The 144,179-nt window shown below is 34.4% G+C and overlaps 3 protein-coding genes across 3 annotated transcripts; 1 reads left to right on the forward strand and 2 right to left on the reverse strand.

Annotated features, from left to right (window-relative positions):
- Positions 1 to 526: 526 nt before the first annotated feature.
- LOC136039781 (uncharacterized) lies at positions 527 to 69,081 on the reverse strand. The gene is made up of 9 exons (XM_065723651.1): positions 68,933 to 69,081; positions 57,637 to 57,796; positions 55,609 to 55,711; positions 51,288 to 51,465; positions 44,289 to 44,448; positions 12,267 to 12,554; positions 5,763 to 5,889; positions 2,594 to 2,727; positions 527 to 746 (listed from the first exon to the last, which is right to left on the reverse strand). Exons 1-9 carry the CDS (start codon positions 68,948 to 68,950, stop codon positions 574 to 576), a joined length of 1,341 nt encoding a protein of 446 aa, XP_065579723.1. The 5' UTR covers positions 68,951 to 69,081; the 3' UTR covers positions 527 to 573.
- LOC136039782 (uncharacterized) lies at positions 68,973 to 107,603 on the forward strand. The gene is made up of 3 exons (XM_065723652.1): positions 68,973 to 69,108; positions 80,077 to 80,164; positions 107,142 to 107,603. Exons 1-3 carry the CDS (start codon positions 69,091 to 69,093, stop codon positions 107,555 to 107,557), a joined length of 522 nt encoding a protein of 173 aa, XP_065579724.1. The 5' UTR covers positions 68,973 to 69,090; the 3' UTR covers positions 107,558 to 107,603.
- A 17,314-nt stretch (positions 107,604 to 124,917) lies between these two features.
- LOC136040225 (uncharacterized) lies at positions 124,918 to 130,636 on the reverse strand. The gene is made up of 3 exons (XM_065724419.1): positions 130,558 to 130,636; positions 126,284 to 126,968; positions 124,918 to 125,112 (listed from the first exon to the last, which is right to left on the reverse strand). The coding sequence occupies exons 1-3, from the start codon at positions 130,582 to 130,584 to the stop codon at positions 125,054 to 125,056; spliced, it is 771 nt and encodes a 256-aa protein (XP_065580491.1). The 5' UTR covers positions 130,585 to 130,636; the 3' UTR covers positions 124,918 to 125,053.
- Positions 130,637 to 144,179: the final 13,543 nt, after the last annotated feature.

The following is a 144,179-nucleotide window of genomic DNA, read 5'->3' on the forward strand; positions in this document are numbered from 1 at the left end:
GATAAATACCTCGCTCTTTAAATTACGGAGTAATTTCTGTTCGTTTTAAGTTTTAATGTCGCTCCTTACTTTCAGTTAAAAAAACTAGTTTTTTTTATTTAATTGCTGGAAAGCTCACAGTTTCAATTCAATATCGAGGTATAAAATAGTGACATAATACCTACCGAAATCTGAATCTTGGTTGGTAAATGCAGGGGTTTTACCGACTCGGGCAGTGGTTTTACGTATTGTATTCGGAACGGACACTATGCCGATTTTGGCAAAAACAGTCGGTAAAAATGACCAGCCAATCAGTAAAATCTCTTGCTTCCCCCCAAACATTTTGGTAAGTAACGACCCTGTATGGGGGAAGACTTGATGCCAGAGGATGATATGCCTCCTAGTGAACAAGTAGACAAATGTATCATGTCGTTGCAGTAGCAAAACTTGTGATAGTACTTACCCCCCCCCCCTTGCTGTGGAAAATCTTCTTAGTGGAGTTATTTCTTGATGTTGTGATAAAACTACATATATGTTTAAAAAGATGCAATCAACAAAACACTTGTATTGTTCGCAAAATTAAAACAATTACTTCTATTTACGGACTAAATTTAACTTCCAATATATAGTAGCCAACGCACAAAGAGCAAGAAAAAGAAGACACGATGTTATACCAGCGACTATTTCATAAAATGGATATGTTTCCACCACTGTTGGCTTGTATCTATCCGATTCAAATGAGCTCGAAGAATTCTGTAGAATTACACCTAGAATGATAATATTTATTAGTTCATTTGACCGTGTTTAAAAAATTTTTTTTCATGCCATGGGCCATGGTTTGTTTGAACAAACCCCATAAAATCAAGCTGAAGAATCACTCAAATGAGACATAATATGCATTATAACATCATTTTATGTACGCAGATGCAGTTTTTGTAAAAAAATTGATTTTATTTTAAATATTGCACTTTGTAAATCACAAAAGGCACTAGATATAGGAACCGCCTTTCTAATGAGACCTTAAACAGCTCTCTATGATGTTCCAGTGCCCCGCTAGGAGTGGAAAAAAAAAGAGGAGAGATCAGCTCATACAAAAAATAGATTTTTTTTTTGATTTGTTTGCCAGGGCCAGGGAACTGTATGTTTCTGTATAGGGTTTTAGGCCATGGGGGTTACATTGGTGTGCTTCTTTTTTTGATCGAAATCCATTCCTTATGGATTTTAGGCTGTTTTTTGAATTTTTCATAAATTTGTTATCGAAATAACATTTTAAGATTATGATTAATCAAAATAATAGTTAGCATTCCTAAATAAGCTAGAAATAACAATATTTTCAGATTCTTTAATTTGTTACTATTTTCAAAATTGTATTAACAATGATGTGATGTTTAGTAATTACAACTATTTATTTAAATTTCCTTGCAACACGGGGAATTAAACCGTGATCCAGTTTGTGGCCGAACGTGGCTTTATCTACTCCTCTACCACAAGGATTGGCAATTTAGAACTACTGTCCAATTAGTTTGGACATTTAGATGATTCCTGATATGGATACGAATGATGACAATTCCATCTCTGAAAAAAATAAAAAATGTACACAGGGAAAAGTGTAAAGCCTTTCTTAGCCGAAAACTAGTACCTCAAAGAAAAGAGTAAAACTAAAACTTGAAATGAGCCAAAAATTATCCTTTATATAAGGAGTGGGGAAGGGATAAGAGGAAATTCTCTGAGAATTGAGAATACTAGAAGAAAAAAGAGAAAGTGATTTTCTATATTCTTCATGCCAAGGGGCCGTAAATATCCTGCGCTATGTTTTCTGCCATGTTGATTCCGACGGTATAATTTTTTTTTCTAATCCGGCACCATTTTTGAAGATTTTTCATAATTTACCATGAATCTATTTTAGAAATAACATTTTGCTGTTAAGACTAATTGAGATAATAGTTATTATTCTTGAATCGGCTACATATAGCAATTCAGTCGCACCAGCCAGTATTTTCAACACGTTCTTTTTATTTTTATGTTAGGTTACGTTGGAACATGTTTCGTTGTTTACTATACTACAACTACCACTGCAACTATGATTTACCCTATAATGATACAATGTAGGTGCTGATCTGCTGTCAGGTCTCCAACACTATATAGAAATACTGAGGTAAACTTTTGCTTTTAACGTCCTTCTCCCTCCTGTCTCACTTTGTTAAAATGTTTGCTGAAAATGTAAAACCTCTTAGGGTAATAACACTACAGCAACATGAAGTTAGGGGATTCAGCAAAATGTTCTATATTTTTTTTTCAATAATTATCTTATCTTAGAACTATCTTATCTTAAGAAGAAAATTCTGTGAAGTTGAAGTTAACAAAAGTTGAATAATTAGAATTTTGCAAAAAAAAACAAAAAAAACAGCTTGTGTACCTTTACCTAGGGCTCCTTTAGCAGTTAGCCTTACATGTACGAAAAATTCTGGAAGACAGTACTTTGTTTCCTAATGCCGTGATTTTTTTGTCGGTTAAATAGTGATTTCATAAAAGTGAAGTGGCAACCCTGATCTGACGTACACTGGCTAATCCACAAGCCATCTTTACAAATCTATCATAGTGAAAGGAGACTTACCAATGGGACTGGTGTCGTTGGGCATTAGGACTTCGATTGATCTTGAGACACTTTCTGTTTTTACTGGTATATCATCTGTTTCATTTCCGACTGAACGACGACCACGATAATGAGTATGCTCCGGATTGTAAGCACTAAAAGTATCAATGTATAATTCAGTATTATAACGCTTTAGTAAAATCCCTGTGAATTTTATTTTAAAGATTCAACGTACTTAAAAAATGGACTAAGTTCGCACTCTGTAGTTTTTATGACTGATTACAATTATGCAGGATTACAGCGTTAGTTATGTATTCCAAGCCTAAAATTGTATTTAAAATTGTATTTCCCAGCCTAAAATTTATAGTTGATTAACTGAGTAAAGATTAAAGGTGAAATTATTTTACGTTAAGAAGATTCCAGCTTGGAACAGTAGTTTTCTAGTATGCAAAGTGAATTTAACAAAAGACACAAAAAAAAGAAATATAAAACTTATTCAAACGATATACGTAAAATCGGATTACCTATAAAACATAAAACAACAGAGAAAAAAATATGAAAATATAGAGACATTTAAGTTTAGCAGATGTGAACTGTACAGTATAAAAGTTCTACCCGTTACTCATAAATCCATATATTTTCATTTATCTATTAGTGCAAAGGTGTTGTAGCCTACATAAGTATCTGGTAAAAAAAAAAAATATTCATATTTTTTTCTTTAGGATTTTTCTGGAAAATGTCTAGAATTTTATATTTGTCACTGTATTTGAAAACGCTATCGTGTTTAGTACCCTTTAGTATATAATTGGACCACCTGACATATAGAATATTCACATTGCCAAAAAATCAATTGCCAAAATGCATTTTATATATTATTTCGACTAATCTTTATTTTATGTGAATGGACATGCAAAATTACAGTCAGACGTACAAAATTATGAGTCAATGGAACATATTAACTTCACATCTCAAACATATTACCCCTTCCGTTTAATCATCCTCTGCGTTAATAAATGCTATTTATAAATATATACAAACTTTATCTCAACGTCTTAGGGTATTGTTTGAACCTTTTCTAAGGGTGGGAGGGCGGTTTCGAATCTGCCAAATCTTTTTTCTAAAGATGAAGGCAAGGTTTTAAAAAAGTATCTGTACATAAATGGTCATATGCGGTAAGACAACGCGATGCACATCACATGCGGTACGCGGTACAATGGTCACAAGCGGTACAAAATTTGGTTTTTATTGGAAATTTTGGTTTAAAAATTTAGTTTTTTAGGAAGTAAGAATCAAATCCCCAGCAACCTGACCCTGTGGTAATCCCTTTTAGTGCATGAACATTCTTATTTACCTCTGTTGAACAATTTGTCCACTTTATTCTAATGTTTTTTGAATTTTTCCATGTATCTGACTATGTCTGAACTTTATAATTCTGTTTAAAGGCAATGAAAAAACTACATTATCTGGAAGATTTTCCCAATATATGAATCCAACCACCCATGGAGGGATACAAGGGATAAACTACTGGGGATTTGGTCAAAACAGTAACGTGTAGAAGAATTATGTGGAAACTATAAGTAGTCGTTATAAAAGTCAGGAAACTTCAAGGGGAAAGGTTTGAAACCATATAAATGCATTCCCATATGCATAACACTAAACTAAAAACAAATTCATTTAATTGCTACTTTTGACTCATCTAAGCTTTTGGATTATGCAAAAAGTGATGAAAAGGGGTGGCACTAAGATTTTGAGATGTACCGTTTTGGGAAAAGAAAAAACATTTGCAAAGGAAAGGTGGTTAACAACCTTTAACATTGCACTTAAACATCCAGTATACAACCCTCACACCGAAAATATTTTCTCCAAAAGAACCCTCTCTCAGAATTAACCTGTTCGGTAGTGTTTCTCACCCTGTACCTATCTAATTCCTCATCTGTTGTCATACCTTTAAGATGTGAAAAAAAACAATTGCTCCCATTATAACAGAACAAATCGACTGCACATCACCATTGTTTTCTCTTTTTGGTTTACTCCTAGATTTCTCACTTATTAGAGTTTTATTCCTTGTTTCTCTTAGTACGACTGCGCTTTTTTTTTACCGCCTTTTGACGTTTTGAGCTTTTTCTTTTTATGTTTTATGTAAATTTTCATTTTTATCTCTTTGGGTTTTCTTACTTATGTTTGGGGTTTGTTATTTATATGTTTTTTTTTTCCTTTTCTTCTGTGTCAAAACTCAAAATGTGAATTCGTCCCGCGAGAGCTTATAATAGTTACATTTCACGCTGCATATGTATTATGCCTTCCCCTCTATATGTCTCCTCTATTTTCCTTTCATGCATTTTACAAGCTTATTACATTTTAAATTTTGCTTGGTCCTTTTTGTTTTTTTCAACGAAGCTATTTGCACTCAAACAAATTTTTGAATAGCAGTAAACCATATTTTTTCAAGCAGATGATTTTAAAGATGAAATTGGATAATCACGACAAAGCACAACATTCTAAGATTTAAAAATAAAAACAAAAGGATAATAATATTACTGCTACTAGTAGCAACTCACTGTAGCACAAAACCGCCTGAGACCAATGCAGGTACGCACAGTCCTCCTCCATCCCGACTGATTGGAAGCCTCTTTCATTACACCCTCACAAGAAGTTCTAAATTCCCTTAAATATTTCCTTACGACATCCTCCCATCCCATTTGGGGACGAATTGCTTTTGGTTTATTCCTAGATGGCAACAAGAACCATCTTTGGCAATCTGTTGGCCTTCATCCACTGAAATTTTTCAAGCCATCTCCGCCTGTCTCTCATTATAGCCTTAGTAAGCGAGATTGAACCGCATTTTTTGTACAGCTTACTTTTAGAAATCCGGTCAGTCATACAAACCGACATTGACGGTCTATCCTCAACTCAGGAAATCAAAGCATATGAAAAAAAAAACGAAGACAATAAAGCCTAAAAAGAATATAAAGCTAAAAAAAACTAATGTCTTAAAAATCAAACAAAAATAAATAACCATATTTGAGACATCTTCTGAATTTACATGATACAAAAAGGCTCAGTTTGAATGTCAGCAAAATCAATTGAATATTATATTAAAAATGAATAAAAACACGTTTTACGCACATAGACACTCACGTTTAAACATATGCGCATATATAAAACAAAATTAATAAATTATGTCACTAACCTGCAAGTATGCTGTTCATAAGGACATTTCCTGTAGCAAACTTCGACTTCACAGGTAATAAGGATACGTGGTGATGATGGGAATCGAAATGCTTTAAAGTAACACCATTGAGTGCTAGTGAACGCTCCTAAAAATGCACATTATAATATACTAGCTGTTGGGGTGGCGCTTCGCGCCACCCCAACACCTAGTCGGTGGGGGCGCTTCGCGCCCCCCCAAGCCCCCCCGCGCGCGTAAGTCGTTACGCGCCATATTAGTTACGCGCCATTGTAGTTGTGTCCCTATGTCCCACCTGTGAATCGACCATTCCCTGAGTCGCCATCGTCATTTATATATCCCCCTGTGCACCCCGGCGTCCCCTTTGTAGTTATGTCCCTGTGTCCCGGTCGTCGTCATTTATACTCCCTGTGTCCCGGTGCTTTGTTGATTGCTAATCGAACATTCCTTTTGTCCCGGTCGCTTTCTCTTTGAGTGTCGTCATTTATTTAGATTGTTTCTCCTTTATTTTTCAGTTTTTTTCCTTTTTTTCTTTTTTTTTCTTTTTTAGTTCTTTTAGTTTTTACCTTTTTTAGTTTTTTTTAGTTTTTTCCTTTTTACTTTTTTTTTTAGTTTTTATCTTTTTTATTTTTTTTTATTTTTATTCTTAATTTTATTAGTTTTCTTTTTCTCTTCTATTTTTCAGTTTTTTCCTTTTTTTTTAAGTTTTTTTTTTAGTTTTTAGTTTTTTTAGTTTTTTTTTTCTTTTTTTCTTTTTAGTTTTTTATTGGTTTTTACCTTTTTTTTTAGCTTTTTTAGTTTTTTTCGTTTTTTCTTTTTACTTTTTTTTTTAGTTTTTATCTTTTTTATTTTTTTTTTATTTTATTCTTAATTTTATTCATTTATATATCCCTCTGTGCACCCCGGCGTCCCCTTTGTAGTTATGTCCCTGTGTCCCGGTCGTCGTCATTTATACTCCCTGTGTCCCGGTGCTTTGTTGATTGCTAATCGAACATTCCTTTTGTCCCGGTCGCTTTCTCTTTGAGTGTCGTCATTTATTTAGATTGTTTCTCCTTTATTTTTCAGTTTTTTTCCTTTTTTTAGTTTTTTTTCTTTTTTAGTTCTTTTAGTTTTTACCTTTTTTAGTTTTTTTTAGTTTTTTAGATGAAAATTTTTTTTAGTTTTTTTCCTTTTTTTCTTTTTAGTTTTTTATTGGTTTTTACCTTTTTTTTAGCTTTTTTAGTTTTTTTCGTTTTTTCTTTTTACTTTTTTTTTAGTTTTTATCTTTTTTATTTTTTTTAATTTTTATTCTTAATTTTATTAGTTTTCTTTTTCTCTTCTATTTTTCAGTTTTTTCCTTTTTTTAAGTTTTTTTTTTAGTTTTTAGTTTTTTTAGTTTTTTTTTCCTTTTTTTCTTTTTAGTTTTTACCATTTTTTTAGCTTTTTTAGTTTTTTTCGTTTTTTCTTTTTACTTTTTTTTTAGTTTTTATCTTTTTTATTTTTTTTTATTTTATTCTTAATTTTATTAGTTTTCTTTTTCTCTTCTATTTTTCAGTTTTTTCCTTTTTTTAAGTTTTTTTTTAGTTTTTAGTTTTTTTAGTTTTTTAGTTTTTTTAGTTTTTTTAGTTTTTTAGCTTTTTTATTTTTTTTATTAGTTTTTAGTTTTTTTTGTAGTTTTTGCCTTTTTTTAGTTTTTTCAGTTTTTTTTTTAGTTTTTAGTTTTTTACCTTTTTTGTGGATCGTCACCTGATCCACAGATCCACAGATCCACAGACAGACAGACAGCTTATTTTTGTATATTTTTTATTTTTTTTTATTTTATTCTTAATTTTATTAGTTTTCTTTTTCTCTTCTATTTTTCAGTTTTTTCCTTTTTTTAAGTTTTTTTTTTAGTTTTTAGTTTTTTTAGTTTTTTAGTTTTTTTAGTTTTTTTAGTTTTTTAGCTTTTTTATTTTTTTTATTAGTTTTTAGTTTTTTTGTAGTTTTTGCCTTTTTTTAGTTTTTTCAGTTTTTTTTTTAGTTTTTAGTTTTTTACCTTTTTTGTGGATCGTCACCTGATCCACAGATCCACAGACCCACAGACAACTTATTTTTATATATATAGATAGATAACAATGTAATATACATATATAACATTATAATATATACATGCATAATATATACGATACAATATTACAATACATATTAAAAGAAAAATAACTGTAATAAATATTTTTACAGAGAAACACACCTCTAACTATATCAATTCAATGTCGAAAGTAGTTTGTCGAAGAATAATTCCTGGACGATTCGATAGGGTTTTCGTATAACTACCCTACATTTATCTGTAGTTTACCCCCATTTATTCCTCCAGGTGTGCTTGGAATATCCATAAATTTGGAAAAACTGACCAATAGTGTTGTTTTTCCCATTAAATTTAAAAAAAAAATTTAAAGTTGCAAGTATTTACTGTTTACAACACTTGTTAAAAGTTGAATTACTCAAAAAGTATTTTTATATATAAATAAACCTTAAAATTTTTTCAATTGATCTTCGGAAGTCGTTTAGCAACAATAAGTGCAACAGATCCTGAAGCAAAGCTTGAGCGCAAGGATAAAAAGGATCCGTGAACGCAAGGATCTAAAGCATAACGCCTCAACGGCATAATGCAGTTAAGGTGTTATGCTTTAAAGTAGTGAGGTTCCTGATGATAGGTTCTGGAGTATTCCTCTCAAGTTGACCTTTCAGTCGCTTCTCTTCAAAGTTGAAGAAATTTCTGTAACTTTATGCTTAGAAATTCATTTTACAATACAAGTTGGCTTCGTGAGGCTTCGTACATTTCAATCGCAATGATCCTTTTGACTTTATAAAATGAAAAATTGTAAATTACGCATTGAAAAGGTCATATAGTTGTTCTTTCAAGTTCAAGTGAGTAAGTATGAAAAGTTTATTGACCATGCAAAGAAGGTGTTTATTTATTTCTTTTCTGTTTGAAACTGAAGATTGTAGTATTCCTTACTTATGTTCATTTTTCACGGCCATAATGATTAAAGTAGTACAGCTTAAATTAGATAATATTAGTATTCCAATTAAAATTAAATAAAGAATTCTGTCGAACGTCAACCGTAAAAAGAAAAAGAAAATATTAGCATATGCTCGTCTGTGAGAAATTTCAAAAATTATTTTTATGAGACACCAGGTTTTCTTTTATCTGAGAAAAAATAAGAGTCAGTAAAATTCATTTTTCTTCTATAAAAGAAAATTCTAAATCTATTTAGCACAGTAGTAATAAGAGTTGCGTCTCCCAGACATTTTTTTCCAGACCTCAACATTAGAACAAACGCTCATAGATACTTGGGGGAGGGTTCGCTTGATTACAACTTGAAAGTACATTTTATGAGCTGAAGCCAATCAGAATGGCAAAATTTGGCTTTCAAAGCTTGTTTTTTGCATTTGGGCTACCCTAGGGTCCAAGTGGCATCAGATCAAAGTTTCAAAATAGCCATTTTAATCGGAACAGTCAAAGAGTAAAGATTGTCTCCAAGGTTCAGATTATCTGTGGAGTCTCAGGCTAAAAAACCAACATGTAAGAAAATATCCCATTTAAAACAAAGATTTCATAAGTAGATTTTATAGAAAGGTGTACATACCTTTATATCTTAGAAGTATCGGGATCATATACTGTTTCGGCCTATAAAATTTCAGGGTTTTTAGGCCCTGAGCCCTCACCCCATTTAAAACTTTATTAGTATAAGTATGCTCCACCAATTTTGACTCATATAGTTCTGGGATCTGTTACCAATTATATAATAAAGGCCCAAGGTAAGATCCTATACCTCTGTCGAGAGCTGTAATTTACTATGGGGCTGGGGACAACTGCCCCCACCAAACACAAATTAGTTCTTTTTCCATCTACCTGAGTTCACCCTCTTTCCCCCAGCTAAAATTTTGTTTCTGCAAAAAATACTTTCAAAACTAAGATAAGCCTGCACAAGTCAAGTATCCAGAGAAACAGTCCAGTTTTCTTTAGCATATCTTTTTTTGCCTTTATGGTAATATTTGGATCATTTTTCAGTTTTCACCGTCATTTCACTTGATTTTGGAAAATTGGTTCCAACCCCCCCCCCCCCCAGAATTTTGACGAGATTACGCTACTGCTCCCGTCCTCAAATAAAAAAAAACAACAAAGAAACTGGACCTACACCTGTTTCAACTTGGATCATTCAGAGATTTTAAATGCTCAATGAAGTGTCTGAAATCAAAATCTAAAATTAGAAAAAAAGTACGTATTTCACACTCTGTATTTAATTTACACTGAAGTTAGTATTTAAGGGTATTTTAAGTCGCTGATTGCAAGTATAGGAGTCATGTTGCAAAATGAGAGTTCTAAAACAAAACACACTATGCAACCTACATTTTTAACGATCGTGTTGTGACCGTTCAGAGATTTCAAGTGGTCAATCAAGTAGCTGAAATCAAAATATAATAAGTACACATTTCACACTCTGTATTTGATTTTCACTAAAGTTAGTATTTAAGGGTATTTTAAGTCTCTAATTGCATGTATAGGACTTGTGTTGCAATATATAATCACAAGCTACTATGGTGAACTTTCTTGGTGCGTATCTTAACTGTTTTCTTTCTTTCGACCCTATATAACTCACACCCGTTCCCTCATCCTTTGCCAGTCTTCAATGTTGCACCAGGTTAACTCATTTCTTTACCCAGATGTTATGCTTTCTCTTTATTAAGCTTTTATTTTTCCTTACTTTTCTTATTGTTATTCTGTCTGGGGTAGCACTAACGAATCTCCTCTCTGCTCACTTCAAAGAACCCAAAATAGGGCAGTGAAAGCTAATTTTCTTCTCCCTTGGATTTACCCTTCCTCTGATATTTATAATGGTACTGAAGTACCCCTATTGGATCGTATTGTCGGTAAAAGTAATCTTTATTTAGCACATTTTGCTTTTCTAGGTACGGTTCTACCGCCTCTGCAACAGTTCTTTCCACGGATAGGCTCAGGTAGATAATCCTCTTCTTCACATAGTTCTTCTTGCACATTTATTTTACCTAAACGATCATCAAAAGCAGCTCGGAGGTCTCCTGTTTATGAATAAATTCTATTGTTGAGCTGCATCCCTCCTGATGTCCCTCAATTTCTTTCTGGAAACGCTTTTTCTCGTCGGGTCTTTCCAGTTCAATAATTTTTCTCTCTCTTTTTTTTTAATTCTATCCTAATTTGTATGTCTCTCTTCTCTTCTCTTAAGATCATTTTCAGCTGTATGTTAAATCTCCTTTTCAATCTTCTACGTGTTAAATATCCTATCTGTTAAATGTCTTTGTCTTGTTCCAGTATTTTCTTTTTATTTTATAAATGTGTTTTATTCTTGTTTTCTGTGGTCCATTACAAGCAAAGCTTAAGGGCCTAGTAACCGCTTTACTTTTGTAATAGTTTTTCTTTTGGGAGTAATAAATTGATTGATTGATTGATTCAAAATTTAAAACTACTTTCTACTCTTCGGGAAAGAACCTTTCTATTTAATTTAGTTTCTCTTCCTTTTTCAACTTGTATATTGTACTTTATCATCTCTATACTAACTAATATCTCTAATGAAGAATATTATAGTGTTCAAACTTTAGTAGATATTGTAAGCCATCTTGTGATGTATTGCGTGTTGTTTTACGAAGCTCATATTACAGTAATCTTCACACATGCAACTACTGACCTCAGACACTCTTTAAGACTAGTTTGTGTAAAAATACTTGCATTAAGTTTCAAATCGCTTTTTTTTCTAAACCCTTCTTTTTAAAATTCAATTAAATCTAAGGGCAAATTTCTCGAATACGATCAATTTTGAAAGCATAGTAAGGAGCTACATCATGCCAAATAATGATGATTGAAAGGAACTTAGTATTAGCAGTACTGCAGCCCTAAAGAACTATCAAAGGATTAGTCAGTGTTATTGAAGAAAAGAAGAGTAACGCTTTCTAATTACCAATAATTGCTTTTATAATAAGACAGATTCTATCTGGATACGATAAACTATTGCATTATAGTGTCAATTATCAGAAGTCCTGTGCACTGGGATAGAATTTTTAACTTTTATCGCCAAAATATTGCAAGTAAGTAGCGCAATCGAAATTTTAACTCAGAATAACATGTAATCATAAACCATCTTAGTAATTCATTTACAATTGACATCTTTAAATGTCATTTCTTGATTAACTAAAAATTATACGCATTATTATAGAGAATTATTGTGAATTAAATTTTAATTCTGAGATGTCGTTTTCTTCCTTACAATGCTTTGCTGATTTCAAAGTACTTTTCAAGAATAAAAATGGACTTCACTCCATTTTTTTATACTTAAAACGGAAGAGGATGTGTCGCACTTGTATCTTAGAGAAGACACAGCCAACTTGTAAAGTATTCATTTTAACAACGAAGTAAAATATATTTTACTATATTAAAATATTCATTTATTTGATTTTTAGTTTCTCATTTCTTTTTTATACTAAACAAGACATTAGATAGGTCTTTGAAACTACCTGGGAAGTATGTATTTTCTTTCTGAAAGTTTGAAAAAACTTTCGGCTTTTGAGAGCAACTTCTTTCAATGACATGCATACGTGGTGCTCCATATCTGACGGCACCATAGTTATATCCACCAGCATTTCCATCGGACGCCCAACAATTCAAAACATTGGTGTCAAACTCGAAGCTCTCATCATGTACAGTGAAAAGTAGGGTCAAAGGGTCTCCAAGGTAGACTGGACCTTGTAGCGGCACGCCTCTGGGTCCTTGACCTTTTTGAACTTCCATATACAGCTCTGGACCTTTAATCGAATATAGATGAGAAAGTAATTATACTAATGAACATATTAATTTTATAATAATATTCATTTAATAGCCAGTTTGTTTTTGTTTTAAGGTTACAATATATACACAATAATGTATTGAGTCATATTTCAAAAGTCAGCCCTTCTGGTCTTTAAATTTTCTTACTCTACTTCTTCTATTAACCGTTTCCTTTTTGGAAAGCTTTCTCTGTGTGTAACTCTGTACATATGTTTTCTAAATAAATAATAATAAAAAATCACTGAAAATGGTAAACATCTGGATGATAATATTCTAAAATTAGTTTTTACCAATGCATTCGGAACCAAAGAGTATAGGTATCTTTTAAGAGTGGAAACTGGCGCTAATTTCGATAAAAATCACTAGCACAATCTAGCCTTTGGCGTTTCTTGGCAATTTCTCAATGTAATAAAAAAGCAAAATTGGTTTAACTGACGAATTTAGAGTACCAATAATTGTCTGATCTCCTCTTCTGAGAAAAACACAATCAAGACGCTTTAAAAATGTGAAGACATACCAAATGCAGGATTGTGTTGATGTTTTTTTTTATTGACACTAGTCGTAGGTTCAACTCACAGCTTAGATATACAATACAGTTATGAAAACTCCAATTTTGCCCATGAGAAGCTTTTGGTACAGAGCTCTGAACTTGGCGCACGCGTAGATCGTACTACAATACCATAGGTGGGAACCTAATATTGGTATCTAAGCTGTGAATTGCTCCGACTTTTAGATTCAGGCTGCCAGTTTCCTGTCTCCAGCCGTTAGGATCGCTACAACGCACTGTGTCCCAAAAATAAATCGAGTTTTCATAACTGTAATGTATATCTAAGCTGTGGTTCAACTCTTATAACTTACCCGTACTCTGCGTTCTGAACTAGAAGAATTAAAACTCAGTCTGGTAATGTAAAGAAGAAGAAGTTTATTATTATTCAATACAATACAATACAAAATACAATTCAAACAATAAAACAATAAAACACTTTAGCGTAAAGAGCGGGGCATTGAGGAGGCGACAGCCTCTTTCATGTACGGATCGATTTCACTTCGTTTTGAGTTTTAATGTTGCTCCTTACTTTCAGTTGAAAATGTTTGTTTTTTTATTTAATTTCTGAACATTTATGAACTAATGCATGTTTTAATTTTGGCTTACCGCAATTGAGTAATTGAAATGGAATGTATATATTATTTATTTTTTTTTTTTTGGCTAAGTTTCTTTCTCAGGGTTTGGTCGGACGATTTTAACCAAAAAGAAAAGGTTGGGAGAGGAGCCTTAGTTGCCCTCCATTTTGGATACTTAGGCTACTAGAATTTATTTTATTTATTTACGAACTTTTTTATTAGTAATAAACATACGTAATTTAGGAATTAACTTACGTAACAAACTGCTATATTTGTATATTTTTATTACATATATGGGGAGATTCGCCCCGTCTTTAATAACTCACTCTTTACACTAAAGCTTGAATTTTGTCCCAACTCTTTAAGAATGACCCCTGAATAACAAAGGCCGTATAATAAATGGTTGAAATTACTAAAAACATTTTAGCGGAAAGACCCGAGGCATTGAGGTGGAGAAAACCCCCCTTATATGCGTAGTTATTTCTGGTCGTTTTAAGTTTTAATGCTGCTCCTTACTCCCAGTTGAAAAAAACTTTTTTTTATTTATTTTCTCATTGTTTTAAATAATGGTATAAAATCCTGCGCCCCCTTCATGGAAGTTCTCTTCCCTCATAATAAATTCTCCCATGAAAAAATCCTCCCACATAACCCCTCTCCCCCAACAACCCCCCTTCCAACGCGAAAAAATCCCCCTGAATACGTCTTTACACTTCCCAATAACCATTACTATATGTAAACAATAATCAAAGTTTGTAACTTGCAGCCCCACTCCCGGGGACTCTCTGGGGTTAAATCGTCCCCAAAGACATAAATATGAGGTTTTTCGACTATGTTGAAGAAAATGGCTATCTCAAAATTTTGATCCGGTGACTTTGGGACAAAAAATGAGTCTCGGAGGGGTCCTAGGTGCCCTCCAACTTTTTTGGTCGCTTAAAAATTACTGGAACTTTTAGTGTCCGTTAGAAAAAGGCCTCTCGCGACATTCTAGGACCATGGATCGATACAATCACCCATGGGAAAGAAAAGAAAATCAACAACAAAAAACACGCATCCGAAGGCTGATCTTTCTTCTGGCAAAAAATACAAAATTCCACATTTGTGTTGATAGGAGCTTGAAACCTCTACAGTAGGGTTTTCTGATACGCTGAATCTGATGGTGTTATTTTAATTAAGATTCTACGAGCCTTAGGGGTGTTTCACCCTATTTTCAAAAATAAGGCAAATTTTCTCAGGCTCGTAACTTTTGTTGGGTAAGACTAAATGTGATGACACTTGTACATTTAAAATCAGCATAAAAATAAGATTCTTTTGATGTAACTATTGGTATCAAAGTTCCGTTTTCTAGGGTTTCGGTTACTATTGAGCCGGGTCGCTCCTTACTAAGTTCATTACGGCGTACTGTTTGATTCCATATTATTATCTATAAAAACTTGATTCTATGGAAGAAGTGCTTTCGTCTAGATTGACTGAAATACAAGGTACAGTGAGAGGTTTTGCACCTAGAAAAGTCTAGATTGACTGAAATACAAGGTACAGTGAGAGGTTTTGCACCTAGAAAAGTCTAGATTGACTGAAATACAAGGTACAGTGAGAGGTTTTGCACCTAGAAAAGTCTAGATTGACTGAAATACAAGGTACAGTGAGAGGTTTTGCACCTAGAAAAGTCTAGATTGACTGAAATACAAGGTACAGTGAGAGGTTTTGCACCTACCAAAACTGTTGGCACAGTAGTGCTGCACTTACCATAAGTACGGGCTGCAAAGGGAAGGGGTTGGTGGCCTTGTTCTGACTATAATCCAAAGAAATGTATTTTAGCAAGTTTTATTATGTCGCAGCATCTTGTTATGCACACAGGAACACCTTGATTATAACCATTTTAACACATAGGATTATAACCACAGGAACACCTTGTCTGGAGTTGAATGGTTTGCAACCATTATTTATCATTAAGCTATCAAACAGTTTGTGATAACGAAGTATAAGTAAGGAGTTACCCGGCTTAATAGTACCCAAAACGTTTAAAAACGGAATTTTGACAACAATAGTCGTATCAAAGGCATCGGATTCTATTCTAATTTTAATAAATATGTTTCATTAAGTTTTGTCTTACTCATCATAGGTTGTAAGCCTGATAAAATTTGTCTTATTTTCGAAAAAGGGGGAAATACCCTGAATCTTAATGAAAATCACACAATCAGATTCAGCGTAGAAGAAAAAACTACTGTAGAGGTTTCAAGCCCTATCTTCAAAAATATGGAGTCTTTTTTTTTGCCTGAAGAAAGATCACTGATGTGTGTCTATTTCTATGTGTTTTTTTCCCAGGGGTGACTGTATCGACTCAGTGGTTCTAGAATATCGTATTGTTTTTTTTTTACCGTTTTTATTCAGGGCTTATATTATCGACCCAGTGGCCCCAGGATATCGGGAAAGGATATCGATATTTAAAAAAAACAATAATGAATTCAATAAGAAAAGTAAGTTTTTTCAACTAAAAGTAAGGAGAAACATTAACAGTTAAACTGAACAGATCTTATTACGAATATGAAGGGGGTTGCTCTTCCGTAACACCTCGTTCTTTACGCTAGAGTTTGAATTCTGTCTAATTAGAACTATAAAAAGCTTTTTGCAAAAGTTCTTAAAAAACTTTAACGTAAAAAGTGAGGAGTTGAGGAGGAGAAACTCTCCTCATATATGTAATGATTTCTGTTCGTTTTAAGTGTTAATGTTAATTTTTTTTAATTTATTTATTTTCATTACCTACAGGACCAAAACACATCTTTCACAAAATGCTGCCGTACCAAGAAAAACTTTACAGTTTTGTAGACGTACGGCCATAACAAGTAAAAATGTACATTCCATTAAAAATCACAACATAACCATAATCAGCTCAAACTTCGAATCAATCTCTTTTATTTATATATATATATATATATATATATATATATATATATATATATATATATACATTATATATATATATACATACATATATATATATATATATATATATATATATATATATATATATATATATATATATATATATATATATATATATATATATATATATATATATATATATATATATATATACTAGCTGTTGGGGTGGCGCTTCGCGCCACCCCAACTCCTAGTGGTGGGGCGCTTCGCGCCCCCCCAAGCCCCCCCGCGCGCGTAAGTCGTTACACGCCATATTAGTTGCGCGCCATTGTAGCTCTTTTAAATTGAAAAGGCAGATCCGTTGGAATCTTGGGAATGCGAGGAATAAGAACAGCCTCACCCTCAAAAGGCCCTGTCAAGATTGTGGCCTCTATTAGGTTTTCCATTGTTTTTTTTACGGCAGGTCGAGTGCCATAGCAAAGCTTTGGTGGGTTTATATTTCTTAAAAGTATTATTGGTAGGCCTATTTTTAGTTGTAGCACGTGTGGTGGAAACCCTGAGAATAATATCTCGAGGTAAAAACTGATCACCGACCATAACGATGGCCACTTCGTCGATAGTTGGAGCATTGTATCTACGCACATGTTGGCCAGGAGGCGTTTTGTCAGCGGAAATAACAATTTTATGCGTATAAGTAGGCATCAAATCGATGGCTGTTTTGAACAGACGCAATAAATTATTATTTTCGTGGAAAAGATGTTGTAATTGGGAAACGATTGTCCTTTCAATGTTGGGAGAAATTTCGCAACGTGCATTCAATTCAGAATTTCTATCACTGATGAAGTACAATTGTAAAAATTTATGATTCTCGCCTGAGAATGGTAGAAGAGACCCTGCTCTATGATAAATTTGCCCTTTTACTTTAAAAGTAGACATAAATTGATCTGGATTTTCAATTTGGGCTCCAAACGACGTCATTTGGAAACATGAGTTGTATTTTCTGATTCATTTATATTCCTTATGTCCCGGTGTCCCGGTCGTCATTTATATCCCCCTGTTTTATATCCCGCTTATTTTTCAGTTTTTTCCTTTTTTTAGTTTTTTTTTTACTTTTTTAGTTCTTTTAGTTTTTACGTTTTTTAGTTTTTTTTAGTTTTTTAGATGAATTTTTTTTTAGTTTTTTACCTTTTTTTCTTTTTAGTTTTTATTGGTTTTCACCTTTTTTTAGCTTTTTATCTTTTTTATTTTTTTTATTTTTATTTTTAATTTTATTAGTATTCTTTTTCTCTTCTATTTTTCATTTTTCCTTTTTTTTAGTTTTTTTTAGTTTTTAGTTTTTTAAGTTTTTTCCTTTTTTTAGTTTCTTTAGTTTTTTTAGTTTTTCGGCTTTTTTATTTTTTTATTAGTTTTTAGTTTTTTTTGTAGTTTTTGCCTTTTTTTAGTTTTTTCAGTTTTTTTTTAGTTTTTAGTTTTTTACCTTTTTTAGCCTAACCAGGATTTGAACCTGGGACCTTCATTCTCCGTTCTGACACCCTCTCTCACCGAGTGACTACTCCAGCATGTTCATTTTGGTGTTTTAAATGGTATATTATTAACCAAATTAATGTGTTTTACAATATACTAAGCATCGTCATAACAAAAATGACGGCAACTAATTTCATGACGTCAGCCGAAACATGACTTCACCTGATCCACAGATCCACAGACCCACAGACAGACAGACAACTTATTTTTATATATATAGATATATACATGACGACATGTCGTCATGTCGTCATGAAGATAGTTGTCGTCATGTTTGTTATGACGATGACGTCATCAAAGGTATTTAAGAAAATCGTTCAAAGACAAATTTTTACTTGTAAAAAGATCGTGGACGGAAAAATGTTTAATTGTAAAATGACTGAAGAACCTACAATGGCAACAGCCGAGGAAGCTGCTCAAAGAGTCTACGCCAAAAAACTTACGGCTGATAGAGAAAGTAAGAAAAGAAAGCGTGCCGAGGAATCACAAGAACAGCAAGAAAACAGGCTAGCGGCTGATAGAGAAAGTAAGAACAGAAAGCGTGCCGAGGAATCACATATATATATATATATATATATATATATATATATATATATATATATATATATATATATATATATATATATATATATATATATATACTATATATATATATATATATATATATATATATATATATATATATATATATATATAATTTATATATATAAAAATAAGTTGTATGTGTGTTATGTCTGTCTGTCTGTCTGTCCGCATATGACGTCTGAATTATTTCATCATATACCAAGTCAAAAACGAATGTATTCAAGCCCGAAGTAGCTGAGTTGGTAACGCGTTATGTTCCAGGTTCTAGGTCCGAGAGTTTGCTGGTTCGAACCTTGGCTAGGTAAAAACTACAAAAAAACTATAAAGAAAAAACTGAAAAAACTAAAAAAAAGGTACACTACAAAAAAAACTAAAAAGAAAAAAAAACTAAAAACTAATAAAAAAAGCTAAAAAAGCTAAAAAACTAAAAAAACAAAAAAAGAAAAAAAAATTGAAAAAGGAAAAAAACTGAAAAATAAAGGAGAAAAACGTAAAAATAAGTTGTATATGTGTTATGTCTGTCTGTCTGTCAGTCCGCATATGATGTCTGAATTATGAATTATTTCATCATATACAAATTCAAAAACAAATGTATTCAAGCCCGAAGTAGCTGAGTTGGTAGCGCGTTATGTTCCAGGTTCTAGGTCCGAGAGGTTGCAGGTTCGAACCTTGGCTAGGTAAAAACTACAAAAAAAGCTAAAAAGAAAAAACAAAAAAACTAAAAAAAACTAAAAAAATGTAAACACTACAAAAAAACTAAAAAGAATAAAGAAAAAACTAAAAAAACTAAAAGAAAGGTAAAAACCAAAAAAAAACTAAAAAGAAAAAAGGGGAAAACACAAAAATTTATTTCATCATATACCAATTCAAAGACGAATGTATATACAGACCGGGACACCGGGACACAAATGACGACCGGGACACAGGGAATATAAATGACGACCGGGACACAGGGACACAACTACAACGGGGACGCCGGGGGACACAGGGGGATATATAAATGACGACGGGGGCACAGGGAATGTTTGATTAGCAATCACCATCAACAAAGCTCAATGGCAATCATTAGAATCATGAGGTATAACTAGAAAACTAAAAAAAGGTAAAAAACTAAAAAAAGACCAATTCAAAAACGAATGTATATACAGACCGGGACACCAGGACACAAATGACGACCGGGACACTGGGACACAGGGAATGTAAATGACGATCGGGACACTCAAAGAGAAATTACAGACTGGGACACCGGGACACAAATGACGACCGGGACACAGGGAATATAAATGACGACCAGGACACAGGGACACAACTACAACGGGGACGCCGGGGGCACAGGGGGATATATAAATGACAACACAGGGAATGTTCGATTAGCAATCACCATCAACAAAGCTCAAGGGCAATCATTAGAATCATGAGGTATAGATCTGAATTCGGATTGTTTTTCCCATGGACAATTATATGTTGCATGTTCAAGAGTCGGTAAACCGACAACGACCTAATTGGTGGGGGTGAAGCGCCCCCACCAACTAGGTGTTGGGGTGGCTCGAAGCGCCACCTCATCAGCTAGTATATCCACGTTTATTGTTTCATTGTCTGATATTACAAATCCTGCGCAAAAAATTAAGAAACCTTTTTCGAGGGGTACAGATAATATTTGTGCTAAACACATTCTTCTTGGAAGTCCCCTACTACTTTGTCACCTTGATCTCATGTTCCAAATGGTGTTCACAACTGGAATAGTTCCAACCTCATTCTCCTCTGGTCGTCTTACTCCTGTTCCAAAAAAAAAATAAATCGCTGAATGAGTGTTCTTCATATCGCCCTATTACAGTTGCTACTACTTTCTGCAAGATTTTTGAAACACTCGTAATGCCAGAATTTACAGATAAATGCTACATGCCGCCATATCAGTTTGGCTTCCAAAAAGGCCTAGGGTGTGCCCACGCGCTTACTGCACTGTCGTCAATACTTATAGATGCCTGATAAGTCTGGTGATTCGCTCGTCCTAGGGAGTCATGATGTAAGCCATGCTTTCGACTCTCTGATTCACGCACAAATTCTCCTTGAGCTATATAAACGGGGAGTTGACACGTCTGCCATTCGTGCTTTGTACGATATGTATAACCATCTTGCTGTTGTAATCAAGCTACCTGATGGGACCATAACACGTTTCGTTATTCCAATCCGTCGAGGCGTCAGACAGGGTGCCTTCACCTCTCCAGTTGCCTTTAATAACTGTATCCTGAACACACAATCCAGCGCAGTTCCCTCGTGTATTTGAAAGGGATTGATGTGTCACTAATCACTTATGCAGATGATATTTTTAACCGCAGTCGAACAGTACAGTCGTTCGAAAGAAATTTTGCTATTTTAAGTAAAGAATATGCTAAGATTAACCTTACAATCAATAGAGAAAAATCGGACGTGGTTCTGTTCAACTGGGTTGAAACTCGAGCAGGATTTACTATTAATCTCGACGGCGCGCCAGTTTCCCCAAAACCACAAATGAAATATTTTAGGGCTTCCTATTGGTGAAACTCTTAAAGCAACTAGAAGGCTCTTGATCCTTCATTTCCAACGTCGAACAGCACCTGCATACAGAAGCTTGGTAGCAAACAAACTTTGACTCAACCGCAAACTGCTAGCGAAACTTTACAATGCTTCTGCACTCCCGAATTTCCTATACCTTGCACCTTTTTGGCGTACGTTTACGATAACTGAGACGAAGGAACTTCGGCGAATCTATTTCCGGTATGCCAAATACCTGCTTGCCCTTCCACCATGGTCATTAAAAGATACGGCATCATAGACCCGAATGCTTCTATCAGAAAAAGCATAGAAGCTTATAATAGTAGAATTGGTCGGCACCCATGGAGCGCTATTTTGATTCAATGAATATTTCGTTTTTGTATGTTTTAATTGTTTTTAAGTAAGGTGAAGTGTTGCAAAGTTTTTAGTGTAGTTTTTTAGGTCATTTCCTTTTTCCTCTTTTCTTTCATTCACATTATACTCCGTTTTTATGTGTATTATAACGGGTTATAAATAAATTTAATTCAATTCATATATATATATATATATATATATATATATATATATATATATATATATATATATATATATATATATATATATATATATATCATGAAAAGAGAAATCACCAATGCTACAGCACAAACACAAAAAAAAAAAAAAAAAAAAAAAAAAAAAAAAAAAAAAAAAAAAAAAAAAAAAAAAAAAAAAGAGACAGAAGGAGAAAAGGAAGACTGTTTTCCTAAATTAGTGATTAATATAGACCAGCACTTGAATGAGGCCTTAACCCTACTCATCCATACAATCACATAGGTCAAACAGCATAGCCACACACAATCAACCATAAAGAATAATCCATGGACAGGCAGTCATGTCGTCAATAAGTATAAGTCGTCATTTACCGAACAATAGAAAAAATAATATAGACAAATAATTCAGAGGCAACACCCAACATAAGGGCTCATCAGGAGAATACACTGGCGTATATAGGGTTTCGCCACTCTAAATTCTCTACCCAGCACAGTTTTGTGGCTACCACAGAATATCCATGGCATCCCCGCGTCAGGTATCACCCCCAAAATACATGCCTATGAAAAAAAACAGCAAATGTAAAACAACCAAGTAAAACCAAAATATATATATAAAATATATAAAACCAATATATATATATATATATATATATATATATATATATATATATATATATATATATATATATATATATATATATATATATATATATATATATATATATATATATATCTATATATATAAAAATAAGTTGTCTGTCTGTGGATGTGTGGATGGATGTGTCGGGTGACGTCACCTGAAAAAACTGGATCAGGTGACGTCAAAACTGAAAAAACTAAAAAAAGGCAAAAACTACAAAAAAAACTAAAAACTAATAAAAAAAATAAAAAAGCTAAAAAACTAAAAAAACTATAAAGGTAAAAACCAATAAAAAACTAAAAAAAAAACTGAAAAAACTAAAAAAAGGCAAAAACTACAAAAAAAACTAAAAACTAATAAAAAAAGTAAAAAAGCTAAAAAACTAAAAAAACTAAAAAAACTAAAAAAAGGTAAAAAACTAAAAAAAAATAAAAAATAAAAAAAAACTAAAAAAAGGAAAAAACTGAAAAATAAGCTAAAATAAAGGTAAAAACCAATAAAAAACTAAAAAGAAAAAAAGGAAAAAACTAATAAATGACGACACTCAAAGAGAAAGCGACCAGGACAAAAGGAATGTTCGATTAGCAATCAACAAAGCACCGGGACACAGGGAGTATAAATGACGACCAGGACATAAGTAAAAAAAAAAACTATCTATATATATAAAAATAAGTTGTCAAACTAAAAAAAGGCAAAAACTACAAAAAAAACTAAAAACTAATAAAAAAGCTAAAAAACTAAAAAAACTAAAAAAAAGGCAAAAACTACAAAAAAAACAAAAAACTAATAAAAAGAATAAAAAAGCTAAAAAACTAAAAAAACTAAAAAAACTAAAAAAAGGTAAAAAACTAAAAAAACTAAAAACTAAAAAAAACTAAAAAAAAGGAAAAAACTGAAAAATAAGCTAAAATAAAGGTAAAAACCAATAAAAAACTAAAAAAAAAACTGAAAAAACTAAAAAAAGGCAAAAACTACAAAAAAACTAAAAACTAATAAAAAAAGTAAAAAAGCTAAAAAACTAAAAAAACTAAAAAAACTAAAAAAACTAAAAAAAGGTAAAAAACTAAAAAAAATAAAAAATAAAAAAAAAATAAAAAAAAGGAAAAAACTGAAAAATAAGCTAACATAAAGGTAAAAACCAATAAAAACTAAAAAGAAAAAAAGGAAAAAACTAAAAAAATTTTCATCTAAAAAACTAAAAAAAACTAAAAAAGGTAAAAACTAAAAGAACTAAAAAAGAAAAAAATAAATGACGACACTCAAAGAGAAAGCGACCAGGACAAAAGGAATGTTCGATTAGCAATCAACAAAGCACCGGGACATAGGGAGTATAAATGACGACCAGGACATAAGTAAAAAAAAAATTAACAAAACTAAAAAGAAGGTAAAAACTACAAAAAAACTAAAAAGAAAAAAAAAACTAAAAACTAATAAAAAAACTAAAAAATCTAAAAATCTAAATAAACTAAAAAAGAAAAAAAAAGGAAAAAAATAAAGGAGAAAAACAAAACTAAAAAACGAATGTATATACAGACCGGTACACCGGGATACAAATGACGACCGGGACACAGGGAATATAAATGACGACCGGGACACAGGGACACAACTACAACGGGGACACCGGGGGAAACAGGGGGATATAAATGACGACCGGGACAAAAAAACTAAAAAGAAAAAAAAACTAAAAACTAATAAAAAAACTAAAAAATCTAAAAATCTAAATAAGCTAAAAAAGAAAAAAAAAGGAAAAAAATAAAGGAGAAAAACAAAACTAAAAAACGAATGTATATACAGACCGGGACACCGGGATACAAATGACGACCGGGACACAGGGAATATAAATGACGACCGGGACACAGGGACACAACTACAACGGGGACACCGGAGGAAACAGGGGGATGTAAATGACGACCGGGACACCGGGACAGGGAATGGTCGATTAGCAATCACCATCAACAAAGCTCAAGGGCAATCATTAGAATCATGAGGTATAGATCTGAATACAGATTGTTTTCCCATGGACCATTGTATGTTGCATGTTCAAGAGTCGGTAAACCTGACAATCTATTTATATGCTATTCAATCTATTTAAAGACAATGGGACAGCAAAGAATGTTGTATATTCGCAAGTTTTACGTAGTTAAAACCATATATATATATATCTATCTATATTCACAGGTGGGACATAGGGACACAACTACAATGGCGCGTAACTATTATGGCGCGTAACGACTTACGCGCGCGGGGGGGCTTGGGGGGGGCGCGAAGCGCCCCCACCAACTAGGTGTTGGGGTGGCGCGAAGCGCCACCCCAACAGCTAGTATATATATATATATATATATATATATATATATATATATATATATATATATATATACATATATATATATATATATATATATATATATATATTTACCCCCCCCCCCCCCAAAAAAAAATAAAAAAAATAAATAAAAACAGCCCCTAAAAAAAAGAAAAAAAAATTACTTTCTAACAAATGATCTTTCATTTTTTTTTCTTAAATGAAAGCAGGTGCTCAGCAATCCTAAAACTCACTGGCAACTTATTCCAAATAAGCGGGCCCATATATCTTACCGTAAATGCTGATCAAACTGTACCTGTAGACTTAATTGCTATATCATCACTATTTCTCGTTTCATAATCATGCACTTCGCTACTCAAACAATAAAACTTCTTAAAACTTGCAGGGAATAGATCATTCATACACCGATAAACAAATATAGAAGCTTGAAAATCTCTAATTTGTCCAACGTTTAACAGATTCAGTGATTTACAACAAGCTTGTCTTCATTCTTCTGTCTTTATAGTGGAGCAATTCCACAAAAACCGAGGCGATTACGGCAAAATCTCAACATTATTCCATTTATTGGTACCATCACTTTAATAGGCGCAAATTTTTCAAATTTATAGTTGTCCGTACCTTGTGCTTCCTTTTTGGGTTAGTATGAAGATGGTTTCTCATTTTGTCCTTACTGATAGCAAATGCCCGGTCCTGCATCTTTATGCATCTTCTATAGCATCTTTATATGCTTCCAGTTTCATAACAATTTACTTTTGGTGCAATTCTTTTCAAATTCAGTTATGACATTAAAAACACTCGACAAAAAAGAATATCTACATTGACAAGTATAGTATTGAGAGATCTAAATTCGCTCCATTTGTGGCAATAGCTCGGTGCTGGGATGCTCAAAAGGATCTTATTGATAAATTTTCCTCCATCCATTTAATAAAAAAGAAACTTAAATTTCATTTAGTTCAGCATTATTTTGATTAAGCATCTTTTTAATAAGGCAAAGTTATTTGTATAGTTTGTTGCTCTGGGGGAATGTGGGCCTCTCAGCTATCTTCTAGTATTAATTCATATTTAATAATGTTGAAATTTTCAATTTTTCCAATAATATTGAAAGATCCTAAGCTAGCAGCTATTTTCATATTATTGTTGTGTTATTGTATCTTTGTTGTCATGTTTTTCTTTATATTCTAGTTTAATTTGTTATTGTATCTCTGTCTAGGCCTAGTGTTTCAAGCTTGTCTCCCCATTAGCCTATGTCATATGTGTACATGTATGTGTGATTAATAAGTAAATGAACTTGCAGTGAGTTGAGGCAGCTCAATCCGAACAAAGGTTGCCGCCCCGTGAAAAAGAAACGCTAAATTTTAGTTTTTTGGTGATTTTCTTCAATAATATAGTGCTTTATGTGCTAATTTTGTTATTTTTTCGTTTAGGTAATAAAAAATTACTCGAAATAGTGATAAATCACTAGCTGTGGTAACCTTGGCCTAAACTCCAGTAATACCAAGCAGAGATTAACCGCACTACAGGCGTCATTACAGGACTTTTCTGTAATCTAACTTTAGATTATTTTTTTTTCGATGGTCACATTGTTATAAAAAAGTGGAAGTATTTACAAATTTCTCAAATTTCTTTAGGATATTAAACGAAAAACGGCTGTGCTTTTTGGAATTATCAAATAAGCTCCAGCATTTGTTCAAAAGAGGCGAAAAATTGACAGAAACCTCAAAACAATTCACTGGTACTTATGTCTTGAATAATTATAGTTTTATGTGAAATATACATATATATATATATATATATATATATATATATATATATATATATATATATATATACATATATATATATATATATATATATATATATATATATATATATAGAAGATAGTCTATATATATATATATATATATATATATATAGAAGATATATATAGAAGATATATAGGTGTTGGGGTGGCGCTTCGCGCCACCCCAACACCTAGTTGGTGGGGGCGCTTCGCGCCCCCCCCCCCCCAAGCCCCCCCGCGCGCGTAAGTCGTTACGCGCCATATTAGTTACGCGCCATTGTAGTTGTGTCCCTATGTCCCACCTGTGAATATAGATATATATATATATATATATATATATATATATATATATATATATATATATATATATATATATATATATATATATATATATATATATATATATATGTTTTTAACTACGTAAAACTTGCGAATATACAACATTCTTTGCTGTCCCATTGTCTGTGCATATAAATAGATTGTCAGGTTTACCGACTCTTGAACATGCAACATATAATGGTCCATGGGAAAACAATCCGTATTCAGATCTATACCTCATGATTCTAATGATTGCCCTTGAGCTTTGTTGATGGTGATTGCTAATCGACCATTCCCTGAGTCGCCATCGTCATTTATATATCCCCCTGTGCACCCCGGCGTCCCCTTTGTAGTTATGTCCCTGTGTCCTGGTCGTCATTTATATTCCCTGTGTCCCGGTCGTCATTTGTGTCCCGGTGTTCCAGTCTATGATTTCTCTTTGAGTGTCCCGGGCGTCATTTATATTCCTTGTGTCCCGGTGTCCCGGTCGTCATTTATATCCCCCTGTGCCCCCCGGCGTCCCCATTGTAGTTGTGTCCCTGTGTCCCGGTCGTCATTTATATTCCCTGTGTCCCGGTCGTCATTTGTATCCCGGTGTCCCGGTCTGTATATACATTCGTTTTTTAGTTTTGTTTTTCTCCTTTATTTTTTTCCTTTTTTCTTTTTTTTTCTTTTTTAGTTTATTTAGATTTTTAGATTTTTTAGTTTTTTTATTAGTTTTTAGTTTTTTTGTAGTTTTTACCATTTTTTTAGTTTTTTTAGTTTTTTTTTTTTACTTATGTTCTGGTCGTCATTTATACTCCCTGTGTCCCGGTCGTCATTTGTGTCTCGGTGCTTTGTTGATTGCTAATTTATATTATATTTATATTTATATTTTTTATATTTATTAATATTTTTGTAGTTTTCTTTTTCTCTTATTTTTCAGTTTTTTCCTTTTTTTTAGTTTTTTCTTTTTTAGTTTTTAGTTTTTTTTTGTTTTTTACCTTTTTTTAGTTTTTTTAGTTTTTTTGGTTTTTTAGCTTTTTTAGTTTTTTTATTAGTTTTTAGTTTTTTTTTAGTTTTTGCCTTTTTTTAGTTTTTTTAGTTTTTTTTAGTTTTTTACCTTTTTTTTAGTTTTTTTTTAGTTTTTTAGCCTTTTTAGTTTTTTTTCTTTTTAGTTTTTTTTGTAGTTTTTACCTTTTTTAGTTTTTTTTCTTCTTTTGTATTAGTGTGAAATAATTCAGACGTCATATGCGGACAAACACGACGTCACTCGACAGACAGACAGACAGACATAACCCACAAACAACTTATTTTTATATATATTTATTCATATTTTTTAGTTTTCTTTTTCTCTTTTATTTTTCAGTTTTTTCCTTTTTTTTAGTTTTTTTCTTTTTTAGTTTTTAGTTTTTTTTAGTTTTTTACCTTTTTTTTAGTTTTTTTTTAGTTTTTTTAGTTTTTTAGCTTTTTTAGTTTTTTTATTAGTTTTTATTTTTTTTGTAGTTTTTGCCTTTTTTTATTTTTTTCAGTTTTTTTTTAGTTATTAGATTTTTACCTTTTTTTAGTTTTTTTTAGTTTTTTAGCTTTTTTAGTTTTTTTTTCTTTTTAGTTTTTTTTGTAGTTTTTACCTTTTTTAGTTTTTTTCTTCTTTTGTATTAGTGTGAAATAATTCAGACGTCAAATGCGAACAAACATGACGTCACCTGATCCACAGATCCACACACAGACAACTTATTTTTATATATATAGATATATATAGAAGATAGGGCTATTGCCCTATATATGTATATCTATATATATAAAAATAAGTTGTCTGTCTGTGTGTCTGTCTGTCTGTCAGGTGACGTCATGTTTCTGTGTTGACTGACGTCATCAAGTTAGTTGTCGTCATTTTTGCTACGACGGTGACGTCATTCAAGATATTTAAGACATATGTTCACGTAGAAATCTATTAATGTTTAAGTTTAAAATGACTGATGAACTTACAATGGCAAAAGCCGATGAAGATGCTCAAAGAGTCTATGCCAAAAAACTTGCTGCTGATAGAGAAAGTCAGAAAAGAAAGCGTGCCGAGGAATCAAAAGAACAGCAAGGAAACAGGCTTGAGGCTGATAGAGAAAGAAAGAACAGAAAGCGTGCCGAGGAATCAAAAGAACAGCAAGGAAACAGGCTTGAGGCTGATAGAGAAAGAAAGAACAGAAAGCGTGCCGAGGAATCAAAAGAACAGCAAGGAAACAGGCTTGAGGCTGATAGAGAAAGAAAGAACAGAAAGCGTGCCGAGGAACTACCAGAGCAACGTGGAAGCAGACTTGCTGCTAAAAGAGAAAGTGAAAAAAGAAGGCGTGCCGAGGAATTACAAGAACAGCAAGAAATCAGGCTTGCTGCTGATAGAGAAAGTAAGAAAAGAAAGCGTGCCGAGGAATCACAAGAACAGCAAGAAATCAGGCTTGCTGCTGATAGAGAAAGTAAGAAAAGAAAGCGTGCCGAGGAATCAGAGCAACCTGAAAGTTATCGCCTGGCATTCAGGTACAGCCCAGTCGATGATTATAGCTTGAGTAGATGTGTTCAAATCGGGACAATGTCTAAAATTTGTCCCTATTGCAAGGCCTTGAAATTCAATGGTGAAACAATGGGAATGTGTTGCGCCTCAGGAAAAGTTAAACTTGCTCTATTGGCTGCACCACCAGAGCCATTGAAGACTTTCCTTACTGGAACTACGTCAGAATCTAAGCGTTTTTTGTCACAAATCAGAAAATACAACTCATGTTTCCAAATGACGTCGTTTGGAGCCCAAATCGAAAATCCAGATCAATTTATGTCTACTTTCAAAGTAAAAGGGCAAATTTATCATAGAGCAGGGTCCCTTCTACCATTCTCAGGCGAGAATCATAAATTTTTACAATTGTACTTCATCAGTGATAGAAATTCTAATTGAATGCACGTTGCGAAATTTCTCCCAACGTTGAAAGGACAATCGTTTCCCAATTGCAACATCTTTTCCACGAAAATAATAATTTAGTGCGTCTGTTCAAAACAGCCATCGATTTGATGCCTACTGATACGCATAAAATTGTTATTTCCGCTGACAAAACGCCTCCTGGCCAACATGTGCGTAGATACAATGCTCCAACTATCGACGAAGTGGCAATCGTTATGGTCGGTGATCAGTTTTTACCTCGAGATATTATTCTTCATAAGCGAAACGCTCAGTTGTTAAGAATTGCTGAAACTCATCGATGCTACGATGCCCTACAATATCCTATCATTTTTTGGGATGGAGCCGACGGCTATCACTTTAATAATAAATTGATGAATCCAGCCACTAACAAAGAAATGAATAAGAAATGCAGTGCAATGCATTATTATTCCTATAGACTAATGATTCGGCAGGATGAAGAAAATTATATTTTAAAATGCCGTGAATTGTTTCACCAATTTGTCGTTGATATGTATGCTAAAATTGAATCAGAACGTTTGCTACATATCCGCCTGAATCAGACCAAGCTCCGCTCTGAACAATACATTCATTTGCGAGATGCAGTTATAAATGACGGTAATACCACAAACGTTGGAAGATTAACAATTTTACCTTCGTCATATGCTGGCAGTCCCCGTCATATGCATGAATATGCTCAAGATGCTATTGCGTATGTTCGTCTCTATGGTCGTCCAGATTTATTTATTACATTTACATGTAATCAATCTTGGGACGAGATGCTGCAGCTTTTACTTCAAGGACAATCGGCGGTTCATAGGCATGACATTACAGCCCGTGTCTTCCGGCAAAAGTTGAAATCACTGATAAACTACATAGTAAAACTTGAAGTGTTTGGGTCAGTGCGATGCTGGATGTACTCAGTGGAATGGCAAAAACGAGGTTTGCCACACGCACATATACTAATCTGGCTACATAAAAAAATTACTTCGAACGAAATTGATGATGTGATTTCCGCTGAAATACCTGATAAAAATGTCGATAAGGGGTTACATGATATTATTGTAAAAAATATGATACATGGACCTTGCGGTGCACTGAACGAAAATTCACCATGCATGGCCAAAGGAAGGTGCACAAAGCAATATCCTCGACTTTTAGTATCCAACACAATTACTGGCAATGATGGTTACCCACAATATAGAAGAAGATCTACTGAAGATGGCGGTAAAACAGCAATAATAAAGAAGCGTAACGGTACCACCATCGAAGTAGATAACCAGTGGGTTGTTCCATATTCCCCATTATTATCAAAAACATTTAATGCACACATAAACGTTGAATACTGTAACTCCGTAAAGGCAATCAAATACATATGTAAATACGTCAACAAAGGCAGTGACATGGCAGTTTTTGGCTTGCAGCCGGAAATCAAAGATTTCGATGAAATCGTACAATATCAGGCTGGAAAATACATAAGCAGTAATGAAGCTGTTTGGCGAATTCTTTCATTTCCGATACATGAACGTAGTCCAGCTGTTGTTCACTTAGCGGTACATTTACAGAATGGTCAACGTGTTTATTTAACGGAAACCAACGTGCAACAAAGAGTCCTGAATCCACCGAATACAACATTAACAGCTTTTTTTTGCGCTTTGCAAAAATGATTCTTTTGCAAAAAAACTGCTGTATACTGAAGTGCCTTCGTATTACACGTGGAATACTAAAAATAAAGTATTTGAACGTCGAAAACAGGGTAAGTCAGTCGACGGCCAACCTACCATCTTCAAAGATACCACGATAGGAAGACTCTACACCGTTCACCCCAATCAACATGAATGCTTCTTTCTACGCCTGCTTTTGGTGAATGTACCCGGTCCGACATCCTTTGAGTATTTGAGAACTGTAGACGGTACTATACATGACACTTACCGTAGTGCATGCCAAGCTCTGAATTTATTGGAGAATGACCAACACTGGGATAACTGCATCAATGACGCGTGCGAAACGTCAACTCCAAGTCAAATTCGTGCATTGTTTGGCATCATTTTAACATCTTGCTCTCCATCAGCTCCTACAGAGTTATGGGAAAAATATAAATCCAAAATGTCCGAAGATATACTCCATCGAAAACAGTTAGAGACGTCAGATATGACTTTTGATTTTACATCAGAAATTTATAACTACACTTTAGTTATTATAGAAGATTTGTGCGTACGTATGGTAAACAAACCTCTTCAGGATTTGGAAATGCCTTCACCTAACCTTATCGCTGCTGTTTCGACATGTGTAGAGTTGGATCGTGAACAAAGTTACAGTACGAGTGATCTATTGTCGTATGTACAAAATAACATTTCCAAGTTAACGTCGGAAAAAAAAGACATTTATGATACGATAATGCATTGTGTCGATAACAACGTTGGAGAAATTTTCTTTTTGGATGCGCCAGGAGGTACTGGTAAAACATTTGTGATAAAACTGATTCTGGCATCAATTCGATCAAAAAATGATATAGCGTTGGCAATTGCGTCGTCCGGAATAGCCGCAACATTGCTGCCTGGTGGAAGAACTGCTCATTCCGCTTTGAAATTGCCTCTGAATTTGCATTCTACAGAAACTCCCACGTGCAATATTTCCAAATCATCTGGGATGGGTAAAGTATTTCAGCAATGCAAACTTATTATTTGGGATGAGTACACAATGGCACACAAAAAATCGCTCGAGGCTCTGGATCAATGCTTGAAAGATTTGAGAGGGAAGTCGAAACCCTTTGGCAGCACATTAATATTGCTTGCGGGAGATTTAGGCAAACATTACCTATAATACCTAGATCAACTCCTGCAGACGAAATGAATGCTTGCCTGAAAAATTCTAATTTATGGGCACACGTAAAAATATTAAAATTAACTACAAATATGCGTGTCTGATTGCAAAACGATGACTCTGGTCAAACATTTTCAGATCAATTGCTGGCAATTGGAAACGGAAAGCTCCCAGTAGACTCAATTTCAGGACGTATACAACTACCTGCTGATTTCTGTAATTTAGTGACGTCCAAAAATGAATTGAATGAAAAAGTATTTCCGAATATTCTAAAATATTATAAAAATAATAAATGGCTAAGTGAAAGAGCGATTCTCGCACCCAGAAATATAGACGTCCACGAAATCAACAATATTGTTTTGACCAAGATTCGAGACCAGGCAGTCCTTTACAAGTCAGTCGACACAGTTTTGGAACCAAATGAAGCGGTTAATTATCCATCTGAATTTTTAAATTCCATAGATCTTTCAGGGTTTCCATCACACGTGCTACAACTAAAAATAGGCGTACCAATAATACTTTTAAGAAATATAAACCCACCAAAGCTTTGCAATGGCACTCGACTTGCCGTAAAAAAAACAACGGAAAACCTAATAGAGGCCACAATCTTGACAGGGCCTTTTGAGGGTGAGGCTGTTCTTATTCCTCGCATTCCCATGATTCCAACGGATCTGCCTTTTCAATTTAAAAGATTGCAATTCCCAATTCGATTAACATTTGCAATCACCATTAACAAAGCTCAAGGTCAATCATTAGAAAAATGTGGTATAGATCTTAATACTGATTGTTTTTCCCATGGACAATTGTACGTTGCATGTTCGAGGGTCGGTAAACCTGACAATCTATTTATATGCAGCGACAATTGGACAGCGAAGAATGTTGTATATTCGCAAGTTTTACGCAGTTAATTTGTATTGCATCTATCTATCTATCTATCTATATAAAAACGAGTTGTGTGTATGCATGTTTGTTTGTTTGTAAAAAGAGCGTTTGCATATGACGTCATTATTAGTACATACGGCTTTGTATATGCACAGACAATGGGAAAGCCAAGAATGTTGTATATTCGCAATTTTTACGTAGTTTGAAACACATATATAAATCTATCTATATTCACAGGTGGGACACAGGGACACAACTACAATGGCGCGTAACTAATATGGCGCGTAACGACTTACGCGCGCGGGGGGGCTTGGGGGGGGCGAAGCGCCCCACCAACTAGGTGTTGGGGTGGCGCGAAGCGCCACCCCAACAGCTAGTATATATATATATATATAGAAGATACGGCTATTGCCCTATATATATATATATATATATATATATATATATATATATATATATATATATATATATATATATATATATATATATATATAGAAGATAGAAGGGCTATTGCTCCAATTTTTACTTGAAGCTTTAAAAATATTCTTATTTTGTATAATATTAAAATATATTTAATTAGATATAAATAAACTATTTTTTCTATTCATTCTCAATAAAGCAGTGACGGCGTAATGTAGGTTATTATTTAAAAGAAGTATAGACATAGATTTACGCAAGCTTCAGTATACCACACTTAATTCTTTATTTTGAAATTCTCAAAGAAGTATAAAAAAACGTCACAAAAGACGAAGTATTTTGTATTTAGAAATGGAGCAATTAGCTTCTTCTTCATCCAAAATTCTTAGTTGCAAAATGTGTTATTCGTGTTAGGAAACCTGTTTTCTGTATCTTTTGTTAGATTCATTAAAATTATATTTTGATTTCGAACGAATTTAAAAAAAATTCTGTTTAGTTATAATATAATTCCCTTGAATAGGTTCATTAGTTAATTTTAACGTTATTTTAAGACCTTACAATTTTGAATCGAAAGATGAACAATTAACAAGACTCGCTCCGTCCCATGCAATTTACCTGACCATATAAAGCTGTAAATCGCAGTAGATATTCTGGACAATAGTCAGAAAAGTCAATTGATGGTTTTGCTATCTAAGATTCTATATTTAGAGGCCTATGCATGGGATCTGAAACCTTTCCTACAGTCGATGAAACAATATTTACAATTAGTTTGGAAATTTTAAAACTATCAGTATAAAGTTAATACAAAAAAAAATAACATAAACGATAATGTAACTATGGAAAAATTTAATCTTTTTGTTTTTCACAAAAATAGTAAAAACAAATAAATTAGAATTATCGCCGATTCTGTACCAATTTCATTATTTGTCTAATATGTAACTATGCCTGATTCTGATTGATTAGTGGCATTTTCTGGTTTTTCAACCGGTTTTTCACTTGCACCTATAAATTGAAATACATTTAATTATTGAAGATTTAATATTTATTTACGTTCTTATTAGCTTTACTTCACATATTTTGCATTAAAAAGTTTTAAATCGGATTTGTTCCAGCTTATCACGGAAATACACTATGTTTGCTTTGATTTTACAATTTCTATACAAATAATTTTTAAAAACTATTCTACATTTTTACATTTTATAATAAATTATACTTAAATATTTAGAAAAAGGGACTAAGGGAAAGGAAAGGAATGCTTCAATCAGCGGTAAAACGTGGCTCGGCCAAGCCCACCAGACATGTCAATGTATGTTTTGAGCAGTCGCAAACACGTGTTTTTGCAGCTTTTGTGCTCAAAATTTTCATGGTTTCGCTAGAGGAATTCATCACTAAATTTAAACCAAATTTATTTATAAAGAACTAGCTGTTGGGGGGGGGGCGCTTCGTGCCCCCCAACAGGTTTGCCTACTCTTGAACATGCAACATATAATTGTCCATGGTAAAAACAATCCGTATTCAGATCTATACCTCAGTATTATAAAAATTGCCCTTGAGCTTTGTTGATGGTGATTGCTAATCGAACATTCCTTGTGTCCCGGTCGTCATTTATATATCCCCCCTGAGCCCCCGGCGTCCCCGTTGTAGTTGTGTCCCTGTGTCCCGGTCTTCATTTATATTCCCTGTGTCCCGGTTGTTATTTGTGTCCCGGTGTCCCAGTCTGTAATTTCTCTTTAAGTGTCCCGGTCGTCATTTGTGTCCCGGGGTCCCGGTCTGTAATTTCTTCAGTCGAAAAACATGACGTCAGTCGACACACAACTTCATGACGGCATAATGTTCAATCCTTATAATAACGTCAGTCGACAAACATGACGTCAGTCGACACACAAACATGACGTCAGTCAAGGGACAAACAAGCAACTTATTTTTATATATATCTATCTATATATATAAATAAGTTGTCTGTGGATGTGTCTGTCAGGTAACGTCATGTTTGTGTGTTGACTGACGTCATGAAGTTAGTTGTCGTCATTTTTGTTATGACGGTGACGTCATTAAAGATATTTAAGACATGCGTTCACGTAGAAATCTATTAATGTTTAACTTTAAAATGACTGATGAACTTACAATGGGAACAGCCGAGGAAGATGCTCAAAGAGTCTATGCCAAAAAAACTTGCTGCTGATAGAGAAAGTCAGAAAAGAAAGCGTGCCGAGGAATCAAAAGAACAGCAAGGAAACAGGCTTGAGGCTGATAGACAAAGAAGGAACAGAAAGCGTGCCATTCTCAGGCGAGAATCATAAATTTTTACAATTGTACTTTATCAGTGACAGAAATTCTGAGTTGAATGCAATTATGATACGATAATGCATTGTGTCGATAACAACGTTGGAGAAATTTTCTTTTTGGATGCGCCAGGAGGTACTGGTAAAACGTTTGTGATAAAACTGATTCTGGCATCAATTCGATCAAAAAATGATATAGCGTTGGCAATTCTATCGTCCGGAATAGCCGCAACATTGCTGCCTGGTGGAAGAACTGCTCATTCCGCTTTGAAATTGCCTCTGAATTTGCATTCTACAGAAACTCCCACGTGCAATATTTCCAAATAATCTGCGATGGGTAAAGTATTGCAGCAATGCAAACTTATTATTTGGGATGAGTGCACACAAAAAATCGCTCGAGGCTCTGGATCAATGCTTGAAAGATTTGCGAGGGAAGTCGAAACCCTTTGGCAGCACATTAATATTGCTTGCGGGAGATTTCAGGCAAACATTACCTATAATACCTAGATCAACTCCTGCAGACGAAATGAATGCTCGCCTGAAAAATTCTAATTTATGGGCACACGTAAAAACATTAAAATTAACTACAAACATGCGTGTCCGAATGCAAAACGATTACTCTGGTCAAACATTTTCAGATCAATTGCTGGCAATTGGAAACGGAAAGCTCCCAGTAGACTCAATTTCAGGACGTATACAACTACCTGCAGATTTCTGTAATTTAGTGACGTCCAAAAATGAATTGATTGAAAAAGTATTTCCGAATATTCTAAAAAATTATAAAAATAATAAATGGCTAAGTGAAAGAGCGATTCTCGCACCCAAAAATATAGACGTCCACGAAATCAACAATATTGTTTTGACCAAGATTCGAGACCAGGCAGTCCTTTACAAGTCAGTCGACACAGTTTTGGAACCAAATGAAGCGGTTAATTATCCATCTGAATTTTTAAATTCCGTGGATCTTTCAGGGTTTCCACCACACGTGCTACAACTAAAAATAGGCGTACCAATAATACTTTTAAGAAATATCAACCCACCAAAGCTTTGCAATGGCACGCGACTTGCCGTAAAAAAAACAATGGAAAACCTAATAGAGGCCACAATCTTGACAGGGCCTTTTGAGGGTGAGGCTGTTCTTATTCCTCGCATTCCCATGATTCCAACGGATCTGCCTTTTCAATTTAAAAGATTGCAATTCCCAATTCGATTAGCATTTGCAATCAATATTAACAAAGCTCAAGGTCAATCATTAGAAAAATGTGGTATAGATCTTAATACTGATTGTTTTTCCCATGGACAATTCGAGGGTCGGTAAACCTGACAATCTATTTATATGCAGCGACAATTGGACAGCGAAGAATGTTGTATATTCGCAAGTTTTACGCAGTTAATTTGTATTGTATCTATCTATCTATCTATCTATATAAAAACGAGTTGTGTGTATGCATGTTTGTTTGTTTGTAAAAAGAGCGTTTGCATATGACGTCATTATTAGTACATACGGCTTTGTATATGCACAGACAATGGGAAAGCCAAGAATGTTGTATATTCGCAATTTTCACGTAGTTTGAAACACATATATAAATCTATCTATATTCACAGGTGGGACACAGGGACACAACTACAATGGCGCGTAACTAATATGGCGCGTAACGACTTACGCGCGCGGGGGGCTTGGGGGGCGCTAAGCGCCCCACAAACTAGGTGTTGGGGTGGCGCAAAGCGCCACCCCAACAGCTAGTATATATATATAGAAGAGCAAAATAAATGGTTTTGTTTTCAATTACACTAATGTTTTTGGATGAATTTATTCAGATTTTTAATATAACTAAACACACTAATTTATTTTCAATATGTCTTTAAGCCTTATGAAAATGAAATTGAAATTATTTTTGTTCCTATACTTTAAAATTTACAGTTTTAGTAAACCTAACTTTGATGGTATCCTTATATCGTTGTAAACTGTAATATGTCACTGTAGTTTTAAATGATATAAAGGACACAAGCGACAAAATACTGTACAAAGTTTAGTTTTTTGAAATACTGGTTTGTTGTGTCACGGCCCCAAAGTGACCAAAAGTCAAAAAGCAAGTTCTTAAAAATAAAAAGTGATTAGAATTGTAATTTTTAGCTCATCCAGGAAAGGTAACTATGCTCTAAATGATTCAAAATAGTAAAATGTTACTTTGAAATAAAATAAGAAGGAATTTCCAAAAAATAGCCGGAAATTCCTAAAGAAAGGTGCTGGATAAAAAAGTCTATCCTGGGAATCAACACTTCTAAAAAACCTATACAGGATCTCTTGACTAGAACAATAAGGAAAATCACTTCTCTGTGCAGGTAACACAGATACGTCTTTTTTTCCACTGCTAGTGGGGCAGTGGAACATCATAGGGAGCTGGTTAACGGCTGATTTTAGAGAAAGTTGGTCCACCTAGTGCCTTTTATAGTTAACAAAACGCAATATTTCAAATATAATATATTTTTCTTTACCAAAGATTGCATCTTAGTATGCAAAAGGATGAATGAAGTCATAATTGTAGGTCAAAACCATAAATAAGGCTATAATAAAATTTTACGTCGACGTGAGTTGCAAGTTGGGTTCGCTCTTTACTATACGTTCAAGAGATTAGCAACTCCAAAAAAACGGTTCGATCTTGATAGAAACTGATGACTATGTTTCGGAAACAAACAAAAAAATCCTTGGTCATTTTTATTATAAGGTCATTTATGATTGTAACTTACAATATGACAGTATTCATTATCTTATATGTGAAGATGCAGTCAAAAAATTATTTCAATTGATTTCATTTTAAATATTATTTATTGGTAGTTAACAGAGGCATTAAATATGGTAATTTTGTTCAAAATGAGGCCTTACACAGCTCTTTTATATTGAGTTTTTAGTCTTGGCAATTCCAATGATATATTTTTCGTTCTGATTAGAGGCTATGTTAAGGGGTTTTTGGATAATTTCTGAAGTATTCTTAAATTTGTTTTCAAAACAACATTTTACCGTTGCGACCAATTTCTCCATTATTATTGCCGAAAAAACAGAAAATAGTTGAAACTCGGATTAATTCGCTAGCTGAATGATATGGGAAATAACAAAAATAACCAAAATGTAAAATAATAAGAATAACACAAATCAACAGACTCATCATAATTTTGTAAATTGCATAGATTTATGCCCAGACAATCGGAGAGGAAAAAATGGGACTAGTGTTTAAAAGGTAGGTATGCATAATTTCAAGAATTTGAATTAATACTGAAGTAATTTATTTTAATGTTCTTTAAGCACATTGTATTTTCCACGTACTTACCACAACCTAAAAACCAAGTACATGTTAGATCAAACCTCCTGACAGTCTTTGTGAAATTGAAACCAATTTCACGATGATGGGTCAGTATGATTTGGAGACAATATTTTTTCACGATGATGGGACAATGATTGGAGACAAGTTCACAATGATGGGTCAGTATGATTTGGAGACAATATTTTTAAAAACGTGAGGCTGCTGCTTAAACATGGCAAAATTAATGTAGTTTTTCTTCAATTTCCTTTACAATGTGCCATCAAATAGCTCTATGATGTTCCAGTGCCCTACTAGCAATGGAGAAACAAAATAAATGAAAAAAAGGACACGTAATTATCACCTATGTAAAAGGTGATTTTTCCTGTTGTTCGTACCAGGGGATTGTAAGTTTTCTGAATTTGGTTTATGCCAGGGCAATTCTAATGCTCTACTTTCTGTTTCAATCTGACGCTATTTTGTAGGGGTTTCAGGCTATTTTTTCAAATTCCGTAAAATTACTTTTCAAACTAATATTTTACTATTGATACTAATGTAGAAGATCGTTACCATTACTGAATCAGGTAAAAATGAAATATTTTTCTGACTTACCCTTTTTTTTAACCCGTTGTTAATTTTGTTCTGGTTAATATGGGTCGTGGTTTGTCCTCTATTAGGTTGCAGCTACTGCTCCAACAATGATTGCAACTTTTGCGTCAGAGTCGCCAATGATGCGTAGAATGTCATGTCTTGCGCGTCTTTTAGAAGTTCATTGCGCTGTTTATACAACTGCTTTATTGCAGTCTCTTCTCCAGCAATAGGGTAGGGAGGGTAAAGCATACCACACAATGTTTTTCTTTACTGGTTCCAAGCTAATAAGCGTCTTTACAGCTCACTTAGACAAAATAAGCCAGCTTTATCTTTAGAGCAATCTTTAAACGCATTTGAGACAATGTTTATACATCAACGCAATCCTGATAAGCCAGGGTAGGTGAATACTACCCATATATCAATCCTATAGTTTTCCAGGTTAAACAAGTCGGTGTTCAATTTTTATTGATTTTTTTCCTTTTTATTGAAGTTGCCACACACCGTAATGTTAGACACTAGTAGTTTTTAATCAATATCTTCCCGTGCTAAATCACCGAAAAAGTATACCTTATGGATTTACCTTACTTCTTTATCCTAACAACATTGTTTGATGTTTTGTGTCCATGTCCTCCATTCCATTGATAGGATTTAGAGGAATTGATGTCACCACAGAACATGAAATGCCAACAAATACCAAGATAGCAACAAAAAAATGCTAATGTCACAACAAAACACATTGCGATCTATTTATCATAGTTAAATCTGATTTTTGAATATTTTCCTAAAATTATTCCATCCATGTTCTACATTGTCAGCTTTAGACACTGCAGTCTAGTATTTAACTGTTCCTGGATGATTTCTCCTTAAAGAAAGGGATTTTCCTTGTTTTCCAAGGTGGGGGTACCGCAATTTTCCTATACATACTTTTCAGCAATGGTGATTCCAATGATATTCTTATTGTTTTGATTCAACGCCATTTTAGAGGAGTTTTTAAGGGATTTTCTGAAATTCAAATAAATTTGTTTTCAAAGTAATATTTTACTATTAAGAATTACGAAATAATAGAAAACTTTCCTGAGTACGTTGGAAATGACAATTTCTTCTCACTAGACAGGTTTGTTTAAGCCGTTTTTACGTGCCAACGTTCGTCTTACCTAGGCTCTATTGTGGGAACCATGAGTAAGCAACGCTTTCCTCATGTTTTTCAAATTTAGATCATTACAGATCAACGTTAAAGACAATGCAGGTGGTTCAACGAACCAAGTAAGAATGAGTTAAAGTTAACGACCAAAGCAATTTAACTTTAAAGCGAACGGTCTAAAGCTAACTCATTAACTAGTTAAATTTTAATCTGTTTTTTCTCGCCACTATAGGGGGGGGGGCTACTGAAACTCAATAGAAGGAAGCTTAACGGCTCATTTGACTGAAAAGGAATATATCTAGTGCCTTTTCTTTTCAACGAAAAGATAACATTGAAACAAAATACAATTTTTGGTAGAGCTGCATCTTCATATTCAAAATGTTTGATACATATATCTTTTAGCAAGTGATATCATATTATTACTGATTGATTCCACTACTTGATTCAAGTAAATATCATTATTTTCACTTTTTATGTGACTCCATAGGGCATACCATGGCTGCAGTATCCAATATAACCTAGTAAAGACTTAAATCTGGCCCATAGCAACCAAAAATTTAAAAATGTCCTTGGAAACTGTCGGTTAATCTTATGTGGAAAAGCCTATTGTGGACATAAATCTTTGAGAGTCTTAGAAATAGTTTGAAAACACCCGAAAATGGTGTCAGATTGAAACAAAAATGGAGGTAATGGTGCTCGTTTGGAGTCAGTTCCCATGTAAATTGGTGCATGAAGAACAACCTCCATGTGCCTCAGGATATTCGGCTAGCCACCAAAGAAAAAAAACTCCTAGAGACTATTGGCCTAGTAGTCTTCCTCCCAAAACTCCTATTGTTACGGCTGGAACAAAAACTCATCCTGGAATATATTATATCAAACCCCTTTTTGATCATATACCGCCCATGCTTGTTTCCATCTGAACATCAATGAAAAAGGGGGTTAATTTAGCCATTTAAAATCTTCTGATGCAGAATTATTCCTGTTTTAAGTTTCTCTTAGCCAAAGAAGGAAGAAAACATAAAGTGAAAATAGCTGAAGTTACTGAAACACATATCCCTGGCAATAGTTAAAAGAACATTGATGAAGAGTATAAACTGCTTTGATCTGCTAGCCATAAGAAAAGATGAGGTGTTGGCATAATACTGATGTCGTTCACTCCAGTAACACCAAGGCTCAATCGGAAACGTGAATAATAAGTATCATTATCTGTTGCGCCCCCACAAATGAAGCTGAGGAAAAAGAAATGAATGAATTCTATATCCGATGTATTTTGAAATCTTGTCAGTAACTCTCCATAACTACCTCGTTCTCCTAAGAAATATGAATGCTATCGTTTAAAATTATATTGGCCTGTGGTATTTCGCCGTTGGACCCGTAACATTGTATAGCCTAAATGACAATGCAGAGTGAATACTGAACTATTGCCTGGCCCTCAATTTCACCATTATAAACACATGGCTTCAGATATTCGACCTAGCCAAGTATACCGGACATAGCAAAGATGGAACAACGAAGAATATGCTTTACTACATCACCATATGCCGACGATGACTGTCGTCTGTGCATAATTGTCCCAATTATCGGGTGCTGAATCAGAGAACATCGATCATCGGCCAGTTGCAGCCAAACTCAGTCTGTATATTTAAACATCTGGGAAAATTGATACTTACCGCCTCCAGCAAGACTCCGTTCTGGCTGAGTAGTATGAGATAGAAAAACCAAAGGATTCGAGGTTCTCGAGCTGTACGATTATAGCGAAGGTGCATGGTCTTAAAAGAGAATACTCTTCCAGCTGCAACTAGTGTTGTTGGAGTAAATAAACATTAGAAAAAACGTTTACCGTTCGCTGCCATCGTTGATCACAGACTAGATAAACGTTAGAAAAAAGACTTGATCAGCGAAAAGTCCCTTGCCATCGTTGATCACAGACGGGAAGCCCATCTTAGCGGGGATATTACAGCATATAGGATATGAAATAAATGCTATAGCATAATGGTGTACAAAGACTGCAAGACAATTATTGAAAGGAAGGCGTGCGAGCTTCAAGAGGCCACCAGCAAAGGACGTGGGAGCCACATAAAAATACTTTTTGAACCCTCATGTCAGCACTATCAGGTTAGGACGTATTTTACCGTCAATGGTGAATTTACGACCAATCACAGTGCCACCGTCGGTGGGAAAATCACTTCGAGAAACTACTAAACTCACAACCTCCCTATAAAATCGACAAACAGCCTACTGTTGCTGCAGCCAATGCTACATCTGCTTCTAATGGGCCTTAGTTTACAGCAGCACTAATTAAAGCTGCAGCCCAAAAGCTAAAGAAAAACAAAGTCTCGGGTATATGTGGCCTGACATCATAGATCCTTAAGAACGGGGGTCCATATAAGATCCCTTGGCTGAAAATATTGTTCATTATTGTATGCCATTCTGAAATAGCCCCATCAAAGCCCCTTTGGTCCTCAGCAAATTGATATTTATTTCAAAAAAGGTAATTTGAAAATAAATAAATAGGTGAAATTACACAGGGGACCAAATCAATTAGGGGACCTTATAAGAGATTTTGTTTAAAAAGATTATCACTAACATAAATGTTGAACTTGGGTTTTTAATGTTCCAACCATGTGATTGTATGTATAATCATTAGAAACTCAATGCGGAAGAGAGGGAGATGGGGGAGTTAAGGCCCCATTTTCTCAAAATACAAGTAGAGCTGCAATCCTTGAATCATAATTTTTTAGAATTTAGAACAGGAATAGCTAAGAAATGACGCAGGTGTTTGAAACGTTGAAATTAAAAATAATAGCATTACAACAGGTAATGGTCAAATGGAAGATAGCGCGAGAAAAAAAATATTCCAATAAGTTTAAGAAATTATGAAATAACGAGTATTTCATAAATGTGACAATTTATGATCTTGTCTATCCAGGGCCGTCTCTAGGATTATTGTTTGTTCTATTTCAAACAAAATACTTTTGAAAAACGCAACAAAAATTTGTTTATATGCATTTTTATTACGTTTTTACGAATTGAACAATTTGTTTTCGGGGGGGGGGGGGGTTCAAACCCTAGACCCCCTGAATGCGTCCTTGAGCCTATCTTTTAATTATATAGAACATGTTTTCATACCTGGGTGTTTGTTTGCTTTCATATCCTGTTTAAGGCCGGCAACGTTAAATATATCGAAGACAACTTGCTTCCTGAAGTCTTCTGGTGCATCGCACCTCACAGTGAGTAGTACATCGAATTCTTGAATAAAGTCGGGCTCCCATTGGATCATTAGCTCCTTCTAAAATAAAAGGCATTCTTCAAATTTAAGATGCTGTAGTTGAAAAGTAGTATTTCTTGAACCAGACACCTATCACTAAGTAAATTTTTCATGCTTCTATTTCACCAGACATCTTGTTCAAGATAGTCAACAGCTCAAATAACCATGCCATTGGGGATGACAAAACACCCCGCAGCTTTTGAAAGGGGTGCTTAACATAATAAATCACACTCTGTGCGTGATTATTATCAAAATGACGTATCATCAATATATAAGGGAAAGATGAGAGTAAAAAGGAGAAAATTTCAGGACATGTTGAAGAGCTGTCGAAGGGTCATTGTCATCGCTGATCAAAATTTTGAAAAGTGATTTTATTCAAGATAGTCAAAAGGCTTAGCAACTATACGGATACGGAAGGTTTAGACTCCACGGCACTGCACATTTTTTTATACTGTACTGTCTTTCCATTTATAATTAAAATGAAATAAGAATCAGTGATATTTATATCCAAATATAAAAATCATGTACGTCTAGTGTATAATTTAGAACTTATGCTAAATAACAACTGTATCATATTTGATAATGCCATATAAGAAGATAAAATTTAACCTTACAGAGCTGTATGATATTGTAGGACATATCATTGTTGTGTTTGTATTAATTTCTTTCGTTTTAGGTCGTATAGTTTTTTCACCTACTTATTTCGTTTAAATAAAAAAAGGGAGGGAGGTATCTCCCTCTCTCCCTATCTAGCAAAAATATTCTTAAGGTCTAAACAATTTCACTGTTGTAGGTGAATTCCCTGCTGTTTTACAATTCTAAACATTTCCATAAAGGGCCTTTAAACCTATACTATAAGGTTCTAATTTTTTCTTTTAGTTAGGGAGGGAGAGAAATGCCTCAAAGAGCGCATTTTGATGCCAAAACATTCTAACTCTCATTGAACCTTCAGATAAACGCAAAATTAGTTCTAAGGGAGAGAAAAGCGTAGGATCGAGGTAGAAATTAATATATTATCGCCAGGGTGGTATCCGGAACTTCTGTTCGAGAAGGCTTTTTTTCGGGGTGGGCTACATAAAAACTTAAAAAAAAACATAAATTTGTGAGAAATGTGAATTTGATACTGAATCCCTCTTGATCCCTTGGAGTATTTTTTGTTTGTGCTGTAATTATGAAAGTAAAGAGTGACATTAAACCCCAAAATGAGCAGAATTTAGTCTGTATAGGAAGAGGTCTGCCCCTTCCTCATCCCAGAGCTCTACCTTATGGTCATAGAAACTTTGGAGGATGCTCAATACGTCAGAAATTGAGAGGTAGATAAATCAGAAGTGATTAAAGACCAATCAGGCACGGGGGAGTATTTTCTGGGGTAATTTCCGTGTTAAGTATTTTCCACAAGGGATATTCTCCGGGGGGTATTTTCTGCGGGAGTATTTTGAGGGTGTTTTCTTGGGGAGTAGACGCCGGCTCCCGTTGTGCCACAGAGATCCACAAGGAGTATAATGGTATAGAGTGAAGTAGAACCTAGGTGGTTTAGGATTTTATCAGGCAACGCTGGACTGCATTTGTTGTTATTTAAATTGTACCAACTTGAGTATCCGATTTTAAAAGTTTGGTTCATTTAAATTCCAATCTGCATTAGAATGAACGTCACAAAAGTGATAAAAGACATGAAAGCCACGGTTAATTGGAGTAAAGCCAAGACATACAGTTTCAGTGAGAGGTAAAGCTGGCACAACCCTTTTTCCGAATGGTATAAAAATTTAAATAGCGATGAAGACCACACTGCCTTTCCATCGCAAACACCAAGAGCAAGAAGGATAATAGGGAATTTTTCAAGACAATGGGAAACAAATTAGAATGAATATTTCGGCCCTATGTCCAAGGGCCACCCTCAGCAATACAAAACTATATAAGAAGATAAAACGAAACTTACAACAGGATAAAATAAATAAAACTAAAATGAAAAAATTTTCAAAAGGGTCCCATCATCTTTACCGCAGATAATTAAAAATGACCTTACGAAATATTATAATAAACCAATAGGTATTAACACAGAACATGTCACAAATAAACCTATGATATCAGAAGCCAAAAAAGCAAGGTTGGTATTTAAACGTGTTTTTAAATCATTCTCTTTCATTCCAATGAATTGCCTCGTTTCATCACAGTTTACTTATCAGTCCTGGTTGAACTTAACTGAGGTAAAAATGTTGGGACTGTTTGGAATTTTTTTTTTCATTTTGGTTTTATTGATTTTATCGTGTTGTAAGTTTTTTGTACTGCCCTTGGACATTGGGCCAAAATGTTCATTCTAATATGTTTCCCACTGTCCCCTAAAAACAACTTTCTGATGCCTTAACTGTTTTGTCCATCCATAAAACGATTACCTCCACCCTAAATACTGGTGTAAGCATTATGCCTAATAGTATTTAGGTCCTTTTCGGGCCAGAAGTATTATTTACTAAGAAAATAGCCAAAATGTACACTCTACTATGGCAAGCCTCTTTTGGTAGGGTAGGCTACTTAGTAGATAACTAGAACTTAAAATTATCTCTTGAATTAAGAGGCTTCCAGGAACTTATGAACACTGGTTGAATACACTCGCTCGCGAAAGAAAAAAAGTACGGGTAAGCATTTTCCCCTAGAAAAAAAGAAATTTCATATTTTTGAAGATAGCTGCTTTAAGGTCTTCAGACATGTTTAAATTTGTTGTATTATTTTCATGAAGAACGCAACTTATGGAGTTAAGAATAGCTGCTTTAAGGTCTTCAGAAATGTTTATATTTATTGTATTATTTTCATGAAAAACGCACCTTATGGAGTTAAGAATAGCTGCATTAAGGTCTTCAGACATGTTTAAATTTATTGTATTATTTTCATGAAGAACGCACCTTATGGAGTTAAGAACCTTGGGGTTTTCTAAATTTTGATGAGTGATTTGAAATCCAATTTCGACATTCTCCGATGAAAGTCAGAAATAAGGATATTTAACAAATATTTCGGGCATGCATCAAACGACCATATTTTTTTTTACATTCACCTGTCAATATTGACATTCAACAGATTTCGGACATTCATGGTAGCATATATATATATATATATATATATATATATATATATATATATATATATATATATATATATATATATATATATATATATATATATATATATATATATATATATATATATATATATATATGTATATATATATATATATATATATATATATATATATATATATATATATATATATATATATATATATATATATATATATATATATATATATATATTTGTTAAGGTAAGCACATGGGAGTCATCTTTATGTTACAATTAAACTATCACTGCAAGAAGAGGGGAACTTTCAATCTGCATTGTAGGCATAAATATAGAATGAGTTAAAGGTAAGAGGCTTGAGATTGTCTAGTAGAGCATGAATAATTGGGCGAAACCATGTTGTGACCAAGATGGGGCCAGGATTGTACAAATCCTCCTTTCAATTGTTCTAAGCCCGACTCTAAGTGCTTCGCGTAGACTTGAGAAGACGTCCAAGTCCCCGTCCTGGACTGTTTATGGGACCATTGCTTTTCCTGAGGCCATAATAATTTTAATAATTTCAAGGATATGAAAATTGCAACTTAGAATGTCACAGCATAAAAAAAAATGGGTCACTGACAAATTCAGTTGCTTCAAACTGGACTTATTAGGAGTTTAAAACTCATATTCCAGGCGTAGGAAACGTGAATTGATGAAAAGTAGAAATTATTTACTAAGGGAAGAAGGATGGGATGCATAAGCATGGAATATTACCCGTGATGAATAAAGAAGCTGCTATTCTTGTCTGGATCGGGAAAGTATTATGGGAAGGCAACTGCCTTCTGGGAAGCTATGACATAGGTAAACTCCAAGATGAGAATTTGAGTAAAACTTTCCTAGAACAGTTACATACTAAACTGAAGAGTTTAAAATTTGACAATTTAACAAGTCAGTAGAAATAAGGAGGGGTTTGAGCAAGAATTATTTGAGCGTCAGATCATATGAAAATAAGAGGAATGTGAAAAAAGTGGAAAAAGTACTGGAAGATTGATCAATGAGGTCTGGAGTAGAAGCCACGGATATAACTGCAGAAAATCTGGAGGATGCACCCAGATAGCATAATTGTCAAATATTGTACTGGCGTGTTCAATTATTAAGAGAGACGAGTTAATCTAGACTTGCCCCAGACAAAAATAGGAACATGACTTAAGTTAGTGGTAAGGAAAGAGTTAAAGAAAGATGTGCAGAACATTTTTAGTATGTCCTGAATGGTGATAGCGTTATTGGAAAAGTTATAGAAAAGAACAACAAGATTTTGCCACTTTAGATGTAAAGTAAGATTTCCTTTGTCAGAGAGAATTACTGACGGTACTAAAAGACTGAAAAAAAATCGTGTAGTAATGATCGTGTAATGAGGTAATTATCATGTAGTAAATGAGTTATTGTCAAAATATGGAGGTGGAGAATATGAATACGATCTTTGGAAAAGGAAAAGCACCTACCGATTCTCGGAAAACTCTAAGAAACGTGATGGGACTGAGTGCAGTAATTATAGTGGAATTAGGCTGATTTCTTTAGGAAGCAAATTACTTAGAATGATGATTCTTCCTAGACTTAGATACGTCGTGAATAAGGTTTTAAGACAATAATAGTGTTTTTAGGAAGCGCTGGGGATTCATCGACCAAGTCCCTGATCAATCAAACCCCTTTAGTCCTTAACTTTTATAGATTATGAGCTACTGTTTGATTGTGATGATAGAATAGATTTAGCAAACGTGCTATTTTCGTATGGTATACCAAATAAACAATTAGTGAACAGTACTATGTAGGATAGGAAATTACTGCACTTAAGGTAAGAAATGAGGTGAGTAGCTGATGTTGTTTTGAATCAGGAGTTGAGCAGGGTTGCGGTCTATTCCCATCTATCATTTTGCTGAAATTTGTCCCAAGGAGCACAGCAAAGGCAATGGTAAAGCACAGAACCAAATTAAGAAGTAAAACTTTCCTTGACTTCGATTATGCTGATAACTTGAGCATCCTAGGCGAGAATACACTTAAAATAAGTGAAAGTGAAGATGTGATGCTAGGTAACGATGATATCGTTACCTAGAAATATGCTGGATATTTTTTAAAAAATTGCACACGGGTTGTTTTGGGTACTCAAGTGACTCACCATATCTCAAACAGTAAACTCACCAATACACCTAAAAAAAACAGTTAACGAAAAATGTGTTTCAATCCCGCTTTCTACGGCTATAATGGCTAGGACATATAAACGTCTAGGGTACATTCTGCGGATAAAGGATGACAGATTGTCATTAAACGTCTTTATCACCCAAATGTATAAGACTAAACAAATGCAGGTCGTCTCTAAATAGGGTGGGAGAATGTCGTAAGGAAAGATTTAAGGGAAATGGGAGCTTCTTGGGAGGATGTAAGGAGGAAGATTGGATCGGAGGTGGATTGGATTGGAGGTGTAAAGAAGATGATTGGATTGAATAGATTGGGACGGAGGAGGAGCGTACATAGCCGTCTTGGCCTCAGGTGGGTTGATGCAGCAGTGAATATTTGGTAGCAGTATTTTCACTCCACAGGATTTCGCCCAAAAAAGTTCCTCAGAATGAAAGGACGTTGGGGAGTAAATGTTCCCTCACATCTTTATGCTCATTTGGAAGACATGTTACTGAAACTTAAAAATTCTGAACTAAAACATGATTCTTTAGGTCATTTCCCAGCACACAGAAAAATCCATTGGTTTACAAATATACATTAGTGTACCTAAATTAGTTATATAATTGATTATATTCATTATTTAAATATAATGAACATGACAAAGATATTACTAAAACAAAACACATTTGAATAAAAATAAAAATATAAGTATAATATAAAGCATAAGGAAGCCTAAAAATGATCATTTATAGGAAATGTTTATTTCGAATGGATTACTAATCAAACAGTTCGTGGTAATGAAAAGAGTGAGCTGGCTCAATAGTAACCGAAGCTCTAAAAAAAGAATTTTGATACCAATAGATACATCAAAAGAATCGGATTTTTATGTTATTTGTAAATATATAAGTCTCATCAATTTTAATCTTACTCATCAAAAGTTAAGAGCATGAGAAAATTTACCTCATTTTCGAAAAAAGGGGGAACAACCTCTAAAGCCATAGGATCTTAATGAAAATCTCACCATTAGATTCAGCGTATCAGAGAACTTTGCTGTAGAGGTTTCAAGCTCCTATCTGCAAAAATGTGGAATTTTCTATTTTTGCCAGAAGATAGATCATGGATGCGTGTTTATTTGTTGTTTTTTTACCAGAGAGAAATGTATCAACCCAGTGGTCCTAGAATGTTGCGAGATGGCTCATTCGAACCGAAATCAAAAGCTCTAGTGCCCTTTCGTTTACATATAGCGTTGTGTGTTTATTATGTATTTTTGTTTACATGTAGTGCCCTTTTGCTTGCATATAGTATTGGTTATTAGGAAATATACAGATGCTTTCAGAGGGAATATTTTTTCTGGGGGGATCAGGGGGAGGGTTAAATAGTAAGATGTTTTCATAGAGGAATTTTTCATATGGGAAGAGAATTTTCCATAAAAGGGATGCCTGATTTCCCATTATTATTTTTCCGTGGTTCATAAATTTTAATAAATATCTCTAATGTAAGTAAGTTTAAATATTTTAAATATTTAAATATTAACTATTTTAAATATTACTTTATCGTTGTATAGTTTTGGCTACAATTTGTATGAGGATCTTTTGACAAACGGTTTTTAACGACGAACTATTTGGAAAAAAGGGGTAAAAACTTACCACAATAAGAGCATCTAGTGGTGTAGGCGTGGTAGGATAGTAATTTTGGGGTACGGCAGCACCACAATCGACCCTACCCAAAGATAATGAAACCTGAGTTTCTCCTTTCCCGGTGAACAAATTGCAGTAGCCGTATTTTTCCTTTGGATATATTATTCCATAAAACGGTCTTGAAAATCTGAAAGAATATAATCAATAGAACATGAATGAAGCTAATATTTACAATATGATAAAAATTTATTATTGACTCAATATCATCCTTTTTATTATAAACACTTCAAAAATGTGACACTTTATAGTTGGTGCGTATTGTCTATGCTACTGAAATTGCAGAACTTACGTTTATTATTATTATTACTATGTTTTATTGTTTTTTTCCTTTTTGACAATTAATTTTATTAGATATTGATTAAGGAAGGATGAGTGAGAGGATAAAAAGCAACGCTCAAGAGTTAAACGTTCAAGCGTTCAAATTAAAATGAGTAGGGTGAAAAACCCCATAGCTTCTCAAGACCAGAACATAATTTGCACTTTACTAAAAAAAAGAATGACAGTGGATCGTCAGTTTAATACACTGATACAGACATTTATTCCTTAAAGTTTTAATAATCTTTTATGTATTAAAGTAAAAAAGTGAAAATATTTAAAATGTAGTTTTTTTTATCCATCCTATGTTCTAGATTCTAGTATTATTAAACATTTTAGGATTCAAAAAAAAAAAAAAAAACTGTTTTGGTTGTCTTTGAAAAGCAGCTAGAGCAAAAAGTTTTTAGTAGAGATAATTTTCAAAATAGCTTCAAACAATTCAACTTTCAACTTTTTCAATTAAATTTTCTGCATTCTTCAAATGCAGAAAACACATTTAGATATAACTAATATAGTTCAAATCAGAACATTCTCTGTTCTGTTATTTTTACAAACTGACAGGCCACCAGCAAATGAAGTCAGCAGGCCGCTGGTAACTTAAAATTCCTACATCTTAGGACCCTTGGTCACTTCATCCAATGGTTTCTAGGCTATGATTTCCCCCCTAGCAGCTTAGATCTTAAGGTAAAAACGGTCAAGAGTGTTCAGTCTTTAGATTTTAGTATTTTAGCTTTTTTTAGTATCTAGATAAGCGTTTTTGGTATTTTTCGCAACACCAAGTACATCAAGAATACGTACATGCTTTAACCAGTTTAATCACTCGGTAATTGATTCTAGAAGGGTGTATGGAGGGAGGTTTAGAATAGTTTGGGATGGAGGAGGTGCGTTCGTAGCTGTGTTGGCCTCAGGTAGCTTGGTGCTTTGGCGAGTTGCCAGTAGTGTAGTAGTATACTTTTGTGGAAGCTCCGCAAGAAGGAAAAAGCCAGTCGATTTTGAAGATTAGTCCCCTCAGAGAAATGGTTCTTGATAAATGTATATTACCAAGGAATGCTTGTTTTGCTGTTATCTTCGACTAAGTTTATTTCTCCTTCACTTACTCCCAATTAGTAAATTTAGCCTATTCATTATTTCTCTTTGTCCCTTTGTGTCATTAAATAAAAACAATTTTTCCTCTGAAATCAATGGGCAACATCAAGAATTAAGACGAACATAAATTATTACACATATGGGAGGGGTTGCTCCCCCCTAAATACCTCGCTCTTCACGCTAAAGTTGTTTAATATTTAAAAAAAGCTTCTTATTCTTCTAACACAACGTATTCAGGAGTCGTTCATATGGATTTGGGACAAAAAGTCGAACTTTAGCGTAAAGAGCCAGGTATTGAAGAAGGAGTGAGCTCCCTCATGTACATAATAATTTCAGTTCGTTTCAAGTTTTAAAGCTAGTTTTTATTTAGTTTTTGATCTTTTTTAAGTGATATCAGGAAATCTGGCTCCCTCTACACGAAAAATTTCTTCACCCCATGGAAAACACCTTCATAAAATATTAACCCCACTAGAAAAAATTCATCCAGACAATTCCATTCTCTCTGAAAATTCCACCGACAAAATTTCTTGCGGACGATTCCAGCAGAAATTTTTTTCTTAGCTCACTTTCATTTGAAAACGACTTTAATTTCTGATTAAAATTTTAAATTATGCCAGAAACTTCCGCACCGTGGAAAATTTTCCTGCAAATCCTCCTTCCCCCTCCCTAGTTGGAAGTTGCTCCTATAGAAAATCCACCTGGAGAATTCATCCCGCTAAAAGAAAAGACATGGAGAATTACTCCCATGTAAAATCCCCCCTCCTACAGAAAGATTCTCTAGAAACACCAATCCAAGGAAATTTTTCTCCGGTTGATCACCTGCAAAATTGAGCCGGCAATGAGAAAGTAGGTCAAATACAATATAATTTCCTATATAAATGCTGGCAAATTCCCCCTACTTAAAATTTTCTCTGGAAAGTGGACCTTCCAAAAACAACCATCCTCACGATATATTCTCCCCGTGGAAAATCCCCCAAGAAGAAAATTACCCCACCACCCCCTCCCCTTGAAAAACGTCCGTATGTGTCCCAATAAAAATTACTATACGCAAACAATGGGCAAATTTCATTGGCATCTAAAATGAAAACAGTAAATTGGCTAAAAAATGGCTAAATTCGCTTGAAAGCAACAGGTACATTATACATTTATTTTTTTGTTTTAATGTTGCAATATATGTGTTTTTTTTGGACTGCCGAAAGTTATTTATGTCAATTTTTTTTTTAGTACTTTCACCCAGATGATGCTTGATTAAAATTCCCAGCCCAGTTAAACTAGCCAAACAACCTTTGTGATGGAAACAAACCCATGGAAACTGAAATCAAGAAATTTTTCTAATAAGAAACTATTCTCAAAACTTAGTCCCTTGTTGATAACATTTCTAAAAGACTCTAACCTCCCCCCACTCCAACATGATATTTTTGAAAAATACGCAAACCACTTACGTGAGTGAAACTATATGATCTTAAACAGTCCACTTTTAGGGTAATTTAAATGACGCTTAGAACACGACAAATTAACCATCGTTCACTAAATACATCTTTTGCAAATATGATGTTAGCCTAACTTTCAGTCAAATCTCCTATTCTAAACATTGCATCACTTTTACTTTAATATTACTAAGTTTTAATCGTTTTAAGTAGTATTTGCACCTACAGAAACTCTCCCGTTCGAAATAATATTTGTCATATTTCTACTCACGACTTCTGGTGTTCGATGTGGTCGAAAATTTGTTTTTTAAATCGGCATCTAAAATGAAATAAGTGAAGTGGCTAAAATGTGGCTAAATTGACTTGAATGCAACGAACACGTGAAATTTTTTTTCTAAGTGTTGCAATATATATGTTTTTTTGGACTGCCGAAAGTTATCTATTTAAACATTTTTTTTAGTACTCTCACACAAATGATGGTTGATTAAAATTCCCAGTCCAGTTATCTAGCCAAACAGCCTTTGTGACAATAGACATTCATAAAAACAACAGGTTCTAATATCCCCCCCCCCCTCTTGGAAACAAACCTATGGAAATGGAAAATAAGATATTTTTCTAATAAGAAACTATTTTCAAAACTTAGCCCGATGTTGATAATGTTTCTAAAAGACTCTAACCTCCCCCCACCCCAACAGGATATTTTAAAAAAAATACACAAACCACTTACGTAAGTGAAACACCATATATGATCTGAAACAGTCCACTTTTGGGGTAATTTAAATGACACTTAGAAAACGACAAATTAGCCATCATTCACTAAATACATCTTCTGCAAATATGATGTTAGCCTAAACTTCAGTCACGTCTGCTATTCTAAACATTGCTTCACTTTTACTTCAATATTACTAAGTTTTAGTCGTTTAAAGTAGTATTTGCACCCACAGAAACTCTCTCGTTTGAAATGATGTCCTATTTCTACTCAAGAGTTCTGGTGCTCGATGTGGACGAAAATTTGTTTTTAAAATTGGCATCTAAAAAAAATCAGCAAATTGGCTAAAATGTGGCTAAATTGGCTTGAAAGCAACGAACACATGATAAATATTTTTTTGTTTTAGTGTTGCAATATATATGTTTTTTTTTTGACTGCCGAAAGTTATCTATGTAAACATTTTTTTTTTAGTACTCTTACACAAATGATGCTTAATTAAAATTCCCATTCCAGTTAACTAGCCAAACAACCTTTGTCATAAGAGACATAAATAAAAACACAAATTTATAAGCCCCCCCCCTCTTGGAAACAAGCCTATGGAAACGGAAAATAAGACACTTTTCTAATAAGAAACTATTCTCAAAGCATAGTCCCAGGTTAACAATATTTGCAAAAGACTCTAACATCCCCCATCCCAACACGATATGTTGAAAAAAATACGCAAACTACTTACGTGAGGGAAACAACCATATATGATTTGAAACAGTCCACTTTTGGGGTAATTCGGTAAGCAGAGGGATATTCCTGGCCCAATAAGTCCTGAGGATGATAGTTGCCTAAAAAAAATTACTGCAATGATAAAGTTTGAAATGTTCGATATTGTTTTATATTTCTATTTCATACCAAGTCACATAAGGTTAATAGGCTAGAACCTATAAACACACATATTTTCTTCAAGGAGTGGGAGGGGTCTAAGAAGCATAGAAAACAGGTGTATTGCCTGAAAGACCAAAACTTGAGGTAAATTCTAAAAACAATTATATTTGCGCGTGGAGGAGGTGAGGCCCAAAGCCACAAATTTTGCGTATTTACCTGGAGATTGATCCAGATTTCCACGAACGAATATCCCTTACTTTTTAATTTGTAGCAACAGAGTTTTAACATATCTAGCGTTGAGGAGACTCCTGTAGGCTACCCTGACTAAATTTTTACGATCTACCCTAAAAGTCACTACAGTTTCGTATTAAGTTGCCTGTTTTTGCTCTTGTTAAAAATTCATTTCTCTCCTTCAAAGAAGGAAAGAAAATTTTGACCCCTTAGTCCCTTGAGAAAGCTTTTTTGCACATATGCCTATACTTCTCTGGTACTAAAAAATATTGTAAATGTGTTAAAATATGGGAATGTTTCCCAAGCCAGCATTAGTACAGGAGACCAGAGTGGTTTGTCACTCTTGGAATCTTAAGATTATTACGTTTCACAATCTATATGTTTTTTTTTGTAATTTTGCTATTTTTACTGCTTGAGGGAATTTTGGCCGCGTCTATGAACCGGGACTACAAATTTTATGAAATGTATTCCTGTACACTAGCAAGGTTAATGGTTTAGAATTATAGACACAACAAATCTATGTTTAGCCCCATGCACATGAACTAGGAGGGAGGGGGGTAAATTCAGAGGCAGTTTTAAGGGGAAGGGACACAGAGGGTGCATTTGCCCCAGGCGCAATATTCTAAGGGCGCAAAATTTCAAACAAATAATCTAACGGTTACAATCACCTTGTATTTTTTTTTTTAAATAAAGCAGTGGGCGCAGTTAATAAATCAAAACAATTAACAAATTATTAATTAAATATTAAAAAAGAGTAAAATAAAAAAATGAAAATTATTAAATAGTAAAACAATTTTAGCCTGAAAATGACGTGAAAGACAGGGTAAGGGGCACTAATCAAGATTTTGCCCCGGGGTACAAGAGAGACCAGAGCCGTCACGGGGAAGGGGCATTTGCATCCCTGCCCCTTAGTTCTGAAAAATAAGGTTTTTAGTGTTATTTTTATTGTAAATTGTGTTTTTACTGGTGTTCTTATTGAGAACTGCGGCACCCCTTAGATTTGGAAAAAAAAGGTTTTGCGCCCACAGAGAGACACTCATCTTCCAACATTTACGTAAATTGTTCCCTCTGTTTAATCCATAAAATTTAAACTCATGTGAAGACATATAGCAAATAAGACTAAAAAAAATGACAAAAGTTTGAACTGTATCATTAAATTCAATCTGGCTTATTATTCTGATGAAAATTTTGAAACTATATCCTTTAGGATAATTCAAAGTTTATTTGAAAAGATCTAATCATTGGAAATTGTGACACAAAATAATCAGCTACAAAATCTTCATCACATATGGTGCACAATAAAATACGGAATTTTGAGAGCTAATATAATATTACTTCAACGAAAAGCTATTAAATGTTAGATCATGAAACAATCACTTCCATATTAAAAGAAACAAGAACTGAAATTTGAAACACACGAAACTCCCATACTTAAGAGGAAAGCTACTACCCCCTAATTTTGCCTCTGTGTACTAGGACACAATTCACTCATTCGATTAAATTAAAAAAAACAAAGAGCATCCCTTGAAATCGGAAAACTAAATTTATAAATATGTATCTTCAATAGCAATATTAATGGTTTTGATAAGTTCATCCCCCCTAAAAAAAAAAGTTTGAGCCTTATTTAAATTTTGGTAAATTAACATTAATTTACCATGTGGGCTAAAAATGCTGTTTGCATAATTTCCTACTCCAATGGGGTAGGTCCCTCTTGAGAATCGAGCGTCTTCCTCTGGATCTACTTTGTCTTCTTCTTTATCCTTTGCCGGTACGGGGGTTAAAAAAACTGATGGCGTGCAAATTCCAAGGGAAACCTAGAAGAAAAAATTAGACTGAAAAAGGATTTACAACAAGGCAATCATTTAAAATTGTAATTACTCGCAAAACGGGATCTGAGCCATTCAGATGCCTGACTTAAGAAGTCCATTGAGCATGACAAACGAAAATTGAAAAATAAGATATTTTACCGGCTTGATTTGTTTTTTGCATTTTAATTATTATCTGACAAAACATTGATATTTTATCGATGAATTTTGTATTGAGAATTAAAGTATTTGCTCTTTACTTGTTTTTTGTCCTTTTTGTGGTATTTTTTTTTTGCAGCTGAACTATTATCTGACAAAATGTTGATATTTTATGAGTTTTGTATTGAGAATTAAGGATTTTGCTCTTTACTTATTTTTTTCCTTTTTGTGCATTTTTTTTCGGCCTAACTATCATCTGGCAAAATATTGATATTTTATCGACTAATTTTGTATTGAGAATTAAGGATTTTACTCTTTACTTTTTTTCCTTTTTGTGTTTTTTTTTGCAGCTTAACTATTGTCTGACAAAATGTTGATATTTCATCGATAAATTTTGAATTAAGAATTAAGGATTTTGCTCTTTACTTGTTTTTTCCTTTTTGTGCGTTTTTTTTGCAGCTTAACTATTATATGACAAAATATTGATATTTTATCGATTAATTTTGCATTGAGAATTGAGTATTTTACTCTTAAATTTTTTCCTTTTTATGCATTTTTTTTTGCAGCTAAACTATTATCTGACAAAATGCTGATATTTTATTGATGAATTTTGTATTAAGAATTAAGGATTTTGATCTTTTCTTGTTTGTTTTTTCCTTTTTGTCCATGTGTACAGTTCGCTTACCAAAATGTGTGTCGGAAGAAAGGCATAAAAAGAAAAAAAATACCGTATCGTGTGTTTTGCGTGAACCAGAAATAATTATTTTACCTCCTTCCCTCAATTCAAAATTCGGAACCCTTTCCCTAAGAAAAAAAAACTAACTGGCAGTTTCAAGTCTATCCAGTAAGATAAAGCAGGTTATACCAATAAAAATTAGAAACGAAAGTCGTCACTGTTCTAATAAAATCGAAATACTTTACTTTTCTTTCAAAACTTGTTTCGTGGATATTTTTGTTAAATTAATAGACATTAGCGTACGTACCATATAGGATACACAGACTATGCATACTTACATACATAGCCTACCTGTTACCCGTGTCGATTAAATAATTCTTTTAGCGGAAATGACTCCTAGATTCTTTGGTGTTTGGATTTATGCTTTGGTAAGGAAAAGGCCCTGACTTAGTCAAATCCGTTATGGACATGGTCAAATTGGCTACTAAGAAATCATTTGCACTTCAATAGCGAATATTTGTTATTGTTCTATTGCTAGGAAATCTTACTTTTATAGAGAATATGAAACCAATAAAGGGGTTTGATGCTATAATTTCATAAAACATAGATTTGATAAGGTTGACTTCTGGAAGTAAGTTTGAACAAAGAAAATTGCTGTAGCTAGGGGGGGAATTCATCATATAATCAAAAATGAGTAAATTTCATACAAATTAAAGACAAATTGTGCAGCAAATCCAAAAAAAGTACAATTACAATGGAGTTATGACACAAATGGGGAGGGCTGTCCTCCCTAGATTTAAAAGATGTATTTTTTATTTTGATTGTTCAGTGTCTTTTTTGGTATTTTCATTAGAAAATAGCGGAATCGCAAAATTACCCCCCTCCTCCCACCCTTTCCTCCTATTCTGTGAATTTATGCCTCTATTGTACTGAGAGAAGGGGTTAGGATAATTTGCTTTCCTCTGTGTACGTGCCTATCATGTGCATAAATTTTAGCATATCAGCTATTAAATGAAATCATTAAAATAGCAAAGAAAGTAAGCAAGCACAGAAGTGCCAATTGAGAGGGTGAAGGGGAACGTTTTCCCCCACGTAGATATTGAAAAACAGCTTTTTGCGGGTTTTCATTTACATATAATTTCTTATTTCTTTTTTATTGAAGAAATGAAAAAAGAGTAAAAATTAACCTCTCCCCATTGATACTGAAAATAAGATATGCCCCCTCCTACATTTTCGTGAATTGACCCCACTGAGCAAAGACATAGAAATGCATTTATTTAAGGATGGAAGGAGTCATATTTCGATTGGAGAAGGATTAGAGATTCATCAAAACAGTGAAAAGTAGTTTATGCATAAAAAATTAAAAAATGCTACGCAAAAAACTTAAGCAACTACAACATTATGCAGGGGTAACGTTTCACGAATATCAAATAAAAGTTGATGAAAAATCATTAGAATTTCATGAATAATTAGCGTTTTCGCTACCCACCTAGGAGCGAAAACCGGGCTCCCCAATATTCAGAAGCAGTTCTTTTTGGTATTGTCATTGAAAAAGGACTTTTTTGATATTTGTCATTGCAAAAAATGCAAAATAAAAGATTGTACCCCCTAGGTTCTGAAAATATACTCTAACCCCCCCCCCCCCCCGATAATTTCTGTGAATTGACTCCGTCGTACTAGAGGAAAGGGAGTAGGGCATTTAGTTCTCCGTGGTGTATTTGCCAATTATATATACGATATTATCATTAGTGAATCAAATTATTGAGATATCAAGGAAGGCACGCAGGCAGAGGGGCAACAATTGATATGGGCAATAGGTTATTCCCCCATTGATTTCAAAATTAGTACCATTTTTAGTATTTTCACTGACATATACTTTTTTGTATTTTCTTTTAAAAATTGAAAAAAGAACAAAATTGCCTCCCTCTAAATTTTGAAAAATAAGTTTTGCTTCCTCCTACATTTTGACGCCACTGAATTGACGCCATTGACCAAGCACATAGAAATACTTTCATTTAACGCGGTAGTTAGTCACACTTTGGTTGAGAAGGAGGGGGGGGGATATTGTTTAGAATAGCTAAAAGTTAAGTTGCTTTATGTATAAAAAATTGTAAGATGTCATGCCAACTAGTAAGTATTAACGACCTTATGCGGCTGCAACACTGGATACCTTTTCATCCTTGACTATAGAATTAAATAGAAAAAAATATGTTTTTAACTGAAAGTAAGGAGCTACATTAAAATTTAAAACGAACAGAAATCATTCCGTATATGAAAGGAGCTGTGTTTTTTTTTTGTTTAATGAAAAATCTAAAGCCGAACTTGCCAGCCAAGACAAAACAAAGAAAAATCTAAAGATGAAGAAAAACAAACAGGATTTTTCTTTAAAAAGTAGAACTTCTTATTTCTTTAAAAAGTAGAGTTTTAAAGTAGAGCTTTAAGTTTTGCATTTTTAATTTCTGAATGTTTTTCAAATAATGCCGGTAAATACGGCTCATCCTCCAAGAAAAATCCCCACCCCCTCACGGGAAATTCCTCCGTGGAAATTTCATCCCACGTGAAGTTCAAATTCCCTCCATACAGTTTCTTCCTCACTGGAAACCCCTCCTTCCACAAAATTTCTTGAGGAAGATTCAGCCTGAAAAATTCTCCTTGGCATACTTAAATTGAAAAAAGACGTTAATTTCTACTCGGTTTGTTGATCTCTCTGGAAATTCCCACCCCGATGAAAATTGTCCCTAAGGAAACCCAACCCAAAAATAAATCCCTCACCACTGAACAAATTTCATAACTTACTAATTTCCCCCCATGGGCTGTGGGGGGGGGGGGGGGGTATATTTTACCCTTAAAGACACCTATTGAATCTTTCAACTATACTGAACGAAGTGGATATCTCAAAATTTTGACCAGATAACATTGGAGAAAAAAGGACATAGGAGGGGGATAATTGCCTTCAAATCTTTTTGGTAAATTAAAAAAGGCACTAGATCTTTTCATTTCCGTATGAATTGAACCTTCTCCCGATCGTTTAGGACTATTACTTCGATTCTATCGCCCCTGGGGAAATAAGAAACATATAAAATCAAATAAACACGCATCCGTGGTCTTTATTCTGGCAAAAATTGCAGAATTCTACATTTTGTACATGGAAGCTTGAAACTTCTACAGTAGGCTTCTCTGGTACAATTAATCTGTAGCGTGATTGTTGTATGAAAAAAATAGGCAGATTTTCTCAGGCTCGTAATGTTTGATGGCTAAAACTAAAGTGGATGAATTTTATGCATTTGAAATCAGAATAGTAATCTGATTCTTTTGATATATCTATTGATATTAAAATTCCATTTTTGAAAATTTTGGTTACTATTGAGCCGAGTCGTTCCTTGCTTACAGTTTTTTACCACAAACTATTCATCTATTTTGTATTTGCGATGTTTAGTTCTGTTTTTGTGATAAAATGCTTATCCTATCTATTGCTCAGATTCAACGTTTAATTTTGTGTAAAGTAAAGGTTACATCGTAGATTGCATGATGGCGGGTTTGGGATGGGGGAGGGGGTGACAGCCATTCTTCGTTGCTAGTATTTTTGCTCATTTTATTTTTGTTCACTTTTTTAGTTTGCTTCGAAATTTTACCCTTCTTGACTAAACTTTTATTGCTTTTTTTTGAGGAATATTGTGATAATTTTCAAACAGTTTGTGGTAACGAACTGTAAGTAGGGAGCGACCCGCTCAAAAGTAACCAAAACTGGAATTGATAGCAATAGACATGTCAAAAGAAGTGGATTTTTATGTTGCTTTTAAATATATAAGTTGCATCAGGTTTAATCTTACATATCAAAAATTACGAGCCTGATAATCTAGGGTGATCGTAACAACCCACTGGTCCCACAATTGCGAGAGGGCTCATTCGAATGGAAATTAAAAGTTCTTGTGGCCTTCCTTAGCAACCAAGAATTTTGAGGGCAACTAGGCTCCCTCCCACGCTCATTTTCCCCAAAGTTACCAGATCAAAATTTTGAGATAGCTAGTTTGTTTAACTTAGTCAAATTATCCAATTACTATGTCTTTGAGGATGACCTAATCCCCCACAGTCCAGGGGGAAGGCCTGCAAGTTATGAACTTTGTCCATTGTTTACATATACCCTAGTATTGGTTCTTGGGAAGTAAACATACGTTTTCAGGGGGATTTTTTCTGGTGGGGGAAGGGATCAGGGGGAGAAGGTTAAGTGGGAGGATCTTTCCATGGAGGAATTTTTCATGGAGGAAGAGAATTTCCATGAAGGGGGTGTTGGATTTCCCAGCATTATTTAAAAAAACAATCAGAGATTAAATAAAAAAAAACATTTTTTTTTCAACTGAAAGTAAGGAGTAACATTAAAGCTTAAAATGAATAAAATTATTACCTATATGAAGGGGTTCGTGCCCTCGTCAACGCCTCACTTTTAAAACTAAAGTATTTTTAAAGTATTAAAGAGCTATATATTCTAATTAGACGGCTTTTGTGATTCAGGGGTCATTCTTAAAGAATTGGAACAAAATTGAAACTTCAACGTAAAGAGCGATGTATTGTCGAGGGGGTGAACCCCTCATATTAAATATAAGAGGAAGTTCGCCCCTCGTCAATACCCTGCTCTTTACGCTAAATTTTATGGTTTTTTAACATTTATGTTATTTTCCGGCGAATCTTAGCATTTAATTTTACCTTAAACAGCTTCATAACTATGATTTTCATGTGATAATAAACCAAAGATATTGTATATTTTCGGTTTGTGGTTGTTATTAAATAAAAAAAGGAAGTTTTTTCAAATTGAAATTAAGGAATAACATTAAAACTAAAAACGAAAATAAACTATTATGTATACCTTTAAAGGTATTTTCTTTTATTTATTTCATTCATTTGAGAATTGCTCAATTTGTGACTCGTATTTTCATAAAAATAGTTTTGACCTCTTCGGCCGTTTTGTTACCAAGCCTTACAAAATTAAATAAAAAAAACAATTTTTTTTAACTGAAAGTAAGGAGCGACATTAAAACTTAAAACGAACAGAAATTACTTCGTATGTGAAAGAGGCTGCTTCCTCATCAACGCCCCGCTCTTTACGCTAAAGTTTGACTCTGTCTCTCAATTCTTCTTTTTAAAACAGTAAAAAACTTTAGCGTAAAGAGCGGGGCGTTGATGAGGAAGCAGCCTCTTTCATATACGAAGTAATTTCAAATTGGTTTTAAGTTTTAATGTCGCTCCTTACTTTCAGTTAAAAAAAACTTAGTTTTTTTATTTAATTTCTGAACGTTTTTGGATCAATGCATGTTTTGATTTTGGCTCTCCGCAGAGGAATAATTAAAACGAAATTTGCATTTTTTTTTTGTTTTGGCTAAATGGCTTTCTCTTAATTTTGATCAAATGATTTTGAGAAAAAAGAGCGGGGGAGGAAGCCTAGTTGCCCTCCAATTTTTTGGGCAACTAGAACTTTTAATTTTTTACGAATATTTTTATTAGTAAAAGATCTACGTAACATATAAATTAGCTTGCGTAAAGAACTTCTGTATTCTCATATTTTTATTACATATATGAGGGGGTTCGCCCCCTTGTCAGATCCTCGCTCTTTAAACTAAAGCTTAAATTTTGTCTCAATTCATTAAGAATGACCCCAGAATCACAAAAGCCGTAGAATAAATAGTTGAAATTACTAAAAATACTTTAGCGTAAAGAGCGAGGTATTAGGAGGAGGTGAGCCTCTCAAATGGGTAATAATTTCTGTTTGTTTTGAGTTTTAATGCTGTTCCTTACTTCCAGCTGAAAGAACTTTTTCATATTTATTTTTTCATTGTTTTTTTAAATAATGCTAGTAAATCCTGCGCTCCCTTCATGGAGATTTTCTTCCCCCATGACAAATTATCGATGGAAAGTTCCCCCAGCATATCTCACTCTTCTCAACCCCTCCCCCAACCAAAAAATCCTCCTGAAAACGCCTGTACACTTCCCAATAACCATTACTATATGTAAGCATTGGTCAAAGTTTGTAACTTGTTGCCCCTCCCATGGGGACTGTGGGGGAGTAAGTCGTCCCCAAAAACATAGTTACAAGGTTTTTCGACTACGCTGAATAAAATCTATCTCAGAATTTTGATCCGTTGACTTTGATAAAATAATTAGCGTGGGAGGGGGCCTAGGTGCCCTCCAATTTTTTGGTCACTGAAAAAGGGCACTAGAACTTTTCATTTTTGTTAGAATGAGCCCTCTTGCAACATTCTAGGACAACTGGTTCGATACGATCACCCCTGGGAAAAAAAACAAAAAAAACAAATAAACACGCATCCGTGATCTGCCTTCTGGCAAAAAATACAAAATTCCACATTTTTGTAGATAGGAGCTTGAAACTTCTACAGTAGGGTTCTCTGATACGCTGAATCTCATGGTGTGATTTTCGTTAAGATTCTATGACTTCTAGGGGGCGTTTCCCCCTATTTTCTAAAATAACGCAAATTTTCTCAGGCTCGTAACTTTTGATGGGTAAGACTAAACTTGATGAAACTTATATATTTAAAATCAGCATTAAAATGCAATTCTTTTGATGTAGGTATTGGTATCAAAATTCTATTTTTTAGAGTTTTGGTTACTATTGAGCCGGGTAGCTCCTTACTACAGTTCGTTACCGCGAACTGTTTGATTAGTTCCGCAAATATCGTTAATTTAAGTTACGTGGGAGAGTCTTTCCATGGAGACATTTCTCGTGGGGGAAGGGAATTTTCCATGGAGGGGGAGCTGGATTTCCTGAAATTATTTTAAAAACGATGAGAAACTAAATAAAAAAACAAGCTTTTCACACTGAAAGTAAGAAGCAACATTCAAACTTGAAACGAAAACAGAAAATATAACTTTTATGAGATGGGGTGCCTCTCCTCAATATCTTGCTCTTTAGTTAAAAAAGAAACGCTAAAGTTTCTTTTTTAACTTGTTATTCTAATTAAATAGCCTCTGTGGTTCAGGAGTCATTCTTAAACAACTGGAACAAAAATCGAACTTATTTTAATAAGGTTATAATAAGGTTATTCTAAGTTAAAAAAATAAAATTAATATACAAATTTTGTTCTAATTATTCATGTTCGTTAAGCCAAATGCAAAACTTGCATTCATTCGAAAACCTTCAAAAATTGAATACAAAAATAGCTCTTTTTAACTGAAAGTAAGGAGCGGCATTAAAACTTAAAAGGAACAAAAAATATTCCGTACATGAAAGGGACTGTCCCTCCTAAACGCCCCGCTCTTTACACTAAAGTTTTTTGTTGTTTTATAAAGTAGAGCTGTGAGAAATACTCAAAGTTTAGCGGGGCTTTGAGGAGGGGACAGCCCCTTTCATATACGGAATAACTTCTTTTCACTCTAATTTTCAATGTCACTCCTTACTTTTAGCTAAAAAATGAAATTTTTGAATTAGTCATCCGTAATATAAAAAGCTTTCAGGTGCCTTTTATTTATACTGTAAATTCAAAACCTTAGAGCTTTGAAATAAATAAATTTGGGCATAGCAAATGTACTATGCGATCTATCGAAGGATTGAATGAGTTGCATTTAAAAAGCTGTTTCAAGTTTCAGTTGTGTTTTAGTTTTAAATAATGCTAGAGTATGCTATGGACCAAGCCATTAATCTTAGCCAGGCATGTTTACAAAATTTATTTGATGAAGATAAAACAAATCTAGGTTCGTGTAAGCAGCGACAATTTTCATCAAAACAGCAGAACCAGCACTTTATGAACACCATCAGAAGAAATTTGGAGAAATCGTAAAAATCTTAATATTTTAGAGGAAGGGGACTGCCCATGTTATCTCCTGCGTCCGGGTATGCTGATCACTGGCCTTATAAGATCTACACAAAATAGCCATATGAGTATGCTGTACAAGGATTGGTGACCATTACTAAACTAAAACAAGAAACGGCTCGAGTAGAGTGGACGTGTTACAAGCTTAGAAGAGGCAAGAAATTTATTTTTGGACTCAATTTGTCATATTTTCGAGGGGCTTGATAAAAAAAAGGGCGAGACATGTGTAAAATATAAAAAATGGGGAAAAGAGGATTTGTTTTGTTTAAATCTTAAATTGATTGGAAACTTATTATATTACTCAAAAAAGCTTATTATATTGCTCAAAACTTGAGTCTATTCCACTTTTTTTGTAGTCTATATAGGAAATGTTTCTGAGCTACAATTTAAAGCATAAAATACGGGTTAATTTTAACAACTATAATGCTAAAATTAATATATAAATTAGTTAATACCTAAATAATTAATAAATAACTAAAAAAATCTACAAAAAAGTGAAAATCTGAAGTAAGATTATCTCAGTGATTTAGTGGTTTATTTTTAGACACTTTCGGTTGTTTTTCTGTAAGTTTTTTTTTCTCAAAAACCCTGTCTAACCAGGGTCCCCTGAGCCTGTTGGAATATATTCATATAAGTGCAGTTTTATTATAACTAACATGCATTAAATATTTACAAAAACATAAAAAAATCAAAAAGAAAAATATGGGGTCAATATATACGAGATTCCGTAACTGACATAGGGACAAGATAAAACTATTGCTCGGCCTCTAAATATATAATAATCAAGTCACTCGCCAACCTACCCCCCCCCCCCCCCGCCACGGTTTTATATTTAATGCAATGAATATACAAAACTCAATGAAAACAAAAAACTATGCAATTCTTGCTTTATAATCTCAAAGATATTTCTAGTAATCAATTAAAGTATTTCCTTCCATTATTACAAACATTTCGAATCAATTTTATGCTATATTTTGGTAAGTTATGCAGCTAATCACACAAAAAGATAAATTACAGAATGAGAAGATAGCTAGTTTAATATAGGAGCTAGAATATATGACTGTATTATTTTAACAAAGAAATAGCGTCATTATTAGGGCAATATATGGGACCATTGTTTGGGAAAGGGGTACATTTGCGAGTGAATTGATTATTACATTTGGAAAGAGCATAAAAGAGAAATCGATTTTTATGTTCACCCAGCTGTCATGGTGCATGGTATGTTCATAGTTGCTTTGTTCTGACTTTTTTCTTTGGAGTGAGCTGGTACACATTTGGCACTTAATCGGGCCCAATCTAGTAAAAGTTTAAGTTCTCGCGTCACATAGATGCCTTGGCAAGGACGTTTTTAGGGAGCGGGCTGACCAATTTAAGTAGGGAATGGAATATGTTGGACATCAAGTATGACAGGTTTGACATTCGCAGATGAAATAAGTCACGCTACCAGTAAGAGCATCTGTGTACAATCAGACCAGTTCAGAAGAGAACATAATCGGAAAACTATATGTATACAGCCAAAGTTATACATCCCAAGCTATAAGTGTTCAATACATATTGTTAGTGTTCAATACCCCTCCTTCATAATAGTTGATGAACAATTATATCCTAGAATTTTCAGAAAAAATTGCACAACCGCGCAGCATTACTTCCACTGTAACTGGGAACCCACTCTTTGGGCTCAACTTAATACCCGTAAACTGAAGCAACGTCGAGAAAATCAAAAAGCCGAAAAATGTATAATAAATATAGTTTTGACTATGTATATGCACATTGGGGTGGGGGTTGAAGTAAATTGAACCGCCCTTAGGAGTAATAGACTAAAACTTTCCCGCATATTTTGAAGCAAGAATAGTTTTTTTTCTAACGTCATTCCTTCTTAATATGCCTAATTGGGTATATTTTTTGTAGTTCATATAATTAACTTACCAATAAAGTGAACATACCACTCGCTGCCTTTTTTCATTTTCTATATGAATATAATAATCGCTTCTATCGCAAATTCAGTTTTAAGCACTTTTTGAGCTCTTAAAAATGACGAATTTTCAATTAAAATATGATTTATCGGTAGTTTTCGACAAAATAATACTACGTTTCCTCAGTGCCAAAATTATCTATATTAAGGATAAGTTAGGTTTGGGTAGCTAAGGTTAGGTTAGTTCAAAAAGTGCTTAAGTTTGAATTTGCGGTAGAAGGGACTATTATATTCGTATATGAACTGCGAAAAATTTATCCGTTATTGTACACTGATACCCTTAGTGGTAGCATAACTTACTGCAGAGCATATATTACATTACAGACCCAAAAACCCATAAACACCATTAGGAGTGATAGACTGAAACTTTCCCGCATATTATAAAGTAAGAATAATTATTTCTAACGTCATTCCCTTTTAATATGCCTAACTGTACACTGATATCCTTACTTGTAGCATGACTTACTGCAGAGCATGCATTATATTACAGTCATTATAAACATTAAAAATAATGTACTTACTAGTATGATAAACTTCATTATAGCCAGTATACTCTGCAAAGGTCAGATTAAAACTGTTTGGTAACGGAATGAATCAGACTTGGCCATTCCACGAGATGATGCTGGTTTTTAATTGAAGTTGAACTAGTTTTGAAACAGCTGAGTTACGGAGAAGTATCATGAGATTCGCAATTCTGGTAAGCTTCATAACAAAATATTTTGCTATTTTTTTTAAAGTTTGATTAGTTCTGGTTTAATGCATAGCGACATTAAGGGGAAATATGTAGTTAACTTCCTCTAAAATTTGTCCCTAGCTAAATCCACCCTTTATCCTGTACATTTGCATTCGAAAAAAATAATCCAGTTTCAAAAGAGAAGATTTTTACTAAAAATGCCGCTAGGTATGTTGTTAATCATGTCTGTTGAGATTGGACCTATCTTATAACCTTCCAATATAGTTTTTTGAAGTATTCTAGCCTATCTATTTTTGTCTGTTGACTTCAAAGAACACCTCAGCTGAGAATGAGAAAGTTTAATCGAAAAACTTCAAATTCCTAAAGTAATTACAGTTTTTAATGCCCCATGATTTTGGAGCTTTAACGTCACTTGAACTTGCTTAAACAATGATTTTTAATTTTTTAAGTGCATTTTTTCGAAATAAATGGTTTTTTAATTTTCTTAATGCGCGTTTCCCTTATTTTTATCTGACACCTTTGTTAACTGGTTTAATTCGAATTCTATATCATATTTCCGGGCTTTTTTGATCTCTTACCGGACTAGTTCGTGAAAAGGAGCCATTCGATTGGAAATTTAAAGGGCTAGTTACCTTTTTAATAGTCGAGAGTGATTTGAGGATGAATAATCCCCCTACCACACCCACCATCTCCCCAAGCCCATTCAATCAAAATTTTGAGATTGCAATTTGTTCAACATAATTGAAAGATCCGGAAATTATGTCTTTTGAGGATGAAATTACCCCCACATACCTCAGGACAAGCGTTGTAAGTTATGCCCTTAGGGCATATAAGGCTGTTATAGAAAGTTTTCTTGTAGAAATATAAAAAAGGACTCATTTGATTGGAAATTGAAAGGGCTAGTGCCCTTTTCAATAGTCGGAAGTAACTGGAGAGCAACTAGGCCCCTTCCCACGCCCATCTTTTCCCAAAACACATCCAATCAAAATTTTGAGACTGCCATTTTGTTAAACGTAGTTGAAAGGGCCGAAAATTATGTCTTTGAGGATGACATATTTCCCCCCTCTTCACATTCCTCAAGGACAAAGGTTTTAATTTATGCCCTACGGGCATATAAGTTTTTTATAGAAAGTGTTGTCTTAGAAACTTCGAAAAGGGCTCATTTGATTGGAAATTGAGAGGGTTATTACCCTTATATCTCAAAATTTCATAACACTTCCAATCAAAATTTTTAAATAGCCATTTTCTTCAACGTATTTGAATGATGTGGAAAATTATCGTCTTGAGGATAAAACATCCACTCTGCCCTGCCCTCAGGGCAAAGGTTGTAAGTTATGCCCTGGGGTATTTAAGGTTTTCATAGAAAGCGTGATCATATAAATTTTGAAGGGGGCTCATTGGATTTGGTAATCAGAAGTTATAGCATTTTTTTCAAGAGTCAAAGTGATCGGACGAAAGATAGCCCCCCCCCCCCACATACACACGTCGTATTGTTTTGAAATGCATGTAATGGAAATTTTGAGATAACAACTATTTTCAAAACAGTCGAAATATAATGGACTGTTGGGTTGAAACAATTGCCAGGGCCTAAGAGCAAGGGTTGTTAGTTATGCCCAGGGGGTTTTAAGTTTTTTTACGAAAGGGTTGGTTGTATCAACTTTTGATGAGGGTCATTTGCTTAAAAATTTGAGTTTTTAGTTCCGTTTTAAGAGTCAATGGAGTGATGGAGGGTAGCTAAAATCTCCCCTACTGACAGCCCCTCTTTTCCTGGCAAATCTTCTTGAAATTGTGAGGTAGTAATTTGGTTCAAAATCGTTCAAAGAGCTAAAACAATGCCTCTAGGGTAGACACAACCCCCCATTACCCTGGGTACAGGGTTTTTAGTCATGGCCCGGGGTTTTATATGGTTCATATAGGATTGGTGGTTGTGCTAAATTCAGATGGCATTTGACTTTATATTTGAAGTTATATTGCCCTTTTTAAGAGTTAAAGTGATTTGAGAGACCCATCCCCATGCCCAGCATTTCCCATGAAAAACATCCAAACAAAGTATTGAGACATGAACATTTTTTTTAATGTTGTTGAAAGGTTCAGTAGTTATGCGTAACAATAGCGGTAGTAGCAGTATGCAAACTTTTTTTCAACATCACTTTCAACAAACGATGAAATTTTCAAACAGTTTGTGGTAACGAACTGTGGTAAGGAGTGACCCGGCTCAATAGTAACCGAAACTCTAAAAATGGAATTTTCATACCAATAGTTACATCAAAAGAATCCCATTTAATGCTCATTTTGAATATATAAATTTCATCAAGATCAGTTATACCCATCGAAAGTTACGAGCCTGAGAAAATTTGCCTCATTTTAGAAAATAGGGGGAAACACCCCCTAGAAGTCATACAATCTTAACGAAAATCACATCATCAAATTCAGCATATGAGAGAACCTTTTTATAGAGTTTTCAAGCTCCTGTCTACAAAAATGTGGAATTTCGCATTTTTTGCCACAAGACAGATCACGGATGCGTGTTTATTTTTATTATGACGCAAATATTGTCTTTTGTTTAGTTCAACGTTCCTCACAACAAGCGTCGTAAGTTTTAATTTCACACACAAAACTGTCCACAAGATATTGCTGATATGCCCTTTTAACAACCTGCATTTGAATGGTATATTGTCGTCCGTGCAACAGAAATATCCTCTGAAAATCTCACCTTCACAGATTGTGGATTTTGAACTAGCCAGAATTTAATGCTGTTTCTACGGCCACTAACGGCACTAATGGCATTAAGTTGAAACTTTTAGGGAACGTTTAGGGAAAGTTACAATTAAACGAAAAAACTATATGCATGCCGGTATTAAAAGGGCATTTAAGCAATGTAGGGCATACAAAGACATAGGCAGCGATGCTCTATCATTGCTAGCAATATCAATGGTGTTTTAAAGCAGCTATTTTGATTGAAAATAAGAAGTTCTAGTGCCCTCTTAAGAGTTGAAAGTGATTGAAGAGCAATCAGCCCTCCTCTTTAGCTCATAGTTTTCTAAGCCCTGCCAATCAAAATTTTAAGATAGCCGTTTTGTTCAGAATAGTTCAACAGTCTAATAATTATATCTCTAGGGTTATTAGGAAGGTTAAACCCCCACAGTTATGTAATTTGTCCATTTTGCTTAATAGCTAAATGTTGCTTTAAAATTAAATCTAAATGCACTTTGGTTCACCCTTGAAAAAATAACCTTTCGTGATTTATTTAGTAGTTATATCGATCTATTCATGGGGAAAAAAGGGGAAGAAAGAGACCTTACTGGTTCCCGTGCGAAAAAGAAAAATAAAGGGAATTTTCCTTATTGCTGAAGCTTGGGAAATTGTAATTATTCGTCAATGGGTGTTCGGCTAAGGAAATTTCGAGGGTGTTGTTTTAATTCCGATCCAACCCCATTTTGTGGTATTTCAGGACATCTTTCAAAATCCCCAGAAAGTTGTCAAACAGTTCGTGGTAACGAACTGTAGTAAGGAGTGACCCGGCTCAATAGTAACCGAAACTCTAAAAAATGAAATTTTGATACCAATAGTTACATCAAAAGAATCGCATTTTAATGCTGATTTTAAATATATACGTTTTGTCAAGATTTGTTTTACTTATCAAAAGTTAAGAGCCTGAGAAAATATGCCTCATATTCGAAAATAGGGGGAAACATACCCTAAAGGTCATACAATCTTAACGAAAATCACACCATCAGATTCAGCGTATCAGAGAACCATGTTGCAGAAGTTTCAAGCTCCTATCTATAAAAATCTAGAATTTCGCATATTTTGTAAGAATACAGATCACAGATGCGTGTTTATTTGTTTTTTTTTTGTTTTTGTTTTTTTGTTGTTTTTTTCAGGGGTGATCGCATCGACCCAGTTGTCCTAGAATCTTGCGTGAGGACTCATTCTAACGAAAATAAAAAGTTCTAGTGCCCTTTTTAATTGACCAAAAAAATTGGAGGGTACCTAGGCCCCCTCCCACGCCGATTATTTTCCCAAAGTCACCAGATCAAAATTCTGAGATAGCCATTTTATTCATCGTAGTCGAAAAACCTTACAACTATGTGTTTGGGGACGACTTACTCTCCCACAGTCCCCGTGGGAGGGGTTACAAGTTACAAACTTTGACCAGTGCTTACATATAGTAATGGTTATTTCGAAGTGTGCAGACGTTTTCAGGGGGATTCTTAGGTTGGGACGGGGGGGGGGGGGGGGGGTTGAGAAGAGGGAGACATGCTGGGGGAATTTTCCTTGAAGGAAGTTGTCCTGGGGGAAGAAAATTTTCATGAAGGGAGCGCAGGATTTTCTAGCATTATTTAAAGTTTTTTTCAACTGAAACTAAGGAGAACCATTAAAACTTAAAACGAACAGAAATTGTTACACATATGGGGGGCTCACCTCCTCCTAATACCCCGCTCTTTACGCTAAAGTATTTTTTAGTAATTTCAACTATTTATTCTACGGCTTTTGTGATTCAGGGGTCATACTGAAGAAATTGGAACAAAATTTAAGCTTCAGTGTAAAGAGCGAGGTACTGACGAGGGGATGAACCCCCTCATATGCGTAATAAAAACATGAGAATACAGAAGTTCGTTCGTAAGCTAATTTGTAAGTTACGTATATCTTTTAGTAATAAAAACATTCGTAAAAAATTAAAAGTTCTAGTTGCCTTTTTAAGTAACCAAAAAATCAGAGGGCAACTATGCCTCCTACCCCGCTGCTTTTCTTTCAAAATCATTCGAACAAAACTATGAGAAAGCCATTTAGCCAAAAAAAACAAATATGCAAATTTTGTTTTAATTATTCATCTGCGGAGAGCCAAAATCAAAGCATGCATTGATTCAAAAACGTTCAGAAATTAAATAAAAAAACGAGTTTTTTAACGGAAAGTAAGGAGTAGCATTAAAACTTAAAACGAAAAGAAATTACTTCGTATATGAAAGGGGCTGCTTCCTCATCAACGCCCTGCTCTTTACGCTAAAGTTTTTCACTATTTTAAAAAGTAGAGTTCAGAGAAAGAGTCAAACTTTAACGTAAAGAGTGGTTCGTTGATGAAGAAGCAGCCCCTTTCATATACGAAGTAATTTCTGTTCGTTTTAAGTTTTAATGCCGCTGCTTACTTTCCGTTAAAAATAACTTGTTTTTTCTTTAATCCCCCATCAAAATGCACATAAAAAACAATCAAAAAGGGTCAAATGTTATACTACCGGATTGAAACTTATAGCGTTAAACCTCTGAGCCAGGGACATCATGATATAAAAAGGAAATGGGGCACGAGGCTCCCAAAAATAAGCCAAGAAGTAAAACGTAAATGATGATCTATCTTTAATGTGGTTTAAGGAAGGGAAAGTGCCACTTTTACTTGTGGTAATTATTATTTGTTTTGAGTTCGATTTGATATTTTTCCTCCTCGTCTTAGATACATTTATTCATTGATTGTAACTTCTGTTCGTTTTAAGACTGATCTATTATAATTCTTTACCTCCATAGTTATTCGTTTGCGATATTAATATCGCTCTTTAATTTTATCTGAAGTTTTCTCTTTGAAAACACCTTTTAAAAATTTATTTAAAAAATATAGCCCATCTTGAATATAATTTTGAACCAGTTTATGATAGTAAAGTGAACTTGCGAATTTTTAAAATAATTAGCTGGAAATGTATTAATTTGTCTTTGTTGATATATTTCAATAAAGGCGAGAAAACAAGAGTGGCCTTTAGTTTTATTAGGCCTAAGATAACTTGGAAAACGGCGAGAGAAATGAAATGAGATTATAGCACAAACTAAAAACTGAGGGAGGATGTGTTTCAAGCTCTTTGCTCCACCCCTACCACTGTCCATAACATTTAATGGTAAAATTCTGGTTTAGGGGTAGCCCACCTTTTTGCTGTATTTGAAGGCATTTTTTGTTAGGGGAATTTCCCAGGAATGTATCTGGAGCCTTGTTGATCCCCTGGGGATAAATTTGAAGTGCCTTCCAAAATTTTTTTGAAGCGGGCAAAATATATTGCCCGCTTCAGCTACACGTCCAACTCGTTGACTTCAAAGTCAATATGAAAAAATAACTTAGGAATAGAAGCGACTGAATAAAATTAGAACGTGAGTAGACAAAAAAAAGGCTAAGGTTAGTAAGAAAAAAAATAACAGTTTGTGGAGTGAAAAACAATCCTGACTACAGTCAAGACCTTATTGAGTTAATTTGGCTTCTGATAATCATTTAATTTTGGACAGATTACTATTAGTTCTCATTAATGATTTTATTAATGATTTATTCATTCATTTAATTTATTATTTTTATTCAAAAGATTATTATTAATTTTAATGTGCATGGATGTTGTAACATTCAGTGAAGCCACATGATTACTATGCGCATAGAAAGGAATTGATTTGGATAGGGGGTAAATTTAAATAAAATAGAAAAATGAGACAAACTATATAAAAAACAGAAAATGTAATAAAATTGTGAAGTAATAGGATTACCTTAAAGAGAGAGGGATAGAGCTAGTCACTAGGATGATAGTGCTTCACAAGCAGGGAATGGGTATTAATTGCTAAGATTATACTGAACTTATAGAAATTGGTGCAAATGGTTAAATTTGGGGGGGGTGTTTGGGCAAATAGAGGAGAAATAATATCCCAACCCCTTGTTTGTGGGCTTGGGTTGGGCTCATCATGAACAGCATTACATTAGCAGGCTGCTTAGCTTACCTATCTATTTTTAAAAGAAAGCTAGAGCTGCAACCTAGTAAAGAGTGAAAACCAGCTCACAGTAAAAAGTTTAAAAGCACACCCTCTAAAAAATTTCTAGTTATTCTCACATGAACACTAAGTGAGTAATAATATATCATTCAGAATCAAATGAATTGTAAATTGTAAATATGAGAGCAATTTATCTTTGAGAATTTTAAAAAGGAGACTGAAACTCTTTCAAAAATGGTGTTAAATCAAAATCGAATTACAATCTTCATTCTGGAAAAAGTCTTACATTGTAGATTCCCAACCCCACATTTTAGATTTTGGTGGCTAATATTATCATTGCTGGCCTTTTGAGGATGGCAAGAGGTGTGACCGCACCGGTATCCCGTGCCTACCGGGGACAAACGCTAACAGGGTCGTGCAGCACCCTTCGTCGTTGTACGGTTATTATCTGCCGTCTTATCGAAACCATAACGTCCCCGTTAGACCCTAGGAATCACATTGCTACCGATCCCGCTGGAGGCTACATTACTATTGCTCCTGCAACGTTATGACAGCGTTCACAGCTTAGATAGCGATACAGTTATGAAAACTCGATTTATTTTTGGGACACTGTGCGTGGTAGCGATACTAGCGGCTGGAGACAGAAAACTGGCAGCACAGCTTAGATACCAATATTGGTATCTAAGCTGTGTATGCAACAAAACAAAATTGCGTTCCCGCCTATGGTGCTGTAGTACGATCCGTGGCGGAGCATGGGCTTGGAGAAGGCGCCAAGTTCAGAGCTCTGTACCAAAAGCTTCTCATGGGCAAGATAGGAGTTTTCATAAGGGTATTGGTATTTAAGCTGTGGGCAACGTTATAGGCCGCCTATGGATATTACTTCGGTCTTTTGTTTTATTCTTTCTCTCTTGTTGCTATTTCCGTATTTTATGCATACACTAAACAAATCGTAAAAAAAAACAACTGAGAATTAAAGTTCAATCTCTCTCGCCGAAACAAAGGACCGCATAGACAGAAGGTAACATCATTAATTACTGTTCGATAGGTAGGGTTAAAAAACTAGTAAACTAACGATAAAACTACCTTGGAACGGCGGCACTGATTCACGAAATTGTAGAGGGAGACAAAATGTAATTTTTGAAATATAGGGGTAGGGCAAACTTGATGCTCTTTACAATTTTTTCAATCAAAACAAATGAAAGCAAATCAGTGCCGAAAGGACAGGCAGAAAATCAGTGCTGAAGAAAACGGCAATTTTGCTCCCCTGCTCCCCTAGATATTTAAAAATATATTCTATTCCTCTCCTAAATTATTGTGAACTGATGCCACTGACGAAAACACCAAAAAGGTGTATTTTAATGAAAACACCCCAAAATATTTATTTTCAAAATCTATGGGGAAGCAAGATAACAGAGGGGGAAGAGTGGAAATGTACTTGTCGGTTATAAAATAGACATTATGCAATTTCGATCGCGAATGATGCGAACATGACACATGAAACTGGTTACACAACTTCTTCATACCACACAATTAACTTTGGTTTAGTTGCAAAAAAAAAAACAAATTCGGACTATATATTTGCACATTAGGGGGTTGGGATAAAGCATTGCATATATTAAATACAGCAATGGTTAATTTTAGCATTTAATATATGCTATGCTTTACCCCCCCCCCTAATGTGCAAATATATAGCCCAAATTTGTTTCTAAACTATTATATTTTCATAATATCTTGTTTCATTTCATTAAGCGTTAATCGAACTTCCCTTCCCGAGTGTCTATTATATAACCGATAAGTACGGAAATGCCTAGCTTTGGCGAGTGTTCATCTTTGCAGCCTACAAAGATGAAAACTAGCGAAGGCTTGAATGCTAGTGGCTTCGTGCCTGCGAGGTTCCAGTAGCTTTTTCCTAGCACATTGATTAATAACAAGAATTGGTTCATATGTTGTGAATTTTTGTGGTGAATAAACAAAACTAAAACAGTTGGGCGTGCTAAAGAAATAACCATATGCACATAAAACATATAACAACAAAAACAACGTTGTTTTTTTCTCCTGCACTGGACTAAGACACTATTGACCAATAAAATCTGTTTAATAGCACTAAAGGATTGAAACTGGTTTTGTTGTGTTTATTCATTTCTCTTCAACTTGCTAAAATGGGGATTTCCAACATTTTTATTTAAACTAGATAAAACACAAGCTTTTTTAATTGAAAGTAAGGAGCGACATTAAACTTATAAGGAACAGAAACTATTCCATATATGAAAGGGACTGTCCCCTTCTCAACACACCGCTCTTTACGCTAAAGTTTTTCATTTTTTAAATAGTAGAGCTGTAAGACAGAATCAAACATTAGCGTAAAGAGCGGGGTGTTGAACAAGGGACAGCCCCTTTCATATACGGAACAATTTCTGTTTGTTGTAAGTTTTGATGTTGCTCTTTACTTTCAGTTTAAAAACTTGTTTTCTTATTTAATTTCTGAACGCTTTTGAATTAATGCAGGTTTTGATTTGGGATCACCGTACATAAATAATTAAACCAAACTTGTATATTAATTTTACTTTTTTTTTTGGATAAAAGGCTTTCTCAAAGTATTGATCGGACTATTTTGAGAAAAAAGCGAGAGAGAGAGGGCCTATTTGTCCTCTAATATTTTTGGTTTCTTTAAAAGGCTACTAAAACTTCTAATTTTATTTACGAACGTAATTAAAAGTATTCAAATTACGTAACTTCCAAAATAACTTACACAAAGGACGTCTATATTCGTATATCTTCATTACGTATATGAGGGGGTTGGCCCCCTCGTTAATACCTCTCTCTTTACACTAAAGTTCAAATTTTGTTCCAATTCTTCAAGAATGAACCCTGAATCGCAAAGGCCATTTAATTAGAATAAATTATCTTTTGAAATTACTAAAAACACTTTAGCGTAAAGAGCGAGGTATTGAGAAGGGGCGAACCCCCTCATATACATAATAATTTCTGCTCGTTTTAAGTTTTAATGTAGCTCCTTAGTTTCAGTTCAAGAAACTTCCTTTTTTTATTTCTCATTGTTTTTTTTAAAATAATACTGGAAAATCCAGCGCTCCCTTCATTGAAATTCTCTTCCCTCATAATAAATTCCTTCATGGAAAGATCCTACTACGACACCCCCTCCCCCCACCAGAGAAAATCCACCGTGAAAACGTCTGTATAATTCCAAATAACCAACACTATATGTAAACAATGGGCAAAGTTCATAACTTGTAGTCCTTCCCCAGGGGACTCTTGGGGATTAAGTCGTCCTCAAAGACATAGTTATTGGTTTCTTCAATTATGCTAAACAAAAAGGCTATCTCAAATTTTGATCAGGTTAATTTGGGGAAAGCGAGCGTGGGAGGGGGCCTAGTTGCCCTCTAATTTTTTGTCTATTTAAAAAGAGCACTAGAACTTTCAATTTCCGTTAGAATAAGATCTCTTATGAAATTTTAGGACCACTGAGTCGATATAATAAGAAAAAAAACGCATCCGTGATCTTTCTTCTGGAAAAAAATTCCATATGTTTGCAGATAGGAGCTTCAAACCTCTAAAACTGGGTTTTCAAATACGTTGAAACTAATGGTGTGATTTTCATTAAGATTCTACGACTTTTAGGGGGCGATTCTACCTTTTTGCAAATTATGAAAAATTTTCTCAGGCTTGTAACTTTTAATGGGTAAGACTAAACTTGATGAAACTTATATATTTAAAATCAACATAAAAATCTGCTTCTTTTAATGTATCTATTGGTATCAGACTGTTTGAATTTATACATTATTTTAAAGCTCAATCCAGAAAAATTTATTTAGATAAAACAAAGTAAAATTAAAGATTTCTGATGGAATTAAAGAGAAAAATTAAAACCTAAACCCAACACATGTTATTACTTTGCACCCTATAAAATTATATAAAATTTAGCAATTAATTGAAAACACAAACACAAGATATGAGAATTATGAAATTAATTATAATTAAATTTATGATTAATTATGATTAAAATTATGATTAGGTGCTTTATTTTCTTACTGTAGAGAAAATCAGATGGTGTTTTGTGCTTTTAGTAAAGTGCTAGTTTTAACATTAGTAAAAAATGATCCCGAGTGATAACTTTTTAAATGGGCTGCTGTCAAGACTTATTATTCTAATAAATGTTGAGTTTTCCTGATATTATTCTTCCTTTATGGGTTTAAGTGTAATTATTTTACCCAAGTTCTTGCATTTTAGTTCACATTTCTATTTGTTGGAAGTATAACAACCCTCCCAAACGAAGCGTATGAACCAACCTACAGCAACTGGAATCAAAGGAACATAGGTAAATGTCTTTGTATTTGTTTTACATCAAAGGTGTCATTTGGAAAGAACTAATGGGACCTAGCCTTTTAAGGACTATTAAGGACCATAAGGACTATTAAGGACTATTAAGGACCTTTTAAGGACCATACGAAGCAAAAAAAAAAAACTCTAGAATTATATTGTTTAAGTTGGCGCCTCTTAAGATAAATCGTCTTTCCTGTCCTAAATTGAAATAGCTGTCTCTGTTTTATCTTGCCTAATAGATACCGAGGTTAATTAGGAGTAAATGTAACGAATTATTTTACGAATCCTTCAAATTGACAACCTTTACGATATATCCATCTTCCTCCTTAATAAATTTACTTCAACCAATACAGTGCGCCATATATGCTGCAAGTTATATAGGTAACCTAATATCAACATTAAAATGAGAAAAGACAGAACACATTCAGATGTCAAAGAATTGATAAAGAAATCGTCAGTTAGATTAATTATTTTAGTTTTTCCTGTATAGAAAGCAGCGGAAGTGATATCTTTCAAAAAACAGAACCATAAAAAAACACTTTATACAAGGGAATTTTACCTGTCCTTTTATCCAAATTAGTCTTTCTAAGTATTAATAGTGGCTAGGGAGCTACAGTTTTCTACTTCAAAAGATCTTATTTATCACTAAAAATTTGTCTTATGGGAAAACAGTTTGGTTTTTAGTCTTTCTATTTTATTTCCTAAATCTAACTCGTGGAAAACTCAGCCTGCATGTATTAACCGTAGAAATTGAACCTACACACAATTCAGCCAGAGAAGAGTCGACCCGGAAAAAAAATGAACACGCTCGAACACGCTAAAAATGAACACGCATGTCGGAAATCAATCACAGTTTAACTCAACCTGGTAAAATTCCACCTATGTAAAAGTTTAAGACTACAAAATTTATGCCAGCCTTGGAACTCTCTGTCTTCTAAAAATTCCACCGATACGACATATTTCAGAGTAAAACTCAATACAAAAGAAAATAACCCCTTACAAAATTTGGCTACCCAAAAAATTGTATTGGTAGGCTACAACTGGAAAGAGGGACGTTATGGGGCTACTTTCTGTGGCAATGACTTATCATAAAACATGGATAGAGAGAATTCCAGATACGGGAGACGGTATAGGGGTTTTTACCAGACACGTTTTTAGAAGGGAGATACATGACGATGACCTTAACAATGGCTTGCCTCATTACAAGATTATTAAGAAGATAATGGCTTCACAAAAGATGGCGACGTTAATGACGAGAATGGCGATGATGGTCGGGTAATGATGACATCAGCAATGACAATGATATTAATTATAGTAGAGGCAGTATTAAGAGTGCTGATAGTGACGTAGAAATGTCAACGAAAATAAAGATTTCGGTGACGATGACGCTAACAGCGGTGAAGACTGATTTTGGCATGAATTTCATTATTGTATTTGTCTAAGGTTATACCAGACAGTATTGACTAAAATAGACCATGTTTTTGACATGAATATGAAAGTCAATCTTGTTCACAATAAGTGATTTGACTTGATTCAGAATAAATCACTTTTTTATATATATCTATATATATAAAAATAAGTTGTCTGTCTGTGGATCAGGTGACGTCATGTTTCTGTGTCGGCTGACGTCATGAAATTAGGAATATAAATGACGACCGGGACACAGGGACACAACTACAACGGGGACGCCGGGGGCACAGGCGGGATATATAAATGACGACCGGGACACAGGGATTGTTCGAATAGAAATTACAGACCGGGACACCGGGACACAAATGACGACCGGGACACCAGGACACAGGGAATATAAATGACGACCGGGACACTCAAAGAGAAATTACAAACTGGGACACCGGGACACAAATGACGACCGGGACGCAGGGAATATAAATGACGACCGGGACACAGGGACACATCATTAGAATAATGAGGTATAGATCTGAATACGGATTGTTTTTCCCATGGACAATTATATGTTGCATGTTCAAGAGTCAGTAAACCTGACAATCTATTTATATGCACAGACAATGGGACAGCGAAGAATGTTGTATATTCGCATGTTTTACGTAGTTAAAAACATATATTTATATCTATCTCTATTCACAGATAGATGTTGGGGTGGCGCGAAGCGCCACCCCAACAGCTAGTCTATATATATAAAAATAAGTTGTCTGTCTGTGGATCAGGTGACGTCATGTTTCTGTGTCGACTGACGTCATGAAGTTAGTTGTCGTCATTTTTGCTTTGACGGTGACGTCATTAAAGATATTTAAGACATATATGTTCACGTAGAAATCTATTAATGTTTAAGTTTAAAATGACTGATGAACTTACAATGGCAAAAGCCGATGAAGATGCTCAAAGAGTCTATGCCAAAAAACTTGCTACTGATAGAGAAAGTCAGAAAAGAAAGCGTGCCCTGGAACTACCAGAGCAACGCGAAAGCAGACTTGCTGCTAAAAGAGAAAGTGAAAAAAGAAGGAGTGCCGAGGAATCACAAGAACAGCAAGAAATCAGGCTTGCTGCTGATAGAGAAAGTAAGAAAAGAAAGCGTGCCGAGGAATCACAAGAACAGCAAGAAATCAGGATTGCTGCTGATAGAGAAAGTAAGAAAAGAAAGCGTGCCGAGGAATCAGAGCAACCAGAAAGTTATCGCCTGGCATTCAGGTACAGCCCAGTCGATGATTATAGCTTGAGTAGATGTGTTCAAATCGGGACAATGTCTAAAATTTGTCCCTATTGCAAGGCCTTGAAATTCAATGGTGAAACAATGGGAATGTGTTGCGCCTCAGGAAAAGTTAAACTTCCTCTATTGGCTTTACCACCAGAGCCATTGAAGACTTTCCTTACTGGAACTACGTCAGAATCTAAGCGTTTTTTGTCAAAAATCAGAAAATACAACTCATGTTTCCAAATGACGTCGTTTGGAGCCCAAATCGAAAATCCAGATCAATTTATGTTTACTTTCAAAGTAAAAGGGCAAATTTATCATAGAGCAGGATCCCTTCTACCATTCTCAGGCGAGAATCATAAATTTTTACAATTGTACTTCATCAGTGATAGAAATCCTGAATTGAATGCACGTTGCGAAATTTCTCCCAAGGTTGAAAGGACAATCGTTTCCCAATTGCAACATCTTTTCCACGAAAATAATAATTTAGTGCGTCTGTTCAAAACAGCCATCGATTTGATGCCTACTGATACGCATAAAATTGTTATTTCCGCTGAAAAAACGCCTCCTGGTCAACATGTGCGTAGATACAATGCTCCAACTATCGACGAAGTGGTAATCATTATGTTCGGTGATCAGTTTTTACCTCGAGATATTATTCTTCATAAGCGAAACGCTCAGTTGTTAAGAATTGCTGAAACTCATCGATGCTACGATGCCCTACAATATCCTATCATTTTTTGGGATGGAGCCGACGGCTATCACTTTAATAATAAATTGATGAATCCAGCCACTAACAAAGAAATGAATAAGAAATGCAGTGCAATGCATTATTATTCCTATAGACTAATGATGCGGCAGGATGAAGAAAATTATATTTTAAAATGCCGCGAATTGTTTCACCAATTTGTCGTTGATATGTATGCTAAAATTGAATCAGAACGTTTGCTATATATCCGCCTGAATCAGACCAAGCTCCGCTCTAAACAATACATTCATTTGCGAGATGCAGTTATAAATGACGGTAATACCACAAACGTTGGAAGATTAACAATTTTACCTTCGTCATATGCTGGCAGTCCCCGTCATATGCATGAATATGCTCAAGATGCTATTGCGTATGTTCGTCTCTATGGTTGTCCAGATTTATTTATTACATTTACATGTAATCAATTTTGGGACGAGATACTGCAGCTTTTACTTCAAGGCCAATCGGCGGTTCATAGGCATGACATTACGGCCCGTGTCTTCCGGCAAAAGTTGAAATCACTGATAAACTACATAGTAAAACTTGAAGTGTTTGGGTCAGTGCGATGCTGGATGTACTCAGTGGAATGGCAAAAACGAGGTTTGCCACACGCACATATACTAATCTGGCTACATAAAAAAATTACTTCAAACGAAATTGATGATGTGATTTCCGCTGAAATACCTGATAAAAATGTCGATAAGGGGTTACATGATATTATTGTAAAAAATATGATACTTGGACCTTGCGGTGCACTGAACGAAAATTCACCATGCATGGCCAAAGGAAGGTGCACAAAGCAATATCCTCGACTTTTAGTATCAAAGACAATTACTGGCAATGATGGTTACCCACAATATAGAAGAAGATCTACTGAAGATGGCGGTAAAACAGCAATAAAAAAGAAGCGTAACGGTACCACCATCGAAGTAGATAACCAGTGGGTTGTTCCATATTCCCCATTATTATCAAAAACATTTAATGCACACATAAACGTTGAATACTGTAACTCCGTAAAGGCAATCAAATACATATGTAAATACGTCAACAAAGGCAGTGACATGGAAGTTTTTGGCTTGCAGCCCAAAATCAAAGATTTCGACGAAATCGTACAATATCAGACTGGAAGATACATAAGCAGTAATGAAGCTGTTTGGCGAATTCTTTCATTTCCGATACATGAACGTAGTCCAGCTGTTGTTCACTTAGCGGTACATTTACAGAATGGTCAACGTGTTTATTTCACGGAAACCAACGTGCAACAAAGAGCCCTGAATCCACGGGATACAACATCAACAGATTTTTTTTCGCTTTGCAAAAATGATTCTTTTGCAAAAAAAACTGCTGTATACTGAAGTGCCTTCGTATTACACGTGGAATACTAAAAATAAAGTATTTGAACGTCGAAAACAGTGTAAGTCAGTCGACGGCCAACCTACCATCTTCAAAGATACCACGATAGGAATACTCTACACCGTTCACCCCAATCAACATGAATGCTTCTTTCTACGCCTGCTTTTGGTGAATGTACCCAGTCCGACATCCTTTGAGTATTTGAGAACTGTAAACGGTACTATACATGACACTTACCGTAGTGCATGCCAAGCTCTGAATTTATTGGAGAATGACCAACACTGGGATATCTGCATCAATGACGCGTGCGAAACGTCAACCCAAATTCAAATTCGTGCATTGTTTGGCATCATTTTAACAACTTGCTCTCCATCAGCTCCTACAAAGTTATGGGAAAAATATAAGTCAAAAATGTCCGAAGATATACTCCATCGAAAACAGTTAGAGATGTCAGATATGACTTTTGATTTTACATCAGAAATTTATAACTACACTTTAGTTATTATAGAAGATTTGTGCGTACGTATGGCAAACAAACCTCTTCAGGATTTGGGAATACCTTCACCTAACCGTATCGCTGCTGTTTCGACATGTGTAGAATTGGATTGTGAACAAAGTTACAGTACGAGTGATCTATTGTCGTATGTACAAAATTACATTTCCAAGTTAACGTCGGAACAAAAAGACATTTATCATACGATAATGCATTGTGTTGATAACAACGTTGGAGAAATTTTCTTTTTGGATGCGCCAGGAGGTACTGGTAAAACGTTTGTGATAAAACTGATTCTGGCATCAATTCGATCAAAAAATGATATAGTGTTGGCAATTGTGTCGTCCGGATTAGCCGCAACATTGCTGCCTGGTGGAAGAACTTCTCATTCCGCTTTGAAATTGCCTCTGAATTTGCATTCTACAGAAACTCCCACGTGCAATATTTCCAAATCATCTGGGATGGGTAAAGTATTGCAGCAATGCAAACTTATTATTTGGGATGAGTGCACAATGGCACACAAAAAATCGCTCGAGGCTCTGGATCAATGCTTGAAAGATTTGAGAGGCAAGTCGAAACCCTTTGGCAGCACCTTAATATTGCTTGCGGGAGATTTCAGGCAAACATTACCTATAATACCTAGATCAACTCCTGCAGACGAAATGAATGCTTACCTGAAAAATTCTAATTTATGGGCACACGTAAAAATATTAAAATTAACTACAAATATGCGTGTCCGATTGGAAAACGATGACTCTGGTCAAACATTTTCAGATCAATTACTGGCAATTGGAAACGGAAAGCTCCAGGTAGACTCAATTTCAGGACGTATACAACTACCTGCTGATTTCTGTAATTTAGTGACGTCCAAAAATGAATTGATTGAAAAAGTATTTCCGAATATTCTAAAAAAATATAAAAATAATAAATGGCTAAGTGAAAGAGCGATTCTCGCACCCAAAAATATAGACGTCCACGAAATCAACAATATTGTTTTGACCAAGATTCGAGACCAGGCAGTCCTTTACAAGTCAGTCGACACAGTTTTGGAACCAAATGAAGCGGTTAATTATCCATCTGAATTTTCAAATTCCATAGATCTTTCAGGCTTTCCACCACACGTGCTACAACTAAAAATAGGCGTACCAATAATACTTTTAAGAAATATCAGCCCACCAAAGCTTTGCAATGGCACGCGACTTGCCGTAAAAAAAAACAATGGAAAACCTAATAGAGGCCACAATCTGGACAGGGCCTTTTGAGGGTGAGGCTGTTCTTATTCCTCGCATTCCCATGATTCCAACGGATCTGCCTTTTCAATTTAAAAGATTGCAATTCCCAATTCGATTAGCATTTGCAATCACCATTAACAAAGCTCAAGGTCAATCATTAGAAAAATGTGGTATAGATCTTAATACTGATTGTTTTTCCCATGGACAATTGTACGTTGCATGTTCGAGGGTCGGTAAACCTGACAATCTATTTATATGTAGCGACAATTTGACAGCGAAGAATGTTGTATATTCGCATGTTTTACGCAGTTAATTTGTATAGTATCTATCTATCTATCTATCTATCTATATAAAAACTAGTTGTGTGTATGCATGTTTGTTTGTTTGTAAAAAGAGCGTTTGCATATGACGTCATTGTAAGTACATAAGGCTTTGTATATGCACAGACAATGGGAAAGCCAAGAATGTTGTATATTCGCAAATTTTATGTAGTTTGAAACACATATATAAATCTATCTATATTCACAGGTGGGACACAGGGACACAACTACAATGGCACGTAACTAATAATGCGCGTAACGACTTACGCGCGCGGGGGGGCTTGGGGGGGGCGCAAAGTGCCCCACCAACTAGGTGTTGGGGTGGCGCGAAGCGCCACCCCAACAGCTAGTATATATATATATTAGCTAAAACCTTCAAATCTTTTGCGGCCAATTCTTTTCGAATCTATTTGTTTTTGAAAGTATGTTCGTGAACGAGATTACCTTTAAGAGCACTCATGCTGCTCAATAATGGAGGTATCCCCCTCCTAAATGATTGAGCCGAAATCCAATACTGTATTAATTCAAGAACGTTCAGAAACTAAATTTAATTTTTTTTTTAACTGAAAATAAGGAGCTTCATTAAAACTTAAAATGAAGAGAAATCGTTCCGTATATGAAAGGGGCTGTCCCCTCCTCAACACCCCGCTCTTTTCCCTAAACTCCTTACTTTTAGTTAAAAAAAGGGCCGTTTTCATATTTTATTATTTAAGAATTAACAACGCTTCTTGACTACTAAGGTTCCTGCGTCGGCCCTGCAGTGCATTCCTACAGCGTGATTCGATCTCTGGGTCCCGTATTACCAAGCTAAGGTCAGATCCACTGCACCACCACAGGGCGTGGCCGTTTTCATATATTCAATCTCTGAACGTTTTTGAATTATGGCAGGTTTCGATTTTGGCTCACTGTACATGAATAACCAAAACGAAATAAACAAAGCCGTGTCTGTTACTTTACAATTGACACTGATCTATATTGTTTTGACTTGTGGCATTTTCTAGACATCTCCATTCAGCTTTGTTGAAGCCTCTTAGCCTCAAGTCTGTGCAATCAAGACTTTGCCAAAATGCATCGATTTATTAAGTTTTCAAAAAATCTTCGTCCAGTGTTCTTGAAGCCTCATAGCCCTATTTGTGAGTCCTATTGCCCTATTTGTTTGAAGCCCTATTTGTTGCCTGCACCATCAATATCTTATCAAAAATGTATCGATTTGTGGCATTATAGGTATCTCCATTCAGCCTTGTAGAAGTCTCAGCCCTGTCTGTTGTCTCCGCAATCATTATTTAAAAATGTATCTAAGCACCAGTATATTGTGGCATTAAGGTATTACTTGTGTGCATCCTCGACGATCTACCACTACTTTTATGCACAAAGATGATAATACCCCAGCAATCCTTATATTGCTTGCCCCTTCCTCTTAACAAATTTCACGGTCGTGTTTTTGGTTGACTTGAATTTAGCTTGGGGTGGATTTTACGTGGGTTGAAGTTTTTGCAGAATTGAGCGTACAATGGACTGATTTTTTTTTTGGCTTTAGATTTGCTATATAGAATTTTGCTTCTGTTTTGTATTGCACGGACTATATTTTGAGCAAATGCTGTTCTCTTTAATGTGAATTTTATGAGCGCTGAATTTTACTGAAATTAAGTTTTCCATAGGTTCAAGTCTGGGATTAATTTTATTGGGTTAAAATTTCTCTTTGCAGAGGGATAATTAATTATATTTTACTAGAACTACTTTTATTGTGAGACACAAAAGAACGCTACATAATTAGGAATTTCTGAATAGAAATATATATTTTAGTAATTGATTTCCTCTTTTTTTTCTTTTACTCGACAAATTAAACACAGTAACTTAGACCATAAGGAAAATATCACTATATTTCATCTTCCCTCCCAAACCATCGTTCTTGTGGTTTAGTCCACTCACTATGGGCCATATTTTCGGATACTTGAAGGGGACCATTCACTAATACTGAAGAACGAAAAAGAGGGGTGGGGTCTGAGCAAGATAAGATTCTTCCTCTAATGAACAGACTCTGACTAGCTCGATGGGTAACCCAGTCTCAGAAATCATATACCCCGGGTAGAGCATGTCAATTTAGGAAGAGAAGTGTGCCAAGGCTTTAGTGAGTGTGCAAAACGTTTTACCGACACTGCCAAGCAAGGGGAAAATATATGACATGCATGGCGTTCTGAGATGTGGTGGGAAGTAGGTAAAATCAATGACATCACTTAGCAAGAACCAGAAGGTAACTACCACAAATAAAAGTAGTGCTAATGCCAAATAAATCTCTAAAGGCCAGAGTATCATTTGTTTACCAATCAATCAGGAAGGCACCAGTTTCAAAATGAAGAGGGACTAAAATCTATAAGTGTTAAATATATGCAGCAGTTACCTAGTCCCAGAGCCAATATATCTTCTTTGAGCGATAAATAGAAAAATTGATAGAAACAAAAAAGTGTTATTTTCCTACGGGTTCAATAGTGCTACCATCTATTGTTCCTACCCATTTTTGTTCGTGATTTCAGATGTGTTTACCATTCGGTTTTTCGCACTTTTAATTCCGGTAGAGAAATGGCATCAGATGTGCCTAATAAACTTCAAAAGTTCTCTCATTACAAAGGAAATTAGAGTTTATACTTTGCTCTTTTCTAAGTGATGACGTTAGAAACTTGGCCTATGGCAAAAAAGTCAACTTTTGAACTAAGACAGATAGATTTTTTTCGAAGGCGGTTGATAGCTCTTGATGAGCTAATTGAAGTATATGTCATCCATTTTTTGGTAGAAAAATTCCTTCATGAGATTTACCAGTTTGAAAGTCTAAACGGGTTGATAACTTTAATAGTAAGGTACACACTGAAATCCAAAATAGGCCGACACCAATTGTGAGACATATAGGAGAGTTTTAAGCAACAGTCGGCTGTTAGCTCATAATCATCTTCGGCAATGTGGGTTCGCAACTTTTGCAAGTTGGTGTACCTAGTATTTATTTTAAAGTCATTACAGATTAACAACTTCAGCGTTTAATCGAAGCGAGGAAACAAAACCAAAGTGTTGCTCCCGCAACACTTTGCTCAGCGAAGCCAAACAAACGTTGCCACAATACCTCGTGTTGCCCATGCAACACGTATCTAGTAGATCTAGTTAAGCTTTGTTTGTTGACTATAGAGGTAATTGCTTTCTCCAAAACAGCTTTAGTGATGACGAAATTTTTTCACCTACTGTTTCAATTTGTTTAAAAGCTGAGTAAATAAGTTAAAGTTCTACTCGTAATTATAAGAAGGGAAACTCATTAACTTTTACAAAGTTATTGTCAACTGTATTGTGTGTGTGTTTACGTAGACTGGAATGATTTGACTATATTTCTGGAGAGTTCTAATGATAATCAAGCTTGTTAATTAACTTCTTAATGCTACGTCAACATTTTAGTTAATGATATGATGTTTTCAATATTTCAAATCACTAAAAATTATGTTTTTTTTTTACTTCGATATTATCCTAATGTGTTCCTGAATATGGCCACTTTAAATACAAACTGAGTATTGAGAAATTTACACATACATTTATTGTGATTTCATTGCACAGCTGTGAGCGCTGAGATAAGATTCCATACGAAATTTCTTTCTGCATCCAGGTTAGTTTTATAAATTGTTTTTGGAACTGTGGCTACAGAAACCAGCACTTTAATTTTGAAAGTAAATCCTGCCAAATCTAGCATTCAAGAATTCTTATCATTGATTTTCACAATTTTCATTTGCCTTATTTCGTTTAACTCTATCGGAGAAGATAGTGATCAGGATTAAACTCCTTATCACTAGGCGTAGCAATCGCTAATAACTTTAGGTGGGAACTCCATGTTTGTAATATCCTCAAACAAGCTAATCCCTGCCCTCTCTTAAATTTCTTATTGAAATTTATGGCTCTTAGTTCTTTTCTTTCCTTCTTTACGCTTCCTTTATCATGCTGCTTTTTGGATTATACCTGTCCAGTTTGGTACCGCGGCCTTGCCAAAGAGATCTCTGATAAGATTGAAAAAAATTGACAGTATTCCTCATCTATAAGAAGGAGACATGTCCAGCAAGCCAATCCGCCCAAAAAGAGTTATGTTAGAAATTTTTAGGTTTCAAAAGGTTTACCTATGTTAACGGTAGAGCACACAATAATTTTTCTGAATCTCATAAAACTGTTACTAGATCCCCATCGACTAGTTACCTGTATGATTCAAATTTATTCCCTAATTGATATCCGTGTACAAATATATCAGTAGTATTCCTGTATGCAGGAATACCCAAGAAATACCCAACCCCTTCGAATCCCAGCCTGGATACTTTTGTTTAAATCAGTTGCTAGTCCAGCAAATGTTTAAATGCAGTTGCTAGTCCCTCATATCCAGCAAATACAATTTAAGAGCAATTTTAACATTTTTCTGGGAGCAATATACACATATTTTACACATATTACAAGCGCACCCACACGTATATGATGTTATCGCAGATTTCGTTTGAGTAAGGAAAATTCTTAGTTTCGCTTGCCTTGCAAGTTGTACAATAATTGAAGTCAGTTTGAAGTAACATGATGTCTAATTAACGAAGTTTTTATATGGATTCTTGTATGCAATTGGCAGAGATATTTTTGTACTGTTATGGTATCGAGCCGATTATTGATTTTTCATTGTTGATTACTAATTATGACTACAACCAGCCAGATATCATTATTGTAATACCATTGCCCTGAGTTTGTTGACTCTCCATTTCCATGCTGGTGCATGGCTTTTGGTTCCATAACTCCCATCTAGGACCCACTACCCCCACCAAGGCCAATACTCCCAACCAAGGCCAAGGGTCCCCCTTTAGGGCCCCAAGTCCACCTCAAGGGCACAAATGTCCCAGTGGTATATTTAGGGCCCCAGCTCCCAAATGGTAAACTAGATACAGAAATAGGTGATTTAGGTTCTTACCAAAGTCTGAGAGAGATTAATCTAATTCGTTTTAGAGTTAAAGAAACAAGAAGCAAGAATGTATCAAGATTCATCCTGACACATACACTACTACCAACTCCCAAATGGTATACTAGTATCTGAATAAGATGAATCAGATTTTAACTGAAATTTGAGAGAGATAAATCAGATTTTCTTTATAGTTAAAGACATATGAAGTGAGAATTTATCGAGATTTAGTCAAAGATAATCCTATCAGGTAACAAACGGTATACTAGAGTCCAAAACAGATTTATTACGTTTTTACCAAAGTCTGAGAGCCATTAATTAGATGCTATTAAGAGTTAGAGACATATGAAAAGAGAATTTAGAAAAATTCATTCAGATACAGATAATGATATCAGGTCACAAGGGATACACTAGAGCCTGAAACACGTGAATTAGGTCTTTACCAAAGTCGGAGAGCGATGAATTGGATTCTTTTTAGAGTTAGAGAAATATGAGATGGGAATTTTTGAAAATACCTCTTTGACTATTGTAAAAACAAGATTCACCCATTTCAGACTATAGTATACCCCTTGCCAGCTGATAGTAGTGTCTGTGTTTGACAAAACATTGATAAATACTCCATCTGATTTGTCTAACTTTAGGAAAATTCGGTTCATCCCACCTCTTTGAGACTCTATTATGCTGTTTTCAGCTGGTAATAGTGTCTGTGTCTGACTGACTCTTGATAAATTCCTGCTGATGGCAGAACAACTGATGAATTAAACGTTTTCTAGAGTTAGATATATATGAAGTGCTGAATTTATCAAGATTTAGTCAGAAAAAGGCGCTACTACCTCATTACAAAGGGTATACTAGAGTCAGAAATAGGTGAATTAGGTTATTACCATAGCCTGGGAGAGATGAATCAGAATATTTTTAGAGTTAGAGACGTATGAAGCTGCAATTTATCAAAATTTAGTCAAACACAAACACTACCATCAGCTTATAAGGGGCAAAACTGATTCAAAAATAGATGAATTAAATTTTTATCAGAGTCTGGGAGAGATAAATCGAATTATTTTTAGAGATGGGGACACAAAAAGTGAGAATCTATCAAGATTAAGTCAAACACAGACACTATTACTATCAACTCACAAATGATATACCAGAGTCTGAAATATATGAATTAGATTTTTACTATTGTATGAGAAAAATGAATCGAATTCCTTTTAGAGTAAGATACATTTAAAGCCACAATTTATCAAGATGCAGTCATATACATACACTAATACCAGCTCACAAGTGGTATAATAGAATCTAAGTAAGATGAACTAGATTTTAACCAAAGTCTAATTTTTTATAATTAAAGACAAATGAAGTGAGAATTCATCAAGATATATTCAAATCAAGTTAAAAATAACAGCCAACTAGTGGTTTACTAGAGTCTGAAATAGATCAATTAGGTTTTTACCATAGTAAGAGAGAGAAGAACTGGATGCTTTTTAGAGTTAAAGACATACGAACTTGTAATGTATCGAAATTTAATCAAACACAAACATTACCATTAGCTTATAGGGAATTAAATCTTTATCATTGTCTGGGAGAGATAAATTGAATTACTTTTAGAGATGGGGACGCAAAAAGTGAGAATTTATCAAGATTAAGTCAAAGACAGACACTATTACTATCAACTCACAAATGACATACCAGAGTCTGAAATATATGAATTAGATTTTTACCATAGTATGAGAGAGATGAATCAAATTCCTTTTAGAGTTAGATACATTTTAAGCCACAATTTATCAAGATGTAGTCAAATACATACACTACTACCAGCTCACAAATGGTATAGTAGAGTCTGAGTAAGATGAACTAGATTTTAACCGAAGCCTGAGAGTAAAAAACTCGAATTCCTCTTATAGTTAAAGACAAATGAAGTGAGAATTTATCAAGATAAATTCAAATAAAGGTGAAAATAACAGTCAACTAATGGTTTACTAGAGTCTGAAATAGACCAATTAGGTTTTTACTATAGTAAGAGAAAGAAGAACTGGGTGCTTTTTAGAGTTAAAGACATACGAAGTTGCAACGTATCAAGATTCAGTCAGACACAGACAGTATTAGCAGCTTAAAAAATGATACACTTGAGTCTGAAACAAGTGAATTAGGTCTTTAACAAAGTCAGAGAGAGATGAATCGGACTTTTTTTTTAGAGTTAGAGACATACGAGATGGAAATTTATGAATACATCTCTCTGATTATGGTAAAAACAAAATTAACCTATTTCAGCCTCTAGCATGCCATCCATGAGTTGATAGCAGTGTCTGTGTTTGACTGAATCTGGATTAATTAGCCATCTCATATGTCTCTAATTTTAAAAGAAATTCGATTCATCTCTCTAAAACTATAGTAAAAACCTAATTCACATATTTCAGACTCTAGTGTACTGATTGTGAGCCGGTAGCAGTGTCTGTGTCTGACTGAACCTTGATAAATTCCCAAATAATGGGAGAACAACTGATGAGTCATGCTCTTTTTAGAGTTAGAGACATATGAATTGGGAATTTATCAAGATTCTGTCAAGCATAGACATTATTTCTAACTCATATACAAGCGTCTGAAATAGGCGAATTAGGCTTCTGGTCAAAAATCTGAGAGAGATGAACCAGATTCCTTTCTAGAGTTAGAGACATATAAAGTGAGAGTTTATCAAGATTTAATCACACTAAGACACTAGTACCAGCAAAAATTATGCTCTTACCTTAGTCTGAGAGAGATTATTCGAATTCTTTGCAGAGTTAGACACATACGAAGAGGTAAACTTATCAAGATTCAATCAAACACAGAAACTACTAGCAGCTCAAAAGTGGTATAATAGAGTCTGAAATAAGTGAATTAGGTTTTTACAATTGTCTGAAAAAGATGAATCGAATTTTGTTAGAGTTAGAGATTCATAGAGAAGAAATTTATCAATATTCAGTCAAACAAGGAAACTACTAGCAACTCACAAGTGGTATACACGAGTCTAAAATAGTTGAATTAGGTTTTTTAACAAAATCTGATAGAGATGAATTTAATTCCTCTTAGAGTTGGAGACTAGATGTTGTCTTAGATGAATGTATCAGAGTTGTATTGGATGAATTAGGTTTTAACAAAGTCTGAGAGAGATGCGTCAAATCCCTTTTCGAATAAAAGACACATAAGGGGGGAATTATCAAGATTCGGTCAAACACAGGCACTAACAGCCGCTCACAGAGGGTATCACGGATTTTGAAATAGATGAGTTAAGTTTATGTCAAACTCTGAGAGAGATAAATGGAATTCTTTTTAGAGTTAGAGAAATAAGAAGTGAGAATGTATCAAGATTCATCCAGACATAAACACTGCTATTAGCTAAAAATGATATACTAGAATCTGAATAAGATGAGTTGTGTTTTAATCAATGTCTGACTAAGATGAATCAGATTCTTTTTATAGTTAAAGACATATCAAGTGAGAATTTATCCAGATTTAGTCCAATAAAGATAATGCTATCAGGTCACTATCGGTATACTAGTGTCTGAAATAGATAAATTACTTGTGAAAAGAGAATTTGTAAAGTTTCGTTCAGATACAGACAATACTACCAGCTCAAAAGTGATACACTAGAGTATGAAACACGTGAATTAGGTCTTTACCAAAGTCGTAGAGAGATGAATTGGAATCAGAGATAAATAAAGTGCGAATTTATCAAGAATAAGTCAAACACAGACAAAACTACTATCAACTCACAAGTCATATATCAGAGTCTGAAATAGAGGAATTAGGTTTTTACCATAGTCTGAGAGATAAGAATTGAATTCTTTTTAAAGTTAGAGACATTTAAAGTCGGAATTAATAAGGATGCAGTAAAATACAGACACTACCACCAGCTCACAGGGGGCCTAATAGAGTCTGAAAGAGATGAATTTAATTTTTACTAAGGTCTAAGATATATGAATTGAATTTTCTTTAGAGTTAGAGATATATAAATTTGGAATCTATCCAGATTCAGTCAAACACAGACACTACCACCAGCTCACAGGGGGAGTGATAGAGTCTGAAATAGATGAATTTAATTTTTTTCATAGTCTGAGAGTTATGAATCCAATTTTTTTCAGTTAGAGACATGCAGAGTAAATTTATCAAGACTCATTTGGGACACGATCACTACTATTAGCTCATAAGTGGTAAACTACAGTCTAAAATTGGTAAAATTGGTTTTCATCACAGTCCAAGACAGAAAAATCAGATTCTTTTTAGAGTTTGAAATATATGAAGGGGTAATCAATCTAAATTAACTCAGCCACAGACACTAATACTAGCTCAAAAGTCATATACTAGAGTCTGAAATAGGTGAATTAGGTTTTTTTTCAAAGTGGGAGAGAGGTGAATCGGATTCATTTTAGAGACAGAAACATGTGAAATAGTATTCTATCAAGATTCAATCACACAAACACTACTACCACCTCACAATTGGTATACTAGAGTCTCCAATATGTGAATTAGTTCTTTTTAACCAAAGTGTAAAAGAGAAAAATCGCTTTTTTTAGGGTTAGAGACAAATGAAGTTCGGGTTTATTACTATTCAGTCAGACACAGACACTACTTCTAGCTGACAAGTGATATTGATGGATAGATATTGATGGATGATGAAAAAAAATAAATATATATTGCAACAAAAGCCACTTACGGGCCATGGCAAAAAACAAGAAATAATACAAAATAATACCACATGATACTAACTCACATAACAGCGAAATAATAATAACTATAAAAAAGCATAGCAATTGGAAAAAGAAAGCATAACAAGGCCCATAGTCTATAAAACTCACAAAATTACACAAAATGTCGCAGACATGATCAATTTATTTAAAATGATTTAAAGCTACAAGGATCATGGTTACAAATAAGCTAAAAGAATCTGAGTCTTTTTTCCTTAGTGCCTGAAATATGTGAATTAGGTTTTTACCAAATCTGAGAGAGATGAATTGGATTTTTTAGAGTTAGAGACATATGAAGCTGGAACACAGAACTGATGGCAGCACAACTGATTTTTTACAAATGCTCTGGGTACCTTTAACCAACCTATAACCACTTCTTTTCCATATAACTTCATTCATGTTATGTTTCTAATTTGAATGAAGTTATCTTGTAAAAGCCAAATTTACATATTTCAGACCCTAACATGTCACGCGCCTGATTAAATCATGATAGATTCTCACTTCATATATCTTAAACTGTAAAGAAAAACTACTACTTATCCTTCTTGTATTTTGGTAAAAAACCTAATTTACCCATGTCAGACTCAGTAAACCACTTGTAAGCTGGGAGTTGTGTCTGTATGCTACGATATTTTGATAAATACCCACTTCATGTATCTATAACACAACAAAGAATTTGATTTATCTCCCTCAGACTTTGGCAAAAATCTAATTCGCAAGTTTCAAACACTAGTATACCACTTTTGAGCTGGTAGTAGTATCTGTGTTTGAAGACATCTTGATAAAATCCAATTACAAATGTCTCTATAAAATGAGTATGGTTCAACTCTCTCAGACTATGGTAAAATTGTAATTCACCGATTTCAGACTATGATATACCACTTGCGAGCTGGTAGTATTGTTTGCGGGTGACCGAATCTTGATAAAATCCCACTTCATATAATAATTTATTTTTGACCCGCTACAAAAAATCGAAGCGGATTATCAATAAAATAAACAAAACAAACACTACACAAAACAGAAAGAACAAGAAACTAAAGCAAACGAGTAAGGCCTCTGTGGGCGGGTAGATACTTGTAAGTAGACTGGGATATTTTGCCAGCAAGCTCCGTGAGCTTCGACCCAATATCCGGGAAACTATAAATATTTATTAGGCACCTATTCCTATACCATGGAGGCAGATACAATAGAAAACGGGAAAACCGGAAATAATAAGATCGAATTGAACTGATATCTCTTTTTATGAAATATAGGGTAAATACCAGAAAGATACAAAACCGAATGATCCGTAAAAACCGAGTATAATTTAGCAAGAGACTTTCTATTGTATCTACCTTGGTTAGCAACAATTTTAGAGTAACTCAATTGGATTTTCTTCTTGCAATCAGCAACAGCGAGAGTCCGTAAGGATTTTAGTGTTTTACTAACATTAATTCCCAGCCACCAAAATGAAAAAGCCGACGGGATAGAAAAAGATCCACAGATTAGAGGAATAGTGATATTACTATTAAATGAAAGATATTCAAACTTTGAAAGGTTAAGAGAAATTCCAATCACATGGAGTTTAGATGCTACTGTTGAAACAGACAAAGAGAGTCCTTTTTTAGTCCTACTGATCAAAAGAATATCATCCGCATAGGCAAGATGAGAAATATTTACAGAATTAAGGATGCAAGTAGGTGGGATAGAGGAGAGTACAGATGATATACAAAGTTTGAAAATAGAGGGGGAGAGGACAGCACTTTCAGGCACAAGAGGCACAAAAAACTTTCAGGCACAACCGAGGTGCATAAGCACATTTGAAACAGAAGTTATAAATGTTGGACTAGAGCTGGACAATCAACATTTAGGTGTTTGGCACTTATCCATCACAATCAATAGAGCTAGACTTAAGCTTCTTTATAACTTGTGCCACTGAAACTAAATTAACTGGGAGGATTTGGTTCTGGTGGAGTAATATGGGAAGCGCAGAAATAAGAAACCTCATAAAAGTAGCATGAACAAAATGGTTTATAGTGTTGAAAATCTGGTCGTAATATTTGCACCAAGCAACAGGACTAATTGGGCTACTTGTTGACGAAGAGTCATCGATTTTATTTGAATTTACCACATTTTTCCAATCTAAATTACTTGACGGGAATTTGCAAATTTTAGATTTTGCAGACCGTAAATACTTTTGAAACTCTAACTTAGTTTTCTGTTTAAGCTGAAATACTACACCGTTACGTGCTCGTTCTCAAGAAATCCAAATACGTAGCCAAAATTTGGCTTTATTTTTTACTGATTTTAGACCCGGATCCCATGACCATTCAGGCTTCCGCGTATTAAATTTAACACGTTCTTCGGGAACAGCCACCCTCTCAGCTTCCTTCATGCATGAAATAATATCAAAATAATATTTATTCAGAAGATTCTTATCATTTACAAATTTAGAACCAACATGAAGTCACTGAAAAGAAACTTTTATCCTAGACAAAAAATCTGTAAGGGTAGAAATTAGCAAAATTCCAATTTCGCCTAGTAAATCTTCTAGTAGAACTATCTTGCGACAGAGAAATACCAAGCATGAAGGAAATTGGTAGGTGGTCTATATCGCTTTCTATTTCATGTGCAGAAAGAGTCGAAACAGATAAATCAGGAGAGCAAAGAACATGATCAATATTAGTAAGGCTCCCAGAATGATGGATGTAAGAAAACAGACGATTCTTATCCACTAGCTTAAACTCAGATAAAGACTCGAAAACCATATCAGACTGAATATTTGAATTCAATAAATCAGCATTAAAATCCCTTGCGACAACAAATTGGTAACCGAGAGATAATTCGGATTCTGTCACTTTTTTCAAAACACTACAGGTCTTGGCAAACTTATTCAGTGACTGAACCGACTTACGATCACAAGGAAAGTAAATATTAATAAGTATTAAATCGGTAATTCGCACGGCCAAGAGGTTTTTGTCACTATAGAACAGCGCAGGTGTCGTGGATGAGAAGGAGCTACGTCTCAGTATACAGGCGACCCCTCCGGAAGATCTATCAAACGTAGATCTTGCAGCACTCACAAAGTAATATGGTTTGCACTCGGTTTCAACAAGTTAGTATTATCTGAAGATAAAAGATGCTCTTGAAGACAAAACAATGTCATACTTGCTCGAAAGTTCGTCAATGATGTGCTCTTTTTGACGTGTTCCATTTATATTGTACGAAATAACCGAGAACTTTTGCGACATCAAACTGTAGTACGCCCTTTGTGAGGTGGTAGTAGCGTCTGTGCTTAAAATAATTTTGAAAAATTTCCACTGTATGTCTCTAATTCTAAAAATAATTCAATCCTACTCTCTCAGACTTTAATAAAAAAACCTAATTCATCTATTTCAGACTCTAGTATGACACTTTTGAGCTGATAGTAGTTTCCCAGTCTGACTGAATCTTAACAATTTCCCACTTCATGTGTCTCTAACTCTAAAAAGAATTCCGTTCACCTCTCTCACCCTTTTGTAAAAAACCTAATTCATCTATTTTAAACTCTAGTATACCACTTTTGAGCTGAATGTAGTGTTTGTGTTTGACTATATCTGGATATATTCTTACTTTTTATGATTCTAACTCTAAATGAATCCAATTTCTCTCTCTCAGACCTTGGTAACAACCTCATTCACCTATTATTAGACTTTGGAAAAACCTGTTAATTTGTTTCAGATTCTAAAAAGCCACCTGGGAGTTTACAGTCATTGCTGTGTTGGACTGAACCTTGATAAATCATCTTTTCATATGTCTTTAGTTAAAACTGATTCGTCTCTGTCAAACTTAGGTAAAATGTATAATTTATTTATTTTAGACTCTAGTATACGACTTGTGAGCTGATAGTTGTCTCTGTGTTTAAATTAATCATTATAAAGTCATACTTCTTGAGTTCCTAGCTTTAAAAATAATTTGATTCATCTCTCTCAAACTTTGGTTGAAACCTAATTCATCTATTTATAATTCTAGTATACCACGTTTGAGCTGGTAGCGGTGTCTGTGATTGACTAAATCTTGGTTAAATTCCCCCTTCACATGTCTTTAAATCCATAAAAAATACGATTCGTCTCTCTCGGACTTTGGTAAAAACATAACTTATCTATTTCAAACTCAATTCTATGACTTCTTATCTGATAGTAGTAGCGTTTATTTTTAACTGAATCTTGATAAATTCCCACTTCATATGTCTTTAACTCTAACAAAATACAATTCATCTCTCACTGACTTTGGTAAAAACCTAATTCTTGTATTTCACACTCTAGTATATCACATATGAGCTGATATTGGAAGTGTCTCTGTATGAATAAATCTTGAAAAATTCCTACTTCATATGTTTCTAGCTTTAAAGAGAACTCAATTAAATTTTGTTAGTTTATGGTAAAAATCGAATTCATCTATTTCAGACTCTAGTATATTATATTTGAGCTGATAGTAGTAGTGTCGTGTTTGGGTAAATATTAATAAACTCCGACTTCCTATGTCTTTAACTCTAAAAAGAATCGTATTCATCTCTCTAAGACAATGGTAAAATCCTAAGTCTTTTATTTCAGACTCTAGTTTATCACTTGGAGGCTAATAGTAGTGTCTTTTTCTGACTAACTCTTGATTAATTTCTAGGTCATATGTCTCTAACTCTAAAAAGAATCTTATTTATCACTCTCATACTTTGGTAAAACCTAGTTCATCTATTTCAGACTCTAGTATACCGCTTGTGATCTGATAGTAGTATCTGTGTCTGACTGAATCTTGATAAGTTCCCACTTCATATGTCTCTAGCTCTAAAAAGAATCTGATTTTTCTCTCTCAGACTTTGGTAAAAGCCTAATTCACCTTTTTCTGACCCTAGTAAACCACTTGTGAGCTGATAGTAGTGTCTGGGCTTGATTGATTGTCAATAGGTTCCGACTTTATATGTTTATAACTCTAAAATGAATTTGATTTACTTCTGTCAGATTTGGTGAGAATACTGACTTATTTATTTCACACTCTAGTATACGACTTGTAAGCTGATAGCTATGTCTGTGTTTGACTGAATCTAGAAAAATTCACACCTCGTGTGTCTTTAACCATAAAAATAATCTGATTCTTCTCTCTTAGGCTCTGGTTAAAACCTAAATCATCTATTTTAAACTCTAGTATACCACTTTGGAGCAGGTAGTAGTGTCTATATTAGGCTGGATCTTTCCAAATTCACACTTCATATGTCTCTATTTCTAAAATGAGTTCGATTCATTGCTCTCAAACTTTGACTTCTCAGACAAAAACCTAATTTACCTACTTCAGACTCTAGTATACCCATTGTGAGCTGATAGTAGTGGATATATTCGAGTTAATCTTGATAAAGTCTCACCTCATATGTGTCGAGTTCTTCGATTCATCTCTCCAAAACATTGATAAACCCAAATTCACTTATTTTAGTGTCTAGAATAACACTTGTGAGCCGATAGCAGTGTCTGTGTTTGACTAATTCTTGATAAATTCCCTCTTCATATATTTTTCACTCTAAAAAGATTCTGATTCATCTCTCTCAGACTTTTGTAAGATCTTAATTCATTTATTTCAGGCTCTAGTATCAAACTTGTGAGCTGATAGTAGTGTCTTTGTTTGACTGATTCTTGATACAAAAACCACTTCATATTTCTCTCATTCTAAAATGAATCCGATTCATGTCTCTGGGACTTTAGTAAAAATTAATTCACCTAATTTAGAAACTAGTATAAACATTCTAAGTAAAAAAAATTAACAACAAGCATCATTTTTCTAGTAAGAAAATTCATGAACATCGTATCTATATCATCTTCCGGTCGCATTTCGAAAATGTTGCAAATGAACTCTCTCAGACATTGTTAATAACCCTAATTTATCTATTTCAGACTCTAGTCTAAAAATTCTAAGTAACAAATGTCACTACAAACATTTTTTTTGATAGGAAAACATGATTAACTGATGTTTCATGATTAACGTATTTATATCATTTTCATTTCATGTTTTGAAAATATCACAAGTGAATTTCTCATGTTTATGTGTATTTTATCTCATTCTAAGACATGAAAAAGATCCCATAAAACTCTAAGTAAAAAAAGAAAAATACCACTACAAACATTATTTTCTAATAAGGAAAAACCATAACTAACATATCTATATCAACGTCATATTGTATTTCGAAAATATCACAAGTGAATTTGTTTTGTTTTAAATATATTTTATGTCATTTTAAGACATGAAAAAATTTGAAAAATTATAAATAAAAAAGGTGGGGGGTGGCATTGGAAGAGAACTTTGGGCCCTGAAGGGGCACTCTGAGCTCTGGTTGGGGGGCATTGGGTCCTGCATGGAAATCTAGGGAATCAAACTCCTGCATAATCCCTGCAATGGAAAAGTAATATGCTCAGGGTGATTACATTACAAAAGCGATACATGACCGGTTGTATTCATAATTTACTATCAATAATAGATAATCAGCTAGATACCATTATAGTACAAAAAGATCTTTACCAATTGTATACTAGAGCCCATATTAGGGGCTTTGCTCTGACTGCATACAAGGATACTATTGATATGGATTGTTTCTGGAATCTATTGTTACTGTGCTTCAACAGATGATCATATATCATTATTTAGTTCAAAACATATTTTTCTGAATTCATTTCTTGTCTTATTTTAAGGTAAGTTCAGATCTTTTAAATCCCTTTTTAACTGTCAAATCTTAGTTTTTCAGGTTTTTTTTCTAATTTGCGTTTTCTTATTTAATTATCTGCCTTCCCTCCTATTTGTTTTCCTCTTGGCCCATCGAAGCTTGGTTCTTAACAGATTATATATCCTTGATTATTTGTTGTTTTAATTGCTTTTTATTGTTTTTGGATCTTCTTTGTATATGTGCTTATTTTTTCATAGTCCTTATAGATGTACCATTTACCCCCTGAACTATAAGAGCAAAATATATCATATAACATTTTAATGGAGAGCGAATAGATTTTTCGTCCAGATTCGTATGCTTATATATTTTTTCGTCTTGAGTTTCTCATTTTTTATTTTCTTTAAAAAAATTCTTTATTTTTTTTCTTGTATTCCCTATGGATTGACTTTTGCTATTCAAATGAATTTTGTGGTTGCAGCGGTAGCTGTAAATATAAAGAAAATGACACTCTTACTCTTAGAAAATTAAAATCCTTAACATTTATGCTTATCATTTAAAATCCAAAAACCAAGAAAACATACCATTACAAATATTAAGTTCTGAAAAACCACTGTTATCTAAATCTAAAAAAAATAGGAATGGATAGGTATCAAATAGTTCGTGGTAACGAACTGCAGTAAGGAGTGATCCGGCTCAATAGCAATCGAAACTCTAAAAAAGGGAATTTTGATACCAATAGTTACATCAAAAGAATCGCATTTCTATGCTGATTTCAAATGTATAAGTTTTTTTCAAGATTAGTCTTACCCGTCTAAAGTTACGAGCCGGAGAAAATTTGCCTCATTTTAGAAAATAGAAGGAAACACCCCCTAAAAGTCATGCAATCTTAACAAAACCATACCATCAGATTCAGCGTATCAGAGAACCTTATTGTAGAAGTTTCAAGCTCCTATCTACAAAAATGCGAAATTTCGCATTTTTTGCCAGAAGACAGATCACGGATGCGCGTTTATTTGTTTTTTTGTTGGTTTGTTTTTTGCTGTTTTTTCCCCAGGGGTGATCGTATTGACTGAGTGGTCCTAGAATGTCGTAAGAGGGCTCATTCTAATGGAAATTAAAAGTTCTAGTGCCCTTTCTAAGGGACCAAAAAAATTCGAGGGCACCTAGGCCCCCTCCCACGCTTATTTTTTCCAAAAGTCACCGGATCGAAATTCTGAGATAGCCATTTTATTCAGCATAGTCTAAAAACCTTATAACTATGTCTTTAGGGACGACTTAGTCCCCCGTAGTCCTCGTTGGAGGGGCTGGAAGTTACAAACTTTGACCTGTGTTTACCTATAGTAATGGTTACTGGGAAGTGTACTGACGTTTTCAGGGTGATTTTTTTGGTTTAGGGGGAGATTTGAGGGGGCGTTACGTGGGAGGATATTTCCACGGAGAAACTTGTCATGGGGGAAGAGAATTTCAATGAAGGGGTTGCAGGGTTTTCTAGCATTATTTGAAAAAAAACAATGAAAAAATAAATATGAAAAGGTTTTTCTACTGAAAGTAAGGAGCAGCATTAAAACTTAAAACGAACAAAAATTATTGCGCATATGAGGGACTTACCTCCTCGTTATACCTCACTCTTTACGCTAAAGTATTTTTAGTAATTTTAACTATTTATTCTACGGCCTTTGTAATTCAGAGTTCATTCTTAAGGAATTGGGACAAAATTTAAGCTTTAATGTAAAGAGCGAGGTATCGACAAGGGTTGAACCCCCTCATGTACGCAATAAAAACATACGAATATAGAAGTTCGTTACGTAAATTAATTCGTAAGTTACGTATAATTTTTACCAATGAAAACGTTTGTAAAAAATTAAAAGTTCTAGTTGCTTTTTTAAGTAATCAAAAAATTGGAGGGCAACTAGCCTCCTCACTCGCTCCTTTTTTCTCAAAATCTTCCGATTAACTGCAATTAATTAATATGTAAATTTCGTTTTAATTATTTATGTGCGGAGAGCCAAGATCAAAACATGCATTAATGCAAAAACGTCCAGAAATTAAATAAAAAAAAGGTTTTTTTAAATGAAAGTAAGGAGCAACATTAAAACTTAAAACGAACAGAAATTACTCCTTATATGAAAGGGGCTTTTCCTCCTCAACACCCTGCTCTTTACGCTACAGTTTCTTACTGTTTTAAAAATAGAGTTAAGAGAAAGAGTCAAACTTTAGCTTAAAGAGCGAGGCGTTGAGGAAGAAAAGCCCCTTTCATATACGGAGTAATTTCTGTTCGTTTAAAGTTTTAATGTTGCTCCTTAATTTCATTAAAAAACTAAATTCTTATTTAATCTTTTCAAAAATCGAGTTAATGGAAAAACAAAGAATTTATGCTACTTTATTTACATGACGCTGCTGAAACCTACATATAAGGGTCTCTTATTATTAAGCTTAAGAGAGCAGATACAGGAAAATTATCTGCTCTTTAGTAAAATTAAATGCTCTTTGGTGTAATTTAAGAAATTTGACCGGTTTAAACCTGAATAGACAGTAGCTTCCGTTGTTTGCGACACTTACCTCTTGGGTTCCATGGGTAATTTCCAAATATATAATACCATCAAACCTGAAAATACTCCTCCGTTAACAGTTACTGCAATATTGGGGTTATATAGCTCTCCTCTTATGAAGGAAGATTAAAGTTCGAATCCCTCTGTAATGACGATTTGTTGTCCAATAATAAGTAGTTTCTATCCACTTCCTATACACTAAAAAGCCATTTTTTTCAGTAATTACATACTGGAATAGATACTAAAAATTAATTCATCACTTTTTAGGTGGGATCATTTGCCCAAAGTATTTTGCCTTGGACGTACTTCGTACCTTCAGGTGTTCCTATGACTTTCATAGTACACATTGAGTAAACTTATAGTTGACAACATTATTTAACTAGGATGAAAGTGAATACATCACTTGAGGTCTTTTTCATATGCTCTTTCATAATTCAATATTCACTTCTGGAAGAAATTACATTTTCAGCTCTTAAAGGACTAAATGGGCTTAAAATAAATTGTAAGAAAAAATTTAAAACCGTGCCTTTAACAAAATGGCTAGTGAGAAAAAATTGTCATTTGTAGCTAATAGTATGAAAACAAATTTGGGAAATTTTTCAAAAAGTGCCAACCTCCCCCCCCCTTCAATTTTTGCTGTGATGATATTCTTAAGGGATTTCAGGGTCTTTTTTAAATTCCTGTTAATTTGTTTCCAAAATTACTTTTTACGGTTATAACTAAGGAGAGTATTAAATGATCTTCCTTAATGAACTATAAGTGATAATTTTTTTCACTAGGTTGTTTTGGCTGCTGTGGACTCTTTAAGAGCTCGAAATTTTATTACTCATGGATACGATTACTGAATTATTAAAGAGCATACCAAAGAGCATCAAGTGATGCCTCATCGAGTGATGCCAAAACAATCGAGATCAATAGTTTCTATACAAAATAAAACAACTACATATTGTTTAATCCTCTATTATTTTTCAACGCAATACCAGAAGCAAGTCTCCTTGACCTTTCAGGTTCTGGTTCGTCTGCATTATTTGAACTAACAATTGGGTAGACGTTAAACGTATTGGTTGAAATGAACTTTATTCTTAATTGATTTATTTTAGTATTTCTGCTGATGACGGTCCCTGCACATGTGACTGAAATATCCCTATTTTTCTTTTTGAATTGTCACTGTCTAACAAAAGGATTTATCCCTATTCGAAATTTTACTTATCGTCATGGAAAAGCAGTGTGGTCTTCAGAAATTACCAGTGTACTGAACTATATCTCAATATTTTTCTAGGCTACCGTGAGGCCCCAACTTTGGAACCACATCCAAAAGTAGGCCTGTACGCTGCAACTAATGGGTATTTTGGAGATGTACCGTTTGATCTGATGCAAAGGCAACAGCCTTATTATGCACAAGAGTACCTTAGCTACGACTCTTTTCTTCCTATAAGTGATTACATGCACTACGTGCCAGACGGCCGTACGTCAGAGTTGTTTAATCTTAACTGGCCTCTTCAAGATAATAACTTTGGCTTTGACCCAATCGGAATGGTTGTTAATTCTGCACTGACCCCATTACACAGACCTGTATTTAATGTCCCTGAGCTAAAAGTGGGAGAAGAACAAGATAGAAGATCAGTTGATGTTCGAGATCGCAGGCCAAGCACGGTGCAGTCCAATGCCTGGCTGCCATCCAGGATGAAATTTTAGCTTTTTGATACTATTGCATTAATAAAAATAAAGTTATTTTGTCGAATTGTTATTTTGAACTAATTTAAACGAAAATAGTTTTTTAATTAGAGGGCTTTAGTTGTAAAATTTTGTAAAATCCAAGAGAAAAAATATTATGTCACACTTGTAGAATAATAACTGAACAACAACTGGTAAATCTTCATTGATATGTAATTGTTGGTAACAATTTTATAAACAGGAGCGCTTCCACAAGATGACTTGTCAAAATCTCTAGCAACTGTAAACCTTCTAGGTGAAAACCTCTCCCCCTCCTAGCACAGAATTCGAAGTCCTCTTAACCCTCCGCTCTTCATTTCTCAACACAACGTCATTGTTTCAACTCCATCCCCCTCTCTAACCGTTACCGACATTTTCTCAAAGTCTGAGTGCATACATCGTGTTTTGATTTAGCTCTATCATCTCCCCAAGTTAAAATACAACGTACGCATATCCCCCCCCCTCTTCCTTCAGAACTCTCAGATAGTTTTGACAGCATACCCTAAGCTGTCCCCAAGATATTCTAGTTATGTTATTGCAAAAACATGTAAATATATGGTATCCTTCGATTCCCCTCAATATTTGCCCGACCATAGAATAAAAATCCCATAGGGGTTCCTGTGTACAAGCGTTTTGGGGGATCCAAGACTAAAAGTGTTTAGCTCCTTCCTCTTTTTTTCTAGCAGAGAATTTGAAATTCTATCTGCACCCTCCCCTCTTCCTTTTTCCAACCGTACATGAAAGTTTCACACCCATCTCCCAAGCTGTTCACGAGACGTGTCGAATATACTATTTTAATTATTTTGTCGCACATAATATCGTTCGATTTACCTTGGCGCCAATTATGTCTGCATCCTTTTGGCCCGACTACTTAAAGATTTAGACTTTGGACTGATGCGAGTTTTTTTATGCTTTCAGGCCCTATTCCAGAGGGACCATGCCCCTAGGTATATGATTCTCAAAATGAGGCTCCCCTTGGCTCAAAGAATTAAAGCTGTACTTGGCTCATTTCCTTTGCTCCTAACGCTCTCCCCTCTCCAAACAAAAGTTTCAGATGCCACCATCCAGGAAAGCTTTTTGGCAGATTTTTTTTTGGGGGGGGAGGGGTTTGTGCCCCCAACCAAGATTTAAGGACATAATTGCCCCCTTATGTCAGTTACAGGTGTATGTTTCATGCTGTTCAGAGAAAAAAATTGGCCCTTTTTAGGGCAAATTAATGGAAAATAATTCTTCTTGCGTTAGGTCCGGTTTAGCCCAGAAACTTACTGGCTTAAGTTTTATACAGTTTCCTTAAGTTTCATACGGATTCTGAAAAATAAAATATATTGCCCCTTTTCAACCCTATGTCAGGGCCCCGTCAGGATGAGAAGTATTTTTTATATTCTGAATTCACTTCCCTTTAGACAAGAAATTTAATACTATAAATCTTGAGCAAATTCTAGGAAACAGATTTCGGCATATTTATGGCATCCCTAGTAGGCCTACTTCTACGAAAAAATATGTGTTCACCTTGGCCGAGCAATGATGTTTGGAAGCTAGAAGACAAATGAACAGCAAAATAAACATGCACCCCTTATTCCACATAATTTACAGCCTTTGCCCCAGGACATTTGATCTGGGCCTATATTGGATGTATCTTTTGGCAATTCTGAACAAAGTGGAAACCACAGAATTTTGTTTCAATACCAGGTGGAGTTAATGCGGGTAGCAAATGCAGCTGTAAAGGAGCTGTGGCTCCCTTACAATCACCCCTTGAAACATTTCTGAAATTTTAACTCTTGAAACAATGTAAAAAATTTCAGTTTCCAACTTAATTACCCTCCTCCAAGATTTCTACGCTTACTCCTTCCATAGAAAGTGGCTAGATGAAAAAATAACTACTTTCAGTATCTCCCACCTTCGGTAACTGTCATTAACCTAGTCAATTCAAACTGCAAGTAAATAAAATAAAAGTTTTACAACTGAATTTGAGGAACAATTTATAAACTAAAAATTAAAAAAAATATTTTGTATATGAGTGGGGTTATCTCCTCCTCAATACCTCGATCTTAACGCTAAAGTATCTTAGAACTTAAAAAAAATTGACCTATTTAAAAAACCCTTGCGTTTCAGAAGTCTGTATTTAAAAATGGGATAAAAAGTCAAACTTTAGCGGAAAGATCAAGATAATGAGAAGGAGCCAACCCCTCTTATACAAGATAATTTCAATAGGGAATCTTATACGGAATCATATAAACTAATATAATTTCCACATAATTACATATGGAATAATCATTACATAATTAGAATGTGGAATAATGATTAAGAAGAAAAGGGGCTTTTCCTCCTCAACACCCCGCTCTTTACGCTAAAAGTTTTTTACTGTTTAAAGAAGTAGAGTTAAGAGAAAGAGTCAAACTTTAGTGTAAAGAGCGAGGCATTGAGGAAGAAAAGCCCCTTTCATATACGGAGTAATTTCTGTTCGTTTTAAGTTTTAATATCGCTCCTTACTTTCATTTAAAAAAACTTGTTTTTTTATCTAATTTTAATTAGCAAAAAATGCAAAAGTACACATCCAAGAAAAACTAGACCTACGTTACCTGAGCAACGTGAAGTGTTGCGGCAACCTTTGTCCGGCTTCGCGGAATAAAGTGTTGCGAGAGCAGCACTTTGGTTTGGTTTCTTTACTATTGGTTAAACGCTGAAGAGGTCAGCTTATCGAAGCTTTTAAAACGTTCTGTTCAAAGAAGAACGCGATCAGTAATCACATGATCAAAGGCTATTCTTCAGCGTTGCAAAAACAAAAATAACAAAAGAATATCGAAAGAAGGGACTAAATTGACTTTGCAGCCAGTTGAGCTTTATCCTTTTTAATCGTAGACATCGTAACGGATGAAAGCTTAGAACAACATCTTGTATAATCCAGTTTGTATTATAAAGCTATCTGTAACTTTTCAGGATCAAAATACCATAAATGACACTATTAATTATGAAGAAACTACTATGACATATTTTTTATCAGCTCATCACGAGTTATCGATAATACCAAAAGAAGGGACCAAATTGACTCTGCAGCCAGTTGAACGTTATCCTTATCAATCGTAGACGCCGTGACGGATGAATACTTGAAACAGTATCTTTTATGATCTACTAGGTATTAAAAAGTTATCCGTAACTTTTCAGGATCAAAATACCATAGATGACACTCTATAAATTATAACGAAACTGCCTCGTTGTCTTACATTATCGTTTGTACCCGTTGCGTAAACACTTAATTCTAGGTTACAGTGAGAATGGGTAAGCTACACCAACTAGCAAAAGTTACAAACCCCTTTTCACTGAAGATGATTGTAGCCTAACAGATGGTTACTACTTACAAGTCCCCTACACGTCTTACCACTGGAACCAACTCGATCTTACCATCAAATACACTGGAAACAAATAATAGGTACACCAAATAACAAAATTTGCAAACCCTTCATTGCCGAAGATGATTATGAGCTAACAGTAGACCTTTCCTTGCAAGTCCCTTACATGTCTTACAATTGGTATCGGCCTATTTTTTGTTTCAGTGTGTACGCTACTACTGAACCTGTCAACCCCTTGAAACTTTCAAACTAGTATATCTCATGAAGGAATTTTTGTACAAAAAAATGGATGCCACAAAATTGATCAGCTCATCAAGAGCTATCGATTGCCGTCGAAAAAAAAATTTCTATCTATCTTAGTTCAAAAGTTGATTTTTTTTGCCGCAGGCCAACTTTTTAGCGTCACCCCTTAAAAAGGAGCAAAGGATAAGCTCCAATTTCCTTAGCAATGACAGAACTTTTAAAGCTTAAGAGGTACATCTGATAACATTCCTCTAGCTCAATCCAAAGTCCGAAAAAACAAATGACGAACACAGCCGAAATCACGGCAGCACTTTCAGACCCGTGGGAAAATGCCGCTTTTTTGCTTCTGTAAATTTTTCTATTTATTACTCAAAGAAGATATATTGTTTGCGGGGCCGGGTGACTGCCGCATATATTTACCACTTATAGATTTTAGTCCATCTTCAATTTAAAAGTGCCGCCTGTCTGCTTGCCTGCTAGAACGGAGCTTTCCACTCTAAAGAAGAAACAAGGTTTGATGAAACGAAAGCCTGGCTTCACAACTTCAGATATTACTCTCTGACATAGGCTATATAACTCCACTTCACTTCGCAGACCATAGTCTCTGGCTCGTGGACAAGCAAAAACCATCCTTTTTGTCCCCAGGCAAGAGTTCTGTGGAGCTTTCCAAAATGTAATGCCATTGTCATCAATCCGGCCTGAGGTCCACACTTTTCGTAAAAACCGCACAGGGTAGACCCTTACCAGTTTCCAGGAATAAGCCAAGATCGGTGGCATAGGAAAAAAAAAAAAAAACGGGACAAAACCAAAGTGTTGCTCTCGCAACACAATGAAAAGAATCAACTTAACCTTGATTTTTAGGAGCAGAGTATTGATTTTCAAAAATTGATTTTCAAACCAGCATAAGGCAACTCAGTCTTCAGTTAGGATCCCATCTAGTGTTACAATGAGTAGAACAGTTGTAACAAATTCACTGTATTTTCTACCGACCTCTGTCACCTTTTTATGGTGGAATTTCGGTACAATTTTACATAACTGCTGCCAAGTCAGTACATTTGCCCCACATTTTTCTGGATGGCCAGGATTAGGATTCTCACTGTTTATTGTTGTAAAAACACTGATGGCTAACGATTTTTTTTATCTAGTTTTTTGACCTGAAGGGTTTTGTTTTTTCTGAAAATTCTTTTTAAGATGTTAGTTTAAAAATTTATTATATATCGCGGTATTATTTATATCGCTTTAGATTAGGTTGGGAATGTTTCATTGGAAAGGTGAACTAGAGGGAACGGAATTTTTTTGTTACAATCTTTGAACTATTTTAGACTACATTTGTGTCTTAACAGCTTCGATATGATGCGTTTGCGGAAAAGAGGGCTTCGGGAGAAGGGCTAGTTCCCCTGCTAATACTTTTGATTCTTAAAAGAGAACTAAAATGTTTATTTTCCGATCAAAAAAGCCTCTTCCAAAGTTTTAACGACCACCCTTTCCCTAAATACCTTGTGTGCCACTCAGGCATAACTTATAATTCTTATCCCCAGCCTTTAATAGGTTGTATTAACCCCAAAAGCCTTTGTACATGTTTTTTACTTTTTTAAAAAACCAGAATGACTGTCTCGAAATATCTATCAGAAACATACAGGAAAAGAGCACGGCGAGGGGTGGCTAACTACCTTCCAATCATTATGATTCTAAAAGAAACACTAGAACTTCTAATTTTCAATTCAATGAGTTGCTCTGTAGTTTGTACGGCCAACCACTTTAATAATAACCTTATATGTTTACAATGGACAACTGGCATAAGTCATAGGCCTTGTCCTGAGGACTTGGTGTGTATCGAGGGGGGGGGCTGTCACCCTCAAAAACTTGATTACTAGTTATTTCACCCATATTGAACAAAACGACAATAACCAAATTTTGATTAGATGTGCTTGAAGATATGATGGACTGATTTGATTTCCAATCAGTTTTTATTCTTAGAATGGATACTAGAACTTTCAATGGATTTCAAGGATTCGACAACAACTACTTTTGTACGAAGACCCTTCGTCAAAAATTAATTATAATACATTTAGGTTATATGGCTCTTTCCTTAAACATTTTCCAACTGACAAAATTCATCCTGGTTGCTTAGCTTCTGTTTCTGGTCTGCTTAGCTTCTTGATTACAACATCAAGAATCCAAATTTTTTCTTTTTGTTAAAATTTCGGTTTTAAATGACAGAAAGATGTTTTTGCCTGACTATTGAAAGGTAAAAGTGAGTGTTAACTGTAAAGTGCCTGTTTGCCTATTATGTTTACTGTAGCGTAAAATCAATGGGAACTAAAATCTTTTATAGATGGAAAAATACGAAGTTCCAAATAATTTCCTGAATATTTGCAAGTAGTTGTCTTTGGGAAACAGCAACAGCAACGGCCACAGGTGAGGAGAAAGTTGATACAATGGGACGGAGGGGGACTCCCGTCTTATTAATTTTGGGTAGACCATAGATCTTGGGTGCGGAACAACCTCTTAGATAAATTTTATTATAAAATTGTGGGATAATGTGTAAATTATTTTTCTGTGACTCCAATTCCTTTCTTATCGACTTCACATATTTAAAATAATAATAATAATTTTTTATTACCCACAAATATACAAAAGTATAAACAGTAGAGTACATAGAAAAAATTAATAAACAAAGCAAAAACAAAAGTACACGTAACTCAACAATGGCAAGCACAATAAATCTAATATAACAAAGAAAAACCGCATAATAAAATAGACTAACAGATCAGTAGAACAGACGAAGTAAAGCTGCATTGATAACCTGCATTGATAACTAGAAATATTTACAAACACAGTATAGACCGCCGCTCATCTTTCGCATTCATCAAATTCATCATTTATTAATAACCCACATAGATAACCCTATGGAGAAAAGAAAAAGCAAACGAAAAAAAGATTGGGAATCGTACTTTTCCAACGAATTCAGTGCCCCCGACCCAAATACGTCTAATCCCTTCGCAAACCGGCTAGAATCGGTATTATCCAACCAGTGTGTTCCTGATTTTGTCGTTACTTACGGAAGCGTACATGAAGCTATTTTAAAGCTGAAGAAGAAACATTCCCGTGGTGTAGACGAACTGTGCGCACTAAATCTGCTACACGGTACCACTATGCTTATTGAATATCTGACGCTGCTATTCCAGATTATTTTCACCACTGGTATAGTACCTGACTCTTTTTGTGTCGGTTTGCTCTCGCCCATCCTTAACAAAGGGAAACCAGGAGACCAATGCTCTTCGTAGAGGCCAATCACTGTTGCTCCAGTGCTCTGTAAAGTTCTAGAGATCTTAGTCTCAAAATAAATTCAATATTCGTGCCGAATGCATAAACACCAGTTCGGTTTCCGACCCGGTCTGGGTTGTGCTAACGCTCTCTTCAGTCTTGCCGCTATTCTAGCAGATTCTCACGAATCTGGTGACCTTATAGTGATTGGTGCTTTTGATGTGAGTAGAGCGTTTGATTCGTCGATTCACGCTCAGGCCCTTTTAGCCGCTTATAAGCAAGGTGTAAACCTCAGTATCATTAGCGTACTGTACGATATGTATTGCCGTTTAAAAGCGCGTATAAAGATAGGTAACCGCATCACATTGGTGGTTCTCCCAGTAAAGAAAGGTGTCCACCAAGGTTCATTATTATCCCCAAGTTTGTACAATAACAGTGTTTTAAATGCCCAGGCCTGTGTCAATGTTTCATGTATCTCCAAGAATATAAATGTGTCGCTACTTACATACACGGATGATCTATTAAAACTAAGTCAGTCTATTAGGCATCTGCAATCGCATTTCTTGATCCTAAATGATGAATACCGAAAAATCGGCCTGGCTTTAAATACTTTTTAATCTGCAGTTCTTTTTTTCAACGAATAGTCCTTTTCAGCCTAAACACCTCCTGCTGGGTAGCGAGTCAATTACTGTTTCATCTCACGTCGTGTATCTGGGTCTATCCATAGGCCGTAACTTCAACGAATCCTCTTATGCCGAAAGTATCTCGCGAATATGTATAACACTGTCACACTGCCGCAAATTCTATTTACAATTTTTGAAATTTTGAAATTTGCTATTTACAATTTTTGAAAGCCTTTTTGAAATTTATTAACTGACACCCAAAAACATATGCTCTGGTCCCTTTAATTCAGGTTCGCAAAGTTCCTGCTGCGATGCCCCTTGTGGACGAGAAATACTTATATGATTGATAAACACAGGATTGCAGACCCCAGTATCGCGTTAAACCGGCTGATTTCTAATTTTCAGGCAAAATGGAACCACCCCTGGCTCAAACACTTCTACAGTTCTTGATTGTGTATTTTTCCATGTTGTGTTTTAAACTTCTCTCCGTTTTTCTTCTCTTTTTTTTTTCATTTTACTCCGTATTGTTCCATGGGAAAAAAAAGTAATAAATATTTTACTTACTTTACTTACTTACCTTCCCAGACAAGACAAGACTTAGCCGCTTTCTTATTCACCATGAGCCCTTCTCCCTGCCTATGTATTTTGATATTTCTATTTATATATGATTTCCAATTCTGGAGTTTTGGTTATTATTAAGCTTTTCAGGAGTCAAGAACGAGGTATTGAGTAGGTGGCGAACCCCTTCATACACCTAATAAGTTCTGTTCGTTTTAAGTTTTAATGTTGCTCTTTACTTTCATTTGGAAACCTTGATTTTTATTTCATCTCTGATCTTTTTTTTAATTATGCTAGGAAATCCGTCTCCCCCTCTATGAAAATTTCCCTTTCTCTGTTTCTAAGTTTTGTTTGTATGAAATTCCCTTTTCTCACGAAAAATTCCTCAATGGAAAGATACTCCCACGTAACCAACCCCCCTTCACCAGAAAAATCCCCCTTGAAAACGTCTGTATGCTCCCTAATAATCAATACTACATGTAAATTAAATTTAAAAAAAACAAGTTTTTTAACGTAAAGTAAGCAACAACGTTAAAACTGAAAACGAATAGAAATGGTTCCGTATATGAAGGGTTGCCCTATCCACAATACATTCCCTCTGGACTGTTCCATCCTCACTGAAAATCCCCCATCCCCGCAAAATTTCTTGTGGACGATTCAGCATGAAAAAGTTATCCTTGGCTTACCAGACTTTAATCTTTTAATTTTAATCTTTAAAGGTCTCTCGATCACTCCGGGAATACCCCTTCCCTGGCAATTTTTTCAAAAATCAAAACACAGGAAAAGTGTTCCCCGGAAGATCTCCACATGCAAAATTTAGTTGGCAAAGAGTATGTAAGACATTTGAAAAGAATTTCGTATAGGAATTATGTCAAACCCCCCATTGTAAAATTTTCCCTGGAAAATCCCTCTACCCGGGGATTTCCCTCCTCGAGGGAGATTCTCCCAATGAAAGTCCCTCTAAATCACAAAATTTCCCCCTCCAAAGAATATCAGTATTCTTCCAAATAACAAATATTATACGTAAACAATGGGCAAATTTCATATCTTACAGGCCTCTCCCCACAAACTTTGGGAGGTCATTTTACCCCTAAAAACATTGTTATTTGATTCTTCAAGTATACTGAATAAAATAGCTCTATCAAAATTTTAATTAGATAAATGGGCGTGAGGAGTGGAGCCAATTGCCGTCCAGTCTTTTTTGTCACTTAAAAGTGCACTAGAACTCTTAATTTCCGTTCAAATGCGCCCTCTCCTGATCTTTTGGGATCATCATTTCATACGATCATCCCAGAAAAAAACAAAAAACAAAAACGCATCCGTAATCTGCCTTCCGGCAAAAGTGGTAGAATTTCACATTTTTTTTATATAGGAGCTTGAAACTTCTACAGTAGGGTTCTCAGGTACGCTGAATCTGATGGTGTGATTTCAATCAATATTCCTTAAATTTTAGGGGTTGTTTTCCCCCTTTTTGAAAAATCAAGCCAATTTTCTCAGGCACGTAAATTTTGATGGGTAACGCTAAATATGAAAAATCTTATGAATTTGGAATCAGTATAATAAGCTGATTCTTTCGGTGTATTAAATAAAAAAATAGTTTTTTTCAGCTGAAAGCAAGGAGCAACATTAAAACTGAAAACGAACAGAAATTATTACGTATATGAAGGGGGTATCCCCCTTCTCAACACTTCGCTCTTTACACTCAAATTTTTAGTACTTTAAAAAAGCGTCTTTTTGTTCTAATTAAACGGCCTTGGGGTTTAATGTTTAAAATCATTCCCTAAACGTCCTAATGTCTTGGGGTTTAAGGCCGAATTTATAGGAGAGCTTTTAATTAACACCCTAAAGATCTCTGTGCTGTGTTTCGGTAGCCTGCTAGCTATAATAGAAAAGAATCAAACCTCATAAACTAGGCAATGGTAAGACCTTGGACTAAATTTAATTGTAAGGACTTTTGACTAAACTGCATATTGTAAATACCTTTGATTAAATGCTACTAAACGCGAGCATTCACTAATTACTTTATACACAGGTTTAGTTTAAATTGTTTTGTCAAATTATATTACAAAAGCAGTAGACAATGGCTGTGAACCTGTTAAAAAAAGAGACTTAGGCTAGTTGCCAAAAAGGCAAATTGAAATTGAAAGTGTGTTATCAATTCTTTATTTCACTTGAATGAATTGCTTCGTTTCATCTCATTTTATCTATCACTCCTGGTTGAACTTCGTTGAAGTGAGAATACTAGGACTGTTTAAAATTTTTTTTAGAGTTAATGGTCGTATTTTGATGTAAGTGTCTTTTATATATTCATTTGTGTTCTGGTTAGGACGGCCCTTGGATATGGGATCGAAATATTAATTTAAGGCTAACGTTGAACTGTCTTGCGAAAAATATCCTTATTTTCTAGTTTTCTTTTATCATCTATTGGCCCACTAAACAGACGCAGGGGAGGGGGATAAATTAGCATCAAACATCTAAAATATCTATCAAGAAAGAAAAAAACTTTAATGATATAAAAACATTTTTTTTGAAGTTCAATAATAGAATAACATATATTTTACTCTCTTTTCACAAGGTGACCCAGCTCAATGTCTTTAATATACTTCAAAAATGCATTCAACCCATCTTGTATTCTAGGTTAGTGAATTATGTTAACCTTTGCTGCAAAATATAATTATTCCTCCAGCTGGAATCTGGCCAATGATATCACATACCTGCCAAACTGTCTATCACACTCACACGTTTGACGGCAACCCCTTGCAATTTCTACTGCAACATTGGGGACAATTGTCTTCCTATCAATACTGTCCACTCCGTAAACCGTAAACCGCCAATTATTAAATTATTAAGTTATTATTAAATTGGTAAGTTATTACTATTAGAAATAAAAACTTCTATTATTTACAAGATCATTCCCAAAAATGTAAGATGCGTGTGCATAATCTGGGCGAGAGATGAAAGTGTAATGGCGTCTAAGTCACAGAGAGACGGGTTGATTCAAGTTCATAAAACATTTAACGTCAATAAAACTTGATAGAAATAAAAATGGAACGATCCCATACCTTCTGAATAAGACGAAGCAGCACCAAAAGAGCCACCCTAAGTAGAAACTATTGATTACAGGTTTTGATAAATTTTGTTATCCCATATTTTCAATATTTTCGTGTCCCATTTCATAGTCGTTAGTTTGAGTTGAAGTTGGGCTCTTGCCAATTCATCTTTTACTTTTTCCATCTCTTTGGATAGATAAAACAAAGCCTTGATACCATAAACAGCACACATTTCAACTAATTTCTGCCGCTGACATTCATACTGCCGTTCAGTATTGCGACTTTCTAAAAGGTGATAAGCCACAACATATTCGCTATTGATGGTGGTAAAGTCTGCTTTTAATTTTTCATTCTCTTCATAAAGACTAGCTAGCTCTTCTTTGAACGCTGTGGTTAGAGCTTTAAACGCTAATAACTCTTGATTTAAAAAGACTATCTCCAGTCATTTTGAAGATGCTATTTCATCCCCTATTGGGCCAAACTCTTGACCTTCATTATGCTTTTCATAGGACAGGTAATTAACTTATGCATCCAGTTTCTCTTTTACGTTTTCAAGCTCTTCTTTTAGCTTTGCGTGTTTAATTTAAACTGAGCTATTTATTCTTTCTGCTTTCGTTGTTCTTTTGATGAATTTCTTAGTATGTCTGATTTTTTTTTTTCGTCTTTCGATTTGTGATACCTTTGAAAAAATGTTTGAAAACTTTGTCCAGTGTTGTCAACTCCTTTTCTTTTCTTTTCGTCGTTTTTCTAACTTTCCTCTTTTATTATGTATTGTATTTCAGTCGGCCCCTTTTTTGTCTCCTTAAACAAAACCACAATTCATACAAGAGATACGCTTAGATAAAAATAAATTCAACGTAATTGTACTAATGTATCAAAAATGACTTATTTATTCCTTGGCCCTCCTTCGAGCAATGTTAAAGGCTAAAAACATAGCTAGAACAGTCTTTTTTTCATACCTCGCGCGAGAAGGTGCCCACTCTTTAAATAATAAGCGTATTAGTCGCATTAAGTCACCTAAGAGTTACATTTATGTTTTGAACTTCTAACATGTAGAATCACCATGAAAAAGAAATTCAGCTGATTATGGTTATTAAAACCCACATTTTTAGATCTTTTGGTTACTTTTAAATGACTTGCTCACTACTTACAAGTTATTTCCAGACTGTTTGACAGGCTTAATGACGAAGTTCTTATGCAAAGTTTTCAAGATGCATTTCTGATGTGTGAAAATAAAATGATTCCCCGAATAGCTTTTCGGTTTTTCTCAAGATCAATACAAAACCAAAGGAAACGAGGTGTGGACGCAGCATTGTAGAATGCTGCCAAAAAATTTTGCCTCAAAAAATGGTTGAACGATTTTACTCCAAAAACATTATAAATACAGCAAGCAGTAATGTTAAAAAAAAAAAGTCTTTCTAGTATCCTAAATAAATTGCATTTTCTCCCAAATTTGACTTTAAAAGAGACCCCGCAGAGTAACACAAAGCTTTGAGATAATTATTTCTCAATTTTAATTTATTTCATTAATTACCTAGTGTAAACAAGAGAGGTTAATTAGCATCTATTTCAATAGTAATGGTCAACTGAAAGCAAGAACCAGTATCAAAACTTAAAACGAACAGAAATTACTACGCATATGAAGGAAGTTGCCCCTTCCTTCACGCTCAAGAATTTTAGTACTTTTTAAAAGGTTCTTATTGTTCTAATTAAACGACTCCTCTTTTTCAGGAGTTGTTCTTAAAGAATTGGGACAAAAAGTCAAACTTAAGCGTTTTGTTTTGTTATTGAAATGAGCAGATTTACATAATTGGCGGTTTACGGTTTACGGAGTGGACAGTAGTGATAGGAAGACAATTGTCCCCAATGTTGCAGTAGAAATTGCAAGGGGTTGCCGTCAAACGTGTGAGTGTGATAGACAGTTTGGCAGGTATGTGATATCATTGGCCAGATTCCAGCTGGAGGAATAATTATATTTTGCAGCAAAGGTGAACATAATTCACTAACCTAGAATACAAGATGGGTTGAATGCATTTTTGAAGTATATTAAAGACATTGAGCCGGGTCACCTTGTGAAAAGAGAGTAAAATATATGTTATTCTATTATTGAACTTCAAAAAAAATGTTTTTATATCATTAAAGTTTTTTTCTTTCTTGATAGATATTTTAGATGTTTGATGCTAATTTATCCCCCTCCCCTGCGTCTGTTTAGTGGGCCAATAGATGATAAAAGAAAACTAGAAAATAAGGATATTTTTCGCAATACAGTTCAACGTTAGCCTTAAATTAATATTTCGATCCCATATCCAAGGGCCGTCCTAACCAGAACACAAATGAATATATAAAAGACACTTACATCAAAATACGACCATTAACTCTAAAAAAAATTTTAAACAGTCCTAGTATTCTCACTTCAACGAAGTTCAACCAGGAGTGATAGATAAAATGAGATGAAACGAAGTAATTCATTCAAGTGAAATAAAGAATTGATAACACACTTTCAATGTCAATTTGCCTTTTTGGCAACTAGCCTAAGTCTCTTTTTTTAACAGGTTCACAGCCATTGTCTACTGCTTTTGTAATATAATTTGACAAAACAATTTAAACTAAACCTGTGTATAAAGTAATTAGTGAATGCTCGCGTTTAGTAGCATTTAATCAAAGGTATTTACAATATGCAGTTTAGTCAAAAGTCCTTACAATTAAATTTAGTCAAAGGTCTTACCATTGCATAGTTTATTAGGTTTGATTCTTTTCTATCATGGCTAGCAGGCTACCGAAACACAGCAGGGAGATCTTTAGGGTGTTAATTAAAAGCTCTTCTATAAGTTTGGCCTTAAACCCCAAGGTTAAACCCCAAGACATTAGGACGTTTAGGGAATGATTTTAAACATTAAACCCCAAGGCCGTTTAATTAGAACAAAAAGACGCTTTTTTAAAGTATTAAAAATTTGAGTGTAAAGAGCGAAGTGTTGAGATGGGGGATACCCCCTTCATATACGAAATAATTTCTGTTCGTTTTCAGTTTTAATGTTGCTCCTTGCTTTCAGTTGAAAAAAACTATTTTTTTATTTAATACACCGAAAGAATCAGCTTATTATACTGATTCCAAATTCATAAGATTTTTCATATTTAATGTTACCCATCAAAATTTACGTGCCTGAGAAAATTGGCTTGATTTTTCAAAAAGGGGGAAAACAACCCCTAAAATTTAAGGAATATTGATTGAAATCACACCATCAGATTCAGCGTACCTGAGAACCCTACTGTAGAAGTTTCAAGCTCCTATATAAAAAAAATGTGAAATTCTACCACTTTTGCCGGAAGGCAGATTACGGATGAGTTTTTTTTTTTTTTTCTGGGATGATCGTATGAAATGATGATCCCAAAAGATCAGGAGAGGGCGCATTTGAACGGAAATTAAGAGTTCTAGTGCACTTTTAAGTGACAAAAAAGACTGGACGGCAATTGGCTCCACTCCTCACGCCCATTTATCTAATTAAAATTTTGATAGAGCTATTTTATTCAGTATACTTGAAGAATCAAATAACAATGTTTTTAGGGGTAAAATGACCCCCCAAAGTTTGTGGGGAGAGGCCTGTAAGATATGAAATTTGCCCATTGTTTACGTATAATATTTGTTATTTGGAAGAATACTGATATTCTTTGGAGGGGGAAATTTTGTGCTTGAGAGGGACTTTCATTGGGAGAATCTCCCTCGAGGAGGGAAATCCCCGGGTAGAGGGATTTTCCAGGGAAAATTTTACAATGGGGGGTTTGACATAATTCCTATACGAAATTCTTTTCAAATGTCTTACATACTCTTTGCCAACTAAATTTTGCATGTGGAGATCTTCCGGGGAACATTTTTCCTGTGTTTTGATTTTTGAAAAAATTGCCAGGGAAGGGGGTATTCCCGGAGTGATCGAGAGACATTTAAAGATTAAAATTAAAAGATTAAAGTCTGGTAAGCCAAGGATAACTTTTTCAGGCTGAATCGTCCACAAGAAATTTTGCGGGGATGGGGGATTTTCAGTGAGGATGGAACAGTCCAGAGGGAATGTATTGTGGATAGGGCAACCCTTCATATACGGAACAATTTCTATTCGTTTTCAGTTTTAACGTTGTTGCTTACTTTACGTTAAAAAACTTGTTTTTTTTTTTTAATTTAATTTACATGTAGTATTGATTATTAGGGAGCATACAGACGTTTTCAAGGGGGATTTTTCTGGTGAAGGGGGGTTGGTTACGTGGGAGTATCTTTCCATTGAGGAATTTTTCGTGAGAAAAGGGAATTTCATACAAACAAAACTTAGAAACAGAGAAAGGGAAATTTTCATAGAGGGGGAGACGGATTTCCTAGCATTATTAAAAAAAATATCAGAGATGAAATAAAAATCAAGGTTTCCAACTGAAAGTAAAGAGCAACATTAAAACTTAAAACGAACAGAACTTATTAGGTGTATGAAGGGGTTCGCCACCTACTCAATACCTCGTTCTTGACTCCTGAAAAGCTTAATAATAACCAAAACTCCAGAATTGGAAATCATATATAAATAGAAATATCAAAATACATAGGCAGGGAGAAGGGCTCATGGTGAATAAGAAAGCGGCTAAGTCTTGTCTTGTTTGGGAAGGTATTAATAATGGAATACTAGTTTCTCATTTTATGACTAAAAAGTTCGGGTTATCATTTATAATAGTTCATGCACCTGTTGGTCGACTGACGGAGATACTAGTGACTTAGATGAATTTTTACTTACAGTTACAGGAGCAAATAGACAGGAAACACCCAGGCTGGTAGAAACTGAGCTAGAAAGTATCCTAGCCTAGATAAACTTGGAAGAGGAAAATAAAATAGTAATGGCTACAGACTTTTGCAAATTTTTAGGTGTAGCTAGTGATAACTAATACAGTGTATGGTCACAAAATGGCCCATAAGTTGACATGGTATCCACGTGATGGTAAGACAGCAAACCTTATGGATTATGTTAATGTATACTGAAGCTGATTAATAGTAATATTAGCAAAGACGGGGTGTGAAGATGTTAAAAGTAGAATTGCCACGCTCAGGGTGTTTTTTCACAGTTAAAAAAGTTTGGAAGAATAGATAGGGAAGCTTAGGAAAGTTTGGAAGAAAAGTTAGGAGGAATAGCAGGATAACTCGGCAAACTAAGATCAGAATAATGGAAACTAAAGTGATGACAGTGGTCAATTATGGCTCTGAAGTATGGGTGCTCCGAAAAGCGGATGGAAATTTACTAGATGTTTTCCAGAGAAATTGCCTATGGATTGTTATGGGTACCCGGCTGACAGATCATATTTCAAACAGTAGGCTGTACAAAAAATTAGTTTTACTCTTTTTTGTTTATTTATTTCTAGAAATATGACCGTATCAAACCAATGATTCTAGAAGATCGGGAGAGGACTCATTTGATCGGGAGTCAAAAGTGATAGTGCCCTTTTAAAGGAACCAAAAAGATTGGATGTCAGCTAGCCCCCCTCCCATGCTATTTTCAAAGTTCACTTGATCAAAATTTTAAGATCTTTTCAATATAGCTGAAAGATTCAGCAACTATTGCTTTTTGGATAATATAACCCCATCAAAGCCCAAGGCAAAAAGGCTACCAGCTACGTATATTTTTCTGTGACGACCGAACTGTATGAAGTGGATTTTACGGGAGAGGAGATTTCTTTCTTGCGTGAGGAGCTCTCCTCAAAAAAGTATATTGTCACGGAAGGAATTTTGTCATGAAAATTAAGCCTAATTTACCCGCATTATTTGAAATGACTAATCAAAAATTAAATAAAAAAAAGTTTTTTGGATGAATAGAAATTATTCTCTATGAAAATGAGTTAATTCCTCCTCATTGTCTTATTCTCTTCCCTAAAGTTTGACCTTTTGTCCCAGTTTTTCAATAGTGACACCAACATACAGTAGATGTTTAATCTAAACAAAAAGCTTTTCTAAAGGTATTTGACAACTTTAGCATGAAGAGAATTTATTCTTCTTTTTTTATGAAAATACTAAAAGGCATTTTCCGACGAAAATAGCCCAAAAAGGTATTTCATAAAATTCAAGGAGGGCAAACACCGCCCCACCCTCCTTTGAAGCCCCTGAACTAAAATCCCACCCGTTTGCATGATCCACTATAGCAAACGATTCCACAAATCCAAACCAGTGTTGAGTGTCACACAATATGTTTAACCTTAATAATAGATGAAGACGAATGTACATATTTCAAATAGCTATGTATTTTTTTCTAGTATAAATAATCTGAATAGAAGTAAATGTTTCTTATGTATATGCATAATATAACAACAATTTCTAAACAATGTATGTTCTTGTCAATAAGTAAATGTGTTCGTCAGTATTTGATTTTTGATCTGTCAATACTGTCCCAACCAAGGCACCAAGGAACCAGACTCCTGACTCCAGCTTATCGAACCTGTAATAATAAACATTAGTCAATTAATTCTTCAAAGTTATTAATTTTTGGAGATTAAAAAAATGAATAATAATCTATAAATATAGAACGACTCTGCTAAATAGTAACAAAAACTCCTGAAAAACAAATTGTTGATAACACTAGTTGCAGCGAAAGAAAAGAATTTTCAAGCTGTTTCCAAATTCATAAAGCCTATTTGATTTAATGCTAACCATTAAAAGTTATGAGCTTGAATGAAAATCCCACTAACATACCAAGTAAACATTTAATATAGAGATGATATTTTAGTTGCGTTAGGTTAGGTATTTATGTAATACGTTCTGTGCGCCCCCTACCATAATCCTTTGTTGTAATTTTCATATTTTTTTTACTAAAGTATTTCATTTTCATCCTGTTTTTTTTATATATATATTTCATTAGCATTAATATAACTGTAAACTGTACTGCAGTTATGTTTCAAGCTTCTATTAACTGTTAAATTTTGTATTTGTTGCCAGGACAAAGGTCACTGATCAGTGTTCATTGGTTTGTTTTTCTCAAGAGTAATCGTATAGAACCGATGGTGATTGAACATGAGGAGAGGGCTCTTTCAAACGGACGTGAAAAGTTCTTCGGTCCTGTTGTGAACAAAAAGATTATAGAGTGAAACTACCATCCCCCCCCCAACGTCATTTTCCCCCAAAATGGTCCGATTAAAATTTCGACACTGCTATTTTGTTCAACATAGGTAAAAAATCCAATAGCCATACTTGGGGGGTAATATGACCACTCAGTTCCTGGGGAGAGGGGTGGAAGCTCTGAATTTTTTTTATTGCTTACGTACAGTATAGTACTTGTTATTGGGAAGTATAAAGATATTTTTCATACTAAAATTAAAAAAAATAAGTACTAAAAAACTTCCACGCAAGAGAGAAGCATTGAGCAGAGGCTAACCTCCCTAAACTGCAGAATAATCTCTGTTCATCTTAAGATTTAATTCTGCTCCCTAATTTCAATCGAAAGAAAAACTTATTTTTTCAAATTCAGTTTTAACTTAGTTATATTCAACTACATAAGCAAATTTTTTAATGGGGGAATAAGTATTCATTTAAACAAATCGGGGGAATAAGCTTTGACACTAATAATTTCTATATAAATTAATTTAAATACATGAATAAAATAAATCTTTTACCTTCTGAAGAAGATGAAGAAGTGCCAAAAAAGCCACTTTCGGTAGAAACTACTGATTCCTGTCTTGTCAATGATTCTTCTGAATGGATGTTTTGATGATTTTTGTTGTCCCATATTTCTGCTATATCCATATCCCATTTCAGAGTCATTAGTTTGAGATTATGTCTGGTTTTTGTCAGATCCTCTTTCATTTCTTCCATCTTTTCAGACAGATCACGCAAAGCCTGTACACCATAATCGGCACACCTATATTTGTTATTAATGGTTGTAAGGTCTGCTTTTAATATTTTATTCTGTTCGTCCAGTCTGACTAACTCTTTTTTGAACACTATACTAAGAGCTTTAAACGCTGATAACTCTTGGTTTAAAGTGACGATCTCCGGTGATTTTGAAAATGGTATTTTACTCCCTTTTAGGTCCAGTTTCTCCTTTAGGTCTTCAAGCTCTTCTTTTAGGTCTGACTGGTATAATTTAAGCTGAGCTATTTCCACTTTCTGCTTCTGTTGCTTTGCTGTTGAATTTCTTAATGTATCTGATAATTTCCTTTTTTCGCTTTTCAGTTTTTGATACCTTTGGAGTAATTTTCGAAAACTGTGTTCAGTTTTGTCAACTCCTCTTCTTTTCTTTCTGTCATTTTTTCCCTCTTTTATTATGTTGTGGATTTTTGTCGGTCCATTATCTGTCTCCTGAAACGAAAAAAAATATGTATACAAGTGATACCCTTAAACAGAAAAATAAAGATTCAAAATAGTGTTATTAATGCAACAAGATTGAATTATTTATCCCTTGCCTCTCCTTTAAGCAAAGTTAAAGGCTAATAATATAGCTAGAATAGTTTTTTTTTCATACCTGCTGTTGTTTATTCTGCAATACACTTAGGCATAGTTTTGCCGCACTGTTTTGTTTCTTCTTCTTTTTCAAATGATCAATGTCTCTCGTAAAAGACTATTTCTATTCGTTTTTGTTCTATCAACTTCTATTTGTTTCTAATGTTACATCCTCATTCAATCCTCGTGCGTACATCATCACTTTTCGCGAAAAAATAATTCCAAAACTTTACATTTTCCTTAGACATTCTGATACATAGAGTCACCACGAAAAAAGTTCTTTTGATTTGCCTATTTTTATCCAAACAAATATTTTTCGATTTTTGGTCACTCTTAAAATGGGTATAGACATTACCTCCATCCTGGGAAATTTACTAATTGAGCATTCGCGCTAGATTTCCCTTGGGTAATTTTGGATGTTCATTAGAAGGGAAATCGAAAGTTCTAATCACCCTTTGTCAAGGGCAATACTATAGTGATGTCATGAAGGAGTCGTAAGTATTTAATGCATTAAAATGTGTTTATTTAAATCTCAGAGGCACTTTATTTGGAAGGGGGGTTGCATAAACTTCCCTGCGGGGCAAGAAATGTAAGTTATGTAAGTTGCCTGTTGTTAAGATATAGTGAAAAGTGATTAGAGGGAAATAATCCACCCCCAACGCTGATTTTTTTTCCAAATACATGTGATCAGGATTTTGATACAGCCCTTTTGTTCAAAAAAGTCCTCAGATTGAGCACCATGCATCCGGGTTTGACAACCCCTCTCCAACCTGCGGGGCAATTACTGTAAGCTGTGCATGTTGCCCGTTGTTAAGACATACGGTTTATATCGGAAGGATGGTCGGATAAACTATCTAGGAGGCTTTTTCAATTAGAAATTGAAATTTCCGGTACCCTCTTGAAGTTCTGGCCTGCTTTTAAACCTGTTGCTTCCGAACGAATTGAGGGCATCCATCCCCCCCCACTTCTACCATTTCCCCAAACATTTCCAATGAAAATTTAGTAATAGCCATGTTTTCAACGTAATTTATAGGTTCCGTAATTATGTCATTTAGGTTGACAGCCCCCCGCCTAAAGCCTTCATAGCTCCCTAAGGGGTGATAGCCCCCCTTATGAACCAAGGACATATAAGGTTGCTATGGAAAGGGTGGTCGCATAAAATTCGGAGGGAACTCAAAGGATTGGAAATCTGAAATTCTAGTTCCCATTTTAACAGTCGAAAGTAATTGGAAGGGAACCATCCCCCATTACCCATCATTTCTCCTAAGACATTCAATCAAAATTATCGTTTAGACATTTTATTTAGCATAGTTGAAAGATCCATTGATTAAATCTTTTAGGATAATACCCCCAACCCTCAGGGCAAGGGTTATTAGTTATGTCCAAGGAGTATCAAATGTTCTTATAAAAAGGGTGATCGTGTAAACTTCGGAGGAGGCTTTTATTTTTTATTTTTCGTTAAAAAAGAACTACGTCAATAAAAAACGAACAGAAATTAATTAGAAAAACAGTTTTCCAAAAACAGTTTTTTTCCAAGAAAAGTAAAGAGCTCCATTAGAACATAAATTCAAACGAGCTTCCGAGCGTAAAACTACGACAAATAACCATCAATAAGTAACTGAAACCAAAAATGAAGAGAAATCATTGGCAACATAATAGTGCTGCTTAGGTAAAGAGCGGTGTGGGCACAATGTATTCTTTATTATTATTTTTTGTTTTCGTTGGACCATAATATTTATTGGACCATAAGTTATGTAAGTTGCATGTTGTACTGTGCAAAGGCAGTAAGTTATGCAAGTTGCTCGTTGTTAAGACATAGCTCCCTAAGGAATGATAGCCCCCCTTATGACCCAGGGGCACATATGGTTGCTATGGAAAGGGTGTTCATATAAAATTCAGAGGGAACTCAAAGGATTGGAAATCCGAAGTTCTAGTGCCCTTTTTAACAGTTGAAAGTAATTGGAGGGTAACCACCCCATATTGCCCATCATTTATCCAAAGAAATTCAATCAAAATTATCAGATAGCCATTTTATTTAGCATAGTTGACAGATCCATCGATTACGTCTTTTAGGATAATACCCCTCAGCCCAATGAACTTCAACTCAACTCAAATGAACTTCCTAGTGTAAAACTACGACAAATAACCATCAATAAGTAACTGAAACAAAAAATGAAGAGAAATCATTGGCAGCCTAATAGTGTTGCCTAAGTGAAGAGCGGTGTGGGCAAAATGTGTTCTTTATTATTTTTTTCGTTAGACCACAGTATTTCTTTTTAGAAGCAGTTGTCGTGGAGGATTCAAAAGGGGCAAAATTTAATTTGAAATTTAAAGGTCTAGTACCCTTTTGAAAAGTTATAAGTGATTTTAGCACAATCAGCCCCCCTCCTTCCAGTACCCCAAACACATCGAATTAAAATTTTAAGATAGCCATATTATCCTTTTTTTCTTAAAAAAGGCAAATGTCAATTGTTTATCGAATCCTTAACCAATTTTGGATCTACAAACCTTAATTTTTTTTTATATATATAATGCAATTATAAAATGGGATATAATGAAAAATATCCTTCACTTGAAATAACACGGCAAAATCTTTTATTAAAAAGATAATAGTTCAGTTTTTTATTTATAATTTAAAACAAAGGCATAAGCCATTTATTAGTACAAGTATACAAAAAATTAAGATAACGTTAAAAAACTAATAATCATGTTTATTTAAACCCACTGAAATCAGTCTGCGTAAAGGGTAATTAAAAATTCATACAAACATTTAAAAAATAAAATAAATTTTCTTTTCTAAGCTGTTTCAAGCAACGAGGACACATTTAGTTTGATATCATAGGCTAATCATCCGTTTGGAATTCAATTGTAAATTTGTAAGGATCTCTTGTCTTTTTCAAGCACGGTTCATTTGTAATATTAATTATTGTGGCTGAGCACCATATAAGAGCAAGTTCTTCCTTCAATTGAATTTACTTGTGGCAAGAGTCAACATACGCATGATCAGAGGCGTACGTTAGCAGACAAGAGTGAGAGGCTCTTACATTTTTAGAACTTCCCTTTTTTGTATTTTAATAGAAAAAAAGAATACGGTACAATTTACTTTTATAAATATGTCGTTTTAAAATTGATAAGACCTCTCTTTACTTCCCCTTGCAGAATCATGAATTGCAGCAAGAGGTGTCATATACAAACGAATCAAATCAGCATATATCAAATCAGGACGACTTGTGTTACGCTTCTACAAAATAGGGGATGGAAGAGTTTCGATACCGATTTGTCGAAATTGCTTACCCACCCTACCCAGTGAAGGAGCAATAACAGTCAGCATTATTGAGGACCGAGGGCCAAATTAGCCTTGAGAGACGAATATGTTTATATAATATATATGTAAGCCGACAAGGAAAGTTTTCTGTCATTTACTTAGAGTTTAAAATCGAAAACTTACCAATAGGTCCCATTTCATGCTCTCCATTTCAACAATAGAATTAACTTTTATTACTATGATATACCTGCACTACTAAATTATGACTGCTGAATCATGACAATTGTTACTTCTTTATATTGCATATAATTAATTATGCATTCAAGACTGGTCTAATTATTAAGTACATAATGCATGTTTATATCTCAATTAATCCAATATCTAAAGAATAATTATGTAAATAAAAGATGACAAACTGGTATGACCTGAATAAATAAGATGGTTATTTTGAAAATATTGTTATGAAAAATGTTTGGATTTGTTTTTGTTTTTGGCGTAAAAGTATACGCTTTTAACGTGAAATATTTAGGGTTTTCTGTCGTAGGATTTTGGCACCGGTCACCAGTGACTGGCTCCTGCTAAAAAAGAAATAAAAATGAAGGAAAGACAAAGACTATTAGATTTATGCAAAAGCTGAGGAAGAGAGGAAAAAAACATAGTGTGATATTAAATTGAGAACTTGCTTAGAACTAATTATGTATTTACTTGAAGCTTCAACGAGAGTTAAGATGTTTTGGCATTCAAATCTTTTGATGCATCTACTACGCTAAAAAGTGTATATTACCACCTTTCCTACAAAAAGCTTACATCTTAACATTGGACAGCTTGCATACTTAACAGTACTTGCCATAGGGGCTGGAAGGGGGGCTTTCAAACCTGGAGGCATGGCTATTTGAACGTTGGACTATTTTAGACAAAAAGCCTATCTCAAAATTTCGATCAGATGCTTATGGGGGAAATGAGGGGGAATAATCCACGGTGGGGGGATATTCTATGGGGAGATTTTTTCCATGAAGTTAGGTATTTTTTTATGGGAAATATTTATGGGGGAAAACGGCTAGACCCGTTGCTAAAAATGTTGTTTCAAGGTGGACTTTTTGGTGTGTAGACACAATCTAACTTCTGTGGAGGGGGCTCCTAAAATAATGTCACCAGGATATCTACAAAATGGGTTGTGAGGTTTAGGTCAAACTTGGGGAAAGTAAGAGTACTCCCTTTATCCTTGTTTTATTTTGAGGGATCTGCACCTGATCAAAACTTTGTAGGGGGAGGGCTCGCTCCATTCCTGCTAACCAGAATGTAATACAGGATATGAATACATAATGCCAGATATAGATGATGTTAGTCACAAATGGATCTTAGTGCTGAATGAAAGGTAGTATCCTATTATTGATGTTATTCAGTTTGAAGTCAATCGTACGTCTGAGAGCCATAGAGAAGGGAAAACATTTTTTTTGTCAGGGCCCCTGGTAGAACGTTGTCGTATATTAATTCACTTCGAAGAAGAAACAATGAATACAGCTTTTCCTAGAGATATAGACCTATGCAAATGGTTTTCCTTAACTATGAAACTATATTGAAATTCTTATTGAAGGGGTAGGCTTGATTTTAAAGTATTTTATGTTCTACCTGAAAAAGAAGAAAAATTAAGAAATGCCTAACTAAAGAACAACAATTCATAAATCAATCAACTTGCTTTAAAGAAGTCTTTAAGGTCCACTGAAATTGAAATTAAGGTTCACTGGATAAAGTATTATGAGATATTTAGCGGTTGTTTATCCTACATTCAATTCAAAAGGATCTCAATGTAAGAAAAATGGAAAACTCCAGGCAGTGATGTGGGGTTGATGTTTATTAGAAAGAAAAACCTTCATCGATTCATAACTACCCCTTATGCTTTTGATTCCATAAACTCAGGAGGCACTAATTGCCTCCTGAAATTTTGAATTTCTTTTTATTTACTCCGTAAAAATGGTGTAAATCAAATTACTCCCCTTAACACATAAATTTTGCATAGTATCGTTTGTATAGTACGTTTTTAAACTATCGATATTCCCCCTCCATGCATCTTTATGGATTGGTTCTTCCCGCATCTCCGTTAGTAGGGATCCCTCCCCCCTACATTTCTGTGAATTTGTGCTGCTGTAAGGATTTTATGCTAAAACCAACAATGTATATACCGTATATGGGAATTAGAGTAATAGCTATGCTAATCTCTTGAAACCTTTAAGCCCTACAAACTACAAAATAACAAATCGAAAATTGTGTTTAGCAATGTTTTACAAAGTGACACCTTACTTTTATTAGATCAAACAGTTCGTGGTAACGAACTGTATAGTAAGGAGTGACCCGGCTCAATAGTAACCGAAACACTAAAAAATAGAATTTTGATACCAATAGTTACATCAAAAGAATTGCATTTTAATGCTGATTTTAAATATATAAATTTCATCAAGATTAGTTATACCCATCAAAAGTTACGAGCCTGAGAAAAGTTGCCTCATTTCAGAAAATAGGGGGATACACCCCCCTAAAAGCCATACAATCTTAACGAAAATCACACCATCAGATTCAGCGTATCAGAGAACCTTGTCGTAGATGTTTCAAGCCCCTATCTATAAAAATATGGAATTTCGCATTTTTTGCCAGAAGACAAATCACGGATGCGTGTTTATTTGTTTTTTTTTTGGTTTTTTTTTGTCTTTTTCCCAGGGGTGATCATATTGACTCAGTGGTCCTAGAATGTCGCGAAAGGGCTCATTCTAACAAAAATTAAAAGTTCTAGTGCCCTTTTAAGTGACCACAAAATTTGGAGGGCACCTAGGTCCCCTTCCACGCTCATTTTTCCCCAAAATCACCATATCAAAATTCTGAGATAGCCATTTTATTCACCATAGTCGAAAAACCTAATAACTATGTCTTTGGAGACGACTTACTTCTCCGCAGTCCCCGTGGAAGGGGCTGCAAATTACAAACTTTGACCTGTGTTTACATATAGTAATGGTTACTGAGAAGTGTACAGACGTTTTCAGGGGGATTTTTTTTGGTTTGGGGAGGGGGGAGTTGAGGAGGGGGGGTTTACGTGGGAGGACCTTTCCATGGAGGAACTTCTCATGGGGGAAGAGACTTTCAATGGAGGGTGCGCAGGATTTTCTAGCATTATTTAAAAAAAACAATGAAAAAATAAATATGAAAAGTTTTTTCTACTGAAAGTGAGAAGCAGCCTTAAAACTTAAAACGAACAGAAATTATTACGCATATGAGGGGTTTACCTCTTCGTAATACCTCGCTCTTTACGCTAAAGTATATTTAGCAATTTCAACCATTTATTCTACGGCCTTTGTGATTCAGGGGTCATTCTCAAGGAATTGGGACAAAATTTAAGCTTCAATGTAAAGAGCGAGGTATCGACGATGAATGAGCCCCCTCATATACGCAATAAAAACATACGAATATAGAAGTTCGCTACGTAATTTGTTTCGTAAGTTACGTTCATTTTTTACTTATGAAAACGTTCGTAAAAAATAATAAATTAAAGTTGCCTTTTTAGGTAATCAAAAAATCGGAGGGATACTAGGCCTCCTACGTCGCTCCTTTTTTTCTCAAAATCTTCCGATTAAAACTATGAAAAAGTCATTTAGTCCAAAAAAATTAATATGCAAATTTAGTTTTAACTATTTATGTGCGGAGAGCCGAGATCAAAACATGCATTAACTCAAAAACGTCCAGAAATTAAACAAAAAAAAATTAAATAAAAGTAAGGAGCGACATTAAAACTTAAAACAAACATAAATTACTCCGTATAACAAAGGGGCTTTTCCTCCTCAACGCCCTGCTTTTTACGCTAAAGTTTTTTACTGTTTTAGAATGTAGAGTTAAGAGAAAGATTCAAACTTTAGCATAAAGAGCGGGGCGTTGAGGAGGAAAAACCCCTTTCATATACGGAGTAATTTCTGTTTGTTTTAAGTTTTAATGTCGCTCCTTACTTTCATTTAAAAAAATTGTTTTTTTTTTTTGTTTAATCATACCAAGTGGTCATCTTTGTTTTACAAGGCTATTACTAAGCCTTGTTAAGGCTTAAAGCTATTGTTTAGCCTTATTGACTAAAAAAAATTTTTCTCCATAATTAGTTTTCCAAGGAAAAGTAAAGAGCTTCATTAAACCAAAAACGGGAAAAAATATAATCAAATAATCTACCAAGCCTAATCTACCATATATATATATATATATGACGCCCGGGACCCTGAAAGAGAAATCACAGACAATCTATTTATATGCACAGACAATGGGACAGCAAAGAATGTTGTATATTCGCAAGTTTTACGTAGTTAAAAACATATATATATATATATATATATATATATATATATATATATATATATATATATATATATATATATATATATATATATATATATATATATATATATATATATATATATATATATATATATATATATATATATATATATATATACGTTTTTAACTACGTAAAACTTGCAAATATACAACATTCTTTGCTGTCCCATTGTCTGTGCATATAAATAGATTGTCTGTGATTTCTCTTTTAGGGTCCCGGGCGTCATTTATATTCCTTACGTCCCGGTGTCCCGGTCGTCATTTGTGTCCCAGTCTGTATATACTCGTTTTTAAATAGATAGATAGATACAATACAAATTAACTGCGTAAAACTTGCGAATATACAACATTCTTCGCTGTCCAATTGTCGCTGCATATAAATAGATTGTCAGGTTTACCGACCCTCGAACATGCAACGTACAATTGTCCATGGGAAAAACAATCAGTATTAAGATCTATACCACATTTTTCTAATGATTGACCTTGAGCTTTGTTAATGGTGATTGCAAATGCTAATCGAATTGGGAATTGCAATCTTTTAAATTGAAAAGGCAGATCCGTTGGAATCATGGAAATACGAGGAATAAGAACAGCCTCACCTTCAAAAGGCCCTGTCAAGATTGTAGCCTCTATTAGGTTTTCCATTGTTTTTTTTACGGCAAGTCGCGTGCCATTGCAAAGCTTTGGTGGGTTGATATATATCATAGCGAAAAGAAAGTAGTTAACTTTGTATCTGGTGGATTAAGGGCTCTTTGTTGCCTGTTGGATTCCGAAAAATAAACAAGTTGACCATTCTGTAAATGTACCGCTAAGTGAACAACAGCTGGACTACGTTCATGTATCGGAAATGAAAGAATTCACCAAACAGCTGCATTACTGCTTATGTATCTTCCAGCCTGATATTGTACGATTTCATCGATATCACCTATGTCGGACTGCAAGCCAAAAACTGCCATGTCACTGCCTTTGTTGACGTATTTACATATGTATTTGATTGCCTTCACGGAGTTACAGTATTCAACGTTTATGTGTGCATTAAATGTTTTTGATAATAATGGGGAATATGGAACAACCCACTGGTTATCTACTTCGATGGTGGTACCGTTACACTTCTTTATTATTGCTGTTTTACCGCCATCTTCAGTAGATCTTCTTCTATATTGTGGGTAACCATCATTCCCAGTAATTGTGTTGGGTACTAACAGTCGAGGATATTGCTTTGTGCACCTTCCTTTGGCCATGCATGGTGAATTTTCGTTCAGTGCACCGCAAGGTCCATGTATCATATTTTTTACAACAATATCATGTAACCCCTTATCGACATTTTCATCAGGTATTTCAGCGGAAATCACATCATCAATTTCGTTCGAAGTAATTTTTTTATGTAGCCAGATTAGTATATGTGCGTGTGGCAAACCTCGTTTTTGCCATTCCACTGAGTACATCCAGCAACGCACTGACCCAAACACTTCAAGTTTTACTATGTAGTTTATCAGTGATTTCAACATTTGCCGCAAGACACGGGCCGTAATGTCATATCTATGAACTGCCGATTGTCCTTGAAGTAAAAGCTGCTGTATCTCGTCCCAAGATTGATTACATGTAAATGTAATAAATAAATCTGGACGACCATAGAGACGAACATACGCAATAGCATCTTGAGCATATTCATGCATATGACGGGGACTGCCAGCATATTACGAAGGTAAAATTGTTAATCTTCCAACGTTTGTGGTATTACCGTCATTTACAACTGCATCTCGCAAATGAATGTATTGTTCAGAGCGGAGCTTGGTCTGATTAAGGCGGATATATAGCAAACGTTCTGATTCAATTTTAGCATACATATCAACGACGTATTGGTGAAACAATTGACGGCATTTTAAAATATAATTTTCCTCATCCTGCCGAATCATTAGTCTATAGGAATAATAATGCATTGCACTGCATTTCTTATTCATTTCTTTGTTAGTGGCTGGATAATCAATTTAATATTAAAGTGATAGCCGTCGGCTCAATCCCAAAAATGATAGGATATTGTAGGGCATCGTAGCATCGATGAGTTTCAGCAATTCTTAACAACTGTGCGTTTCGCTTATGAAGAATAATATCTCTTCACGACCGGGACACAGGGAATATAAATGACGACCGGGACACAGGGATACAACTACAACGGGGACGCCGGGGGCACAGGCGGGATATATAAATGACGACCGGGACACAGGGATTGTTCGAATAGAAATTACAGACCGGGACACAAATGACGACCGGGACACCGGGACACAGGGAATATAAATGACGACCGGGACACTCAAAGAGAAATTACAAACTGGGACACCGGGACACAAATGACGACCGGGACACAGGGAATATAAATGACGACCGGGACACAGGGACACATCATTAGAATAATGAGGTATAGATCTGAATACGGATTGTTTTTCCCATGGACAATTATATGTTGCATGTTCAAGAGTCAGTAAACCTGGCAATCTATTTATATGCACAGACAATGGGACAGCGAAGAATGTTGTAGATTCGCATGTTTTACGTAGTTAAAAACATATATTTATATCGATCTCTATTCACAGGTGGGACACAGGGACACAACTAAATTGGCGCGTAACTAATATGGCGCGTAACGACTTACGCGCGCGGGGGGGTTTGGGGGGGCGCGAAGCCCCCCACCAACTAGCTGTTGGGGTGGCGCGAAGCGCCACCCCAACAGCTAGTATATATATATATATATATATTATATATATAAAAATAAGTTGTCTGTCTGTCTGTCTGTCGATTGACGTCGTTATATGACGTCTGAATTATTTATCATATACCAATTCAAAAACGAATGTATTCAAGCCGAAGTAGCTGAGTTGGTAAAGCGTTATGTTCCAGGTTCTAGGTCCGAGAGGTTCCAGGTTCGAACCTTGGCTTTAGCATTAATACAAAAGAAGAAGAAAAAACTAAAAAAGCTAAAAACTACAAAAAAACTAAAAAGAAAATACTAAAAAAACTAAAAAATCTAAAAAACTAAAAAAAAATAAAAAAAGGTAAAAAACTAAAAACTAAAAAAGGTAAAAACTACAAAAAAAAAAACTGAAAAGAAAAAAAAACTAAAAACTAATAAAAAAAACTAAAAAAACTGAAAAAGAAAAAAAACTAAAAAAGGAAAGAAACTGAAAAATAAAGGAGAAAAAGAAAACTAAACACCGGGACACAGGGAATATAAATGACGAACGGGACACTCAAAGAGAAATTACAGACTGGGACACTGGGACACAAATAACGACCGGGAGATATAAGTGACGACCGGGACACTCAAAGATAAATTACAAACCGGGACACCGGGACACAAATGACGACCGGGACACCGGGAATATAAATGACGACCGGGACGCTCAAAGAGAAATTACAGACTGGGACACTGGGACACAAATGATGACCGGGATACTGGGAATATAAATGACGACCTGGACACAGGGACACAACTACAAGGGGGATGTCGGGGGCACAGGGGGATATATAAATGACGACGGGGACACATGGAATGTTCGATTAGTAATCACCATCAGCAAAGCTCAAGGGCAATCATTAAAATAATCAGGTATAGATCTGAATACGGATTGTTTTTCCCATGGATAATTTTATGTTGCATGTTCAAGAGTCGGTAAACCTGACAATCTATTTATATGCACAGACAATGGGACATCGAAGAATGTTGTATATTCGCAAGTTTTACGTAGTTAAAAACATATATATATATATATATATATATATATATATATATATATATATATATATATATATATATATATATATATATATATATATATATATATATATATTTATATATATATATATATATATATATATATATATATATATATATATATATATCTTTCTATATTCACAGGTGGGACACGGGTACACAACTACAATGGCGCGTAACGACTTACACGCACGGGGGGCTTAGGGGGCGCGAAGTGCCCCCACCAATATAATTATATATAATGCCCATATAATTATATATAGTTTATTTTAACATAAAATCCTTAAAGTGGCACAAACCCATAGAAATGTAGGGGAGGTGAAGATTTTTAATAATGAAGATTAAAAAAAAGTTTGCCCATTTTTCTAACGAAATGTTAGAAATTGTTTTCTTTTTTTAATCTAGGGGGGAGGGCATTTGAAAACTTTGAGCCCACGGAGTCAAAATTTTTCATAAAGGGTTTTCTAGACGTCAAATAAGATTTTTACTTTAAACGATTCAAATTATCCGGAGGTTTTCCACTTGTCTTTCTTTTTTATGCAGGTCTTTTAGAATTGTGTGTCGGATAAAATAGCAATACAATTGCACCAATCCACAAAAATATAGGGGGAGGCGATTTTGATAATTTAGTGAATATACAAAAGTGGCAATTTTCTAATTTTAGGGGGCAGAAGTGGGTAATTTTTTTTTACCATTTTTATAGTGAAAACAAAAAATTTAAACCTTGGAAGGCATTCGTACCCCCTGAATTCATTGATTAAAAATGTTGCTTAAAGGATAGTCGTAAATCATATAATTTTTTTTTCAAATAAAAGTCATCATATCTATCTTGATGTTTTCTTTTTTTTTAAATATAGGTCATTTATAATTATGTGTAGGGTAAATGACTGCTAAAATACCCCATAATAGGAAATCAACAACTGTTATTATACAGCGGTCATAATTTAGTAGTGGAAGTTTATCATACTCTTAATTCTATCATGGACTAAAAAAAAAAAGTTCTTACAACTGAGAGTAAGGTTCAAAATAAGAACGAACAGAAATTATTATGTAAATGAAGGGAGTCACCTTCTTTTTTAATATCTCGCTCTTTACACCAAAGTTTGATTTTTCGTTCCAATCATGTAATAATGACCCCTGACACTCAGCCCATCCCCTGGTTGCTCTGGGCGTCAAGTTTTCAACAAAGACATAGCTATTAGGTCTTAAGACTAGTCTGAATAAAAAGGGCTATCTAAAATGTTGATCTGACAACCTTGGGAAAAAAGTGCTGTAGGAGGGGGCTTAGCCGCCCTCCAGCATTTTCTGTCATTTAGAAAATGGCACTAGAACTTTTGATTCCCGAGTATATGAGACATCTCTATTTTACTCGATCACTGGTTCGATACGATTACCTGTGGCGAAACCAAACAACTAAATAAACACGCCTCCGTGATCTTGCTCCTGGCAAAAAAAATTCAGAATTCTACAAATTCAGAATAAAACTTCTACAGCAGGGTTCCCTGATATATTAAATCTGATGGTGTAATTTGTATAGATATAACTTTTTATTTTAGGGGGGTTCCCCCTATTTTCAAAAATATGACAAATTTTCTCAGGCTTGTAACTTTTGATGGGTAGTATTAAACCTCATGAGCTTTGAATATTTTGAATAACATCAAAATTCGATTGATTCAGTGTATTCATTGTTATCAAGACTCATAGAGTCACGAACGAAAATCACTACAAACAAGAGTTTGGGTTTTGCCTCCTTCTCTCTCACTGTAAAAGTCTAAAACCTACTGCGTCATTAGCGCTTTACGGAATTAAATAAAAAAAGCAAGTTTTTTTAAATGAAGGTAAGGAGTGACATTAAAACTTAAAACGAACAGAAATTACTCCGTATATGAAAGGGACTTTTCCTTCTCAATGCCCCACTCTTTACGCTAAAGTTTGACTCTTTCTTATAACTCTACCTCTTAAAACAGTAAAAAACTTTAGCGTAAAGAGCGGGGCGTTTATAACTATTTTTTGCCTCCAAGGCGTCTTAGATCAATATCAAATAACGAAATCAAAGACAGGAGGAATGTGGGAAAATATTAACCGAAATTCTAAAAAAGTAATAACTAATTCATCAAAATAATTAGCTTTTTATGCTGATTCCAAGTGTATATAATTTATTAAGATTGGTATTACCCATCAAAAGCCACGATTCCGACAAAATTTGCCAGATTTTCGAAAGAGAAGTAACCAATTCCAAAAAGGTAAGTAATCTTAGTGATCACCCCATTAGGGTAAGCATGTCAGAGAACCTTACTGTAGAGGTTTTAATCTCTTATCCACAAAATCTACTGTCATTCTGAAGAAATTTATTTAATGATATGGTTCACTTGCATTATTCACTTAACTGTTACATCAGGATGGAAGGAGTAATTAGTCAAATGCAATAAAACATCGTAAGAGAAAATCGTCACAAAAGCACGAATTATGCAAATGGAATATATCAAACAGTTCGTAATAACGAACTATAAGCAAGGAGTGACGTGGCTTAATAGTAACCGAAGATTTTAAAACGGAAAATTATGTCAATAGGTACATTAAGAGATTTGGCCAAATAAATAAAATTAATCAAGTTTAATGTTTTGACAACAAGTTTATTGCTGCCCAGTGAAAATCTGAAAGATTTTAAAAAAAGGGAAAACACTCCCTAAAAGGTAAGGAATCTTAATGAATATCCCAATTTCACATTAAGCGTATCAGAAAATTGTACTTTAGATTTTTCAAGCTCATGTATGCTAAAATGTTTAATTTGTTTTTTTTTTGCCAAAAGATTAAAAATTGTGTTTATTTATTGTTTTTGCAGAGGGAAGATTGTATCAAACCAATGATTTTATAAGATCGGGAGAGGACTCATTTTATGTTCTTGTGCCCTTTTAAAGGAACCAAAAACATTGGAGGGTAGCTAGCCCCCCCCCCCTGCTATGTTTTTTCTTAGAGGTCATCCGATCAAAAGTTTTAGATAGCCATTTTGTCAATAAGAAAATGAACGTTCCAAGTGGGATGAACTCTCCGCGAAGAAGTTCACTGTTAAGGGAGAAACTTTGTCATGAAAATAAAGCCTGATTTACCGGAATTATTTGTACTAACTAATCAAAAATTAAATGAAAAAAAGTTTTTAGGACGAACAGAAATTATTCTGTATGTGAAGAGGCTAATTCCTCCCCGATGTTTTTTTCTCTTCACTGAAGGTTGACTGTTTGCCCCAATTTCTTAATAGTGACTCCTGAAACACAGGAGATTTGTAATTTAAACAAAAAGCTTTTCTAAAAGGGCTTAAGCACCAAGAGCAACTTAATCTTTGTTTTTTGTTTTTTTAATGAAAATACCAAAAAGGCATTTTCCGATGAAATACCCCAAAAAGGTATTTTGTACAATCTAAGGAGAACAAGCAGCACCCCGCCTTCATTTAAGCATTTGAATTAAACTCCAAACCAGTCTGCATTATCCACTATAATCTACGAGTCCACATAGTCCATAGATTCAAACCAGTGTCACACAATATGTTTAACCTTAATAATAGATGAAGACGAATTTACATATTTCAAACAGTTACATATTTTTTCTGATATAAATAATGTAAATAGAAATGTATTTTTTCTAGTATATATGCATAATATAAGTGAAATTTCTAAACGATGTATTTTTTTTTAATAAATAAATGTGTTCGTCAGTATGTGATTTTCGATCTGTCAAATCTGCCCCAACCAAGGCACCAAGGAACCAGACTCCTGAATCCAGTTTATTGATCGTGTAATAATAAACATCAGTCACTTTATTCTTCAAAGTTAATAATTTTGTTGATAAAAAAAAACTCGTAATAACAAACTATGTGTATGGAACGACTCGGCTAAATAGTAACCGAAACTCCTGAACAACAAACTGTTGGTAACACTAGTTGCAACGAAAGAAAACAATTTTTTAAGATGATTCGAAATTCATAGAGCCTATTTGGTTTAATGCTACCCATTAAAAGCTACGAGCTTGAAGGAAAATCCCACTCACATACCAAGTAATTATTTAATATAAGGAAAATCCCACTCACATACCAAGAATTATTTAATATATAGAGATGGTATTATCGTTGTGTTAGGTTAGGTATCTATGTAATGTGTTCTTTACCCCCCCCCCCCCTACCATAATTATTTGTTGTAGTTTTCATAATTTTCTTACTAAAATATTTTATTTTCATCCTATGTTTACATTTCATTAGCATTAATCTAATATCACTTCTCGAGTGTGTACCATATAATATACAGGTACCCATTGAATTGCAGAAAAAATCCCCCTCCCTGAATTTTTAAGAACTGTTGCGATTGTATGGTTATTTTAACCGACGCATAATTTAAAAGAACCTCAATGAAAAAAAGGAGCACTCTGGAAAATTTTATTTCTTTCAAATGAGTCAAGCTCTATATAAGCTTTTGACTCTATTGGTTCAAAGATATTAATAATCCCCCCCTAGTTTAAAAAAAAGTCACTAAAAGAAATCCCCTCCCTCTGAATTTTGAAAAATAGGCTACCTTTTCTTTTGCATTTCATTAATTTTGTTTTAGCAATGTTTGATTTACACTATTATTCTGATGTCACTTACTTAATGATATCGTTTACATGTATTATACACTTAACCAGTGCTGCCACTTACTTGAAGTACTTTTACTTGAAGTACTACTTAAGTAAAATTGTCCATTACTTGTACTTGTACTTAAGTAAAAAATCTAGGGTGTACTTATTACTTTATACTTAAGTAAGATTACGAAATACTTATTACTAAAGATACTTTTAATGTACTTGTTTTTCAAATACTTTACTTTGACACGAAAATTTTGTGTGTGTGTGCTTGGGCCATGTACAAGAAAACATCACCTTTAGATTTTGAGCAAACTCAGATATAGCTTTTGTGTGCCTGGGCTTTGGCAATGTACAAGAAAACATCACCCTTTAGATTTAGAGTAAACTCAGATATAGCTCCATGCCCTATTTTTGGATGTGAAATAAGGTATTTGTTTTTGACAAAAAAAAATTCTAGTATTATTAACACTCGGTTTCATTTTTGTTTAGAAGCTATATAACAAAGAGAATTGTATTTATTTTACAGTTCACTGGTCGACAGTGAGCTAAAATCCCTTGTTTTGTGCTAAATGTTGCATACTGTAGTCCATTTGGGCGTATATTTCTAAAGATACTTTACTTTAGACACGAAAATTTTGTGTGTGTGTGCTTGGGCCATGTACAAGAAAACATCACCTGGTTTCATTTTTGTTTAAAAGCTATATAACAAAGAGAATTGTATTTATTTTACAGTTCACTGGTCGACAGTGAGCTAAAATCCCTTGTTTTGTGCTAAATGTTGCATACTGTAGTCCATTTGGGCGTATATTTCTAAAGATACTTTACTTTAGACACGAAAATTTTGTGTGTGTGTGCTTGGGCCATGTACAAGAAAACATCACCTGGTTTCATTTTTGTTTAAAAGCTATATAACAAAGAGAATTGTATTTATTTTACAGTTCACCAGCAAATTCAGGTATTCAGACGAATCTGACTTCAGATTTGTCACTCCATTCATGAGTTACAAGCCCTACTAAATTAAAGGAAAATTCAACTTTCTTAAGACTTGAAACCCTCTCCAAGGCAAGGG

This window comes from Artemia franciscana, chromosome 20, assembly GCF_032884065.1.
Source record: "Artemia franciscana chromosome 20, ASM3288406v1, whole genome shotgun sequence".
Taxonomy (NCBI): Eukaryota; Metazoa; Arthropoda; class Branchiopoda; order Anostraca; family Artemiidae; genus Artemia; species Artemia franciscana.

Coding starts and splice junctions, on each gene's coding strand:
- LOC136039781 (XM_065723651.1), bottom strand. Junction 55,712..57,636: donor CAGCATTTTTAGCCCACATG/GTAAATTAATGT, acceptor AATTTTTTTTAG/GCAACTATCATCCTCAGGAC. Junction 51,466..55,608: donor TATATGGTTGTTTCCCTCAC/GTAAGTAGTTTG, acceptor ATATTCTTTCAG/ATTTTCAAGACCGTTTTATG.
- LOC136039782 (XM_065723652.1), top strand. Junction 80,165..107,141: donor CTGGAATCAAAGGAACATAG/GTAAATGTCTTT, acceptor ATATTTTTCTAG/GCTACCGTGAGGCCCCAACT.
- LOC136040225 (XM_065724419.1), bottom strand. CDS start 130,584: ATGGAGAGCATGAAATGGGACCTATTG. Junction 126,969..130,557: donor GCATGAAATGGGACCTATTG/GTAAGTTTTCGA, acceptor TTTTCGTTTCAG/GAGACAGATAATGGACCGAC. Junction 125,113..126,283: donor TTCTTCATCTTCTTCAGAAG/GTAAAAGATTTA, acceptor TTATTATTACAG/GTTCGATAAGCTGGAGTCAG.